The following is a 144179-nucleotide window of genomic DNA, read 5'->3' on the forward strand; positions in this document are numbered from 1 at the left end:
GACTGTTCATCACTCACCACAGTCTGTTGGATCGAGTTTAGTACACCTGTTGAGTAAACTTCTTCCAAAATCTTTTACAAAATTCGACACGAACAAAAATCGACACACGAGTTTGGCATAAACAACATAAATGCTATTCTTCAACTGATATGTTTCATCTCTGTGACTCAACGGTGACGCAAACTTTTATCATTTGATCAGCTTATGTCTATTCAAAACAAATACCTTCAAAATTAAGAACGATCAAGATCAGATGTGTTTAGCCCGTGCCTTCGAGGTGGCTCGAACGTAGGCAGAGAACAACGCAAGAATGGAAGCGATTACTGGAGAGAATTAGAAGATTGATTAGTTGGATTATAGTGGTGTGCGCACGTACCACTGTTAATGGTCGCACAGCGACCTGATAATTGATCCTGGAGGATTAGAAGATCATATTTACCTCAACAACTTGAAAAAAAGCAGCTCTCCTTGTAGAACAACTATGAATTTCGCAAGAGACCAGCGAGTGGATTTCCTAAAATTAAAAGACTTCAGCATGTGCTCGTCCCTCTTTATACGTTAATTGTTTACTTTCGTGTCATTCATGAAGGTCTCGAGGAAACCAATTTCGTTGGATAAAATTCACACATATCATCACCAAAATCTTTTCGATGCTATTAATAGCATCAAAGGATTTCATGGATACAGTTACTATTACGACGAACTTCACCAATAATTTAGAAATCGGAAGCAACGTATTCCGTGTTGAGAGAAATGCCGTGGCTGTTTAGCTTCTAGATCTTGTATACCTGAAGGACAATAAAGGAGTATTTGTGGCCAAGTAGTCGAGTTGGCTCATTAATGTTATGTTCAGAATAGGAGAACAAACCCTATGAATTTTTCACTGATCAGAGGAAGACAAAGAAATGGGACCATCATGTAGACTTTGTCTTTATTTTACATTGAATATTCTCAAGACAACGGAATTCAAATATTCATGAACCTTCATTTGATCACATTCGGAATTGCAACGTGATTCAAGAGGTACGCCAAAAAATATTTCGTGGTTCCCATACACTTTCTGACTTTGCTGAGTGAGTTTTGAACGCCATGGACGACAATTGGTGAGAAAAGGAAGTATATCGTTCCAGGAACAGTCACCAATACGCTACACAATTTCCCGGGATGCGACGTATATATATTTCAGAACAATGAACCCATTAACCATTAATGGAGCCGAAATCATATGCAAGAAAGCAAAAAAAAAAAAAAAAGAACGTACGATCTTGAGATTGTATGAGTGTTTTGGTTGTGATTGTGAGTAAAATGTCCAAAAGGTTAGGAATGACGGAAATAGCTGAAGTAAACTTTCCACATCTTTTCAGTACCTAAGAAAATCGACAAGTCATGTGCCTGCTTTTGCCTCAAGTTCATTAATACGTCCCCAACGGTATGCGAACAGAACAGCGAGAAATCGTAAATGTTTCGTACCAAAGACCACTCTTCAGACACTTTGATTCTGAAAAAGAGACGTTTATATAGTGTCGGTCCGATGTTGACATTTTGCGACGATGTTGTGGACAATTTTGAGTTATTTCTCGACCACAGGAATAATGTTCCCATGAAGAAAGTTTCTACCATTACCAATGGTGTGAACTGGTTTTTCAAAAGAAGTTCATCCCCGAACACAACTATCCATAATAGTCTGAATTCTATCAACCTGTTAGCCGTCTATATTCAGAGGAAGCTTTGCGTTGGTTCATTACTTGTTTAAGCTCAAGACAAGGAGATTAAAACGGTGGAGAAAAGAAGCCGGGATTTAATCACTCCACAGCTCGAATTTTATAGAATTTCACACGTTATCCTCGTCGAGACCTGAAACAATCTTTTGACAGGCTTCACTCTGGTACAATAGAAGTTCATAAAGACAAAACAGTTTGGAAAGTCAAGGACACCAAGTCGGATCTACGTGACAGATTCTAGGCATCGTCGAAGACTGGTGGATATAGAACCTTTGAATCCATGCGAAAGTTTGTTTGGAGGACGGACCGATGTTAGACGCTTACTGCATGAATACGACGACGCTTAAGTAAAACAAATTTTATATATATATATATATATATATATATATATATATATATATATATATATATATCGACGTGTGTTCACTTTATCCTTTTAAGTGTCAATCTGCTTCATTTCCTACCTGCCATCATAAAATGTTGGTAACATCGACGAGGAAACATTCGCCAGTACGAAGATTTGATCAAATATGAAATTCTTCCACTGAAGAACTTGTACCATCTCGCGTTGCCAACTCATTTTCATGGGGGAAACTAATGATTCTTTTATGTTATACGTGTGCTGAAACGTGTAATCAATATCAACAGTATCGCCATGATGACCAGAACGTACCTGGACAGGAACGTGAGAAAATGTCGAACTGTCAGTACTTACCAAGGCAATTGCTCCGATGTGAAAACAAATAATTTAAAATGTATCCAAAGATATCAAAGATACTTTCTGTAAATTGTCGTTTGAACGTCTTGAACGGAACTGTTTCTTTGACCAAAATATTGAGTCTGTGATTAGGACGACATAGTCATGTTCTTCGCCAAAAGTGTGTCAAGCTTTATTCCTTTATACCCATCCACCCCTCCGGTCAAAAACTATTTTGCTTGCTATTGAGGTGTCTGGATTAATAATAACGCACGATGTAAAAACCACCTAACAGATATATATCGTTTAATGACGTGATAAATCAAAAGAGAGATCAATTACGTGATTTGAAATAACAGAAGTGGGTTATATTGTACGGAATGCATGGTAAATAATTTAAAACAACTACATGTACTTGTATCCTCACACTTACATTATTCGCTTCAATCCATATATTGTTGTAAAGAAATGCAAGTCATGTTGCATCATGATGTGTTATTTTACATAAATCGTCTCTGCCATGCTCCAAAATAAATAAGATAAAACTTTATATGCCAAAATAAACTGACAAAATCCTGATGGTATATTCACACGATTTGCCTATAACTAATTTACATTCTAAGTTTTGTAAGTAACAGAGACAGTAATTATTCATCACTAGCTATTCAAACTGGTATCTCTTATCTTAATTGTGTTCTAAAATATATTAGAATTGTCCCTGGTTTTACATGCAAAGTCATAAAAAAATTATTTCCCATTGAGATCCTCTAAACGATAATGTAGTTGCAGGTTCTGAATACACATTTATAGGGTAAAATAACACTTAATGACATTTTTAAATGGATGACAATATTTTGTACACATTTATAGACATAGGGCAAAAATATTGCTTCCTTAAGGAGATTTTAAGTGGATGACAATATCTTGTACACAATACTTCATTCGAAAAGGTCAGTGTAATCATTTTTTGCATTTGCAATTTTTGTCAGACGATAAATCCCTTGTAGTAATTTCTATGGTGTCACAAAATGTCTTGTACGTCCTCCACTCAGCACAAGTTGTTAGCCCTGCCAAGTAGTTGGGTTTAATTGAAAGCTTTTTAAACAACTCAACATTATACATCGCATTTTTGTGTTTATATCCTTCATGATTTCCACCCCGTTTTGTGGTTTGATGTAAAGCTAAAACAGTACCAGTCACATCAACAACTGTAGAGTTGAAAGAACACCTTGCATGACTCACTAACCAATTGTCATAGGCAACTCGACCGACAACGACATCAGGAATGTTCTCCCATGGGAATGCTGTATTGGTTATGAAAAAGTCTTCTGCATCTATGGTAAACAACTCTCCTTTTGTTTTTGCAAGAGATTTTAAATCTATCTGGCTAGTTACGTCATGAAACACTTCATCTTCAACATTTGTCCTTTGTCCTATCAATAAAATACTGCTAGTGGTGTTTAAGTGTTTTACAATATACTCTACAGTATCAATTAATTCCTCTGTGAATAGAATATCTCCATTTACGTATCCGTACCAGAGAGAACTGTTGAAGGCCTGCATGGCGTCGAGGAACATTGTCTTTAGAACAGGTGCTCCACCGCCTGCTACATTCGTGATGGGCAAGACGTTCCAGCCCATGTCAAATGCCTCTTTCTCTGCTGAGCTTTCGTTTGTGAAGAGAATCAATCGCACTTTCTTTCCATAGCTTGCCCAGTTCATTAATGTATTCTGATGAACTCTATCTTTTTCACTATCTGAATGGTTGTGTGTTGCGTATGTTGTGAATAAAGTGATAATTGGATCCGTTGAGTATATTCTTGGTTCCTGTTTTCGAGTATAACAATCGTAAATAAGTTTCTTTAATGTACCTTCTATCGTGTCCAAAATATTCGTATCAAGACCGGCCTTCCTACAAGGTTCTGGAAAACAATTCTCAAAACTCAGTAGTCCATTCTTCGTTATGTACAAACTGACACCTTCCAACACTGACTCCAACGTACAGGCAATGCTACGGTCTTTCTTGGTGAATAATACCCCAAGAAACAGAATGTTGATAACAGTAAGGACGACAAGGATCAACACAAAATGCACCATAAAGCTCGAACCGTAAGAGTTGCCCATCCCATCTCCGTTTTCAACTTCATCAATCTTCTTCCGTGTGAGTTTCTGTTTGTTCTGTCGGCGGTACTCTGAAAACCAGAAGAAAAGAATGATACAATCTAAAGAAATCAATGCTTCCTGTTTTCTATTATGGATGAATGTTGCAAAACTACTTCATCTAAATGATCAGAAAACTCTGAATTCCTAGAGCCATAGACGAGAAGACTACATAGTATATAATGGTTCCCGATGTGCTAGATCATGAGAACACGAGTCCCTATATGGGACTGATGTTCTAAAGTCTGAAAAGATTTTCTTGCAATTGAAGACAATAATTCTTCGTTTAATCTGCCTAAATCTGTCTCTGATATTCTTCAGCGATAATAAGACGTTCAAACTAGCGGCTGTGCTGGAAATAACGAATGTTAGATTGGCACAATTTTGGGCTACTGTGGCAGCCATACTAAATACCAGATCAGCACCACTTTCATCTATGACCAAGAAGACATCATACTACGTTTTCTAGCACAAAAAACAACAAAAACATGTCAATATGTCTTCCCATTTAGGAGGAGTAACCATAACTTGATTCCAAGATGGCCGCTGTTGCAGCCATATTGGAATCAAGCCGGAGCCATTTTCGTAAGTACGAACAGACCGCAAAAAAGTAATTTAGTGAAAACTCTATGTTGATAGGACCGTCTGGTTATGAGAAGTAGCGATAACGTTTGCGAAAAGGCTATCGTGTCGACCATATTGGAAGTGTGAGAGGCACCATTTTATTTAGGAACAAACAAACTATGGGATGAACGTGTGTGTGATCTTCAGGCATCCTCCAAGTAGTTTAGAAGGAATAGCGATAAAAGTGTGATAACGGAGTGACGGAAGGCAGATGACAGACGACAGACAACAGACAACTCCCATAAGCACTTCTGGTCTATGACCAGCAGAGCTAAAAATTACTTCACGGACCAAGTTGATACCGGTTGTAAAAGGAGTAAAATCATATACCGAGATTCCAGGCAGTAACTATCGCTTAACCATAACGATTCCGAACGTATCAATATGACCTTCATAATAGTCTGCTACTGATACTGGCGCCGATAGTAACGAATGTTACCCTTGCTAACGGCTCAGTCCTACATACCAGAGTTTCATCCAAGGTAACAGAATATTTACTCCGCTATAGCCTCCAATATTTAAAAGTGAGAGCCTCTCAATATGTCAGAATGAGGGCCCTGAAAAGAAACTCATGTCAGAAATGCAGGAATCTGAAGTACACCCACCCCCAACAAAAAAAAAAAATAAAAAAAAAATAAAACAAAAACAAAGCATAAAAATATTTAAAAATAACAATTCTTTAACAAAAGAACCAAGGATAAGTTTACAAAATTAAATATCAATAACTTAACAGTGCAATATATCTTAGTGACCGACTCTTGTCACAATACTGCAAAACAAAAACACCCACACAACAATAACTGGCTCGAACTGAGCAGATGGTCAGATGCGAACCTGCACCGTTTCAGTTGTGAGTTCATCATGCTAACCACAGCATCACCGCATCTCTATCATCATTAGTCGCGTTAACGAAATAAGGGAGTTGCGCATCTGGCCCAATTTACATATCAGAGCCCGCAGAGGGCTCAAGTTACGGAGGCAATCTAAAGGAGGCAATCCACAACTCTCCTTTATCGCCAGTGAATCCTGAGTAAAATTCCTTCAAGTAAATAAATTCTGCTCAATCACCTGCATTATTCTGACGCGTAAAACGAAGCTTATTTTCACATTAACTTTCCGCGTGACCCAATAATGTGGCAATATACGTACCGTACATAAAATACATAATGGACTAGGGTGATTCAGGTTAAATAGTTGCCCAAGCCGATCATTTGTCCAGATACGCACAGAAATCGACTCTGTTCGCCTTTACCGAGGGTCGTTCTCGTCCCCCAGTTTTTGCGTATGAGCCCCAACCTGGAACGAATGGCGACTTGAACTTAGACACAGTGTCACTGTGATGTCATTTAAAGGTGCTCTAAAAGTTCACCTATCACATGGTTAGATTTCCAGACCTTTATTATCTTCAGTATGCTTAAGCTCATAACTTCAGTGTTTGTTTTTGTAATCTTATCTATGTACATGTCCTTATTTGCTAACAAATACTGTAAAGTGCTTAGAGCTTTTAAAGATATTATTGTGGGTTTAACTCCATTTTTCAGCACACGATACATATCAGCCAGGTGGAGGAAAAACCCGGGAAAACCCCATGGGAAGATACAGGAAAGCTTTCTCATATACACAGTTGACCGAGGCTGAGCTTGAACCCATGCGGACAGAGGTGAGATGCAGTGATAAGTAAAGGCGAGCACTTCAGACCGGCGTCCCACTTTTAAAGATTATGTTGTCGATAACTGAAATTTTTTGCCCATCAACATTCAGTCATCGTGATCTTACCATTGGACTTTTGACCCCTAAATAAATAAGCCTCTTTCTTACTCTAAGTGTAAGCTATCCACAAAGTCTGGGCCACGCATGTGATGTAAAACTAATGTGATTGCGTGGAAACCGTTGTCCTTATTTTATTTAGAAACCCTGAACTTTGACAATAAAGTAAATTGCCTTGTTCCTTCTCTCAAGTCCAAACCATCCACAACATCAAGGTTGACGTATGTCATACAGATTCATGTTTTTATTGTTCGGAAATCACATGTCTTCTTTCATTTAAAGTGTACTTGATCTTTGCTTTCCAAAATCGAAAGGTTTCTTCCTGACACCAGGTGCAAGCCATCCAAAAAGTTTGTTAATCACATTCGACAGAGAATACATGTTATTGTGCAGAAACAATTTTTCATCTTTCAATCACAATGACCTTGACCTTTGAAGTCCAAAAATCGAAAGGGTTTCTCCTTACTCCAAGTGCAAGCCATCCACAATGTTTGGTAACTGTAGATCATGGACAACTTAAGTTATTTTGCGGAAAACGAATTGGTAACGTACAGACGGACGAATATGTTGGAGGTATAAAAAGATTCGCCAAGCATATTTTCTTAGCATGGGAATCAGTATTTAAAAGTGAAAGAGAAATGCAACTACTTGAGGTTTAATGATGTTCCTCTTTCTTTCAGGTCTTCTTATAACAATTTAAAAAGGTCACATCATTGACATACTGAGACGAATAGTAAGGAATAAGCATCAGTAAATCTTGTTAGCTGCTGAAAATATGGTTGACTATCGGTTGGTCAGTTGGTACATCGGTTGGTCAGTTGATTGGTTTTTAACGCTGCTTTCAACACATTACAGGCAATATATTATGTCAAGGCAGCCAAACCGGGCAGACGTGGGTGAGTGTAAAACCCGTGACCCTTGGCAGACCATCATTAATTGAATTTTGCCAATGGTCTTTATTGAGACCGTTGACCTTTTGAACAGCATACAAGTTGTGGTGTGTAAATTTATAACTGAGCTTTTATAAGTAGGGACTTAAGTTCAACTCGCGTCACTAAAATGCAAGCGATGCTAAGAATGTCTTTTGAAATTATAACATTACAATCCAGGAATTGCAATATCTTTAGAGAAATGTCTTGGATGTCATTCCTGGTTTTAAGGTTGCTATTTTGCATTTTTGGAATGAGTATCATGTGTCATATCCTACACACTGTTCCTGCTTCTGAACTGTCCAATTTTAAGAGTATAATGCAGATAATTGTATGGCTTTTTGCGTAGTAACCAACATTATTTGCTCAATCAAAAACACGAGGATGAGAAGAACATCTGGATTGCTCTCTTACTAGTTCAAACAGATCGCGAAAATTGCTTTAATATTTACCAAACCATGCTGTTACTATATTTTGAAATTTATTTATACATTTATTTTATTTTTTTAAATTTTCTGTTTATTATATAGCAAAACAATTATTCAAATTTCTAATTTCCTGTTGAATAACGGTGCTGAGTAATTCAGAAAGGTACGTGAACTTAAATCGGCAAGTACTAACTCTGCAGTGGTTTCGGGTTTCCCAGATACATAAATTATAGCATGTAGACACGAGATATCATATGAATTATTCATATACTGATAAATGCGTAGACAAGAAAACTGGAGCGAACTGTCGAAAAACATACAAATTAGCTTTCAATTTTATAACCACTGTAAAGCTTTACATGTACAAAAATTGTATGTTGTATGTACTGCACCGCCCCATCGTTTGATCACCGCCCAACCCCACTAAAAAAGAAAACGAAATCTGGTCCGTCGATTATAAACCGTGGAAGTATTCTGTGACAGCTAACCTGTATACGTTTTAGGTTTTAGCGGTGTCCTACTATAGAGGACGGCTGTACTCTCTCTCTCTCTCTCTCTCTCTCTCTCATGTCTTGATGGTATAAGCCAGTATTACAAGTGTAATCAAAGTCGGATCATAAATATGGCTTCCAGAATGGTAGCTTGCTCAGCCAATCAGATCTAAAATCATCTCACTGTTATGCGAGTATCTCGCTCATTATCAAACTTGTCGGAAAATCTTAACAATGAAACCTCATCAAAAACATGGCATTTACAGCGCTAACCGATTCAGTTAATCACAAGATCACATCATTAATATGTATGTATTACGTGTATCTCGCTCATATTTGACCTCGTCCTTGAACCTTTACCTGTAGTTTTGTTCATAATCGAACCTGGAACATGGCCCCAGAGTGGTATGAAGCAAGCTTACTGTGAACGTAACATTATACACTATCCCCATGGTTAAAAATCCTGTGTAGATAACTCATATTATTCTTCCTTATCGCAAGTGAAATCCATCTATAGAAGTATGTCCTGGTTTGTCATGCGGAATTAATGCGATAGTGCAGAAACCATTTTTCTCCTTTTACTCTGTGACCTTGACCTCTGATCTCAAAATCAATGGGCACCTCCCTTATTACTCCAAGTGGAAGTACATCTACGAGTTTAGTTCACGTATATTTGTTAGAACCAGGGCCGGCGCTACCATATAGGCAAACTAGGCAGCCGCCTAGGGCGCTGATTTCGGGGGGCGCATTTTTAATTTTTTATTGTTTATAAATTTGGAAATTGTTATTTCCGGGGGGGGGGGGCAGAATCTAACACTGCCTAGGGCGCCAGATAGTCTGGCCGGGTCTGGCGCCGGCCCTGGTTTGAACTAATGTTTTTTGTGTGTGTGGAAACTATTGTAGTTCTATCAGTCACAGTGACCTTGAGCTTCTACTTTTTAACCCCATTTTCGATAATGTGTTTTTCTTACCCAAATTGGAAGCTTTTCGCAAAGTTTAGTAGACAGCGGATGGTGAAGAACTGAAGTTAACTGTGCAGAACCTCTTGTTCTTCTTTCAGTCAAAGTGGCATTGACCTCTGACTGTTCGGTCTCAAAGTCGATATAATTCTTTATCCCAAACTTATTTTTTGTGCGGAAACCATGTTATTCCCTCAATCACAGTGACACTGACCTTTGATCTTTTATCCTCAAAACTGATATGGTTATTTCGTACATGAAGTGTAAGCCATCAACAAAGTTTGGTAACTGTAGATTGTGCTCAAAATATCTTTATTGTGCTGATATCAGATTGGTAATAGACAGACGGACCGACAAGCTACATGTTAACATAACACGCTTCGTCTTATGGCGCGCGTATAAAAATTGTGAGAACAGAGTGATTTGTGGATATGCTGCTCATCTTGAGACAATGCTGTAATATTTACCGTATTTCATGGTAATCCATCCCCAACTGCGCTAACAAGATTCTGCCATATACTGCACTAAGCTACATGACAAAAAAGGATTATCACTTAACAAATTTGTTGCAGCATCTTCCTTTGTCGATATACGCATTTTTACGTGATCTTAGTATTACCAAGTTCAACGGCAATCGTTATAAAACGGTAAGATTAGTTGCGCTAACAACATCATGTGCTGAACGGACCACGGACAATTGAGTTGCAACATGCAATTTGTGCAAATTCCATCATATTAAGAGAATAACACAAGCAGCATGACAATTATTGCAATGCTAACCAATGCACATGCTAATAATAAATACGATGACCCCAAAATAAACGCATCAGTTTGAAAAATGTATTTCTGCTACCAATATAAATTTCTTGCCAGTATCTTCTATATATGCATGATCCGCTTTCATGAAGGAAGGCAAGTCCGAATGACCTGCAAATTTTTTTTTCCAATAACTATTGTAATCATTCTCCCCCTACATCTTAAGTTGGCCCTTTTTATAAGTATTCCCGTATTAGTAATAGATGATTCAGTAATCAACAGACTAGCCGGGTAACATGATAGGTCACGTGGTACCAGTGTGTATAAAATCCGAAGGCGCGCTAATTTCTCCCCTAATAAAGCAGCAGCAGATGTTGTCATCCTAAAGGGAAGAAACTACAATTCCATTAGGAGCCTATGGGATAAACAAACTGCCTTTTTTATCATATATATATATATATATATATATATATATATATATATATATATATATATATATATGGGGACAGGTGCGTGTTAAATCGCTATACTGCAATGATTTTAATGCCTGTGTCGTGAGAGGAAGTGATTCTTAATAAAGCCTTCGTTTATTTAGCAGTCAAACAGACTGGAAGAAAAAGGTTAACTTCGATCTTTGTACTGAAAATGTCAGAGTTGAGATTGTCCAGAATCAGTTATTTGGAAATCTAGAAGTCAGGCTGACCGCAATTTTGGCTCTTATTATAAAAGGCGGTAGACATATTTAATCCTTATTTGTTACGCTAAATAAGGGGCGTATTTCCCACACGAAATTTCTAGGTTTTTATATGACCCATAGCAAAATTTAGTCAGTCTACGTTTTCCTGCAAGAGGAAAATAATGTGAGCCTGAGACTGAATTTGGAAGAAATTCTCTGGTAAAACATTCGCCTGAGAGACCGGATGTCTGGAAAGTCGACGGACACAATTCTGGCGGTAGAAGCGAGCAAAGCTTGAAACCACAAGGTATATGCGTCAATCTCATGTAATTCGTCGACACCAGTATAATGAATTGCTTGAATTTATTTGCTTATATTCGCATGAATTTATTTGTTTAAATATGAAGATAAATTTTCTTGATATGAGTAAAACTACGTTTGAGTTCATCTATCTGAATTCGTACAATGATCTTCTTTAAATAAATTTGACGAATTGTTTGAATTTGTCGTCTTGATTGTTATAGGAATCAGGTATTCTAAGAATTTCTTGTATTATTTTTGTCGATATGAGTTACGAGAATCTTTGTGAATTCTCCGATCTTAGATGATTTCACGTATGAAAAAGACTTGAGCGCGTATTGACTGAAATTAACGCTGTAAGCCATGAAGTGAGATTTCATGTATGCTAGAGACCTGAATGTGTGCATTCGCTGAAAATAACATAGTTAAGACATGTAATGAATTTCATTCATTCATTTGTGTAACTGAGACGAGAACGGAACTGTTATGTCTCGTGTGATGTTAATGTGAGTCAGTGGTGAAATATCCGATAGGAAGTACATTAACCTTACGAAACTATGTGTGTTTATGGTCTGCCATGTTTGGTTTGACCAGATAACCTTTGGTATCTGTTTGAATTCCGATATAACGAGTGGGGAGTAATAATGTATTCCCAGTATAATATCTGAAGATTTAGGTTGCTTCTCTATTTATTCTGAAAGAGGAAATATCTCAACTTACGTATCCACGTACCTATTTATCCAAGTATATACGTACTTACGTATCCACCTACCCACATAAAGTTTGAGGGCCGCAGGAGGCGAGACAATAGAGGGTTTGGAGAAGAAAGATGCGAAGGGACCAATAATAACAACCACAGTGAAGTTGGAGTGAACCAGAAATAGGCAGGTTATGAAGGTGTACGAGGCAATGACTTCGACTGTCCACTCGATTCTATGATGAACCAATTATATCATTCAAAACAGATCGGCTATTTATATAAGCATATTTATGTCTGAAATTCGGTGAATGATTTATTTCAAAAGAGAAACGTACCTTCCTAGTGTAACGTATTATGACAGTTGTTTATGCAATTGATTAAATTGTTTTATTTCATGTACGGGGGGGGGGGGGCTCTTGTCATTCTATCTTATATATCTGCTCAGATCTCTATTTATTCCATCTATAAGTTTCATACTTTATATTAATATTTACTCGATCCGGGCAACAACACAAAGGGCGATCACACTCTTGATAACGAAAGCCAAATAAACCGAAAATATTGTAAGAAGGTACAGCCCCACTGGAGGAGAGGTAATAAAACAAAATAGAATACATTTCGGAACACAGGATTCACTTCTTAGTCTGAACCAACAAAACAAAAATTGGCAATCTTGTTTGGAAAAAAACAACTACCAAACAAGTGTGCAATATACACTGTAGAATTCATGGTGATGGCAGCGCTTAATTACGTCAATGCCAACCAAATAACGGAAGCAGTATTAAAGAGCGACTTCTTAGTGTCCTCCAATCCTTGGCATCCCACCAATCAACGAGTAAACCTAACATGATAAATCAGGTAAGAACTCTACTCCCACAAATACGGTAAACCAACAAAAATAGGGAATTCATATGGATCCAACCCACATACAAATTCCGGGAAACGCGAAAAAGCAGACGCTAAGGAAAGAACCAATCTCAATGAGCCCGTGGCTAAAAACAAACATCGTCCACAGTGTCACAGAAGAAAGTAGCAACTAACGGATGAAAATACACGCAAAATGGCAAGAATAGTGGGACAAGTTGACTACAACCAGACAACTACAGAAAAAAAAGCAATTAGTGAACAAAAATACTCCACCTTTTAACATCCATACGATGTATCTATGATCAACATGATAAGAACAGGCAGAATCCTATTGGCAGCATATCCAGGAAATAATTTAAAAAGTGGGTAACAAATGCAAACTGACCCCAATGTACGAGTGCGGAAACATTCGAACACGTGCTAAACACCTGCTCCTATTACTATCAAGAAAGGGCATTGATACCCAAGCTACAAGAAAAACACAGTCGGAAACGTCGCATCGGATTGCTTTATACATGTAGCAACGACTAAACCGAAAAAAAAAGATACCTGTACTCAGGATCAAAACAAACACAATCTAGGACTGGTTTATGACAACGACTATAAAAAAAATACCGTGGTTGGTTTCACAAATTGTATCTAATGTTGTAGTTTTGTGTTTAAGTAACAATACGTAACGATAAGAAGATTCTCGAGATGACTTCCGTGATGGCAATACTGGACACAATTTTCATTTACGACGAAATCATGATTAGTCTTTGGTGCAACTACAATATCGATATCACCAGCCAACGAGGAGAAACAGCAAATTATCATATTTCAAGATGGACATTGTGACAGTCATGCTGAAAGTCAGATCGGTACCATTTTCATTCATGACAAGTCTTTCAGTGACCCCAAGCTGAAATGATCATTCATTCAAGACAAGTTATAAGATTTTCAGGATGGCTCTTGTGTCACCCATTTTGGACATCAGATCGTCATGATTTTTACTTGGGTCAAACGAGACATCATAAAACGTATTCTGCTGAAAACCCCATGTCACTATGACGTTCAGCTTAGGAGGAGACGCAATACAAAGATTTTCAAGAAGACTGATGTGGCGGCCATTTTGGACAGCAGATCGGTCTCACTATCATTTAGGACAAACCTGGCATGATAAGAAGTCTTTTGGTACAACACTCATGTCAATATTCCAACCATTCAGGAGAAGTAGTACTAACAATATTTTCAAGATGTCCGAGTGAGGATCAACTCTCAGCTATCTACAGTCGAACAATTTCATCACAATGCCTCATTAATTCTACATGAAGCATAAAGGTTCCGATCAGACCAATTTCATTGCCAGCAATATTAGACGCCTTCAAACAATTTATGATACCATACTGAACACCTACAATAAGGATGTTCGTATTACCCAGGAAATAAATACATCAATTCTAACTATCATCATAATGTAGCATGGGTACTTTCCATAACACAGGACTGTGCTATTCGTGCAGCTGAAAAGTGGCTGAAGCATCTGGCTGAACCAAAGAAATGTTACTTTGAATGTTGTATACGAAAACATCCCTTGCTACACAAATCAGTGACCAGTGTTGCTTCTGATCAGCATCTGGTCAGCTTATGCGAAAGCCACTTGATTTTGTTTCTTGACAACCTTGTCAGGCTGCAGAAAAGAGCAGATCCTTATCATGGCTCACGCCACACAACATAGATATGCACACTAGTGATTACAGTGAAAAGGCTTCCACAAGACAACGAGGTAACAAAAGACTGGCATCTGGAAGAATGCGAAGGTGATCCAAAATGTGGTTGTAAAGATCGGATAGTACTGAACAAGAATGATATGGCGAGATGCATATTCAACCTATCTGAGAAAGAAACAGCCAACACATATTTTGGGATTTATGCACTATCATCACAGCTTCATCTACATTGCAAGATCTACTTAATGGTGCAGCAGAACGGTCTACCATTGACATCAAAGGCAATGAGATCTCCTCAATAAAGAACACATTCGAAGATCTAAGCATTACGGAAGATCCCACATAATCAGCCACCAAAGGTGTAGATCAGTCATGTAGTGATGAGCAGCCTACTGAATTAGATGACTTAAAAAAGGTACCTTGACCATTCACACGAACTCTCGGATATTTTCGCTCATAGTGTAGCTCAGCTGTCTAGAATCAAAGAGGTTTCTTCCCTGCCACAAAGAGTGTCTTTGTTCTCTACAAACACCACTGAAGATGATATTGATGAACTAGAAGCAGAAGAACTTTTGAATAAATGCGCTTTGATTCTTAAAAGCATTCCTATGACAAACACGAGCAATTCTTCTCTACCAAGTTGACCCTGAAAGGTCATGCCTCATACGTCAATTATGCAACCTGAAGACTGGACGGTTCATGTAAACGGTTCGCTATCTATTTCAACAATTTCTTGCCTAAACCTTTCTGAAGATCATGAAATATCTACTGAAGGCAGTAAAACATGTGACCAAGATCACAGTCTCTCTGAAGTAATAAAAAATAGCACTTAGCAGAAGAACGTAACGAACCATCAAAGTCAATAAAACCCATGCCATTTAAGAAATATCAACCACCATGCCTTCTCTGCAAAAACCCACCTCCAGCAACTGGAAAAGATGACTATAAATGGAAACTAAAAGAAACCCTTGATGACTTTCTTGTAAAATGTGGACAGTTCAAGAACAAAGTGAGAGAAAAAAACGTATTTTATTTGATCACGACAAGAAATTGCATCAAATTTATTCATTCTCGTGGAAGAAAATGTGAAGTTCAGAAAATTCCTTCCAGAATTGCCTGTTCTACACCTCATGAAATCCAAGATTCCCGACTTGTTTAGTGCTTATAAAACACGTGGCTTATTCCATCTCCTGAAATTTCTTCAGGATGATGAGGACGAAACAGGGTGGACTAAATTAGTTACCATTACACGTATTGAAACAGCAATAAAAATATCCGAAGACTGTTTTTAACTCTCCATTTGGCAATCTTCGTAAGATTCGTTAAGTGTCTTGAGCCACCTACAGCAAAATCTCTGACAGAACACATTGCAGCAGTGTCCTCAGATGATCTTGAAGGCAAACGGCGGGGTGGAAAATATCTTAAATTCATTAACCCAGCTTGTGGTAGCAATGGAACCTTTCTGCTTCATGTAGAATTGATGAGGCAGTGTGATGAAATTGTTGGACTGTCGATAGCTGAGAGAATTGGTGGAACTCGTGGACATAATCTGCTACTTTCCACAGTCAAAGCATCCTTACCACTTGTATTTATAAATGGTGTTTCGTCATATGGCAAATTTTCTATCCATCTTCTATGTGAACATTTTAGCGCTGGATATTTTCACCAGCAACTCAAAGCCTCACTTTTCGCAACAACACATCGTGGAAGTGACACTAACTTTAGTCTGGATTCGCAACGTGAAAAGGATCATCGCAATGCCTTGAAAGCATTCAGACCACCAGCAGCTTTAGAAGCTATTGTTCCAAGAATGTCAGTGATAGATATACTGCTAAGTGCAGAAGAATCGGTTTTAAAAAGTAACACAAAAATGTATAGTCAAAGAGGAAGATGAATTATATAAGCATGAGCAGTTGCTTGGAAAATATGTGACTGGGAGAGATCTGCAACATGTAATACCAGCCATAAGAATGATTCTAAGTGAGAAGCCCTACCCACACATGAAGATCAGGTATCACAGAATATATATGAATTCAAGTCCACACCTTTGTCTCAATGTGTCTTGGACAGAAAAACTTTGCAAATTGGAAACTATCTCATCAAAAGATACGTATGTCAACAGAGCTTGTTTTTTGTTACTGATCAAGCCTTGCCAATATTGATGCGCCCAAGTTTCTAAAACAACGTGTGAAAGCTGGAAAGTGTGTTGCCGTCACACGTGCAAAATTTAAACCTCAGAAGACGGATGTAATTGCAAAACAAGAAAACAGAAAGAAAATGCTACTGAAGCTTGAAAAATTCAACAAGCATGCCACATCAGAGATGAATACTTATCAAGCTGTTGTTATACCTGAGTGCACTAAAGGAAACGTTTCAATGTCCAAAGGTGTTTCGCTTTTCATTGAATTTAATACAGATGAAAATAATTTCAAAAGAAGGACGCAAGCTTAATTCTACTTGAAGAGAAGACAATCCCAACACATATCTCCCAAAGGGCAGCCACAATCCTAGCAGAGTTTGCTGGGGTCAAATTTAAAGCATTTAGCGTATCTGGGCTTCAATATCTGCAGTACGTAGAATAATGAGTTTTTAGGGTGTTGCTGAAAGAATTCCCTTTTGCATCACACGTTGTTATATGTGAAGAGAAGTATTATTTCACCCCCGATAACCTAAAATCCATGACCAGGGCAAAGAGAACCAAAGAAAATAAAACTAACATCTACTACTCAAAAGCTGACGGTGAGATTATCAGTACAGAAAATATTAGGAAACCTGCAGTCATTAAAACCGTGAAGGGAAAAATAAAACGATCAGCAATTTTCTGACTGGTCATGTGAGAGAACTTTGAATCATGAACGATATCTTTCTAGAAAGCGATACTGGGTATTATCTCAGTCCATCCACATCCCAAGCATCACAAGGAGATACAGTTTGCTATCCCAGTACGGTCTCATTTTACATCAGACAAAGGATATGTAGTTCTGAGAAATCGGGCAGCAAGAAAAGAAAGGTGAAGCACAGCTAGCTCAGCCAGATTGGGTTTGTTATCTTGCAACCGGAATTAAAGCAGAATATATATATATATATATATATATATATATATATATATATATATATATATATATATATATATATATATATATATATATATATGTGTGTGTGTGTGTGTGTACCAGTGTATGATCTAGGGCTGAAAGACTGAGAGTCAAAAGTCCCCTTTGTGTCAGAATTGGGGGTCAGGTTGAATTTAAAAAAACTTTGGTGTCAAAACTGGGGTCAAATTAAAATTTGGGGGTCTCTGAAGCACAAACACACACACACACACACAGAGAGTAATATTTTCATTCATCATGTTTTTGTTCCCACTGTTCATCTTTACCCTTAAGCTAATACAACATGTAGTGTACGTGTGTGTGTATGGTTTCAGTTGAATCTGAAGCGTTTGTGTCAGATATTATGATATTATAATTTAAATACATGTATTTAAATTAGAATTAGAATGAAGTCGAGGAGGGAGTGGCCATATTGATGTATGCTCTCAGAAAGTATATATAATTTCAGTCATTGCCCGACTCCAAATTCAGTGTTTGAATACGTTTGGTATAAAGAAAGGTTTCTACTAGATTCAAAAATAGCTGACTTCTTTTTGATAGACTAAAGAACAATGATCCAACATGTTTTGGTTAACAGGCAGAACGGCATTTTGGGTAGTCGGTTTAATTTCCATTTTTTTCATCTATTCAAATTTATGTTGCTTTATTTTCACGAACTTAAAAGACACACTGAATAATTATGCTGATTTAAATCAGTATAATATTGTTTCAGATACAATATATGTAAAATATATTTTACTTTTTATGAGTAGAAAAAAAAATTTATACTGCCTCGAATAAGGAAACTCATGAAACTAATGAAACTCTCATGAAAAATACTTTCCGATCAGTTTTGATTGAAAGAGCTGGCAATTTAAGTTTATGCTAACTGTAAATTTCTTTCTAAGAAAAGTAAATATCAATGGTTTACACAGAATTTACTAATAAATGGTATTAAACATGATTAAATATATATGATGGACAATGCATAAATGCTGTTCTTGTATTACGTTTAATGTATGTCAGTAGTTCCAACACATCCTCTGATGCAGGCACCTATTAACAATGAGTGACAGTTCTTGGCTGGTGTGGGGAGTAGACTGGAGTCATGCTGAGCCGACCTTGATGGGGTCATTCTCCAGCTAATTTTTGATAGCAAACATTTGGGGAAATCTCTACGAGTATATATATCCACACAAAGTAAGTTTTTGATTATTCTATTGATTGAATCCACATAACATGTAATGAACAATGTGCAAATACACTATTGAACCTTGGATCCTGAACACGGCAGGCTATCTGCTGGCTGTTGGGTATACTGTTTGTTTGTTTTGTTGGTTTTAAAGACACGTTTAACACATTGGCTTGATCATGCCAAGAAAAATGGACATGCGCGCATATCCCCAAGGACAACTAAGCTACCACAGCTCTTTCAGTAAGCAGATGTGATTTTACCACAGCTCTCCGTGAGTACATGGATGTGACTTTACCATTGTTCTCTGTCAAATGTGACCCAATAAATCTCGTCAATCATATTAGCAAACCACGCGAAGGTTTGAAGTATTTCACTTATAAAACACTTGAAAATGTATCGATCGCAAAAACTACTATTGCAGTGTCACATTATTAGCTATTTCGGCAAGAACAGTTCTTCAGATGTCCCTAACAATTATTTCTGCCCATTAGAAAATGAAAGAGAGAGGGTGCACATACACGAGATTACGGTCAAAGTTATTACGTCTGTTAAATCATTGAACTCCTTCTACACCGTTAAAGCTTGACACATAAACCAGTCTCAATGATACCTATGAGTGTAACCTTCCCAACACTTGTTGGAATACTGATCACTCCCCTAAGTGTAGTTAGGTGTCATTTTACATGTACTTCAAATACGTCCCAAGCTGTATAAGTCTCATATATCGGAGAATATGTATATTAATGACCCAGGTATAAACATACATCGACTGGATTCCCTCTGTGATGCTACATGACGGATCCACCCCCAGGTCATAGCACATAAACTATTAAGATCCTGACCCTATACCCATATATACATGTATGTGTGGGGGTGGGATGTGGAGGGTGGGTGATTTGGATTTTTAACGTAGCTTTAACAATTTTTCATATCGCTACATTGTCTGCAGTGTGACAGTTTATAGTGATGTCTAGCACTGGGGCATCATGCCGCAGACATGTAGCATGATGTCCCACCCAGTCACATTATCCTGACACCAGGCCGACCAGTCCTGACACTAACCTCTTAATGCTGTGCGCCAAGCGAGGCAGCTGTTAGTACCATTTTGTAAGTCTTTGGTATGACTCAGCCGGGGATCGAACCCACGACCTCCCGTATCCGAGGCGGACGCTCTCACCACTAGGCCACCGGAGTGGTAGATATACACATGATGTGGACATGAAAGAACAAATTTATACATAAAACTGAAATTGGTACCGGGGTTTATCCATACCCCAAGGAACTTTAGCATTGGGCCAGGCTTGAAAACTATCGAGATCTTTACCACATAACCATGTACATGCGTGTTGGGCATGATAAGACAAATGCACATACGCAATTGACATTCATTTCTGGGTTATTCCAAAACAAAATAGCTGTCAAATGGTTTGGGACCTAAACAGAATAGCTGTCAACTGGTTTGGGACCTAAATGAGGATATAACAATGCGACATATCCTGCTATAATGTTTTAAAGAATGACAAGACCGTCTTGTCTTCCAAGATTATAGCAGTCTTGTACTGAATTTAATAGCACAATAATGTTTTTCTTTCATTTAAAACTGCTCTGCGTATAAAAAGATAGGCCTCATTTTACTCATTTGTTTATCCAACAGCTGACCATTTCACTAAGAAGTGCTATGTGGTAGTGTAAGAACACATCCTATGTACAGTGTCTCCCAAACTTGATCTCACGTTGATTTACTTATATTGCAATACCCTGGTAAAATTTCTTTCTAAAGATGTAGAGAATAGGAGAAAACAATATACTTCAAGCCACGCTCACGCATGTGTCTGATTTCATTCGTTGGAGAGAACCCTTGCATGCAATTATATGTTTAATCAAATCAGGATCAATTACAATGCCACTAGAGTGGTAACAAAAAATTGTTGACGGACGGACACACGACAGACATAGGGACATATACCTAAGCTCACTGCACCTTAAGGCCAAGTGAGTTAAAAATACGACTGAATCTTTCACCTTATTAACTTCGACATACATTCGAAAAATTAGCATGTAACAATAAGAGCGTTTCGTCTCGCCACTGAGAAACTGACCTCGAGAGAACTTAAGTCGATTCTCACCTCTCTAACCCTCTCAGACACATCTAGATAGCTGTCAAACATGTATAACTCGAGAGAACTTACGTCGATTATCACCTCTCTAACCCTCTCGGACACATCTAGATAGCTGTCAAACATGCCGAACTCGGGAGAGATTCCAATGAAGTGTTAACCATTTCAATTACATGATCACACTTGGACTGGAAAAGGCTGGGTATTTTGGACAAGTACTTGTTTAACTGAGTAGGTCCTCTAGGAACTTTTTACTTTCTAATGTAAACAATTTTAAATCAGTGTAACCTTGATATTTCTGGTCCAGTTTTAATGACAATTGCACTATATGATGAGTCATGTATCAATTATATTTTTCAAAAAGAGTGCCTGTGTGTGTTGGATTTTTAACGTAGCTTTAACAAATTTTCAGCCATATCTCAGTTTATAGTGATGTCGAGCACTGGGGCATTATGCCGCAGAAATGCATCATTATGTCCCACCCAGTCACATTACCCTGACATCAGGCCGACCATTCCTAATACTCAGTTCTTAAATGCTGAGTGCCTAGCGAGCCAGCTGCATGTACCATTTTTACAAGTCTTTGGTATGACTCGGCCGGGTTTCGAACCCGCATCCGAGGCGTACGCTCTAACCATAAAGCCACCGGAGCGGGATTTTTTCATTACGAAAAATAATATATATATATATATATATATATATATATATATATATATATATATATATATATATATATATATATATGAGTAAGCAGGTCATCGTTTGTTTTCCCAATGGGTGAACAGCATGTACGTTATCAATGGTCAATCCTAATAATATTATTCTCTAAAATAAAATATTCATTTTTTTTTAATTATAAGTACAAGAGTGTCAACAAAAAAAGCGCTTGGTTCAGGGGCTGGTCTACGATTTTTTTTGTTGTCTGAGACTGTGCAATTTTCGAGAACTTCAAGTTGCAGCGCTTGGTTTGGCTGTCTGTTTTTACTGAAAAGTGTATTATTTTAAACTATAAATTATCCTGTCCCCTTTCTTCTGGATCCGCCACGAGCCTAGGATTCGGCTAATGTGGGTATGTGAGAAAGCTTGCCAGTAGCTTCTCGTGGGTCGGTGGTTCTTCCCGGGGTTTTCCCGGGTTCTTCCTCCACCATTAATACTGGCCGCCATGCATAGCCTATCGTGTGCTGAAAAATGGCGTTAAACCCCAAAACAACAACAACAACAACTGGATCCGCCTCTGTAATTTGAAAACAGAGCTTTCAATCCGATCTGTATTACCTAAATGTGTAGTGCCAGGCATGTCTACAAAAACCACCAGATAAATAACTGACCAATCATGTGCCCATTCAGAAGTCTGATCGCTGCAAAAGCCACAGAACCAGCGTATAATCAACAATTATATAGGTCACTGCTACGAAGCTTCTGACAGTATGCTGTATTTATTGAAAACATTAACCGTCATGCAGAAAATGTTCTGATAAAGTCACCCTAGCAATGAAATGACGGACCTTTTCTAAGTAAATTCTTTGCTTATTGCTTTACATTTAGAACCTAACTTTTAATCTCCACTAAAAAGTCGTTACTGAGCTGACACATCATCAAACCACATACAAACATACATACGTACGTACACGTATACATATATACCGTGACAAGGCATACTAGACAAAAACAATAAAAAGAACGTTCTGTTATATAATATCAAAGCTGCGGTACAAAAATGAGGGTATAAAAAATCAGCGATTCATGTTTTTTCTGCTTCAGAAACGTGTGTGTGTGTGTGTGTGTGTGTGATTTGGATTTTTAACGTAGCTTTAATGATTTTTCAGTCATATCGCTACGATGTCTGCAGTGTTGCAGTTTATAGCGATGTCTAGCACTGGTGCATCATGCCGTAGATATGTAGCATGAAGTCCCACCCAGTCACATTATCATGACACCAGGTTGACCAGTCCTAACACTATCCTCTTAATGCTGAGCGCCAAGCGAGGCAGTTGTTAGTACCATATTTATAAGTCTTTGGTATGACTCGACCGGGGATCCAACCCACGACCTCCCGCATCCGAGGCGGACCCTCTAACCACTAAGCCAATGGAGCGGTCGCTTCAGAACATATCATCATTATCCACCCTTAAAAGCCAGATTTTACTGGACTAAAGTCAAAGGTTTTGAGTAAAGTTGGAGTGGCAGCAAGTGTATTACATGCATTGTTTATGCATCAATAACTATCTTGATTAGTAATTACAGCAATGGCCTCAGAATGCCTTGATTAGCAACTACAACAATGTATTACAAGCTTAGTGCACGCATCGGTGATTACCTTGATTAGCAACTACAGCCGAGGCCTCAGCATGCAATCTCTTCATTTAATTCATATAGTGACACATGTATAATACACACTTAACCTGTCGCAGGTAACCTATCACAATGTACAATGCATCGTCATTATTGTGCAAGTTTTACCGCTGAATATACAGATTTATTCCTGCTTCAACTGCACTGGTTAGAATGGACATTCTGTTTAGGATGGATATCACATGGAAGAATCTATATAGTATCAACAGATATAAATAAGGAAATCATTTACTATATCAACCAAATAAAACGTCGATTTCTATTTTAATTATTAATTTTAAGTCAAAACCAGTCGATTTGCATAGATTCTGTGCCAATGCGATTAAAGGATGCGTTACTACAACGATAAAAAAGATTTCCAAAATGTTGCAGTAATTTTTAGGCCGATGACTTAATACAAATTAAGCACGTAGCTCGTATATGCAACGCTGTGTACTTCGTCAAAGTAATGACCGTTCTAATATGACACCCCCCCCCCAGAATGTTAGTTTCCTAAGCACAATTCGTGCGCGGATTGATACAGTGAACATTGCTGAGGAGGGGTACTGTAGAAACATCACAGAGCTGTATCCCACAGACCTCATATTTAAATTCAAGATTATCGTGACCATGAATGTATCTATAAGGAATTGTGTTCTTAAGTTTTGTTTATTTCTGCATTTAAACATTGTGCAGCCATGGCAAGCTTCATTTAGTTTTGGTGTTTTCTCGAAAGCGATCACTTAGGCATTGAGAAAGCGGATCACTTTGGCAGTATGAGATAGCGGACTACATACAAGATTTACTAACCTCCGAAACTGAAGAGCATAACAACGTGCAAAAACAACGCACATCAGGAACTTAAATTTAATAAAGGAAGTGCGACAAAATGAACAAGAGTAATTTTCCGCTCTGCAAAATAACATATTAGCATATACTTATGAATTTTTTTAACTTTAAATTAAAATCAAGACAGATCTCAGACTGATCTTAGCAAGCCATCAAAGAAACAAAGAAAAGGGTCCAAGTGTTTGGACCCAATTTGTTACACTCCTAACACACACAGGTGTCCACCATGCTCATGGGCTTCTTGATAATAACCAAAATTGACTAGTAAGTCGCCAGATAGAAGAGGCGCTCACTTACCGACGACGGTGAAGAGCTTTTTTATTTGTTCGATAAGAAACGATGGACCTAAATTTCGATTGTCACTTAATTTTAGTTTGCAATCAACTTTCATCTATCCCCGTTTTCTGACACACTCTCCATTGTTTTCAAACGCGATTATGACTGTGATGCGAGTTAAAATCATTACTAAAACATTTTTATTACTGTCAAGAATTTGGTCCTGAAAACGTGGACATTTTGTCACAGACTTTAACAAGTATTTGATACTGTATGGGTAACAGTGAATAGCGAATAAAAACAAATCATACAAGATCAATTTCGGACAATTTGCACAATTCATGATAAATGTGTCCTAGATATTATACAGTCTTGACATATATAATCTGTTCAACGTGATGGAGAGAGAGAAGGCGCGTAGCGTGAAGAAGTGGATGAAAAAAGGGATCAAATAATACATGCCTAAATACGGAAATATAAATGTTGAACAACAAAGAAAGGCAGATGTATTTCAAAATAAGAAAAATAAAGTAGCTCCAAAAAAAGAGGTATTTCCACCGGTGTGGATGTAAATTTTCAAGTAAATGTTAGAAAAAGTATTAAATATGCGTCAAAGTAGCCTTGCTTGGTTGCAAGTGTATACTACAGAATTACATCAAATTATCGAATTTTAAGACTGGAATGAAAGCAACAGCCAAATTTGTACTTCAAATTAAAAAAAATCAATGCCACTGAAGCATAAAATATAGGTCACAGCATTCTTTTTGAAATAAGAACGCGGTGAATAGTGAACAAAAACAAGATGCTTCCCCTGACCACGCTTGGTGATTCTGTGAAAGACCATCTCCATTTTTTATACCAAAAGCTCGTGTGGTCTTGAGCTACACACAAACTTTTATCCAAAGAACAAAACAAAACAGAACCCTCCTTTTCTCATCAAGATTCGCTTATCGGCATGTTTATATATATTTCCTGCTCTTTATTTCTTTTTTAAAAAAGCAGCCTGTGTTTCATTTTCAATTTGAAACATAATTTTTAGCTTAATGTCAGTTTTTGTCTTTTCTCAATTCTCTGGTTATATAGTATCAATAACTGAAAAAGTGATAAAGACTAGACAAAGGTTTTTCTTTATTGTGTGAGGTACATGTACATGCATAATTAGAGCTGACTGTACACCTATGGAAACAAAGGCCGCATTAGTCACTGGTGTTATCATACATACGAAATGAGGCAAGTAATTTTGGGGAAAACAACCTTCAAACACTGCCTCAGACCCATTATGAATCGTACCTCATCTCCTGTCCTCGAAAGTGTTTACCTGTCACGGTCAGAATCTTACTGAGGATTGTTTAATCCTTTATTACCTTATAAATTTGAAACCAAGCCTTGTTCCCGTCAGCGCAAACGTTTGTAATTTGGAAGAAATGTTGTTTTTAGTACATGTATTAGCTTAAAATACATCGAAGGTGCCTTGTTGTAACCCGGATGCTCGCAAAGGTTAAAAAAAGGTCGCTACATCCTAATTGCATAAAGTGTGCATGATATTTATTGTTATAACCTTTAAAATAAAATGGGGATGAAACTACTATAAAAAAAATCCCTGAATCATAAAAGTAAAAGTTAAGTGTAATATATACTTTATAATTTGTTTGTTAATTATATGTCACACATTCCAAAACTTGCAGTGATTAAAACTGGTTTAAAATATTATTATTCAAATAAAAATTAACATTTAAAATGTACGTCCTTGGCTACTTTTAAAAAGCAAGTATTTGACTATTATTATTATTATTGACAGAAAAGTCATTTGCATACGCATGGAGAATCAAAGCATTGATTAAAATAAGCAGATGACAGTCACTTATTATCAGAACAATAATGAATACACACACATAACAGTGCTACCGGAATGCATGACAGCAGTGCATGCCATCTACATAACGTGGAGAGTGAGGGCTTAAATATATTCTCACATCCTTTTGACATTTCGTTGAATGCATGATTGCATTGCGTGCTGTCTACATAACGTAGACGACATAACGTGGAGAGTGAAGGCTTAAATATATTTCCACATCCTTCTGACATTTCGTTGAATGTATGACTGCAGTGCGTGCTATCTACATAACGTGGAGAGTGAAGGCTTAAATATATTCTCACATCCTTTTGACATTTCGTTGAATGTATGATTGCAGTGCGTGCTATCTACATAACGTGGACAGTGAGGGTTTAAATATATTCTCACATCCTTTTGACATTTCGTTGAATGCATAACAGCAGTGAATGCTATCAACATAACATGGAGAGTAAAGGCTTAAATATATTTTCACATCCTTTTGACATTTCGTTGAATGCATGATTGCAGTGCGTGCTATCTACATAACGTGGAGAGTGAAGGCTTAAATATATTCCCATATCCTTCTGACATTTCGTTGAATGCACGATTGCAGTGCGTGTTATCCACATAACGTGGAGAGTGACGTCTTAAATATATTCTCACATCCTTTTGACATTTCGTTGAATGCATGACAGCACTGCCTGCTATCTACATAACGTGGAGAGTGACGTCTTAAATATATTCCCACATCCTTCTGACATTTCGTTGAATGCATGAGTGCAGTGCGTGATATCTACATAACGTGGAGGGTGAAGGCTTAAATATATTCTCACATCCTTTTGACATTTCGTTGAATGCATGACAGCAGTGCCTGCTATATACATAACGTGGAGAGTGAGGGCTTAAATATATTCTCACATCCTTTTGACATTTCGTTGAATGCATGACAGCAGTGAATGCTATCTACATAACGTGGAGAGTGAAGGCTTAAATATATTCTCGCATCCTTTTGACATTTCGTTGAATGCATGACAGCAGTACCTGCTATCTACATAACGTGGAGAGTGAAGGCTTAAATATATTCTCACATCCTTTTGACATTTCGTTGAATGCATGACAGCAGTGTCTGCTATCTACATAACCAGAAACTGTTTCTAATGTCATTAATTTTGTTACCTTTAACCACAATTCATTTGTTTTCCTAAACACTTCTCTGCTGCACAAAGATCTGGACTGCAGCTGCATTCTGCAGCGCAAAATACGTCAGGAATTTGCCTTAGTTTATAATTGTTAGTCCTTACTTTTTTCAGGTGTCACATCACATATCTCTCCTTTTAAAACCAATGATTAACAGAACCAGTCGAGCTCTATTTTTAGACGAGGAAAGACCAGCGTATTTCGAAGATCGATCGTCCTTTAACGGTAACTTTTTGCATGTATCTCTATTTTGTATGCCTTTAAGAGGCCAGGCTTTAAAACTATACACACATCATCGTCGTCGTCATCCTTTTATTCTTCTTTAGAAGAGTACATGATAAAATAATTCAGTATAATAAACGAATGTGCAACAATTACAAATAAAAATGTCATAACATATCGCCGAAACCCCGCCAACAAACAAATAAACACTAGCATATACATGGGCATCCGCGCGTGAGTGGGTGGGGCAACTATATATATAGTTATAATTAAAAAAAAAACACAGGTTAGAGAAGTTTTAATTTTTTAATTTGTACTGTACAGAATTCGAGCCTAGGCCAGATGGTGACCGGTACCCATCACCTTGACTGCACGCAACAGTCCATCAGTCATACACCATACCTGTTTGGTGTACAATATTTGTAATTCTGTGTGTGTATATATATATATATATATATATATATATATATATATATATATATATATAATACTTGATAAATCTTTAAGCAAATTGTACAACATGACCTCATGAAGAAAAAATACACAACCCCTAACTGGCTGAATCATCGCAGACATGATTGTGTTGTAAGAACAATCATGACACAATTCATATCTGCTACAAAACAGAATAATAAACTTCAAAAGCTTACATATCCATCATCCAATTTTGCGTGATCTGCGTAAGTTGTATATTACAAAACATATTTATAGAACAAAGCTGTACAATGCTGAGTAAATTAGGCTGCATATCACACAGGTAACTTGTTGTTTATCAATTCCACTTGCTGGTAATCATTTACCGAGAAGATATTAAAGTTCATATTCTGTTTTTAAAAAAAAAAAAAAAACATGCTTGCTTATTGGAATGTTATGTCAGGTAATCGTCCGCACAATTTATGAAACTTCAGATATAAAGATATGCATCACAACTATCAAGTTTGTATAACATTCCCAGACCAAATTATACATGTCGAGCCGTCTTTGCGGAACAACGGACCTTAGTCTAGCTATACATGTATAGTATCTTCACAGTACTGAGATCTTGATTGTTACATCACGTAGGTAAGAGTTTTGTCCGCAATAAAAAAAAAAAAATAAAAAAAAAAAAAAAAAATTAAAACAAAAATAGATGACTATGCGACCCGAAGCGTCGAGTCATGATCTGGATTTTCTAATGCTGACAAGACATGATCTAGCAATCAAGATCGAATTACTATGATAATGAAACTTTTGTATATACCGAACAATTTTCAAATAATATAATAAAATCAATATACTGAAATTAAAAGCGAAGGGAATTATTTATCATTTTAACCTTTTTAATACGAACTTCGTCCTAAAGCATGAACCGAATTACACACTGAATATCACGGAATTTTGAGTACTTAATGCTTTTGCATCATACCTGAACCAGATTGTGCTCGGGATTCATTTCCGTGTACAGATTTAGCCTAAGAGTGGTTCGTTTAATAATTTTTTTTTTTTTTTTTTTTTTTACATCGTAAGTTTCTCACCTCTGCGTGGGTTCGAGTCTCGGATTCAGCCATTGTGGGTATGTGAGAAAGCTTGCCAGTAGCTTCTCGTGGGTCGGTGGTTCTTTCCGGGGTTTTCCCGGATTCTTCCTCCACCATTAATACTGGCCGCCATCTATAGCCTATCGTGTACTGAAAAATGGCGTTAAACCCTACAACAACAACAACAACAACATCGTAAGTTATCGCAAAATACAGAGTTTGGCTGTACGAGCAAAGTGCTTGCAGTGAGAAGACCGATTACCTTAGCTCTCTAGCCGTGGATAGCACCATAACCAGAGTACATAACCGTGTGTCAACATTCGAGAGTGCTCTTAAAACTCGCCTATTCTGTCTACAAGAACAGACTTAAAGACTTCATACTGTTTACTTCCTTAATTACTGTCGGCATGATTTTGTTTTGTAAATTCATGGTGTTTGTTTTTGTAATCTTGTTGAATATTTTTGTACGTGTTGTTACGTATATTTGATTTAATTTATATTTGATCTAACTTAATCGTTTGCAAGTTTTTAAAAAAGTATTTTTAATTTCATTATATGCCAAAATAATGTAATTTTGTTTACTAGGAATCTTATATTTTCCAGAAATTAGTTTGACCTTAGGGTTAATCGTAAACACCGAACTTTGTATCTTATGCTGACATAGTTCCCAACCTTAATTCAGAAATAACTGAGACAAGTAAACAACCTTCTATTTTTATCTTATTCTCAGAGTAAAATGATTGTTTTTTTTTTGTCAAGGCCATACTGTGACTACGTGCTTTTAGGCGTAAATACTTCTCGAAAATTGAGAGTTGACCCTCATCCGGGAATCTGTTTTGCATTTCAAGTTACTGTATAACCTTTGTTTATAAAGATATTTTTCAGTTGGGGTTATTTTTTTTACACTGGAAAGTGTTTTTGTGACTTGCTTGTGAATTATATTTTAATTTGTATTCGAATTATTTGGATTATAAAATATTAATTCTTTTTCCTGGAAATATTTGAGTGTTCATAAAGAATTATTGGACAAAGAGACAATTACTTAAATTTTATTCTAGAATTCAAACATCGGAATATTATTGACTGTGGAATAAAAAAAAGAACTGTAGACGATACAACACCATACACTGACTACAGTATACGTCATCGCCTTCAATTTTGGATTATTCGTCGAGACTCGAACATGAATTCATTAGAAGATTCCATTATTAGGACATCTAAAATCTAATTCGTGGATTATTCTCGGATTATTTTTGGAGTTGATTCTTAAATCCGTAAGTTCTTAATTTTTTCATGTTCACAGCGTTTTTCTAGGGAAATAAAATTATTTGTTATTTTTACAAAGCTTGTTGTTTTCACTCTTTCTTTTGTTACTGTTTATCAAAGCCTAAACACGTAACATAAGAGTGTTATGTAAAACTGTAAAGTGCTTAGGGCAAAATAAAATCTCCAAACAAACCCCGCGTGTTTTCTAATTGCACTGGTTTTAAAATTAGGGTAGGTATGTTTGTTTTCTTTTTTTTTCTTTTTTAAGCGCTTCAAGTACTGGGCAAACCGGCTCAAATAGATGCAAAAATTAATGTCAGGAATTTTTAAAAAAATTGAAACAATTTTTGTCTAACCTCAGGGGGAAAAAGTGTTAAAGAAAAACAGGGACGGTCGGCCGACCGGAAACACATATTTGTTTTAGCCTTGGAGCTGTACTAAGTCCAAATAATAATAATAATAATGCTTTATTTATAGAGGGTGTAATAATAATAATAATAATAATTATTATTATTATTATTATTATTATTATTATTATTATTATTATCTATAATTATAATTATATTATTATATTATTATTATTATATAACGTCATGCTATTAGATAGTCAATAATAGTCTATTTTAAAATAAGCCATTTTATAAATGAACAGACAAACTGAGTTCTTTTAAATGCTGCATGTATCAATGGCTGAGAAACTGTTCGAGTTCTTATAATTCTGTGTGACAATTCTTGTCGGATACAGATTCATGTATGAACCTTGTTATTATAGTTATAATATCGTACAGTATGATGAAAAGATTTAAACTGAAGTAACTTCACGTGCGCGCAAGCGATAGTTGTTGTTGTTGTAGGGTTTAACACAATTTTTAAGCACAGGATAGGCTATACATGGCGGCCAGTATAACTGGTGGAGGAAGAACCCGGGAAAACCCCGAGAAGAACAACCTACCCACGAGAAGCTACTTTCAAACTTTCTCACGTACCCACACGTTAGCCGAAACTGAGACTCCAATCCGCGCAGAGAGAGAGGCGCGATGGCAGTGATCTGCAATGAAGTGCGCTTTTGACCACTCGGCCCTTCCGGGACCCCCATGCGTAACGTATATTATTGCACTTGACTGCGTTTCGTGTTCTACACTGCTCAAGACATCCAATTTGTAGCTGTTAGTTTGAAAGGAGAGCTGATATCTTGGATACTAAGTCGTAGGGCTCAACCCGTGCGTTGCTGTCGGTTGTGACGTTGGCTAGGAGGAAGATTGTGCTTTTATCGTGGTGAGGGACCAAAGGGTTTGCAGAAATCAAAGGAGGAGGGGAGCTTGAGGGATCTTTCGACAGACTAGGAGGGGCGATCCATGCGTGGTGGCTACAGAACCATCCGACGAGAGCGATGGGACCGAAAACACTTTGTGGTCGTCAAGTAGACGCTACGAGTCATGTTCCGTTATTTAATTATTCACTATCACGATGTGAGTGAAAAATCAAATATATATGTATAGATCCTACTTGTGGATCAATCAATATCCATAATTGTGTACAAATTCCATACTTTAATCACCCTTAGTGACAGAATCATAACGTATTCAGTTGTGTAAGTCCATATACATACTTTGATACCCTAAGTGGTAGATGACTATTGTTGTTATTTTTAATTTTGTAAAAACATTCTTCATCCATGCTAATATATCCATATAAGAAACATATTTGCTTATTAGTTTCATTTGTTGATTCTTTGTTTGGTTACTCGTTTAATTTACATGTTCAGATTAGTTCCATTTACGAACATATCATCGTATCAGTTGTTTAATTCAGTGCGAACTATATCATATCGTATCAATTGTTTAATTCAGTGCGCATCTTTTTTATATAAAAAAAATTCATTGTTGGATTTTATGCGCGCGATTGGGGCTTCATATGGGAAAGACATAATTATTTATGTACAACGGGAATGGATAGAATGTTGGAACATAATGGTACAGATTTGTGTTTGTGATTTGGATTTTTACGCAGCTTTAAAAAAAAATTCAGTCATATCGCTACGATGTCTACAGTGTGCCTGTTTATAGGGATGTGTAGGACTGGGACATCATGCCGCAGACATGTAGCCTGATGTCCCACCCTGTCACATTATCCTGACACCAGTCCTAACACTAACCTCTTAATGCTCAGCGCCAAGCAATGCAGCTGCCTGTACACTTTTTTTTAAGTCTTTGGTATGACTCGGCCGGAGTTCGAACCCGTCACCTCCCGTATCCGAGGCGGATGTTCAACCACTTAGGAAATGCCGGATTACCAAATAGGCAGTGTAGGCACCTGCCAATGGGCCTCGCGTCTTTTGGGGACCCCGCGACAACTGATCAAAATAATATTGATAAAGCGTATTAAGAGATAATTTGCGAGGGGGGCCCCAAGATTTCGACTGCCTAAGGGCCTCCACAGGGTTTAATCCGGCACTGCACTTAGGGATTTGTAATAGAGAATGTTAGCAGCTTCCTATTGCATGTCAAGTGAGGCTACGGCATATCTGTTCAGTTGTAACCGGGGAAACATGAAGGAAGAAGTAAACATCGAGTATGCAATGCGGGTTTGTACAATGTGAGTATATTTTTTTCCGGCATAATGCAAATGGCTGTTTGTCTCTTTCTTGAGAAAATTTTTTTATATGTGTATAATAAAAGCAAACACCTTATCGCCTTGATTGTTGGCATCTTAATTCATAATTTCCTTAGTTGCTAGTTAAATGAATATCCAACACTGTCATGCATGTAGATGACTTTACAAATGATGTGTAACTGGGTTTGCCTGTACTGCTTCCTTGTAGTATGAAGGGAAGTAATTCGTCTCGTTCACCTTATTCAAAAGTGATTTTTGAGCATTTTTTTAAATATATCTCGATTACATTTTTGTAAAGTTTTAGAAACCAATAATAATAATAATAATTTTTATTATCTATTTTCACCCATCATAAATTACCCTAATGTTTTACTAGCATTTAAATTACCCTAATGCTTACCGCTCCGGTGGCCGAGTGGTTAGAGCGTCCGCCTCGGAAGCGGGAGGTCGTTGGTTCGAACCCCGGCCGAGTCATACCAAAGACTTGAAAAAATGGTACTAACAGCTCCCTCGCAAGGCGTTCAGCATTAAGAGGTTAGTATTAAGACTGGTCGACGCACGCATGTAACATGATGTCCCACCCAGTCACATTATCCTGACACCAGGCCGACCAGTCCTAAAACTAACCTCTTAAAGCTGTGCGCCTAACGAGGCAGCTGTTAGTACCATTTTTCTAAAGTCTTTGGTATGACTCGGCCGGGGCTCGAACCCGCAACCTCCCGCATCCGACGCGTACGCTCTAACCACTAGGCCACCGGAACATTACTCGAACACATTAGAGCAACTGGCCACCTAGGAGCACGGCTCGCTTTTCCAATCGTAATAATAATAATAACAGTGAACAAACCGATTAGAAAGAAACTGACGCGCGACAGGTTAAACAGAACACTTTTGAACTAAGGCTTTTCATTCTAGCCGAATTCGCCATGTACGTGCACTATCACTTATAAATCTTTTTTGCCACGTGCATTATTCGTTATTTGTCCATCAGTGACTTGACTCGATGGTCGGTATTTCAAAGGACTAAAGATAGTGTCCGCCTGAACTGAAACGGTTAAAAAGTTTTCTGTTCATCTTGTTTCAGATATCGTCTTCATTCTTGCTTTTATAACATCAACAGTTTCGTAAAAATACTGGATGCATGGATGATGTAAATTTTGCACGTCTAGACGTAAATATTTATTTTTACTTACCCTATCCCATTTTTTGTTGATAGTGTACGTAACTTCTATCGAAGTACACCTAAAACATTAGTCTGGGCACTGGATTATAGATTAGATAACGCCTGTCTTTGATATATGTATCTTCCTTCTTCCATACTACTACGCAATCATAAGGTCGTCATGAAAGTTTTTGGTTGTTGGTACGCGACCATACCTATGGTGTTATGAAGTCTTCTTCAGGCGTGCAGCGAAGTCAATAATATATCAAACTTAACTGCTCTTCTAGCATTTCTCTACATAAGTTCAAAATATAAATTTTAAAAGCAAAACGAGATAAAGCAGTCATACATTTTCCGCATGAGATGAGGTTAAATCATAACGTGTCACCTCAAGTATTGTACTTCCACTGTTGTATTCCAATGTTCCGCACATGACGAGGTTAAGATATGGAACCTCGACATCCATTAAAAAAAAAACAAAAAAAAAACCACAAGCCTTTTCCTTTAATTCAGAAACCAACGACCGAATCTCGAAGGCTGCAATAAGTGGTATGGGGAGTAATACATTACTTGTCTGGACGTGACATCAAATGAAGCCCTTTCTCCACAAGCCCAAAGTTATTGCTATGTGAAAATAATTCTTTTTGTTGCCATCAGTAGTGAATCGTTAATAAATTACAATGCGTACAGAATATTGTCACACTAAACCTTATGCGACTTAATTAACTTTGAAACTTGTGCCGATAATTGACAATTTATCGTATGACGAAGTATATTCTCCAGCCAAGGATCATCGATCCATTTCATTCTACGGCAACCCTTTGCTTATTTAGCTAACGGTGTTTTGAACAAGTGCCCTCGTGGATAATATAGTCATTTCCACAACAAGCAAAATCAATTAATAAATAAGACAGCTAAATAGCGGGTACGTCATAAAATCAATGAGACGAATTTGATGATATCCAGTGGTACTGACTTACAATTAAAAGTTCACTTTAAAAATCACGTGCGATTAGTTCGTTTTGTACAGAGACAGCTTTGATTATTAATATTAATCATTTAATTGAAATGTTTGTTTTTTGTGGGTCGATACACTTCGCTCCACATCAGCCATTGGCATGTTAACTGAATTGGTATCGATTGCGGCTGATGTGGAGCGAAGTGTATCGACGACCCTAGCAAAGATGATAAGGGACCGACCATTTAACCCTGATGGTAAATGCGGGTTTGGGGTTTCCTTTAAAACCATATTTGTTATTTTCTCACAGGATAGGTTTCTTTTCTACTAATAATTCAGACAATGAGTTACTCCCTCAACCCTCCAATTTTGATTCGGCTCAACAATTAGATAATTCTGAAAGAGGAACATATATAAGGTGAAGCCGTGTGCATTTGCAACAAGCACAATGCTGATATGTTCGCTTACCTCTGTGTTACTTTCATGTACCGACCGCATGGCTTGAATGTATAACCAGACCAATATATAATGGGCAAGGGGACCCAAGATCATCTGAAAACTATATACTTAACACGATTTTGAGTGGTGTAAGAAATGTTTTACAATTGTACTTGAAAAAAACTTCAAACGTTTACATATTTTCACGATGTTCTTTAAAGAAAATTTAATCGGATTCATGCCAGTCCTATTCAACTATAAATTATTTACTTTGTCTTCACGCCTTTATAAAACTGTAGCAGTTTTGGTATTCTTACATGCCACCTATTCGTGCCCCGAAAATGACATTAAAAATAACATGGCTTTTAAAGTGTTGGTATAAAGCAATTTGATATACCAATACTATTGGTATATCAAACTGTGATCCGCCCATGGCGCAATAATAAGTATATATAAACATTCTTACAACTGTGTGCTGATGATTCTAGGCCTATAGATCAATGATGAATTTCAATTCATTAATCATTAGTGACGTATGAAAATAACGATAAAAAGTATTAATAATCCCCATTTTCTAAATAAATTTAACATGGCACACAATTTCATCGCAATCCTGTCTGCTTTCCATTTCCCCCTCCCCTCACATGAATAAGGGACAAATTACGCAGATATCGGGAGGAAGATAGAAAAAGAATCTAGACTAGACTAAAATAATGAAACTGAACTTACACCAACTAACCGACAAGAATATGGTTCGTAACGTATGTGTGTATACTTTCCTTGGGATTTATCTACAGTGTTTATATAATTAATGATACAAACTTACAATACCCTGCAGACCTATGGTAAATGTACTGGTTACGAGGCACACATACAGTAATGTATTTAATGATTTCTTGATGTTGTTTCTTAAACCTATTATAATGTTCAAAAAAAAAGATTATTATTAATTAAATATGAAAATGTCCAATGCCCCCCCCCCCCATCCTTGCAAAATACGGACGAAAATCCGTGAAAAGACTAGCGTAGAGGATATCCGCTCGTGTCATACGACGATTTCAGGACGTATGAAAAATGGTAAAAGTTAAGTCAAATCGACCAGAGAGAGAGAGAGAGAGAGAGAGAGAGAGATTTTAAAATTTTCTTGTCGGTTGTTGTTGTTGTTGTTGTTGGGTTTAACGCCATATTTCAGCACACGATAGGCTATGCATGGCGGCCAGTATTAATGGTGGAGGAAGAACCCGGAAAAAACCCGGGAAGAACCACCGACCCACGAGAAGCTACTGGCAAGCTTTCTCACATACCCACATTGGCTGAATCCTAGACTCGAACCCAAGCAGACAGAGGTGGGATGGCAGTGATCCGTAACGGAGAGCGCTTTAGACCACTCGGCCACTCGGGGCCCCTTCTTGTCGGTAGTATTATTAATTAAAGCAGAATAATGACTTAGATCAACTGTAAATACATTATAATATTTTCGTTACCTCTTGTTGGTTCGTCATTTTGCTTAGTTTCTATTCCACACAAATTTCCATGCGCCAGTACGTGAATGGCTGAGCATTCAGTGTTCAAGACACTAACCATGTGTATGTAATGCTCTACTTTCTTCATTAAAACCATCTTTAATGCTCAGATTGTACATATGTCTTATACTGATTTAATCACTGTGAGTAAAAATTGAAATTTAAAAAAGAAAACAATCAATTTATCAATTTGCAAAGGTGATTGTGATTCACACAAAAGGCACATAACTACATTTTGTAGTGGACACACTCGGCAGGAATGTGAGTTCATTCGTTCACTCGGTCAATACAGTTACCTGTAGTCAGTCCTAACTCCGTTCAAACGGCCAATGTGTGCACTTGTACGTGATATAAATAAAATATATGTATAGTATGTGCGCTATATCAATGATATACCAATCATTTTATAGGGGCCCCGAGTGGCCGAGTGGTCTAAAGCGCTCTCCGTTACGGATCACTGCCATCTCACCTCTTTCTGCGCCGGTTCGAGTCTCGGATTCAGCCAATGTGGGTATGTAAGAAAGCTTGCCAGTAGCTTCTCGTGGGTCGGTGGTTCTTTCTGGGGTTTTCCCGGGTTCTTCCTCCACCATTAATACTGGCCACCATGCATAGCCTATCGTGTGCTGAAAAATGGCGTTAAACCCCACAACAACAACAACAACAACCAATCATTTTATAGGGGCCCCGTGTGGCCGAGTGGTCTAAAGCGCTCTCCGTTACGGATCACTGCCATCTCACCTCTGTATGCGTGGGTTCGAGTCTAGGATTCGGCTAATGTGGGTATGTGAGAAAGCTTGCCAGTAGCTTCTCGTGGGTCGGTGGTTCTTTCTGGGGTTTTCCCGGGTTCTTCCTCCACCATTAATACTGGCCGCCATGTATAGCCTTTCGTGTGCTGAAAAATGGCGTTAAACCCTACAACAACTACAACAACCAATCATTTTATAAATTTTTCATTAAAATTAAACTTTACAAGCCTCATTTCCGTTTAATGAAAAATGTATACATCTCGTGGTATATCATTGATATATATATATATATATATATATATATAGTCACCAAAATAAACGGAATTTTTAACAGTACCCAAGATATACGGGCACTCTACTGGACTAAAAGAAACTCCAGAAATTCAAGATAAAATCAGTGTGTCTGTGTGTGTGATTTGGATTTTTAATGTAGCTTTAACAATTTTTCAGTCATATCGCTACAATGTCTGCAGTGTGGCAGTTTATAGTGATGTCTAGCACTGAGGCATCATGCCGCAGACATGTAGCATGATGTCCCACCCAGTCACATTATCCTGACACCAGGCCGACCAGTCCTAACACTAACCTCTACATGCTGAGCGCCAAGTGAGGCAGCTGTTAGTACCATTTTTGTAAGTCTTTGGTATGACTCGGCCGGGGATGGAACCTACGACTTCCCGCACCCGAGGCGGACGCTCTAGCCATCAGGCCACCGGAGCGGTCAAGATAAGATCAATTCTTCCTTTTAACTGCTGATTTTTGAAACAGTCTCCCATGCTCTTTAGTGATATTTTCAATCGCAGCAGACGAGATTCTGTGGTGAAAGAAGATTTGTGCAATTTGCTGCTGTGAACTAAAAATATAAAACGTCATGTTCCTAAAACCAAAACTTCGATATACCGAAATCCCCAAAGTCCTGATTTTTTGGAGTCCGATTTTTTCTTCTTCTTTATAATCGTCTTTCCCCATCCTGTAAATCGAAACCCCTTAACTCCGAACTCCAAAACAAATTTAAATCCCAAATTTCAATTTTAAGCTTACCCCCCCCCCCCCCAATTGACTTCATACCTGGAAATGTATTTTAGCTGCTAAATTCCTTACATGCGTAAGTTCTTTAACAGGTTTGTCCGTGTCACAAAGACACACTAAATTTCCCAAGCGCATGCTAAGTTAAACAATATGTAACACGTGCGATGACACATTTTAGGCTTCGAAGTCTTTGTACCATGAAATAGACATCTCAAACTGCTGATTATTAACAAATGAATGCTGGAAGGAAAGCCATTGAAGAAAGATTACGCACATTTACTTATTATATAGTTGTGGTGGAAGCTATTAACTTCTATAACAATCAAAAGAACAATTCGAAGAAAAGAATCAATGCTTTATGAACCAGACGTTTCCTCACTTTTAATGCTTTGTCGGAGAAGACAAAGCCTGATTCGTTAAATTAATTTTCAATTTGAGAGAAAAAAAATCATTACATGCATGTATTTAATTAGTTATAACTCTTATTTGTGTTCACTCACGTTTGAAGATATTAGAACGACCCACTTACACGTCGAATGATTATAATATCTAACAGGATACAACCACAGGGGCTCGTTACAACGAAAATTAGGAGTTTCCGTCGATGAATCGAGAGCTGGGGGGGGGGGGGGTCTAACCTGTAACAATACTGTAAAAGGTTAGACCCCCAGCCCTCGATTCATTGACAATTTTCTTTGTAACGCGCCCTTGTGATACAACAGTGTCGTAGACAGAGTAAGACAACTAGGAAAAAATTCTAGGACCACACAACGGTCAGGGAGGGGCCAACCATCGCCACAATTTGTAACTCACATGGACCTACTGGAGAATTTTTCCTAGGGCCCAAAATTCATCTCCGCGGCCCTGGGATACAGTTAGTCTTATAGAGTATCAATGAGGATGAATCGGTGCCAAAACCGTCACTGAAGAAACTAGGGAATATTTGGTTCAGGAACATCATCTATTTCAGAAATTTTCAAGAAAATGGAATCCTACAACAATGAATTTAAAAACAAGTGATGCAAACAAGCGTCGTTCCAACAATGCTTTGCAAGTTTGATAAATTGAACGATCTTGGGAGGAATTCGTTTCGCCAAGCTAAGAGAAAGAAAAAAAAATCCAATCATGCACTAGTAATACTAGTAGTATCTAGTGGTGGGCAAGGATTTTTGTGGTTTCCTTCTTTATATATATATATATATATATATATATATATATATATATATATATATATATATATATATAAAATCATACTTTTTTAAAACCGGATTTCGATCATGAAAAAAAAAGATCAACTGAAAACCTTATTAAATTACTAATACTTAGAAATGCCATGAATAAATTCATATATTTCTTTACTTACATTATTAACACGAAACTTCATATTGTCTCTTCACTACGGTGACCCCTTAACCACTGAATGATGCAGCATTTACCTACATTCATTACACTGAGAAGCATACGTTAAGATGAATGAAAGCTATGATTACCTGAACGGAGTGATTCAACTGGCATAGAGTTGCCCTCAGAATAAGGCATCATTGATGTGATATCACAATAACATCATTCTTGTTTATTAACCTCATCCGTTGTGTTGGCACCCCACATCCGGTCATCTATCCATGTGTAGCTCGAATCAATACGTCACGAAGCTTATTTATAAACCCGCGTACAGTAATCCTCATGATTTGCCCAGGAGCGCGGCGTGCGAATCTTCTAAGGTGAAGGTCATGTGATGTTCATCAGTCGTATATACAGGACTTGTTTATTTCGATGCCTGTGTTCGCTCATCGTGTGCACTCAGTTAAGAATACTCGAGTGCAGAGAAAAGAGGGTAACAAGCAGAAAACCAGACTAATGCAGTAACGTACTTCATAATGGCGAAATGAATATGCAGCAGGGGGGCATCTCAAAGATGTTAAATAATCGTATTACCGACAGGCTGTTAATCAGGTACATATGAGTAACAGCGATAACAGTTAAATGACTTTACGAAGGATACGATATCACTATCTAGTGCGTCGTGGAAAATGGTGTGACTAAATGAGATACACAGAAATATGGTCAGGTTACATTTTAAGGGGAAGTTTCTTTGGCCTTCCCTACCTCTTAGATATTTTGTCAATTATTCAGCCAGAAGCCCCAAAGACACGTATCGTTGCTTACAATTTACAACCTGTAGTTCTTAACGTTTTGCGAATAATCGCAATCTCCTTTACAAATTTATAGGTTGCTTCTTTTGGTTTTTAAACTTCTATTTTCATCGTAAATTGATTAAACAAATATAAGACAGGCTAATGATTTAGGCAATAAAGATTATTTAAGCGAAGAAAGTAGAGCACCACATACACATCATGGTTAACTATTTAAAAGTTGAATGCGCTGGCTTTCACATAACGGCAAGCAATAGCATATTTATACGAGTTGGAAATATACACTAAGCGAAATCAGGAACCGGCATGAGGTAATTCAAACATTTAAATGTATCTACAGTTCATGTAAATCATTATGATTTAATCAACATCTCTACCAGCCGTACAATTATTTCTATCCCCCGTTTCTAACTCTCCCCTTTCCGTTGCTTCACATGATTACATTTTCCCATCATTCATAGGTCCAGAAACATGTCACACAATACAAGGATCAATACACCAACCTGTTTTAAACAGATTTTCGCTGGTATCATTCCATGATGGCCCAGTGTGCGTGTGTGTGTGTGTGTGAGAGAGAGAGAGAGAGATGGTGGTCGGTTTTGGGGGATTTACCATAAAGGCATCTATTCCTTGCCCATCCCTTTGTTCTTTATTCGTCGATAAGTCTGCTGCCTTACCTAACCGCACAATGATAGAGAATGGTTGATGGAGGTTAGGTCGATCTTCCGACATTTTCATGTTAAATGTTTTTAGCCTCAAATTAACAGGTTTTGTAAAACTGGATAAAAGAAATGTAAAAAAAGAAAGAAAAAGGCATTCCTCCGTACATAAACATGTAAATGTATCGTACAAATCTTGACAGGCTATTTGCAACTTTGTATTACCGGTACTACGAACACTGTATTAAAATCACATGGAGCATTGACACCTATCCGTTACGGAGTCTTGTATGTTACTTGGTGCAAGTCCAGTTATCTCTTTTCTCTCACTCCACACACTACCCCGTATTATCTCCCTTATGCACGAGTGCATGAGAGAGAGAGAGAGAGAGATGGTGGTGGGTTTTGGCGGATTTACCATAAAGGCATCTATTCCTTGCCCATCCCTTTGTTCATTATTGGTCGATCAGTCTGCTGCCTTACCAACCCACACAATAATAGAGGGAGGTTAGGTCGATCTTCCGACATTTTCATATTAAATGTTTTTAGCCTCAAATGAACAGGTTTTGTAAAACTGGATAAAAAAAATGTTAAAAAAAATTAAAAAAGAATGCATTAAATAGATTACAATGTGTGTATTCCTCCGTACATATACATGTAAATGTATCGTACAAATCTTGACAGGTTATTTTCAACTTTGTATCACCGGTACTGCGAACACTGTCTTAAAATCCCGTGGAGCATTGACACCTATCCGTTACTGAGTCTTGTATGTCACTTGGTGCAAGTCCTCAATGCTAATGTTTTATGAAATAAATATACGTTTTATCCTACCTCAGCATGCTTGTCACACGTTACTGAGTCTTGTATGTCACTTGGTGCAAGTCCTCAATGCTAATGTTTTATGAAATAAATATACGTTTTATCCTACCTCAGCATGCTTGTCACACACTGTCATAAAAAACAACGCAAGATTGTCAATTTGACAAGGACAAAACCAGGTACTCCATTGCATTTAAGAGAGATAACTCTGCTAGAACTAGACAGGGGTAAGAGTTACAACAGACAGTTTCAACCATGTGTACCACATTTTTGAAAAATCATAAAAAAATATACAAAATATGATCCAGATATGAATTAACATAATCTCACATGTTGCCAAGAGGCTAACATTTTTTAAGCCTAACAGAAAGTACAACTCTTACATAATGCACCAATCACAGCTAGTGTTGTTCTTTATTTCTGAATGCAATGTTCCTTCACTTTAAGCTCCACCCACCTGGACTTGGGCAATTGGTACCGTTATACCATCTCTATTTCTCTCACTCCACAAACTTCCCCATATGATCTCCCTTATGTACGAGTGCAAGAGAGAGCGAGAGAGAGATGAAATTATGCACCATGTTTAATTAATTTAGAAGGCGGGAATTATTAATATTTTCATCGTTTTTTTTTCTTCAAAAAATATCACAATACTAATCGTTGATCAGTGGACATTTATCACCGTTTTAGACAACATAGAAGCGATAACCTACTGTTGAAATGTAGTCTAGTGTTGAAATAATATTTACATATGCGTATTAATGCACTATGAGCGGATCACAATTATATCAAATTGCTACATACCAACACTTTTAAAACCATGTTATTTTTAGTGTGTGTGTGTGTGTGTGTATATATATATATATATATATATATATATATATATATATATATATATATATATATATATATATATATATTATAAGTAAGGATTCTAGTCTATCTAACCCCAAAATAACAAAAACTCTAAATTTCGAACATTTGGCGACAAAGGACATGAAATTAGGACTGAGGAGAATATTAAATAGAGGAACGTGTTTAACAGTGGAAACGATGCCGTAAAGGATCTTTTTATAAAATACCCTCGATAAAGAATTAAATGATAGCACCGACAGCCACCCACCCCGCCTCTGTTAATCTGAAGATTTGAAATAAATATTGGGACGGCAGTGTACAAGTTTATCACAAGTAATCAAATCATTTTGCTGCATCATTGCAGGGGCACCTTTTCGAAAGCAAGCGAAAAATTCAACGTAATGTGCAATCTATACGTTGAATAGTACCAACAAAAAAAGAAAGAAAAAAAAAAAAAACAAACAAGAAAATTAACAAACAATACTAAATCAGTTCCCACGTCCAATACCAACGTAGTCTTGATACACAAACTGATTAAAATCAGGTCTCCACTGTTATCACGTAGGACAGTGGTGATCTCATTTTAACCAGATCTCATTTTAACCAGATTGTAATCTCATTTTAATTGATTACTTCGAGGCAATATATACCTGTAACTGATAGTTCACATTTACGAGAGTCTGAATCAGTTGCGTCACTAGGGATGGTGCCACCCAGTGCGGTAACTCATGGTGTCACCCCCAAGGACCTCCTTCCTGCACAAAAATTCAAAAATTGTATAGTCATTTTGGTGTCACCCCCTCTGATAATGTCACCCGGTGCGGTCCGCACCCCTCTAGTTATGCCACTGGTCTGAATGGCTATTTAATTAGTCAGTATTCATCCGTCAGGATTACCTAAGGAGTTAATTCATGTTTTACTTGCATCAGCCTGCGACTAGACCAACAAGATGTTATTCACCTCATTGTTTCATTTTATCTGACATTTTCTTGATAAATAAAGCGGCGGAGAACAATTTGGTGATTTAGATTACGACTCGGTTTTTTTTTTTTATAAATAAAATTATAATTTGTATTAAATAAACAATTTTCTTTATTACTCTAATAGGGCCACACCTATTACAAATTGTCAACAGAAAACAATTTTTTTTCTCTGAAGCCTCTTACTATGTAAGCTTGCCAGTAGCGTCTTGCAGGGCCAATAAGTGGGGGGTGGAGGGCTTGGCACCTGGGATATATCAACAATTTTTTTATTTTACCTAAGAACAATTTTTTTAACAAGAAATAGGAAACACCCAGGTGTTTCTTACCCCAGGGCCCGTGATCGCTCTCTACGGACCTGGTTTCTCGTGGGTAGGTGGTTCTTTCCGGGGTTTTCCCGGGTTCTTCCTCCACCATTTACACTGGCCGTCATGTATAACCTATCTTGTGCTGAATATGACGTTAAACCCTACAACAACAATAACAACTTCCTGGTCTCTGTGATATCATAACGTTCTCAAGCGCGATCTTATCAAAGTAATGCCATTCCAAAGGAAGGTAGGGTACACTATAAATGAAGTCCACATGAACCACGTGTTGGGCGTGGTTTGCGAACTTTGATTTTTCTGCATGAATGTAGAAAGGTGTAAAACATATTTTGATCAGCAAAGATAAGTTTACGTTTGATAATGGTGGAACCTTCTTAAGAAGCAGGCAGTGGATGCCCAGACAACGTGTATAAACGCATTTGGACATTTTAATGAGACGAATGGGGCCATTTAACAGTGGTGTTCGAGAGGCGGTTTTATATAATATGCAAAATGATGCAACCCCCAACCCCAATCCTTCACCTTAACAAAAGTTCCAAGTGAGCCAGAGATCAGTCATCACGCTCCAAATGCAAGAGCAGGTGGACGAGAAATCTGGATCAGTAGGCTGTTTTCTGTTTACTGTATAAGTTGTGATAATTTTTTTTCCTTGGTTTTGTATCTTCATCCATACTTTCTCGCACACTGGCATCATTCAACGAATATTTAAAATCCGCTTTGCCAGGCCGTTTTATTTTTGTCATAATATATCCAATTCTGTCAGCAGCAACATCACTGGTAGAAATTTTAAAAGCCCTCTATGCTAGAATATTTTTTTAAAGTTTTGTCAACTTGTTTAGAATTAATTTAAATGTTTTTTCCTTCTAATTTTAGCAACAGTGGCCATTTTTGATGATGTATCAGCATCATTTGTGAAGAAGTGAAAGTCTTTGATGTCAGGATGCTTTCTGTTTGATTTGGGACAATTCAGCCGAATAGTTCTTGTGAAGCAGTAGATTAAAAAATTTGTTATTGTTTGTAGCGGCAGCCAACTGGATCAATATCATTTGCATAAACCATAAAGTCATCTATGCCAGAATGCTTTCTGTCAAAATTTGGTCAAATCAGTTGGGCGGCGCCTGAGAAGTTGTTCAAAAGTTGTTTCTTCTAATTTTAGTAAACTAACAGTGGTAATATTTTATGGCAGATCAACTGAATTTGTGCACATTTGAAAAGTCTTCATGCCACCATGATTTCAATCAACTACGATCTAACTTTAATATATATATATATATATATATATATATATATATATATATATATATATATATATATATATATATAATACAAATCATGGCGAATAACAATCCATTCAAGTGCACTGGATCCAGCAAGGGATAACGTGTGTCAGGGATTGATTAAGATAAATGCAATATACTGACAACGTACAGTGCGAAACTAGTAATTAAATTAACTAGCCTGAGCGGTTTCGACTCTTTAATGAGTCTTTTTCAAAGGCAAATACAAAATATAGACAAGACAAACAAATAAAACAGAAAAACGGTGATGTTTGCGAAACTTTACATGGCTGTTTCTACAGGAATTCAACCTTTTAACTTTATTATGTTTCAAGTAGTTAATTTCAGCTTGTTGCCGGGATATAATTTGCGCTCACATAAATTTACATAAAATAACAGATGTCGTTATGACCCATCCATTTCTAGGTCAGTACAACTATTTTCCAATATCAGCAACAAGCTGAAATAAACTAGTTGAAACACAATAAAGTTAAAAGGTTGAATTCGTGTAGAAACATCCATGTAAAGTTTCTCAAACATAACCTTTTTCTGTTTTATTTGTTTGTCTTCTATATTTTATATTTGCCTTTGAAAAAGACTCATTAAAGAGTCAAAAGCGCTCAGGCTAATTATATATGTTTCGCACTGTTTGTTGTCAGTTTATTGTATATATATATATATATATATATATATATATATATATATATATATATATATATATGTGTGTGTGTGTGTGTGTGTGTGTGTGTGTGTGTGTAAAGTAGTCATTTAAAGGTTTCCCGAATGTAATATTTGTGGCCATATTTGATATTGGACCGGCATCATTTGTATAAAATTGAAAGATATTCATTCAAAACTGATTTGTGTAGAGTCAAATTGGATTCCACGGTTTTGGAGAAAAAGTTATATATGATGGCGGAACGTCATAATTTAAAACGTCTTCATGTCAAGATGCTATCAAATATGATCTAATTCCTTCAGTAGTTTTGAGTTGTTTCAAGTTTCAACAGATGGTAGGCATAAACATCTGTCGCTGCCAATATAAGTAATGGAACTCCGTAAAGTCCAATCTCGATTTTGCACAGTAAACAGAAACAAGCTCTTTACAAGAATAATGGAAGCTCCTAAAATAACCAAAATTTATTCTTTAAGCTTGTAAACAAACAGAAAAGCGATCGGACTAACAAAAGATAAATTAATCCTCGACGAAACCGAGCTGACAACAGACAATGGCAAATTATATGGATGTAAAAATCACATTGTTAGTTTAGCCAACAAATCTCAGTATGATGACACGTTCAGACAACACGAATCCTATGAAATATGTGCAACAGAAAATCAAGATTCGCGGCGCAAACAGTATAGATATTGATAAATATTAATGTCATCTTTAAGGAAAAACAAAACTAAACGAACAGCAAAGCTGCTGACTACACTGGACTCGCTACAGAACATGTAAAAAAAAGTACGAGTACAAATTGTTGTTACATACATCATAAAAAATGCAGACAAATATTATTCAGATGGTATGGCTGCCATGTATCATATAAGTCCGTGTTCTTACTCGATTATCTGCGAGCGGGATAAAAAACAATCAATGCAAGAAAATTCAGATGTATTTGCTGTTACTCCAATTATAAGCAACGTGCTAGAAACAGTACTGCACCCATCCCCAATAAAAAAAAGCAAACAAAAAAAACCTTCAAAAATCAAAACAAACAAACAAACAAACAATTTGAAGGAACAATGAAACAGATCCAAAATTGAGTACAGTGCCGATTCAGCAGGAATACTTCACCTAGCACTGTTGATTCCGTACATCTATAAGCAAAGCACAGGATTAGGAAAAAACACTGGTTATTACTGTTTTGCCTATTACACAAGTTCTTTCATTCGGGTATCACCGGAACACTGCGACTCAATATTAAAGATATGCAAACAAAAACTACCTTGTAAAACAAATGGAATGATTTGATCACCGACGACATACCATACTACAAGAGATCAAACAAGAAGCCAAAGCGTGTGTGCGCATGTGCGTGTGTGAGCGAGTTTGTACATACAGGTGAGACATTATAAAACCAATGCCCATATGCATAGAAGAAAATGAAGATTAAGAAGGGTCAGGAGAATTAACAGAAGAATAATACAGGTGAAACAAGCAAAACATTTTCATCATATATTTATTATGACCAAACTTGTCTGTGTGAGAAAGTCATATGGGATAAACCTACCGTAAAGTGAATGCATATGATGACAGGACTTTTACATCGTCTTACCCTTGATTCAAATATTATCCAATACAATTTTAGAATTGTAGCCATCAAAATGTACTGAAATATACTATTTATATTAAATTTTATATAAAATTATGAATTTATTTCTATAATAATCTTTTAGTTATTTAGATCCAATTCAAGTACTCATACTGACATGAAATCAACTGTTTTCAATTATGAACTAGACAAAATCTTGCTTTTAAGCTAAAAGATGACAGACAATTAAATGCAAAGTATAAAAACTAATTAATATGTGCTTCTGAAATGTATACTAAGACAGTTGACATTGGGCACTTGACATTGGACAGATGACATTGGACAGCCAAACAATTATGCAATGTGGTGTCTCACACAGAATTTGACAGCTGATATGGGGCAACCAGACAACTAAGGAATGTGATGTCTTACACATATACTGTGACAGCTGACGTGAGACAACCAGACAAAACATGGTACATGATGTCTCAGAAACCAGACCAAACCATATAACATGGTACCTAACACACAGGCTGTGACAACTGACATGAGAAAACCAGACAAACCATAGAACAAGGTGTCTCACAAATAGGTTGTGACAACTGATATTGGGTAAACAGACAAACCATGGAATATGGCATTTCACACATATGTTGTGACAACTGACATGGGGTAACCAGACAAACCATGGAAGATGGTGTCTCACACATAGGTTGTGACAACTGACACGGAATAACCAGACAAACCATGGGACATGGTGTCTCACACACATAGGTTGTGACAACTGACATGGGGTAACCAGACAAACCATGGAACATGGTATCTCACATTTGAGCAATAATATGATTCTGTTTATGCAGGCCAGATAGGAAATCCTTTGACATCAGGCAACAAACTGCAGGCACACAGTAATATTTTACCAAAGTTTTACTCAAATACAGTAAGAAAACATTGCTGGCTTTGATTTGTTTAAACTTTCTGAAGCCACATCACAGAATGATGCCTGAGATTTGGAAATCTGGAAATTCTGAAACTTTGCCAAGCATGAAATTAAAATGATATAACTTGCAGAATTTTTCCAAACTTTTCATTCTGTTACTTGTACACAAAATTTAGATGAAAAATATTAAATCAAAAGGTCAATTTTCAACATCAAATGTAGAATCTGTAAAAATGTAATTTGATATACACATTATATTTTTTAAATCTTTAGCATAAAACAAGCAACATAGGTTTTTCATGTTGATTGGAGAGAGAGAGAGAGAGAGAGAGATTATCTATATCTGAACTGGACAGGTGGAGAAAGGATCAAAGAAAATTTATCATTTATGATATTTGTGATGAGAATATTTTGCTGCAAAAAATTGATGTTTTGATTAAATGTATATGTATGCTGAGCAGACAAAGTAAATAGAAGAGGGACAGATAGAGATAGCCTGTCAGGGCAATTTAGCGTCATAACGGTCAGAATAATGTCATGTAGAAATTTATTACAAAGATAGAAACAGGCTGATGTAAGGCATAAATCTGATGGACTGAAATTATCTACTTCATATTTGGAAAGCAACATATGATAATTCAAGTTTTATTATAGTTGTCCATTTTTGGCCAAGTAATAAACAGTTCTAATTTGTGCTGCACTGGTATTGTCCTTCTCTGCCTCTTCATCAACTCAATGGTATTGTCCTTCTCTGCCTCTTCATCAACTCACTGGTATTGTCCTTCTCTGCCTCTTCATCAACTCACTGGTATTGTCCTTCTCTGCCTCTTCATCAACTCACTGGTACTGTCCTTCTCTGCCTCTTCATAAACTCACTGGTATTGTCCTTCTCTGCCTCTTCATCAACTTTTTTTCCAACAGAATCAGTAATGGTGCATTTTCTCTGAAGCAATTTTCTTGTTCTGTGGTTGCATCTGAGACTTCTCATGTCCAAAGTGAGTTAGGTGCTGGCCATTTTCCATAAAATTTTACAAGGAAAGCCATGTACTGGATATATGGCATAGACATACAAATCTTGTTCTTATCAGTTTGACCAATCAATATCTATGGTAGAATTAGACTATTTTTATCAAAGGACCACATATGTTATATTTTTCATAGAAACAGATAATAAAAACCTAACACTGTGATGATGCATCCATGTCACCAACCAGAGTCTGTATAATTTAAATGCAAAATTTTCTTTGAAAATTCCAGCTTTTTGTAAAATGGTTTCTCAACTTCATCAAAGTACCAGAATCTTCTAAATGCAGGGGTATTTCAGAAAAATGCAATGAAAATGTTATAATGTCAAAAACAGTTAACTTATATTACCAAAACAACCGTAGCAAAACCTTTCCAGAAAAAAATTGGACTGAATGAGCAATAGTTCAGTTATTTGACAAATAATTCTGATGTTACCTGGCTGCAATTCCTTTAGATTTAACAACAAGCAAATATAAATAATCAGCCACATTTTAATGCTCTGGCATTTACTCTGTGTGATGGATAAAGCCACTATCTGTGATAAAGCCACTATCTCTTCTGTAGATAAGTTTAAGACTGTAAATGGTCAGTATTTGTCTTGATTTTTTCAGACTGTAAATGGTCAGTATCTGTCTTGATTTGTTCAGACTGTAAATGGTCAGTATTTGTCTTGATTTTTTCAGACTGTAAATGGTCAGTATCTGTCTTGATTTTTTCAGACTGTAAATGGTCAGTATTTGTCTTGATTTTCTTCTTCTGGCTATAAGACCTGGATGGTGTAACAGTAATACCCTCCTTGACATCTCTATTCTTCAAGATTTGATTCCTGGTTCAAGCACTTGTAATAACAGTGGTTTCTTACAATAAAGAGCCTCAGTACAGCATAGTCCATTAAGTGACACTGATATATTATTGAACTCACCTTTGGGATGAATATGTCATATATATCTGAGTACAAGGCAGGTCCAACTCCAAAAAATACATACACTCTGATCTGCCTTTGCATAATGTGCTAGCAGATCAGAATATACTGTTTGTTTTACTGTTTTATGCCTAATAGACTGCTTACACTTGATTTTCTATCATAATGTGCTGGCAGGTCTGGGTCTATCCAGTCTGCTGATGTATCAGACTCATGTGAAAAAAAGGATCTGAAATATGGTCTCCAGTGTGGTAACACAATTAGCCTATCAGGTGCGAGATCAGATCTTTAATATTTATGAAACTTGGCCATTACTGAACTCACCCGATGTGTTGCTGATATAAACCATATTCCAGGTGTGACTGAAATCAGATTCAAAATGGTGAATCCAGAGTGGTAAAAAGCAATTGTTGTCAGATGGCAGCTGAAACACAATGGACACAGCCAAATCATAAACTCCCTTGGTCTTATGACAGGGTGAGTTACAATCAGCTCATAACAATCCTTAATAGTCAAAACTGCTCAATACACCCACTATAACTACAATTTAAACTTGATGAACATCATGCCTGATTGGACCACAATTTTTCTGTTATTTATTTGCTACCTTGTAAGTCTACAAACCATATCTTTTTCAAACAAACTATTCCTAATTCAAAATGCAGCTCAGAAAACCATTGTACAAAAAGCAACAGGAGTGTTCTGTTCTACACATTTACTTTTCTACAGCAAAATTTGTAATACATTCTACAACATTGGTAGCATGTTATCTGTTTTTTGATTGAAATGTATATGGCAGCAGATCTTTAGCTGAGAATCCATGATTGACAAGGAGTATTATCACCATGGCAACAGATGGAACCAGAAGCAACCACTGAAGGTCCTCAAGAATTGTCTGGTTAAATCTGAAATAATAATACTAAAAATAATAACAATAATAACCTTCTTCCTTCTAAGGGAAAGCAAAAAGACTATGAAGAGTCCTTGAGATCTTGTGCCTTGGGCAGTGGGCCAATCTCAAGAAAAGAAAGCCAAATACAGTATCATAAAAGGGTTAAGTAATAATAATAACAATAATAATAATAATGACTACAAAAACAATAACAACTAGCCAAAATGAGTGATACAGCTCATCTTGCTTACATAACAGCTGACCATTTCACCAAGCACGTTTTTGTTTTACCATAAGAACATGACCTTATGCAAACTATCTTCCAGCCTTTATATCATGTTGATTTTATCATTTTTTTTTAAAACAAGTTCAGTCAATCACAGACAAGATAATTTCATGACATGCATTAATCTTGTTCATTATCGAACTTGTCCAAGGTCCTGATGATAGAGTGGTTCCCTTTTCCACCCCTTTCTTAAGGTTTTCTTGTCCAATACCAGAATGTTATATATTACTCATTCTGTCTTTTTTAACACCAGCTTTTCAAAACAGAAAAGGTAACCTTAAAAATGGAGGACAACACTATAATCAGATATTCAAATGTACAATAAAAATTCAAAATACTACCTCCAGAGTGGATAAAAGCTCAATCAATCAGATACAAGATCACCTCATATATGAGTATATCTGTTGCTCATAAATGAATCTGTTCTAAATCCCAATGATAATAAACATTTATAACAAGTTCGATTTAAACAGACTCTGAATTATGACCTCCAGAGTGGTAACAAACTCAGCTGATCAGGGAAGTGTTCTGTATATTTAATTTCTATCATGCGATTGACCTATGTCCATAACTGAGGGTAGGAGTATGGGCCCAAACGGAAATTTAAGCAAAAGATCTGATCTTATTTGACAATATGACCTTCATCCTGGTCCTCTTCTTGTGTCTTAGATTTTTATATTCAGGTTGTTTGTATTTCAATTACACATGTCTATCATAACATCTTAAGTGGAATCAGTCTTTTAGTTGTGTTAAGTTTTATTGTGAGAGGATTTATTTAAATTATTGATTGGAACTACATAGAGCTCATTTATACTTTCAGAGTAAATCACAATTTTGGAATTATTGAGAATTCATTTAGAGACATTTTGGATTATATTAGTGTGATACATCAAGACTTACCACGTCAACACTATTCCAGCAGGCTATTGGTGCATCAGCACATTCAAAATTGGAATCATTCAGAACAAACTGAATTCATTCAGAATACTCTATACTTTTGGACTTGTGATAGAAATTTTAGAACCATTTGGGTTTTAATTCACAATACTATCAGGTCTTTTTCAATTTTCACTTTGTATATTAGGGAAATAAATTATTTGTTGAAGTTTACTAAACTCATTGGTTGCTGCTCATTTCTGTTACTTAGTTTAAGACCACAGAAACAGAAGAATATCACCTCATTTAAAATATGCATGGAACTTTTTATTAAACTTGTCTCTGCTTTTCAAAATATAATCTTTCATCCAAGTTTACTTGGAAGTGAATCAGAAATATCCAATCATATGCAAGATCACCTCATTAATGGCTCTTGCTTAATATCTAAGTCATCTGTGACCTGGAAAATATAACCTAGAATCCAAGTTTGACCAGTCCTAATACCAGCTCTTAATTAATGCTGAGTGCCAAGTGAGGCAGCTACCAGTACCATCTTTATAAGTCTTTGGTATGACGTGGCCAGGTTTTGAACCTATTACCTCCTGTATCCGATGCAGATGCTCTAGCCAGAGTGGTTCATAATCAGAAATGAAGATTTCTTTTTTTATGTTTCATATTTTTTTTAGTTTTATGAAAAAAGACACCTTTTTCTTTAATCATAATTTATATTTGTTGCTGTCTCTGTAGTTGGGTTGATCTTGTTGTTTTCACAGGTGGCTATTTAAATATTAGTTCTTCAATTTTGTAATTTGTGGCAATAAGAAAATTCTTGAAAACAACAAATACAACATGTTAATCCAGACCACTTTCATACTGGATATTCAATTGTACTTTGAAAAGTTCAAGTTTCAATGTTCAGAAATTTAGTCCTGTCATGTATATTTAATTTGTATTATGTGATTGGCCTTTGTCCATAATTGAGCATAGGAGTTTGGGTCTACTTGACCAAAGTCTTTTTCTATTTGTCAACAACATATTACATAGATAATTAATATCTATGATTTTAGATTATATTTTAAGATCATTATTACTTGGAGGTGTACATGTTTACTTATATCTGAGTTCAGGACATGGGTATTCCCCTTGGAAAAAACCTGGTCTACCTGATGTTTTACACATTCTTTACAAAAAATTTAATATGAGACCTGACCTTCTTTACAACTTAAAATGTTGTGCAAATGAATTTGATGGGAAAATTACCCTCATCCTGGTTCTTTATAGTGTCTTAGTTTTTTATATAATGGTAGTGATAAACAGAATTAGTAATTCCTACCATAATATCCAAAGTGGCATCAGTTTTTAAGTTGTGTTCCGTTTAAATTTGAGAGGATATATTTATTTAAATTATTCATTGGAATTACCAAAGTGCTCATTAATATTTGCATACTAAATCACTTATTTGGGAATATTGTGAATTCATTTAAAGACATTTTGGATTATATCATTGTGATACATCAAGATTGCAAGCACATCAACAATATTCCAGCCTAATTGTACATCAGCACTTTCCAGATTGGAATTCATTTGGAATACTCTATACTTTTGTACTTGTGATAAGCTTAAAAGACTATTTTGGATTTAATTAACACTAAGTTCTTTTTAAATTTTCACTTTGTATTCTAGTGAAATAAATGATCTGTTGAATTTTACAAATGGTGTTGATTTTTGATCTTTTCTGTTACTTAATTTAAGATCATAACAGTCTCAATATAGATTAAAAAGGAATATACTTTTTATATCTCAATCTATCAAATTAAAAGTCAATTTAACAACAAATAAATGCTTTGAAATTCAATTTATACAGGTTTCCAAAATCCATGAAATAGATCTTTTTTCACCAAATGAATCAAGGTGCCGTTTCTTTGCATGTCAATATTCCTTCTAAATATGCATATTTTTCTATAACTGTTCTAATCATATCAGTAAAATACCTTGAAACAATACCTAAACTTGTATTACCTTTGCTTTGGAAAACACAGAATTAGTAGTGGACTTGGTCTAAGATGGCAGTGTAAGGGATAAATGTATTTTATTATCTTCTTCATCAAAAAATTTGTTCTCAGGTTCCTGCCAGAGCAAATTAGGGTTCCATCATTTGTTGCTTTAAGGATCTCCAAGCCTTCTGATAGGTTCATCAACTCGTGTGACAGGATCTGGACCAATGATTTTTCACCAATACTGTACTGTGTTTTACAAAACTGGTCAAATGACATGATGTTGAGGGTGCCATCATCTGACAAAAGAACCTGGCAATATAAATTATGTGTGTCAGCAGGTGAAAATAATTTACTATCTAACACTATAATGATAGAAAGGTTGCAGGTCACATAACTCAAATCCTGGGTTGGATCAAAGGCTTCAACATGTGCAAGGGAATCTGGTTGGCAATCCAAGGTTGTAGTTTTTTTTTTCTCTCTATGTTCTGTGGTTTCCTGCATCTAAAAGATCACAATACTCTGACATGTAAGACAGTGAGATTACACAGTAAAAGCTGTTTGAAGTTGTTCAATGGAACTAAAAAGAAAAAGAGAAAAGTTGGGTGTAGGTCAAGCTAATGGTTTTACAATGTGGTTAGCTTTTTTCCATTTTACTGAAACCTAGGCTTGAAAATTTGAAAGCATAATGTGAATAATCATATATATATATATATATATATATATATATATATATATATATATATATATATATATATATATATATAAACAGTCATGGTACTATAAGCTTTCAACATGAACTTTTATTTAGCTATTACCCCATTCAGCCAATTTATTATGAAACAACAATTGCGACTGGTTTAAGTATTTCATATTTTCCTTTAGCTAAAGTCTGCAAACAGAAGCAACTTTAGGGTGCTCTACATTGAGTGTTCATTACTTAAACAGAACAATGATAAGCATAATACTAGCTCACAGGCATTCATTGTGCCAACCTAAGAAAATCCCCCCACCATAATATATGTTGGCGTGCTGACCAAAGATTAACATTCTTGAGTCCTGTTTATTTAAAGGTTAACCCTGAGGGGCTGGTAGTATGAACTGTGATTAATTAATTAGATAATTATTATCAGATTGATGAGAATTAGTATGACCTCTTACTGATGGCAATCACCCAGCACTTAACTACAGAATTACACAGAGAATGTTTGGACTTGCAGTCAATGTCAGGATCAAATGTTTGTTGCTGACATAACCATGCAGTGACAAATGCGTGCAGGACATAAGTGCACATAAGAATGTGTGAACAAATGTTCTTACAATATAATGCATTAAATTAATAAAACATATAAATTTGCTAAAAGATTTTGGTTTATTTTATCTTTTGTATACATGCACACATTTGTCTTGCACATATTTGCCAGGTTGTTTATCATTGCATGCAGTTGATGGTGTACTTTTGTCTTGCGTACTTTTGTTACGGCACCATAGCTGTCCCTGGGAATGGATTAGTCTGTCTGTCTTCAGATATATATTTTTAACTTGATCTTCAGTTCAGACACTTTGGTTTGGTTTTTACTCAATGTGACCCCCAGTTTGGACACCAAGGGGATTTTTGACAATCAATCTTGCACCACTAGGGGATACACTGTTCTATCACTATCCTAGTTCCTAAGATTTGTGCATCAGTAGTTCTGCATGTTTCATTTAATGGCACAATATCTGTGCTTGTGTTTTTGTCTCTATTTTTACATTTTGCTGTGCTGCATTTTCAAATAGCAAAAAATGCACCAGAGCTTAACCACTCCTGCACTTAGTATACTTTCATTGTTGTTTTTAAAAAATCCTATGTTTCAGCTTAACCAGTGCCCAAAGAACAAATTGTTTAGACACAGGCCCAGGGCTGGTGACTATAAAAAGCCCTGACTCAAATTCCACAAACCCAGACTTCAAAAATGCCATATGCCCAAAATTTGCCTTTTTAATATGATTTGTCACACAACACTGCAATTGCTACACTTCAAATATAAATTCAAAAGGGTTCTGAAGGTAATGCAGGTGTCTTTAGTGTTCATCACTACACTCACTGGAGACTGGTGTTCAAACTTATCTGCTGGATTCTCTGAGCAAATACTGGTATGGATTGAGTGACCAAAATGTTAGCATTTTCGAAACTATATCTGATACAGTCTGATCACAAGATCTGCCTGTCTTTACAGAAAGATGTATATCCATCACATTTGGGTCAGACCATTTCATCTGAGGGAGGGGGGATAATATTTTCAAGTTTAATGGAGCTTGACATGTAATACAGCTATAATAAATGCCTCTGTCCAGCAGAGGTTGTAACTCTTTATCAAAACAAATCAACTGTCTGAACACAAACACGTGCTTATTATTGTCTTTCAATCAATATATTCATGGCTAAAATCATCTTGATAAGCATAGGTTGATTAATAGTTCATTTGAACAAGATTAAGATAACAAATAATAATAAAAAGAGCTAATCTGAATATTCATTTCAGTGTGTCGAATAAATTACATGCAAAGTGATGCTCCTATTTTGACAGATATGGTACACACAGGAATTTTGTGTGTTGATATGTTGGTTGTCATATGTGCAAAAAAGTAAATGCCCCCCCCCCTTTCCCGGTATGTTTCATGAACTAAAACTCCATCAACCATGAGTTCTGAAGTTCATTTCTGCTGGCCTTTGCTTGCTATGTTGACAGCTTAGAAAATTGCTTCCTAAGTTGCCTCAAAAATAAGTCAAAGTTGAATACTATTCTGACATGCAATAATCATGATGTCCCTTTTATATATCAGTAATATCCAAATAAACGCTACTGCTGTTCAAAAACTTGTCAATGATCTTTGATAGATGACTTGAACATTCACACTGAAGGTGATGATATTGAATAACTTTATTCTCCCACATACATCTAGCAGCTCTTTCATTTACATATATTGGGTTGTTCCAATTTGTGATCTTGACCCATGGAAATTAGGACAAAGGGCTCACCTGCAGTCTTCAAGTACATCAGACTATAAAGCAATTGTCACCAGTTATGTAATATGTGAAAGGTTGTTTATATCTGACCTCTTTACCAATTTTAATTGCTACTATTTAAACAGCCCAAAGGATAGTTTTACATGAGTTCCAATTATGACTGTTTGCAATTTTTATACATGCATTTTGTAATGAGCATATACTGAATTATTTTGTATTTTCGAAGATTGCTGAAGATTGTCTTTTTTGAAACATGACAGCCTCAGGTGTTCTGGGTGTAACAAATCATGTTTTTAGCATGACATGTCATGTTATGCCAGGTTGAAAATAAATTTCTCTGTTTCATCAGCTTGTTTTAAGTTTTCTTAGGCAAATTAGATTTCTTTTTTTTAACAAGCCCAATAGGCACCTCACTTAGAATACAGGAGGGGCCTGATCTGAAATTAGAGAGGCCCTGAGGCTTTTGGATTTTATTAGCTTTGTACTATGCCAGTAATATATGGCACCCTTCACTGTGTTGAGCTTGTATAATGTTACCTTTGGCACTTACATTTGCTGCTTACAATTTTAACATGTATATTTAGCAAATCCTTCAGATATCTGTGTATGTGCCCATAACCAATCAACTACCCTCTGTCATGTTCTGTGGTATATTAAAAAAGATCCCAGAATAGATAGTGGTTTCTTTTTATATGTAGATTCGTCTATAGAATGCACTGCTTTATACCTCAGTTTTTCTTGCTATAATCTTTTCATCCACATATAGCTTTGACTGCACAAGAAAGTCAGAATAAATATGTTCCTGAAATTGCATAATTCTGCATTACTTACCAAATATTCGTTTATATACTCAATTTACCATATATGTTAATTAAGCATTATACATTAAGGTCTACATTTTACAGTTGTGTACATAGTATAGAGTGGATCATGGTCTACATTTTACAGTTGTGTACATAGTATACAGCAAATCAGGGTCTACACTTTACAGTTGTGTACACAGTATAGAGTGGATCATGGTCTACATTTTACAGTTGTGTACACAGTATACAGCAAATCAGGGTCTACACTTTACAGTTGTGTACATAGTATAGAGTGGATCAACATCTACACTTTACAGTTGTGTACAAAGTATAGAGTGGATCAGGGTCTACACTTTACAGCTGTGTACATAGTATACAGCAAATCAGGATCTACACTTTACAGTTGTGTACATAGTACAGAGTAGATCAACATCTACACTTTACAGTTGTGCACATATTATACAGCAAATCAGGATCTACACTACAGTTGTGTACATAGTATAGAGTGGATCAGGGTGTACACTTTACAGTTGTGAACAAAGTATACAGCAAATCAGGATCTACACTACAGCTGTGTACATAGTATAGAGTGGATCAGGGTCTACACTTTACAGTTGTGTACACAGTATACAGCAAATCAGGATCTACACTACAGTTGTGTACATAGTATAGAGTGGATCAGGGTCTACACTTTACAGTTGTGTACACAGTATAGAGTGGATCAATATTTACACTGCTTACAGTTGGGTGAATGCTATACAACAGATCAGGGTCTACACTTTAAGCTGGGTATATGTTATACAGCATATCAGAGTCAGCACTGATTACACTTACATGTATGTTATACAGCAGATCAGGGTCTAAACTTTACAGTTGTGTACATAGTATAGAGTGGATCAATATCTACACTGCTTAAAATTGGGTGCATGTTATACAGCAGATCTGGGTCTACACTTAAAGCTGTGTGCATGTTATACAGCAGATCAGGGTCTACACTTAAATCTGTGTGCATGTTTTACAGCAGACCAGGGTCTACAATTAAATTTGTGTGCATGTTATACAGTAGGGGCCCATTTCACTAACGTGCATAACACACGTCTGGTGTAAGTTATGCAAATGACCTTGCTGAAGCAGAATCTACCCGTTTCACTAATGTTCCATAAACTACACATTAACATAAATACTCGTGTAACTTAAAGCAGGCACATAACTGTCATATGTTTTGTGCTAGGAATAAACGAGCACTTTTATCTTCTGAATCAAAATAAAAATATCGGACAAATTTTGCGATGCCAATGTGTGTTCTGTGATAGAACACGGGTCAGGAATACTTTGTTTGATCTCAGTTTAACATCAAGATATCGCTTTCCACGAGACATTTTTCTGCAACTGACAGATTTGGTTTGAGAAGATACACAGACCAACACTGAGATCTCATCTTATACCCACACATATTCAGGTTTGTATTTTGCCTCATAAATTTAAATTTAAATATGCCACTCATAAATACCCTGCTAAAAATAGCATTTACTTGCCCAATGAGAATCAGTTTGCTGGCAGGGGGTTACATGGAGTATTATTTTGGTGTTAAAAGAATACTCATTATGCATTGTGTGTGTGTGTGTGTGTGAAATAAGAACAAGAACTTAAAACTATTTCAATGATATAATTAGTAATATACAAAAAACATGTCAAATTGTTTTTTAATTAGCTTTTGATTTAATGATGTATACAATTAAGTCTTTACAACTGTGCATCTTGAGACTGGCAATGTATTGTCTCCCCTACCAATATTCTTTTCTCAATGCAATCATTTAATTGTACAACAAAGAACCACATACATCTTCCCTTGCATTGCAAAACACAAATATATTTCACTATGATGCATACAGATGTATCTTAAATATCAAAGTAATAAACAGCAAGTTGAAGACCGCTGATAGTTTATTATCCCAAACGAGTCTGACAGTTTATTACAAAAGATATAAATATATATAATAAATAAATAAAAAAGCTACTAAAATTTACAACAACACCAATGACCTTATATGTGTTAAAAATATAAATTATACTATAGAAAAGGTTATTTCGTGTTGTCACACATTTAAGTATAGCTGATATTTTTTGTTTCTTTCATGTTTCGTATTGATATATAAATCTATATATTTGGCAACATCTGGTACATGCTTGGTTATTATTTGTATAATTCTAATTCCTGGCTGTAATGTGTACATAATATCTTTAGTTAAGTCTGGCCCACAAGACTTGAGCATAATACTGCCTAGGATTTATTAAGCGATGTTTATGTTTGTGTTGACGATTAGTAATAATAATCTTAATAATACGACTTCAAATTGATATTTTCTCAATGAATGATGGGATATTGACATTCTGAGGAAAAATATCTGGCTTCAATTGTTTGTGCTAAGTCAGCTTATTCATTTATAACTTTGATAATTAAAGTGTTTGTTAAGTTTTATTTGTTGGTTTTGCTTCTTTTCTGTTGCTTAACTTTGTGACCATAGAGTTGTAACAATATATATACATATGCTTCAGATTTATTAACTTAGTCTGAAAATGGCCTGGATCTGTGCATGATTTATTCTTTGATGATAAAGAATTCTGGTTTGAGTGAACGCATGGAGAACCATGGAAATGAGGGGCTTGTTGGGGATTCAGGGTATGCACAATGACCTTGGCTAATTACTCCCATATTCAAACCCAGGTCAGTTTTAGAACAGAGGTATACTGATGTCCATTCAAAAATCTAGAGTTGCTGTGGAATAAGCATTTGGAGCATGCAAATCAAGATTTAGGTACATGTTATTGTATTCACCTATATTAGTAACTGATGGTATGAAATACATGAAGTAATACACCTCAATGTCAGAAGGAAATCACTGAATTTCATTTCAATATATTACTTGTCTTGTCATATTATGCACTGAATGAGTAAAAGAACAAGGTGACCAGCTACATGTGCATGTATTACAACATAATTAAATTTTCACCCCCTCTCTTTTCGTGGCCACAGTGGTCGTATCTGAAAGTGAGTTTAATATCCCACTGAAGTAACTCAGAAGTTTATATCCCATTGAAGTAACTCAGAAGTTTATATCCCACTTAAGTAACTCAGAAGTTTATATCCCACTGAAGTAACTCAGAAGTTTACAAAAGGTATTCATCATTTATCTACAAACAGAACCATAAATTTGCATTAATGGTAATACAGTGGAACCGTGCTATAATGCGATAATTGGGGTAAATATTTTTGGATTGTGTTAATGGTGGGGTTGCGTTAATGTGGGGTTTTACAGTATTTTAATTTTTTTTCAGAGAACAATGCATTGGCACATATACGTTTGTTCATGTCTAATGTACATCATGGATAGGGTATCAACACCATTTACTATCGTGCCGTCGTGTCATGCAATTCATCCATAATGCATGTAATTCCATTGAAAAATTGCACACAGATTTAAAATATTCAATACTTTTGTCACAGATCATTGTGTCAAATTCAACGTCTAATATACAGCATGAACATAGCATTAACACCATTTACCTACCGTCTGATATCGTGCCATCGTGGCATGCAGTTAATCCATAATACATGTAATTCCATTGCAAAAACTGCATACATATTTAAACTATTCAGTAATTTTGTCACAGATCATTATGTGTCTGAATTCAATGAGAAAATTAACAGCAAAAATAGGTTAAGAAAGACAAAGCATACGTATGGTTCATTACATTCCTGGGTCTATGAATGGGGTCTGTACAAATTTCATAATTTCATACTGCTAAAATTTTATCATTTTCGTTTCCGTGTACTTTATCCATTGTAAATTTCCAATAATTAACACATGTAAGCCTATTCATCTGAATGACTAAAGCAAGAATAATTAACAAACAACACATGCTTTCAGCTTGCATATAACTTTTACTTCAGACTTTGTGAATATCAAAAGAAACATATGAAAAATACTTTTATACAGATTTTTAAGCTGAACGCATGCACAATTTTATACCCTTTCAGTTTCCAGCTAATAAAGTGGACATTATTTACTGGTCAACTGACTGCGTCTAATAACATCACCAAGCCCAGCAAACATGTTGGTGGCTTTCATTTTTTCATGTTTATTAAATTGTGAAAATCTTTTATCAACCACCGTATTGTCTGCTGCTTGGTTGTGTATGCAGTTAAAGAAGAAACACATGTTGGATATTGTTTGAGCAATGATTGTCTACAGAATTAATTGAAGATAATCACAAAGACGACTTACTGGCTTTATTTATGGATAAGTAATAAGTAACATTTCCGATAATGTTTATTTTGGCATAACACTTCAAGAACCTGATGAAATCATTAAATTATGTGCTAAGAGTCAGAGGCTGATTTCAGTAATGCATATTCCAAGCACAAGTCTGTAAAAGCACTGAAATTACATCAATAAATCATTGTCTCGGTTTCTTTTCATTAAAGCTATGATTAGCTCCAAAAAGATTATATTTACTCAGTGTTTCCCTTCACCCTCATTTGTGCTTCAAGGACCCTGCAACTTTTAATTTGATCTCCAGTTCTGATACCAAAGTTTGGTTTTTACTCAGACTGACCACTAATTCTGACACTGAGGGGATTATTGACTCTCAGTCTTTCACCCCTGGGGATACACTGTTACTACATTCTAACTTTACTTATAAACCAATCTTGGATTGCCAAACCCATATATAATCTATTTTATCATCACCCTTTCTAGACTGGTTTCCATTTGTTCATATGATTAGTAACATGAGTCCTACAACACCACTAAATGATTTTATTAAAGGTTTGTGGCAGGAGATTAATTTTTAAACAATTGTACCTAAATTGTAAATAAGCATTTTATTATTTCTGCAACACTATTTTGTGCATATTCAAATTACAAGGTATAAGATTTTCAAGTATAACTGTAACTCATTTTGATTCAATAATGTCAAGTGAAATTTTGTTTTATCTTTATTCATCTAATTTATAAGTTTGTTTTTTGTATTTATATGTGTATCCATAAACAGGAGGGCACCTAGCCATCCAGCCCCCACCAGACTGTGTGAAGATTATCACAGCTGTCCTTAAACTGCACAACAAGGCAACTGATGAAAAGTTTTCTTATAGAATATGATAGCGATGAAAATGAAGACAATGATGGTGACGTGATATTTGATAGCCTTGTTAATGAAAGTGGAAAGATTATCAGACTTATGCTTTTGAGACAATTTTGAAACAATTATTTATAATTTGTGAACTACACGTACTTGCAAGGAAATGTTTAGTATAATAGTGATAATAGAATAATAGTGATCACATAAAAACAAAATGTATAAATTCTACACACAAATACACTTTATAATACACCTGATTTCCAGAAAGTAAGCACTGAATTCTATTTGACTAATTATATCCTACACAAAATATTTTTTGGTGGGGTCAGAGAAGTGTTATGCTATGTCATCATACTTTCCTTTTTTCAGCTGGTACATTTTTCAAGAATTTACAACTGTCTTCTTTGTAAGAGTAATTCCTCCACTTCAATCTCCATTAAGATGCCATGGTATGTACAAGTTGTCTGGGTATCTCCATTAAGATGCCATGGTATGTACAAGTTGTCTGGGTATCTCCATTAAGATGCCATGGTATGTACAAGTTGTCTGGGTATCTCCATTAAGATGCCATGGTATGTACAAGTTGTCTGGGTATCTCCATTAAGATGCCATGGTATGTACAAGTTGTCTGGGTATCTCCATTAAGATGCCATGGCATGTACAAGTTGTCTGGGTATCTCCATTAAGATGCCATGGTATGTACAAGTTGTCTGGGTATCTCCATTAAGATGCCATGGTATGTACAAGTTGTCTGGGTATCTCCATTAAGATGCCATGGTATGTACAAGTTGTCTGGGTATCTCCATTAAGATGCCATGGTATGTACAAGTTGTCTGGGTATCTCCATTAAGATGCCATGGTATGTACAAGTTGTCTGGGTATCTCCATTAAGATGCCATGGTATGTACAAGTTGTCTGGGTATCTCCATTAAGATGCCATGGTATGTACAAGTTGTCTGGGTATCTCCATTAAGATGCCATGGTATGTACAAGTTGTCTGGGTATCTCCATTAAGATGCCATGGAATGTACAAGTTGTCTGGGTATCTCCATTAAGATGCCATGGTATGTACAAGTTGTCTGGGTATCTACACATAGCGCTAAACAATTTGATATTGATTGGTACAGTAATATTGAAGTGAAATAATTTGATATTGATTGGTACAGTAATATTGAAGTGAAATAATTTGATATTGATTGGTACAGTAATATTGAAGTGAAATAATTTGATATTGATTGGTACAGTAATATTGAAGTGAAATAATTTGATATTGATTGGTACAGTAATATTGAAGTGAAATAATTTGATATTGATTGGTACAGTAATATTGAAGTGAAATAATTTGATATTGATTGGTACAGTAATATTGAAGTGAAATAATCTGATATTGATTGGTACAGTAATACTGAAGTGAAATAATTTGATATTGATTGGTACAGTAATATTGAAGTGAAATAATCTGATATTGATTGGTACAGTAATACTGAAGTGAAATAATTTGATATTGATTGGTACAGTAATATTGAAGTGAAATAATTTGATATTGATTGGTACAGTAATAATGAAGTGAAATAATTTTATAAAAAATCTAGTAACAAGATATTAATTCAAAATTAAAATTATCTAAATAAATCAAAGCATAAATATTACATTTATAATTGATATTGGCATAAATGATCCTAATTACAATGATTATAACCTCAATATTGATATAGAAAAGTTGCACAAATTTTTTTCAAACTATATATAGAAAAAATTGTCTTTCATTTTGTTATTATTAATAAATTGCTAACTGCATTTACTTTCCGCTGTTGTTAGTAACCTATTATATTTCTATGTCCATTGTTAGTTGCTAAGAATATCTTTCTACTTGTGTATATTTTGTCTGTAGTTTTCTCTGTAATTGTAGTGGTGTGGCTAGAATAAAGTTTCTGATAGTTTGTCATAATTTCATCTCTTAGCCACTAAATTTCCCCGTAAGACCATTTACTAGACCATGACTCCACCTCCACTATTTCGGTCGTCAGATAAGATGGTTTTGTCATCTGAGAAGCTGTCATTCATGTCGGAAGTTTACATTACTAAGGACACCTTTCTTGTCTCCTATCCTTCAAGAGTCACAGGATTTAACATTGCAGCAGGTGCGCAAGTTCTGACAATGTATTAGATTTACATACACTTTTGAGAAATGCTCACTTTGCGTAAGTTATGGCATGTGTAACTTCCTACTTTGTGTGTAAATTACGCCAGTGTTAGTGAAACTATTCCCTGATCAGGGCCAAAACTTTAACCTGGGTATATGTTATACAGCAGATTAGGGTCTATACTGTCTGCAGTTGATTGCATGTTATTCACAAGAACATTCAGGCAACTGAAGAAGAAAACTTGCCAATCTAAGGTCTTTGTCTTGGATGATATCTTTGTGGCAAGAATATTTGAATTAATTGGATGTCCTGTCTTCACTGGCCATTTGGGCAAGACCGAGCCATTTATTCCATTCATTGCATATATCTCTAAAAATTATATGAAATTATAAATATCAAATCAATAAATGCTGCTGAAAACAAACTAAATATTTTTGTAAATTAAGTTGTTTACGTGGCATTACTTGCATTGATATTTTGATAGCTCTAAACAGCAGGTGCATGCTCAGCTCTACACAAGAGAAAAGGTGAACAATTTGCTCACACAAATACACCACCACCCCTCTCACATCCCACCAGTGCCCCATGGTGGACATGAATTCTTAGTAAAAAAAGAATCACAGGACACTTCTGAAAATTGAGTGAGTATATAATTTGTTAACATGGATGTCTTCTCTTGATGACCATAACATATGCTAAGATACACAACAATCCGCATTAAACTGAAGGAGCAGTTGCATTTACAAATATTTGCATCCACCTCAGTCAGAAAGGGCAATAACTCTTACATTAATCAAAAGATCACAAAGATTTGTAAATACAGTAAAATCTATTATGAGCTACCTCTGCTATGAGCGACCACCTGTCATTTCCGACCACAACTGTAATGCATAGATTTTATTATATAAATGCTCTGTCATGAGCGACCACCTGCTAAACGCGACCCCAGTGATCACGATTTCCTGGCAAATATGCATTTTGACACTGCTATGAATGACTGCATCACAAAAATGGGGATAAACTCCATCAACCTATATTTAAACCCTGTAACAATGACTGCTTATATTGTTCGAAGAAAAAAAAAGGCTGGCTACCGATGTTTGAAATTTTGTAGGTATGGTATGTTTATTGTGTTTTATAGTTGATATTGTAAACCAGATAAAAGTACATGTCGATTATTCCTGCACTAAGGCTGGTTTCCAGCTTTTCATAGCTAGCGCCAATGTGTTTGAGTAGGACCCAGTCCGTAAACCAGGCTAATGTACATGTTGTGAATTGCCACTGTGGTGCTAAAATTGACATAGTGGTCGTGGATATTGTTTGTCTTTAGAGTTAATCTGTATTGTCCCTGGGGATGGATAGGGTCTTTATCTATTAAATCAGCAGGAGAGAATCGTTTGCAGAATTTGATTGAAAGTGACAAAGACTTGTGATGTTTGTTGTTTTTTCCCCCCGATGTTACAGTGATTGCATCCCAATCACCAAGCTGTCATCTATTCAAGTTGGGGCAACCGGTTTACACACTTTATTAATAGAATTAACCCATGTTTGTCTCTTTTGCATTAAGCCATACGACTTTTGTCTCTTTTGCATTAAGCCATACGACTTTTGTCTCTTTTGCATTAAGCCATACGACTTTTGTCTCTTTTGCATTAAGCCATACGACTTTTGTCTCTTTTGCATTAAGCCATACGACTTTTGTCTCTTTTGCATTAAGCCATACGACTTTTGTCTCTTTTGCATTAAGCCATAGGACTTTTGTCTCTTTTGCATTAAGCCATACGACTTTTGTCTCTTTTTCATTAAGCCATACGACTTTTGTCTCTTTTTCATTAAGCCATACGACTTTTGTCTCTTTTGCATTAAGCCATACGACTTTTGTCTCTTTTGCATTAAGCCATACAACTTTTGTCTCTTTTGCATTAAGCCATACGACCTTTGTCTCTTTTGCATTAAGCCATAGGACTTTTGTCTCTTTTGCATTAAGCCATAGGACTTTTGTCTCTTTTGCATTAAGCCATAGGACTTTTGTCTCTTTTGCATTAAGCCATACGACTTTTGTCTCTTTTGCATTAAGCCATACGACTTTTGTCTCTTTTGCATTAAGCCATACGACTTTTGTCTCTTTTGCATTAAGCCATACGATTTTGTCTCTTTTGCATTAAGCCATATGACTTTTGTCTCTTTTGCATTAAGCCATACGACTTTTGTCTCTTTTGCATTAAGCCATAGGACTTTTGTCTCTTTTGCATTAAGCCATAGGACTTTTGTCTCTTTTGCATTAAGCCATAGGACTTTTGTCTCTTTTGCATTAAGCCATAGGACTTTTGTCTCTTTTGCATTAAGCCATACGACTTTTGTCTCTTTTGCATTAAGCCATACGACTTTTGTCTCTTTTGCATTAAGCCAAACGACTTTTGTCTCTTTTGCATTAAGCCATAGGACTTTTGTCTCTGAGTAAATGATTCTGTTACTGGACGAGATAACTGTTTGTTATTTATTCATTAATTGTTAGATATGCAACGTACATGTATAGATTTTTAATATTTTCCCAAAGCCTGTCAAACCATCTTTATAGTCAGTATTACAACTGAGCACTAATAATGTTAACACCTAGAACCTTAATAACAATGGATGAACCTCCATGAAGTAAAAAAAGTGTTTATGTTGTTGAAAATAATTACTGTAACTCGAGAGAAGTGATAAAGAGCACACCACCCACAAAATAATGGTTTAAATGTTGGTAAAACAAATTTAGGGTGTAAAGGAAAAGGGGTAAATCAGAAAAGATTTCATATGCTAATATATCTACATGTGATCTTCAAATATAAATGTGATTTCATGTTTAATGATAGAAGTATATCTTTACTGCTTTTTAATTTTGTTTTCAGATGAATGAATACAATATTTTAGCAAGAACTATTCATAAAGAATAAAATACATGTACAGTGATTGTGGTTAGTTTTCATTAAATTGTTCTGAAACTGGAACTTGGAAACAGGTCTTTTTGTACAAACATGTAATGAGAGATCACCTGTCTTGAGAGATCATTTTTTGTTGGCAGAAGGGGGTGGTCTCTCAAGACAGGTTTTGCTGTATGCAGTCTTTAATGATGAACATAATATATGTATGTACCCAGTTTCACAGCAATCCATTAAAAAACTGCAAGACAAACTGCAGGACTACATGCACAAAAAAGACTGTGTCATACACTGCAACAATCTTTACAGAAATAAATAGCTATATCAAAAAATTGCAGCAGAATCACAGCAGCAAATGATTTGTCATCTACAGGTGATATGTACATCTGCAGGTGATATGTACATCTACAGGTGATGACCATACAATTTATCAAGTTTCATGGCAATCCATAACAAATGCAGGACTAGTTACACTAATGAAATTGAGACAAAAAGAAGGGCAATAACTCTAATAAAAATTGTGGTAATTATATTGATTTGCTGATATGCACATAGTTTGGTGGTGACCATAGGATTTACCAAGTCCGATTGCAAATACATAAAAAAAAACTACAGGACTAGTTGTGCTAAACAAATTGTGTTGTACATTGCTGCAAGTCAAAAAGGGCATAAAATAATGAGTTTATCTTGAGTGGCACATTATACAATTTTTCCATGTGGTGGAAGGATGGCCAGATGACCAGACACATGAGGATAACTGCCTCTGTCATAAAAAATAGCAATGTCACTTCATCCACATTTCTTACACTGGCCACGAGTTTAATCCAGATGCTACTCACATCAAGCATGGTAAACTCTTTGGTTTATAAACAGCACCGTTTAACACAAATTTAATGTAAACATATGGAACGAAGATCTGCTGATCTGATTATCAAATTCAAAATATATTATGCAGTTTACATATTTTCATGAACTCTTTACTCTTCATAACTCAACCAAAACATCATACACTAACAGTGGCATAAAAGCTGCATTTCATCCCGAAAAGATTAATTTTTTTATTGGTAAATAGAGCTATCTATGCGCTCTAATTAAGCCACATTTAGAGTAAAATATGTTTCATCTTTAAGATTTACCTGTTTGTAACATGTCAGAAGTACATCCATTACCTTGCACGTGTTATCCCAAGTACATCCATTACCTTGCACGTGTTATCCCAAGTACATCCATTACCTTGCACATCTGTTATCCCAAGTACATCCATTACCTTGCACATCTGTTATCCCAAGTACATCCATTACCTTGCACGTGTTATCCCAAGTACATCCATTACCTTGCACATCTGTTATCCCAAGTACATCCATTACCTTGCACATCTGTTATCCCAAGTACATCCATTACCTTGCACATCTGTTATCCCAAGTACATCCATTACCTTGTACATCTGTTATCCCAAGTTAGAAAAGACATTGGCTGTGTAATTTGGCAAGTTTTTGCAACAGATGCAATAAAATATCCTCAGACTAGAGTAGTCTCTCCTCGCATAGAAAATGACTGGCGTCAAATGTTAATTGTCAATTACTGCTGGTGTGAATGAGCATACTCTCTGATGTATGCATGAATGTAACTGCAGGAAAGGCTTGGAAGTGTGAGCTTGCATTTTGATTTGGTATGTATTATCAAAGACACACAATGTACTTAAAAAATGATTTCTTCAAATACATTACCATATCATGAAAAATGCATATGACAGGCAAAATCTCAGCTGTCAATGAGGATAAGAGGGTTATCTTGTGAACTGGTGGTGCTGGGCAGGAGAGTTTGTGGCTGCACTGAGAAGACCCAAGAAGCAAAAAGATTCCCCTGCTAGATATCACTCTTCAGTTGTTTGTTTGTGTGCATGGGAGGGTGATCCCCAATAGACATTCCAGTGGGAAATAAACCCAAAACCAAAGAGGATTTTGGGCCCCATGCCCAAATTAATAAAAAGAGCTGAAACTGAATGACATGGTACTTGTCCTTGCTGACAAGAATCTGAGACAATGCATGAGCAAAAGCAACAATGGGATGCTCTCCCTGTGTTTTTGACTAGGGTGCTGGATACTGCCCGTGTTTGACTCCAGTACTGAATGCTGCATTGACTGTCCTTTGGGAATGGTAGCAGATATTCTGGGAAGACAGTTCATCATACCAAACTGTGTTGATTAATGGTTAAGTCAATGCTGGGCCAGACCTGGAGACCAGACATGGAGATGTGGTCCAGGATTGGCGGATTTCTGAAACCCTATTTTGGTATCGAATATTAAAGGAATGATCATCATTATGTATCAGGGTCTGCATAGGGTGATAGAATGTCCAGGAATGGTTTACATGGGTTGCCATGCCATGCTAGTACTAACCTGGTAGTCTGTGCTCATGATGAAATGTTCTAGTTGTGGCTCAGTGGACAGACAGGGTATACCAGGAAAATAGATCAGCATACTCTTCCTGGTGGTAGAAGTCATAGATCAAGTAAGTATCTGAGCAGTGGCTGACATTTGCTGCCAAAGTCTTATACTAGTTATCAAGGGAATGATGACCATAATCAGTATTGGAGTCTATAAGAGATGATGGAATTGCATGAATGGTTTAGGTGGACTACAATAGTATGCTGGTATTGACTGGATCATATCTGTGTCTTGAATCTGGGACCGGGTGCACCAGGAAAACAGATCGCTGTACCCAGACATGGAAGTTGAAGACACAGATCGATGCTGTGCCAAAGAAGATCTACAGCCTGTTGGTACCTGGTACCACAGTTCAGTCCTGGCCATCATGGTAAAGTTAATTATAGCCAGTACTGTGATCTGTGTCTATGGTATTTCTACCATTTGTCCAACAGGCCGTCATGCCATGTCTAAACTGGTCAGATTGGTAAAGCCAATGAGACATGTTCTTTCTATGGCAATGAGAGTAAGAGCAGACCTGTCATAGTGTAAGAAGCTAATGATGGTCAGCATTGCAAACAAACGCTGATGGTACTTTCATCCTGGATCATGCACATCATACTTATCTTATTTACCTGAATTATTTGTTTGACAGTAACTGTTGCTCATACATTCCACACTAGGGTAAACACATGCCACATGTATGGCCTGAATTGCTCCCCATACAATTTGTAAAGGAAAAGTGATTCTATTTAGTTGTGTTGAACTGCATGTACCCCATGCACTTAATCCTACTGAGTGTGTTAACACCTGTAAATAATGTGAGCAGAACAATGAAACTTAGAAGAAATCATACTAGTTTCACACTGAACTTACTGGGATGGGCATGCAATAATTTTGTAAATATTGCAAAGGAATTTACAGAAATGATCTAACAACATGTAATAACAGATCAGTTGCTTGACAACATTCCAAATCACGTTGAGTACAAAGTTGAATTTAAAGCACTACAGACCATTGGACAAGTAGTAGACAGCAGTGATAAAGATATTCATATGATGAATTTAGACCACTTAAGTGCAAAATATTCATCTTTGATGATGACTGAGTGAGAAATCAAGACAAAACAAAATATATTGATTATACATCCCTAAAGTATAAAACTCCAAATAATAATTCAAGTGATGAAAATTCACAACTGAATTTGGTATGAGCAAGGCCCTGAGAAACAGCGTGCTTACAAGCATGAGTGACAGCAGCAACTGACAATGGATAGGTGTGGGCACCAATTTCTCTCTTCAAGGGAGAACACTCAAGTTTGACTTCCATAGTGGCAAGCAGATGATGTTAGTATTTCTGTTACTGAAACAAATCAAAGCTTGGATGATGTTTTTCTTAGCTTTGGAAGACTGGATTTGCAAGATAGTTGATGTGCTTGTCATGTATTATGATTGGGTAACTTATATGAACATGAAATAATGTCATAAAAACCTTAAAAATGTCAACTCAAATGAACAAATTGAAAATAAGTGTAGATGACATGCTTAAAAATACATTTCTTTTAATGCAAAACAGTGTTGGCTTTATCATATGCAACTGTAACATCAGTGAATATCAAGCTAAGCCTTGTACTAGTAAACTGTGGGTCCCTTAAGAGTATGTCTATGCAACACTCTTACACTCTTCACAAAAATATAGACTTTTTGAGCATATGAACGCTAATGCTAAACAAAGACCATGGCATACTCAAGAAGATAAAAATAATAAACAGAACTGAGGTAGGACATGTGATTTGCTGGTTCCAACTTGCAAAGGTAACATCAACGGTTCTCTCTGGATTCTAATTTCCTCCACCACAAATATGACACCACACCAACACCACTGGAACCATTTAATGCACTTTATGTAATAAATCATGACACCTTTACAATAAATGTACTATACACAGAATAATAATGGTATAAACTTGTTCAGTACCCATTATTAGTCGTTATCACAACATCCATGTAGGTATCTTTATTTACATCTAACAACCGACAGCCTTTGGGAAGATGACCCAGAAATCTCTGGTACAGAGTGCCATCACTAATGTAACACTGGACATTCCCACTGTTGTCTACAGTGATCAGCTCAAGTTTGCTGTTGTTACTGATGTCTGCTGCTGTGACCTATAGTTGATAAAAAATATATTCACAACTTATACTCATTTAACTCCCCTAGTCCTACAATGTAAGATGTCTACCCTGATATTTATGATATTTGGGTTGACCCAACATCATCAATTTCAGGGTAATGTCTTACACTAAAGGACTATCCACTCCACTTGATTTTGACTGCACAATCAAGCCCCACTTCAAGGATATGGATTTTGCAAATTCCTTCGACTGTCACACACAGTTATAAACATGGAACTGTGAACATTATGAACACACATACACACATGAATGATCCATCTCTTTCTTTGAACAAAACAGGAAAAGAGATACTTTTTTCTGTAAGATCAGGAGGCCAGTGTAATAAAGCTGTCAGAAACTTAGAGATGGATTTATTATCAAAGTACTCAGAGAATCGGTACCTGGATGGTCCACACCACATGCAAACCACCTTTTGCAACCACTGGATGTACATATATCATCGGTCCACTCTAAGCATATTTCAACCAGGGTTACATCAACAAACATCAAGCATTAGAAAAGGCCAAGTTTCCCACAGTGAAATCTTATGCCATTGATCTGTTTTCCCCTTCTCAGATCAAGATATCTTTTAGAAACACTTGCATTCTTCCATGGAATGCGAATGTAACTGACAAGACCCAGCTTGTCAACAGCCACAAAGAAACGGTGAATTATCAACCCAGTTTTGGGTAGCTATTCCAGCCATATCAGCATAACCTAAAGAGGAAAAACTGCCATCAAAGTCAGTATGTACCTACTGTGTAAGTTACCTTGGAGGAAATCCTGTGTAGGCCTGATACCACTTGACCTATTTATAATTTTCTTGGCAATGCCAACAAAACCTCAAGACCAAAACTGATGTTAGAATCTAGAGTTTGAACATGTGATGATTTTTACAAGAAGTTAGAACAAAAGGCAATAAAGAAGAAAAGGAAAGAATTATGAAGGGTGAAAAAAAGAGAGAATGGAGAAAAAAGAACCATAGAAAGACATACATGCCAACCCCCAAGAGGTATAAGTGTGATCATTATAAGTGGAAAACAAAATGGGTTTTTTTTGGCCATTAAATGTGTAACCTATATAATACATGCCAGAATTACAGCACTTAGGAAAAATATTCATTCATTTTTGTTACTAACCTGGTTCTGCAGCAGGTCAAAATTCTTGTCACAAAGGGAAAATCCATATGGATCAGAATGCGAATACAAACTACTGAAAAATTTATATTCAGCACTCACTCTAACTAATCTACATGGGTAACTTTCACTGAATGATCATCAACTACAATGAGCACGATCATGTGCTCAGAGTGCTGTAGACAATTACTATTATATTCTTTTAAAGTTTTTAAAGTGGTGTTGATTTATTCTTTTGTTTTGATCTGATATGTATTGAAATTTGAAAAATTTATCTACTCTAATACTGTCTGTCCAATAACATCCACAACTCACATGATAAAGCATTTCACATAACATCTGGTGCCATTTTATTTAAAATTATAGACTGCTCAGCTAAAAAAAACTTACTTATCAACATAATTAATCTGTGAGAAAGAGTTCATATGACTCTGCACCATAGTCACTAAATTAAAAACCCACAGAACTTGTGAAGTTTGAAGTTCATATTGAAAGAAACTCTTTTGTTTTCTTGGAAATGGGTCATATACAGTTTCTATAAATAATAATAATAATAATAATAATGAGGACTTTGTATAGCGCCTAATCTTTAGAAGCTCTAAGCGCTTTACAACATTAGACAACACCTATAAGATAAAAAACATATATAATGATATGATTATAAACACAAACACCATGAAATTATAAAACATAGAAAAAAAACATGCTGAGAATATTTAAGGTAGGAAACATTATTAAGTCTTTAAGTTTGTTCTTGCAGTCAAAATAAGTGAGTTTTGAGAGCACTCTTGAATGAGATCACTGTGTCTTTGTGTCTAAGTTCAGTGGGCAATTCATTCCACGCTGCTGGGCCCTGGTATGCAAAAGAATGCTGTCCATATGACTTTGTTTTTATAGTGGGAATAACGAGTATATGATTGTCAGAAGAGGAGCATAAGTATCTTGCTGGTGTGTACACATGGGTGAGGTCGGATAGGTATGTTGGACTAGAGTCCGTCAGTGAAACGTAGCACAGAGAACAAATTTTGTGTTTGATTCTGGATTGAATGTATAGCCAGTATAGGGTACAGAGCAGTGGGGAGGTGTGCTCTGATCATGGTACTCTACGTATGATCCAAGCAGCTGTGTTTTGAACTTTCTGGAGTAGATATTGAGATGAACCAGACAGAGTTGAGTTACAATAGTCAAGTCTTGAAAGTACTAATGAACACACAAGTGCTTAGTGGCATCAATTGAAAGATTTTTGCGAATGGAGCCGATGTATCTCAGCTCAAGATATGCAGCCTTGCATATGTTCATGACATGTTGGTGCAATATGAGAGTACTGTCCAGAGTAACACCTAGGTTTCATACTGATCTTGTGAATTTAATGTTGGTGTTGCTGATATTTATTGTTTGAGGTAAAGGATGTGAATGAGAAAGTCTTTGTGTTGTAATCAGAATGGCCTCAGTTTTATCATCACTCATCTGCAGCTTGTTACATGTCATCCATGATTTCACATCAGAAATGCACCTCTCTACACCTTGGATGGTAGCATCAACTTCAGTTGAATGGCTAGATTTGTATATTTGGGTGTCATCAGCGTACAATTGGTGAGACATGGATAATGCTCTATGACACTTGAGAGTGGCTGAGTGTATAGAATGAAGAGAACAGGTCCAAAAACAGACCCCTGTGGAACACCACAACATAGATCAACTGGGCTGGATAAGGAAAGTACTTTTAAGCTATTCTTACACAGCAGTCATCTTTTTAAGAATATTCTCAAATTTATATCAGTGGAATTAAATGGATGATAATAGAAATGACATAAAAACATTTATTGCTTTATTTTTATATTTTAAGATACCAAAAAGCGTAATCCATTTACATGCAAGCGTAAAACATAATCTGGTGAAGAAGCATAATGGTTGGTGTGTATGGAAAGACCTAGATTAGCTGAAAACATCCCCATGAGAATAAATCCAGAAAATCTTCAAGATAAAAGAAAAAGATGTTGAGTTACTCTTATAGGTGGTGAATGCAAATCTTCTGATCTATCTGTGGAGGAGTCTGACAATAACAGTGATGGAGATGAGATGAAGGAAACATTTGGGGTTTAGTGTTGCAAGTCTCCACAGTGGTACCTCAAACCCTATTTTGGAATGCTTGATCTTAATGATGGTATCCCTGGCAAATATGACTGCTGTATCATCTCAGTTTATATGCAGCATTTGCTTGAATAAGGAAGAATAGTTTTATCAGTGACAATGACTTACTCTATACCAGACTTTGATCATTGTTCTGCTGGATATAATTATGCTTTTATTACATTGTTTACTTTTTTATTTTGAACATTATTTCAATAATTTCATTAGGTTATTGTACATGAGAATGTGTTAGCCATGCCATATAAGTGCAACATAATATATGTTCATCGTATAAGTTTGGCCTTCAATTCTAATCATTAATTATTGGCTGAGGCTAAACAAAATTTATATTAAAATTCTACTGAATTGTAAAGGTGTGTTACTAGCATATTTCTTTCCAAATAAACTTGAAATTAGGAGTTATATTCCACTTTCGAGTTAAAATATTCATTTTTATAGTCAACTACTCCTATTCCTTGTCTCAATTAATTAATTTTGCATTTACTTTTTATGATTTGCATCTTAAATTCATTTTTGTAATTGTATCCCTGATATAGCCTGATAATTTGACTAAATTAGTCTATGTACCTTGATCGTCACCATTTTCAAGGTACTGAAATATCTTTAACTTCTTAAATGTCCATGTGACCTTTTTTGAGACATTTATTAAAAAACACTGAAGACATTGATGTAACTTCATCATTTAATGCCATGACACCAAATTATCACATTTTCTGAATTGGTGAATAAGTAAAACAATATCCTTTTCTGTCATATTTTTTAATAGCTATATAAATGAGAATTTGAATTCCAATAGCGACCCAAACTGAGGTTAAATAATCAGAAATTGTTATATTTTTGCCAAACTCAAGAACAAAGAAAATCAATTAATGAGAGGTGCCAGTAGATGATTAGTTTTTCAAGGTGCAGATAAATGATACGGTATCCACTTAAAAAATCATCACAAATACAAGTTAATGGTTCCCCACATCGATGGACATGCTGTAATTTTGCATTTAACATGAAGAAAAATACTGTTAATGACCATAATGTTAAGTATTATATCACCATGGAGCAAGTTCATGTGGTTGTCACACAAACCTATGAAATTAACAGCTTGGGCATAACATGTTACCAAGCATGAATACTGAGCAATACTGATGTTGAGATTTAAGGAAAAGCATATATTCCTGGAAGATACCCATAGTGCATGAAACGCAAGATGTCATATATACATTAATGTGTTTTGGAAATATAAGGAGAGATAGAAGCCAGGCAGGCAGAAGGATGTGTTACTCCATAGCCCTTGCCAATCATTTTGGAAGGTGAAGGATGGATTCGAATTGTAGGAAGGTGGTGTGCAACACCACAGACCTCACTAGTGGTGACTTATGGGTTATAAACTGTGTAAATTCATTGAGCCAAACAGTGGAGTGATATTTGGATCAGGATACAAGTGGGAAAACTGATGTTGCAGAGTTCCTAATGTAGTGCAACGATAGAACTATACAATCAAAAGAGAGCTGGTTGTTGTTGTTGTTGTTGTAGGGTTTAACGCCATTTTTCAGCACACGATAGGCTATACATGGCGGCCAGTATTAATGGTGGAGGAAGAACCCGGAAAACCCCGGAAAGAACCACCGACCCACGAGAAGCTACTCGCAAGCTTTCGCACATACCCACATTGGCTGAATCTGAGACTTGAACTCATGCAGACAGAGGTGAGATGGCAGTGATCTGTAACAGACAGCGCTTTAGACCACTCAGCCACTCGGGGCCCCAAAAGAGAGCTGGATAACAGGAACTGAATATTAATGTTATTTCATTAAACATTTTAATATCATCACGAGGTATTGTTAGTGGGAATGTGTGAGCATGTTATATGTCAATAAGTGTAATATTATTTGTAATATTATTTGTGTATTTTCCGTTCTTTGTCTTTGTGTGTTAGTGATTATTTCTTGTCACAAAAATTCACCCTTCTGCATCTTAAAGCATTTGACTAAGTATTCATGACAGTGGTTATTTAATGATTGTTAAAAAGCCTGGAAAAAGTGATGAGAACTGATTTCCAGCCAGAATATACTCACATTTACATTAAGTCTAATTGTTGACGACACCATCTGCTATTTTATTCAGGCTTCATTATGGTATGCACACTAGCTGGCTAATTGTCCATTCTATATGAAAATGGGAGCAAAAACTCGGGACTATTACAGAGGTAAATCTGACTACAGGAAGCAGTATTTCTTGGATTTTATGCATGCATGCATCAGCAGCTACATCTGAATCTACTGATTTATTAGTATAGCTATTTGTCCAGATATTTAACAAATGAAAGAGATAGTAATATTATTATGAATGAGTACTCCATTTGTAACAATTAATGAAAATACCTCTGGTTATTAGTACCAAGGTAATACATGTTTTAATAAAATATAATAAAATCAGTTTTCTTTCATCAGAACAGCAAGCAGGACTCAGTTATAGGTGCTATCCTCTCTGATTAGCATATAGAAATCAATTTATAATTATCATTTCATATGTGCACTTACAAGATAATTACTGGGTTGATATGCAGATGTGTCTGCTATGCACAACTGCCTATACCCAGCGACTTTGGGCATCATTTTTGGTGATGTTTGCATGGTTGAAATGGTATAGGGGTTGGTGGATGATTAGGTAAGGCAATGGATGCTGTACAAATTATGTTAATGTTTTCAAGCATTCTTGATAGTACTTTTTCACTTTCTTTGGTGCATATTTATATTTCTCTCTCTCTCTTTATATATATATATATATATATATATATATATATATATATATATATATATATATATATATATACATACACACACATGTATATGCTTAGTGAGTGAGTGTTTTTGCACCTTGAATCCTTACCTTTAACCTTGTTACATCCTTTTCTGGGATGGGCAATGATTGTAAATATAAGGACAATGGTACATGTAAAAGTGCCATTACTCATTGGAAAAGTTAGATTTCTGCTCAATATATATATTATAACATATATATTATAACTTCCTATCTTATTTGATTATATTAATGTTGTTCTATGTTATATATGAAATGTATTAACCTGTCCATGGATAGTGTTCTTTAACACAGGCAACCCTGGTTTTTGTTTCCTGGCTGTGTCGATCACATGCAGTGCACCTGCTGATGTTCCTATTACAATCTCCATCAAACCTCCATCTCCATCTATATGAATTACAGTAGGACTGAACAATGCATAGGCTGGGAAACTAGAGGACCTCTGAAAAATAAGCAAAACTACATTACATCATGCAAATTTCAACACAGGATAACATAAGTAAAGTAATATTAATAATTTTCGATCTCTATATTTATCAATGTTGTGACATCATGCCAAAACACATGTAAGACACTGTGGCATAACAGGTAGCAAAGGCAGACTGCAAACCTTTAAGGCAATATATGCAACAAGAAGAATCTTATATATGTGTTCATTAGGCATTCAATTTATTTAACGTTCTGAAAAATACAAGATGCCACTCACTTCAGGCAGCTTGTACTATACGTTATTGAACTTGTGTGAAACAAATTAATATCTAATGAGCATCTGTGGAAAATCGTGTATGAATTGGACTAATAGTCATGTACTTGTGTAGATGTTGCAAAGGCATATGCAATCAAACTACATACTCTGTAATAAATTGATATAAGTTTCATGGAATAATTTTGAATCTTTAAAAAAAAAAAGCATTATGAAATGATTCAGTGGCATTATGGGTAATACCTATATTGTTTCATCATTTATTATTTATAAATTTGTACTAAATTCAAATATAATTCATAGGCATTTGATCTTTTTCCCCGAGATCCATGTCTCAATAATACTGAAATTTAAGAATATATATCTCTAATTGATCTTAGGTTTGGGGGCTTCCAGTAAAACATACATGGGACCCAGAAAAGGCACTTTTATTGTGAGTACTCACCCATAGATGCAATTTAGAATTTTCTTATCATTTTTATGTGAAATATTTTAAATCGAAAAACCCTGACATATATTCTTAAAAAAATGGCCTTCCCTGTATGTTTAAGTGGAACAGCCCTTACACAAAAATACACAAGTTGTTTTCCATAATCAGCAGAACAAACAAGTTTAATATGGTACAGGGATGCATCAAGGCTGTCAGGCTACAATTGATTTATATGATATATCAAACAAGTCCTTTCAACTATACACAGAAGAAAAGACAAATATGGTTATGGATCTCCTTTTTACTGCTTTCCTATTATTTTTACAGTCGAATGGAAGTCAAAACAAATTATAATCTACAGAACATCGATTGAGTACATTTAAAAACATTGATGTGTGGATACATTTGAAACCAATCTGAGTAAATACTTCTATTCTGGGTGTGCAGTATATGGAAAATATGGGTTGAACAGCCACCAAACTCTAAATGTTTCATCCAATAAGATTGCCATATACTGGGTTAAAATTTAAGTCCCAAAATTTTAAATTATGTAGGCAAAATCCAAGTTACATATTGTGATATGTACCAAGCTATACAATTATATTAGGGAAAAACAATTTAGTGTTCTGGGACTGGGGTCTGACCTTTTTTCCAAAATTTCCATCTATCAAAAGCTGGAAAAAATACCTTGCTCTAATTTAGAGCAAAATAACACCACATTATATCTCTTATATTATCTAAATATAATTTTATAGAGATAAGAAACAATATCTCAGTTCAAAAGAAAACTGACGATGACAATGAAATGAGCAGTGCATTATAGTAGATGAATTTGCTATGTGTATGTTAATTGTTAAGTTTGTCATCTAACAACATTAACTAAAGCAGGATGATTAAGGTTATACTAAACCGCTCTGGTGGCCTAGTGGTTAGAGCATCTGCCTCGGATGTGGGAGGTTGCGGGTTCGAACCCCGGCCGAATCATAGCAAAGACTTATAATAATGATACTAACAGCTGCCTTGCTAGGTGCTCAGCATTAAGAGGTTAGTGTTAGCACTGGTCGACCACTGAGTGGGACATTATGCTACATGTCTGTGGCATGATGTCCCAGAGATACAAATCACTATAAACTGCCACACTGCCGACAAAGCGATATGACTAAAAAAAAATTAAATCTAAGTTAAAAATCCAAATCACACACACACACACACACACACACACACACTATAGCTTACACACTATCAAAGACATTATTCTAACATTAAAGAGCTTGCTGATAAAAATAGGAAGTGCTGAAACATAAGTGTACACACTTAAACCTACAATTTACTAGCAACACTATTGATACAACAGGCAAAGTAAATTCAGGTGGGATGCCAACATTTGGACAAGACATTTATCAATGAGGGCCACTAAAAATAAAACAAACATAACAAAGGAAAATAATTACTCTCTTGAAAATATTGGGATGATCTGCAATTGTACAAGTAATGCTGGTATTAACACATCAACATACGCTATTACATAGATAAAAGTTACATTATTTAAAAAAAAAATCTGAAATGTTTTCAAAACTAGGATTTAGCCCAAATAAGTTTCACAACATTCCATTGGACACCACATTAGCATATGTGACAAATGTCAAACATCTGATTAAAGGATCATATATATAATTACACTAGCTATTGGATGGGAGTGATAAATGAAAGTTTCAAAATAAAAAATAAAAAAATTTAAAAAGAAAATAAAATAAAGAAAAATTTAAAATTTGTTAAAAATTACTTTGTCATGACAAAATGAAAACATGTTGTTAATTACATTTGTAATAAGATCATTTAGGAATTTCCACATTCTTTTTTTCCTGACAGTAAATACCTAAGTACCAGTACTGACACCTAAAACCAGAAAAAATACCATGGTAAACCATTAATTATTGTGCATGTCTACTAAAAATGGACTATGCAGGACTCTCACTACATAAGGATACTAACTGTGGTAAGGTCTAGGAACTATTGTTTTGATGATTTCCAAGCTGGTTAAATTTACAATGGTGAGGCCAGCCACCAGGTACTTGTCTAAATCTGAAGTGCTCAGATTGCTGATTTGCTCAAAGTTTTCTGGAAGCCTGAAAATGAAAGAAATTTAGAAAATATCACCCCTCCCAGAAAAAAACCCTCTTTTTAGCTAAAAGAGCTAAAAGTTATCTGCCAACCCAGATGGCAGTTGGGCAGAGTGATCTCCCGTTAATGTAGGGATTGTTGGCAAAACCCACGAATAGCAGTTATTAAAGTAGGGAAAAGGAATTTTGCCAGACTAGACAATACCAGCTTCTCAAAATGTAAGGAATGAATTACCATATACAAATAATATATAAAAAGTTATTGGCTCTCTTTTTAAATAATTTACTAATGAAGTCCACAAAACAAAAATGACCAAGCTTAGCAGGCAGTTATTTCAAAGGTGCAAATCTGAAGTAAGGCCAAGATGTATACACTATAACCCATTTTATACACATCAATATTACACTAAAATAAAGGGAATTATAAGTTCTTTGAACAATATCTATACAAGGTCTTGTTTAAATTTAAATATAACAAGGAAAACCAAGGAAATTCTTTTTCTTTAAAAATGTAACCCTATGCAAAATACAAAATTGTAGAGCACCACCTTAAAACAAATAAGAAAATTTTTTAAAATATTTTTCTTAATTTCATATCATCATGCATGATGTTGTGAATAAAATTGTATATACATGTATTAACAAAGCAAATTATGATTATTTTGCTTATGCTTACACAATATGCCCTGAGGCAATATTGCGTGTGTAATGACCTTAATTATGGAGAAATTAGAAGTCTTAGAACACAGGAGTGAAGTAAACTTTATTTAAAACTGTTGCACTTAAGTGAAAGAAATATGTCATGAAAATGTTTTCTTTTCATTCATTTATGATGAAATTAAGAAATAAATGATGACAAAGCAAAATCGCTTTCTTCCATATTCTAGTGTTAAAACAATAAGCGAACATTTTAACCGTTGACCTTTGGCCTCCATGAACCTCATCTGTTCCATTCCTTTTCAAACTGTAAAATTTATTGGTGACATCTCAGGAATAAATTGTGGCAAGTTTCATGTTCCCATCTTTCAGCATAATATTGGTCACAATGTTGACAAAGTAGAATGTGCATTTTTTAAATAACTCACTTTTCATCATAAAGGGGGTGGGGTAGGTTGTGCTTGTGTTGGGCTTTGATGCTAATAAATACTGCTCTGTTGTGGTGGTGGTTGGGGGGGAATAGAGGATGATTATTCACATTGACTGTTTTGATACTTACCACTAAATTGTTTCAGCCATACAACCAAAATTAAATCATACAATAATTATAGGTTACTGCATTTATATGGGAAAATATGAACAAATTTTTCTGCAAAATACTTTATGACCTTGCAGTAACCTTTTTACTATATGCTCATTTTGTTTAACTACCTAAGGCTTAACAATAAAAGACATTACAAAAACAATGTAATTGAATTTATATTGTATTCCAAAAATATTCACAACCATAGATTCATCAATATGCAGTAACAGTATTCATGTGCACATAGCTCCACCCAGTGACCTTTTAACTTAGTTGTGTGCTCTGCATCAGTTTAAAAAAGAAATGTCATTTTGGTCTGCTTAAAATTGAAATTTAGAGTGATATCGTGAATGAATGCTTAAATTTTGTTTCTATGTTGATCCATCTCAATTCTGCTTTTCTTTTTATGAGGGACTGGATTATGGGTCAATTCAGTGAAATAAGGTTTAACATTGAGCTTCATCTAAATAACTTTAACATTGAGCTTCATCTAAATAATATTGACAATGAGCTTCATCTAAATAACTTTAACACCGAGCTTCATTTAAATACTTTAACATTGTTTTATCTAAATAACTTTAACACCGAGTTTCATCTAAATAACTTTAACATTGAGATTCATCTAAATAACTTTAACACCGAGTTTTATCTAAATAACTTCAACACTGAGCTTCATCTAAATAACATTAACATTGAACTGAATCTTAATAACTTGATTAACATTCAGCTTCATCTAAATACCTTTAACATTGAGCTTAATCTTAATAACTTTAACATTGAACTGAATATAAATAACTTAATTAACATTGAGCTTCATCTAAATAACTTTAACACTGAGCTGAATCTAAATAACTTTATCATTGAGTTTAATCTAAAAACTTTAACATTGATTATAATCTAAATAACTTTAACATTGAGCTTAATCTAAATAACTTTAACATTGAGCTTAATCTAAATAACTTTAACATTGAGCTTAATCTAAATAACTTTAACATTGAGCTTAATCTAAATAACTTTAACATTGAGTATAATCTAAATAACTTTAACATTGAGCTTAATCTAAATAACTTTAACATTGAGTATAATCTAAATAACTTTAATATTGAGTTTAATCTAAATAACTTTAACACTGAGTGTAATCTAAATAACTTTAACATTGAGTATAATCTAAATAACTTTAACACTGAGTGTAATCTAAATAACTTTAACATTGAGTATAATCTAAATAACTTTAACATTGAGCTTAATCTAAATGACTTTAACATTGAGTATAATCTAAGTAACTTTAACATTGAGCTTAATCTAAATAACTTTAACATTGAGTATAATCTAAATAACTTTAATATTGAGCTTAATCTAAATAACTTTAACACTGAGTGTAATCTAAATAACTTTAACATTGAGTATAATCTAAATAACTTTAACACTGAGTGTAATCTAAATAACTTTAACATTGAGTATAATCTAAATAACTTTAACATTGAGCTTAATCTAAATGACTTTAACATTGAGTATAATCTAAGTAACTTTAACATTGAGCTTAATCTAAATAACTTTAACATTGAGTATAATCTAAATAACTTTAATATTGAGCTTAATCTAAATAACTTTAACATTGAGCTTAATCTAAATAACTTTAACATTGAGTATAATCTAAATAACTTTAACATTGAGCTTAATCTAAATAACTTTAACATTGAGTATAATCTAAATAACTTTAACATTGAGTATAATCTAAATAACTTTAACACTGAGTTGAATCTAAATAAATTTAACATTGAGTGTAATCTACATAACTTTAACATTGAGCTTAATCTAAATAACTTTAACATTGAGTATAATCTAAATAACTTTAACACTGAGTTGAATCTAAATAACTTTAACATTGATTATAATCTAAATAACTTTAACATTGAGCTTAATCTAAATAACTTTAACATTGAGTATAATCTAAATAACTTTAACATTGAGTATAATCTAAATAACTTTAACATTGAGCTTAATCTAAATAACTTTAACATTGAGTATAATCTAAATAACTTTAACATTGAGTATAATCTAAATAACTTTAACACTGAGTTGAATCTAAATAAATTTAACATTGAGTATAATCTAAATAACTTTAACATTGAGCTTAATCTAAATAACTTTAACATTGAGTATAATCTAAATAACTTTAACACTGAGTTGAATCTAAATAACTTTAACATTGATTATAATCTAAATAACTTTAACATTGAGCTTAATCTAAATAACTTTAACATTGAGTATAATCTAAATAACTTTAACATTGAGTATAATCTAAATAACTTTAACACCGAGTTGAATCTAAATAACTTTAACATTGAGTATAATCTAAATAACTTTAACACTGAGTTGAATCTAAATAACTTTAACATTGAGTGTAATCTAAATAACTTTAACATTGAGTATAATCTAAATAACTTTAACATTGAGTATAATCTAAATAACTTTAACATTGAGTATAATCTAAATAACTTTAACACCGAGTTTAATCTAAATAACTTTAACATTGAGTATAATCTAAATAACTTTAACACTGAGTTGAATCTAAATAACTTTAACATTGAGTGTAATCTAAATAACTTTAACATTGAGTATAATCTAAATAACTTTAACACTGAGCTGAATCTAAATAACTTTAACATTGAGCTTAATCTAAGTAACTTTAACATTGAGCTTAATCTAAGTAACTTTAACATTGAGCTTAATCTAAGTAACATTAACATTGAGCTGAATCTAAAGAGCGTTAACACTGAACTTAATCTCAATAACTATAGCATCAAACTGAATCTAGATAACTTTAACACTGAGCCTACTCTAGGACGCTGACAGATGTATGGATGCATGTACAAACAACAGATGCCAAAATGACTGCAATGTGCAATTACACCAAGACTGGCTTGACAACAAATGTGTGACAGAACAATGTGCTGTACAATCTGCAAATTGAATGGAAGAAATCCAAAGAAACCAAAGAAGCCCCAATACAACAAACATTTAATATTCATGCTTGTCTGAGACGATGTGTAAAACACCAACTTGTAATCATCTTTATTGTAGAAATAGGAGACAAGTTTGACCATCTCCTCTGGTCTCAGGTCATGATTCAGGTCCACAGTTACTGGGCTTGCCATCACATGTGGATCCACGGGAACATATTGTTTTTCCTGAGAAATGTAATCAAGTTAAGCGCATGATGTAATCAACATAACATAATACAAAGGTCCATAACAATAATGAAATTCAATATATTACAGTCCCTCATACAACCTGGGTATAGTCATGGATCCTATCAAATACCTCAGGGATCAGAAATCAACTGCCAATTTCACAATTTGCTAAAAATATTAACCAGGTCAAAAAATATATATTTGGCAAATATATCTGAATAAAAAAACTGCAGTCTGGTACAGAATCCTTCTGCTGACTCACTGACTTTTGAGGTCAATTCCTCTGTATGACATGTCAAACTGGAAATGATACCTATCAAATCCTCACTACTTAATAGTATCTAAATTTGACAATTAGAAGTATTCTCTTAGGTGTCAAAAGTGTCCCTATCAGGCAAGGATCACTTGGTGATGAACCCAGTTTTAACTCATGTGCATTGCACAATTCTTAATGGTACTTTTCTAAGTTAATCAAGTAGCAAAGTCTAGAATAATGTATGCTTTATTATCACAAGAAAAATCTGCTTAACATAAAGCACAGATTGTGCCTTCAATAAATTTGATAGTTAATTTAGAGTTTACAGCTGACCATGTCAGAAGTCATTGGCACTCGCATGAAATAATACTCTTTCCAATTATACATCATAACGATCTAAGTCAAAGATAAATTAAAATGTCTAAAAATCACAGATTTGATACCAACATCTGTTTCGTCTTGAAAATAGGACATCATGCTTCCAAATATGATTTTATTATTTTTGTTGCTCAATATATACTAAGAGAAAAAGAGTATATGCAATACATATTTAAGGATGATTGCTTCTTAATTGTTGTAGTAACTAACTTGAAAAAAATGGAAATTTTATATAAATAATGGTCAAAGAAATCTAAAATCACCCCAAAATGAAATGGTTGGTGTGCATTTTCTTTCACCATTCTTAGCTTATTTATTCATCCCGAAGAAATGGTCATTACATAAAACAGTATTATTTTGTAAAAATTAATTATTTAAGTATTTCCATTCTTGTGCTGTCATATCTATGATACTGATCTATAATAATAGATCCTGAGTTAGTCACAATCCACTGGCCTCTTAAAATGATGGCAGGGGATAGGTACCAAAGTTCACTGCACTGGCATCTGTACAAATCATTATTCTTGGTGGCTGGACATGTAAGGGAGCACCTGCTGTGAACCAAATGATGTCCTCCCATTTGTTGAGATGTAGCATTGTATTAAATGAAACAAGGACTGTTTGTTCCTCATGGGAAAAAGTTTCAGCCACCACTGGGAGAACAGGATTATTGGTAATACCCATGACAATGAAATCTAGTGTTACAATGAGGAGACCCAATAGGCGAAGAAATTCTTGATCTGAAACGTGACTCTCTGCAAGAATTGAAGCTACTGATTTTCAAAGCATGTTCCTGATGGAGACAAGGCTCTCTTCAGTTGCATTTGAATTCCATATTCAAGTGGATGAAATCTTGAGATGGGATGGTATCAGATTTGTCCTTGCTAACAAGTAATCTAAGGGAATTCATGTCTTGATTTAAAATATAATTCACCTGGTGTTCTTGTATGTCACCCAGGTACTTGGATGCCATGGGCATGGAAATGATCCTTAAGTAACCATAATTTATGTGAAGGGTTGGGGATTGATACTGAGACCAAAGCTGAGTGCCTTGAACAGATATACCATATCCCTGGAAGCAAACTGGAGGAATTTCCTGGAAGTCTAGTGAAATGAAACATGTAGGTATGCATTGTGTAGATCAAAACTGATTGCAAAGTCTCCCTCCTGAACAGCATTTAGAAACTTTCCTGCTGTTTCCATTCCAAGCCATAGTGCCTATATGACAAGGTTTCAAGAGCTGAGGCCTATAATTGACTGAACAATGCCTTGGTACTCAAAACAGTCTTGAATAAAAACCTCTGCGATATTATGTTTTAAACCATAACTGACCTTTTCTCTGAGAAGAAGGTTATTTTCTGCAGTAGATATCTCCTTTGAATGTATCTTTTAGGATGTCTGTAGCTGAAAGGGCTCTGGAAAATGGGAGATGGGCACTGAATGAGATTCTGAGGCCCTCTGAAATGAATTGCAGGATCCACGGATCATGGACGCAAAGTCTTTCCCATTCTATTGTAAATTGGCCAAGTCTTCCCTCACCAGGATATCTCACAAAGGCGAAAGAAAATGGCATCATTTCTTAGTGGAGGGAAGCTGGCATGGAGAGAAACATGAAAACAATTCCCCTCCCTCTGCTTTTTGCCCACATTTGATCTCAAGAACCATGGCTTCCAACATGTATAGGCTCTGATAGACTGCTCCCCCATTTGGCATGCCCTTGGAGGGAGAGGGTCTCTCTGTTCCTCTGATATCCATTCTAGAACAATCACTGATGCTATGACTATAGTAGATTTGTTTCCTTGTTGGCCTGTTTGCATACTTACCCCACATGACCATTAAAAAGTAAGATGGAGGTCAGTTGTTGTGATCTAAGCTGGACTTGTGATGCTTGTTCAGGAAGGTGGAAGTGAAGAGCAATGCATCCCTTTCCACCAGCTATAAAATGACCACTTTTGTCATGAAACTAAACTGTGTGTGTAGTACTGCACATACACCATTTGTGAAAGAGTCCCATGTGTCCCACATGCATACTAACTGGTGTTCTACTATTGAGAATTTCAACATTCCCCATCTTTGCTAGCCATAAAGGCTCAGATATGTTAAACCCTATCTACACCTTGGTGGATCAAGCAGATATTTCTGTGCTTTGTCCTAGCGACATCTATTGGATTTCATTAGTTGCCTCCTTTAGTATGCAATACCAACAAACCAAACAAGTGTATTTGGGTGAAATGTATATGTACAAACACAGACCAGAAGTGGAAAATAGCTTATTTATGAGTTCATTCAAGTTGTGTGCTCTTCTTGTCTCAATCATGCAAGAACAGTGTTCAAATCTGAACAACTTAATTTTGATTGGTTATGGTGGCTTGCTACCACATCCAATGAAATTCACTGACCTGAAGCACACAAATATCTGCCTGATCCACCAAGGTATAGATAGGGTTAATATATTAGACCCTTGGCTAGTGAAGGTGAAAATTCCCAGGCCGTATAGTATGTTTTAATGAAAATGGTTGGCAGTCACTGCAGAGAAAAAATGGTCTACTGACACTTGCTTTCTAAAGATGCCTTTCTAAGCAATTCAATAAGTCAGCCACTCAACCAGACTGTGGTAAATGTTTGAAGTCTGGTTGGTCATTTTTGGCTAATAGATCAATGGATGCTGGGACACAAAACAAATCTGTTGATGGAACAGGTGGGAGCATGACAAAATTCTGTTGTTAACAGATAAACATCTTTTCAATCAGTGCTTGGAAGGCAGAGTCTTTTATCTTGTCGCTCCTGGGAGAAGACAATGGAGGATGTAAGCATGATTTGTCTAATGAAGAGTTTTTGTGATACAGATGATTCTTTTGAAAACTTAGATGGGTAACATGGCACTAACCTAGTCGCAGAGTGTGCATTGTGGCACTATAATGGGAGGGCTAATCTATATTAGTGGGGTGTTTTATGTCAGGACAGAATATGAGAGGTTTCATCAACATAAGCAATCTCATCATTCAACATTTATGTTGATCTATTGCTGTTGGCTGAGTCCAATCCTATTGGTGCAAGGATCTTAATGCCAGACTGGTTATGGAATACTGGATTCACAAAACCAGTCCCCTCCCATACTAGGTGAGACAGTGTTGGAGCTGGATTTACCTGCTGTCAATCTGCCTTGTATATCATCAGAAGAGTAGACTGGTTGTCATACTATTGCAGCACAAGTCCTATTGTTTCTACCAAAAGTGTCATTTTAATAATCTAGCATGAAAATATGCAATAACATTAGTCTAAAGGGACTATTTAGAACTTAATTTCTCAACTTCTCCCTTTTTCCATCAACTTTGCTTATTCTGGCCAGAGAGGTAATATCATCCAAATGTTTGATTCCAGCTTAGACTCTAACTTACCGCTCTGGTGGCCCAGTGGTTAGAGCATCCACCTTGGATGCAGGAGGTCGCGGGTTCAAACCCAAGTCAAGTCATACCAAAGACTTATAAAAAAGGTACTAAGAGCCGCCTCGCTAGGTGCTCAGCATTAAGAGGTTAGTGTTAGGACAGGTTGGCCTGGTGTCAGGATAGTGTGACTGGGTGGGACATCATGCTAATATGTCTGCAGCTTGATGCCTCAGTGCTCGACATCACTATGAACTGCCCAATGTGGACATTGTAGTGATTTGACTGAAAAATTGTTAAGGCTACGTTAAAAATTCAAATCTCACACATACACAGACCCTAACTTATTATCATTAAATGCATTTAGCAAGGTTTAGTATGATTTTTAAGATGACTTCTAGTATGGAAAAAGAGTTTCCATCTACTGACACAAGAAGCAGATATGAAAGGAATGATACACCAAGTTTTGGCAACTTTCAATTGGGCTATTTCAAAGTAATATTTCTGGGGATGCCAACATAAATTGGGGCTGCCAGGCAACTCTAATTTATACAGCAGAATCATCACAGGAGTGTAACATGTCTCTGTATAAGATAAATGCACTTTGAGCCATGCTATGATAAGCAATACAGTATTGAATTCGTCATGGTATCAAGCAAGACATGAGTGTAACATAAATCAGTATAAGGTGACTTCACTCTGAACCATGTCACATCATGATATCAAACTAGACATGAATGTGACATGAATCAGACTAAGAAGACTTCACTCTGAACCATGTCACATCATGATATCAAACTAGACATGAATGTGACATGAATCAGAATAAGAAGACTTCACTCTGAACCATGTAACATCATGATATCAAACTAGACATGAGTGTGAATGTTTCAATGGACTGTTGAATGCAACTGAGACATTTTTTGTCAATTGATAGCTGGTATATTACATATCTGTTCATTTCATTTGAAATTTACAAGGCTTTTTCATTACTTTTGCAAAACAAAGACATTATTCATTGAAAAAGACTTTATTCATTGGATAAATTTACCTTATCTCTGTTTGGGTTGGCAGCCACTACATACTTTTGCACATTGTGATGGATGCACTTATAGCATCTTGATACCAGTTTTTTGTAACACATAAGCTGGTTTTAGCTGAAAAACTTTTTAGACAAATAACAGATCATCATCCCATGAAAGATGTCAGAAATGGCTGAATGTTTTTTTAAAGTTCGAACGAAACTCTTCTTTATGTTTGTACATTTCACTCATGATGAGCAAATGATAGTCATGGAAAGAGAGAACCATTTACACTCGCTTACAAGTCAAGTCCACCTGCAAACTGCACAGACCCAGATCTGCCATTGCATGATGTGTCAGCAAATCTGGGTCTATGTAGTTTGCAAGGGGTGATCAGTAGAACCAACAATTTTGACAAATTATGTCACTGTATATTAGGGTCTATGTTGTTTGCAGCTGGACTCAACTTATAAGTGAGTGTATACATTAGGGAAGATGTAAATGTAGAAAGGCGACTTGACTTAGAGTCACATGAAATTGAGAGTATCTGGGTGGAAATTTTTCAAAATAATGCAAAATCATTCCTAGTTGGCTTCATTTATAGGCCACCTTCCTCCAAAGCAATTTGGAATGATAACTTCTTGAAACAAATGGAAAATGTTCTAGCACAGGAGAAAGAAACATATATACTCGGATATATAAATAAGGACCTTCTCAATACTCAAATAAGGAACAACTGGATGGAATTTATTGAATCATTAGGCCTAGACCAGCTGGTAAATGAGCCCACAAGGGTAACAGAAAAATCGAGCACTCTTATTGATCACATTTATACCAACCTACCAGGCTTGCGTTAATGTACCGAATGTTGGTCTTAGTGACCACTATCCTACTTTTTTGACAAGAAGGGTTAAATGCAAGAAAAACACACACAGAATGATCACTTACAGATCGTTCAAAAATTGTAATGAAGACCACTTTCTCAATGACCTATATAAAGTTCCATGGAATATGATCCAAAATTTGGATGACATAGATGAAGCCATGAGAGTGTGGACTGACTTATTCATGGATGTAGTATCTAAGCATGCACCACTGAAAGTACATCGAGTAAAGACTGAAATTCAACCTAATTGGCTTACTACTGAAATCCTAGATGCTATGAAAACATGAGACCAATTCAAGGCTATGGGAAACCATGCACAATATAAAGTATGGAGAAATAAAATAACAAGTATGATTAAAAAAGCTAAAAAAACTTATTATCAATCATTGCTTGAAAACAAAAAAAGCAACGCAAATTCCATTTGGAAAGTCTTCAATGAACTCATTGGAGGAACGCACAAAAAACAGACAAATAAAATTCACTCACTTCTGGTAAATGACACCATAGTCACTGATGACACTGACATTGCAAATGTTTTCAATGATTTTTTCACCAACATTACCACAAAGTTAAAAGAACCAGTGATAGAAAACAACTTTAATAAACTGAAAAAGTTCTGTAGCAGCAAAATCTCTAAGGAGGTATGTTTCTGTATCCCAGTCCAGTATCAAAAAACTTTGTTAAAAAATATCTCAGTGAACTTGATACCAAGAAAGCTACAGGACTTGATCAGATTGCTCCACGACTCATTAAATCTTCTGATTCTGCTATTGTAGATAGCATAACATTCATAATTAATTTAAGTATTGCAACTTCATCTGTCCCCAAAATATGGAAAACTGCAAAAGTAACTCCTATTCACAATTCTGGTTCTATTGGATGATGCTGATAACTACCGACCAATCACAATACTACCAAACTTGTCAAAATTAATTGAAAAACATGTCCATGACTCATTCATGTCATACTTAACCAAACACTTGCTGTTACACCCTAATTAATCAGGCTTTAGACAGAAACATTCCTGTGAGACTGCCTTGATCTCCCTAACTGATAAATGGCTTCAAGCTATTAGTATCAGGATTGCTCGTCGTGGAGAACAGACGTGTTTTGTGTGTGCTCTGACCTACATTAGCTATCGTGGCACGTATCAAAATGATGCGAGCAAAGCAAACTGTCTAGCGAGAAGGCAAGTGTTTTTTTTTGTATTATTATATATTTTTTCTGTAAATTCATTAACTGTGGTTTTGTTGTGCACGTTTCCAGGTGGGAAACTTTGCACTATTGTATTGTTAGTTTTGCCATTTCTGTTTATTTTGTTCATATTAACTTTGTTGGACGGTCAGCCAAAGGTAGGTTTGAGAAGTACTCAACTCAACTCAAGGGGATTAGTGCTACTCTATTTCAAGAGACGTACTATAACACGACCGCCCTAGTATTGAAATTACAATAACTTTATATAAATTGAATCTTTATACAGTGGTGTGGTACCTGTTTTTTCAAGGAATTATGTTATATGAACTTTAATCAAGAGATTTAGCCTTTGTCTTACTACAATGGAAATCATGGAGGAAAGAAATGTAATGACAAGATCTAAACTGAACCAGTACTTCAGAACTAGTGTAGAAGATAGACGACTACTTGTGCACCATCCACCGGAAACAGAATTATTTATGTGCAAAAAGAAGATGCAAAGAAAATACTCCTTTTTTTCTATGTCATGGGGTTCAAACTCAGAAGTTGGTATAGAGGAGCAGAGCAAGATCGGAGATGCCACAGATATTTTCAAACGGGACATGAACCACATGATTGACCAGGCGTAGAACAAACAGCACAAGGCACAACCAACAGGGATACGTATGCAAGTAGGGTGGCAGCTGCACCACTAAATCGTAACATGCAAGAACCCGATCCGATACTAAAACTCATAAAAGAAGTCAGAACTGAAAAAGAGCAAGATAAGGAAGTAACGGGAAGCTCACTCATGGATATGGACTTAACAGAAATAAGGGGAGAAGAACAATCGACACTGGAGTGGCAAAAAGTACTTAGCCCAAACAAATCGGGACCTTCAAAAACCCCAAACAACAAAGAGGGACTAACGTTGAGAAATAGGTACGGATGCTTATCAGAGGAAGAGGAACAGGATAACCATACTGGGAATGACTTAGTAGGAATTCAACCTCTAACATCCATGCCCATACTAAAGTTGAGAATTAAAAGAAAAGCAGCCACAGGACTGGAATCACCCCAGGAGGGCGAAACAGGAAGAAATGAAGATTATACAATAGAAGAAAGGAAAAATGTGTCAGAGAGGAAGGAAACCATAACTAAAAAGAAAAGGGAGGAAACAATCGAAGAAGAAACAATGGAAACAGAAACAGAAAATGAAACTAGATTTGAACAGGAAAATGACAAAGAAACTGGAAATGATGATGATTATGAAGCAGGACGTGAATACGAGAGTGAGACGATGAAACACAAAGAAAAGAAATGGAAGACAATACGACAGAGAACAAGACTGAACAAGCAAGCAAAGGAAATACAAATTCAACAGAGAACAAGACTGAACAAGCAAGCAAAGGAAATACAAATTCAACAGAGAACAAGACTGAACAAGCAAGCAAAGGAAATACAAATTCAACAGAGAACAAGACTGAACAAGCAAGCAAAGGAAATACAAATTCAACAGAAGAAACCCCACCCACCCTTTTGACGGGGGGGGGGGGGGGGGGCTCTGAAGCCAGTGCCCCCGTTGGATAAAAATCTAAAAAATTATTATGAATAAAAATCAAAATAAAATCAAGTGGCAACCATAAATGCAGTAACCTGGAGGCAACCAGAAATGGAAGGAACGAACTTCCAAGTATACTCAATAAATATAAATGGAATAAATATAGAAAAACTTGCCAAATTCAATAAAGACCTAAATTATGATATTCTTTTTTTACAAGAAACCCATAATGGTTTTAAAAATGATGTGATATCTTTTTGTGAAAGTCACTTAAATGGAATTCTGTTGAAAAATGACTTTGAGGGGAATGATGTGAAAGGGGGTGTGGCAACAATAATTAAAAATAAACCAGGAATCCAATGGGAGAGAATAGAAGAGGGTAAAGATTTTAAAGGGAGACTACTACATGTCAAAATTGGGAAAATACATTTTATTAACCTCTATATGCCGTCCAACAAATATCCAAGACAGGAATTTATTTGAAATCTATCAAAATATCTAGAAAGATATACAATGGAAGATGTAATATTAGGAGGGGACTATAACTGGGTAGGGGATAATATAGATAGGGAGGGGGAACTAACAACCAATGATATAAGATTTAAGATAGAAATGGAAAACTTCATAAATAGGCATACATTTAAAGATGTATACCGACAGTTAAATATACTTAGGAAACAATATACATATGAATATAAAATAAACAAAGGGAGTAGAATAGATGAATTCTTGTGTACAAACTTTAATGAAGAAACACACAAAGAGGCTGGAATTATTGATTTTAAGATCTCTGATCACAAACTTATATACATGACAGTAAATTTTAAAGCTAAAAGTAACTGGGGAAAAGGGGGCTGGAAATTTAACAATAAGTTATTGGAGGATCCCAATTTTATAAACAAAATTAAAAATGAATTAAAAAAGTTTATTGAAAGAGGAAACATGGATATTATTAGAGAATAGGGATAAATTTAAATTAAAAATAAAAAGTATAGCTATTGAAACTTCAAATATCAGAAGTAAAAAACTTAAAATGGAGAAAGAGGAAATTTAATGGCAGTTAAAGAGGGAAAACACAGCAGATATGGAAAAAAACCCTAAACGATAGACTAAACAAAATAATAGAAGAAAACATCAGGGGTAAAGAAATGAGAGCGGGAAAATTCACACATATATACAGAAAAGCGGAAGGGCTGTATAAGCGAGAAGAGATTAGGAGGGGGGGAGAAAAAATTATGGAGACCTTAAAAATTAATGGGGAAGAAACTACTGATAAAAATAAAATACTCAAATATATTGAGGAATACTACACCCAAATATATACATCTCAAAAAATTGAAGACTACAAAATTGATGACTATCTAAAAAATATTCAGTGCGAGAGGATATCATCAGCACATAAAGACTTATGTGATGAGTTCATCTCGCAAAAAGAAATAGTGGAAAGTATTCGAAGCCTCACCAAAGGAAAATCCCCAGGTGGAGATGGACTCACCACGGACTTCTATGCGAAATTCTGTGGTGAGTTGTCGCTCATCTTAGAATGGTTGTATAATAATATTTTACTTAGAAATGATGTCATGACAGAGAGTATGAGGGAAGGGATAATAACACTACTGTATAAAGGAAAGGGGGATAGGGAAGATCTTAAAAATTGGAGGCCCATCTCCCTCCTAAATACGGACTATAAAATACTAAGCAAAATTTTAGCGAATAGAATAAAAATGGAAATGGGGAAAATAATAAATATAAATCAAACATGTGGTCCCAAAGGCAGAGACATACAAAATAATTTATTAAGTATAAAAACAATTATTGAACATATAAATGATAGTGGACAAAAAGCTGCTATGGTACTTTTTGACCAAGAAAAAGCCTTTGATAGATTAGAACACAACTATATACAAAAAGTCTTAGACAAATTTGGCTTTGGAAACAGATTTCAAATATGGACCAAAATCCTGTACAAAAAAATAACTTCAAGAGTGCAGGTGAATGGAGCAAAGACGGGTAAATTTGATATTAAAAGATCGGTGAGGCAAGGCTGCCCACTATCTATGCTATTATATGTAATAGCGATTGAAATACTAAGCATGAGCATTAAACTAAATAAAGATACTGAAGGTATTAAAATACTGAATATAAAAGAAGTGAAAATGTTACAACACGCCGACGATTGTACAAACTTTATAAAGGATCATAATTCCTTTAAACACCTGATCCAAGAATTTGACAGATTTAGCAAAGCATCAGGATCACAGATTAATCACGACAAAACGGAAATACTCAAAATAGGAAACTGAAGAGGTAACCACCCAGGTTTGCCCCCACATTTAATCAAGAAAAGGGTCAAAGTTTTGGGAGTCAATTTTGGAGAAAATGAAGAGAAGGAAAACTGGAGACAAATAAGAGAAGCAATCGAACAGAATGTGAAAATCTGGGCACTAACACCACTATGCCTAATGGAGAGAGTACAAGTAGCGAAAACATACATGTACGCCCATATTAATTATATCTTAAAATCTATAGATATTAGTAACAAAGCATTAAGCACAATAGATAATAATATAATAAACTACATTTGGGATTTTAAACTTCATTATATTAATAAAGAAACACTCTATAAAACTAAAGAAAGGGGAGGGGTAGGACTCCCCAGCCCTATACTACTTAAAGCCGGCAATATTTTAAATAGATTTAAGAGGCTAAGCGTAGAACCAAAGAGTCCATGGGAAGGTATTTACATATACTGTTATGGATTCTCCATAAGAAATAGGGACGATATTTACAAAAATAATAACTTAATAAAACAATTAGAAATTCCAAGAAAATTCAAAAACATTAAAGATTTACTAATAAAATATAGAGATAAAAAAGAACTCTGGAATAAAGAAGAAACTTTGACATATAACTGGATGAGGGAGGACGTAACAAAAAATATTAAAAGCACAGCAGAAAAAGAAAATTTATACGTTAACTGGGACAGAGCATGGGGGCACTGGATGAAACTAGGCTCCCTTAAAATTCAAAGCCTCTGCTTTAAATACATGCACAATGCATGGTTGACAGGAGAGGTTGCAGTGAGACGGCACATGGTCAGAGTACCGCCAAAATGTCCACTGTCTAAAAGAGGACCGTTTTCTAAATTCCATGTGATAATACAATGTGAAAAAACAAAAATAAATAGGGACAAGGTAATAGCTGAAATAAACAAAACAGATAAATATAAACAACAAAGCATTTTATATCTTGATGGGAATTTTACTAAAAATACGCTATATAAAATTACTGACTATATCGTTACAACAATGATGGCCTGTGGCCAAATAATAGTCATAGGAAAATAAACTAGAGAGAGAGGCATATGTAATGATAACTATCAACGGTAGTTACCCCAATGGGACATTACTCCTGCCTACTCTTGATAAATAATAGTAGAACATATACCTCTCCATTTCTACTTAAGCAAATGTATATTGAATACTAATACCTTTCTTTTATCTTTGAGAATTATAGGACAGAGACCTACACTCACATGGAGCTAGGAAGGAAGGAACAGACATGCAACATGGAAAAGTAGACATACAACACAATAGAAACCAATCTATACTAACACCTATACTGTCACTCAACTGTATAGGAAATAAAATTTTTGGCAACCCTTTTCGGAAACATAATAAATAAATAAAGGTAGCCAAGTTCAAGAGAGTGAGGTAAAAAAAATAAAGTAAATATGGAGCTCTCTCGAACACAGCTGACCTCAGCAGAATATAGATTTGCGAAGAACGACACACACATAGCACACACTAAAACAATAGTTGTTTTTTCTTCCCTTCAAAATATTATTACACCATTACTTCGCCCAAAATTCAAAATTCTTATTCTAAAAACTTGGAAATATAAATATGTACAAAATCTAGAAGATCCATGTTATAAGGATCGCAGGACAACTGGCGAAGAATTCGATATAGACGGCTGTCCCAGCACGAACACAACTATAGCACGAACAAATATATAGCACATTCACACATAGCAAACACGGGACGTAGGCGACCTTTAGCCAAGGTAACAAAGATACTAGGAGAGGGACTCCGAGTCAGGTGATCGAAACCGACTCGGAAGAACAATCCTATAGAATACACTAGGAAATAAATACCCCATCAAAAATTCATTTAAAATTTTTGATTGAAATTCTGTTTAAATTAAAAAACAAAGCAACATATCTGGGGGACTCAGTGAAACATAAAAACACTTTTATTCTTTGGCTAGGTGGGGGGGGGGGGCATCTGTCTGGTGCCCAAAAAAAAAAAAACAAGCACTTGACCAAGGTAGAATAATAGGATCTGTATTTGTGAGATTTCAGGAAAGCTTTTGACATGGTGGATCATGAAATCCTTTTGAAGAAACTGAAAATCTACCAGTGTGATGAAAAAACAGTTAGATGGTTTACTTCTTACATAAGTGAGAGAACACAACATGTTTACATAAATAATGTTCTGTCTGAACCTGAAACAATTAGATATGGAGTACCACAAGGCTCAATTCTAGGTCCATTACTATTCATTTTATTTATTAATGACCTACCACTTTTACTAAGAGACTCAATATCATCTACAGATCTCTATGCAGATGACACAACATTGTCAGACATTCAAAACACAAAGTATGAACTCGAAATTTCTTTACAGAATGCCATAAACAAACTGGAAAACTGGTGCACATGCAATGGCATGGTGGTAAATACTGGTAAAACTAAAACATTACTTATCTCAACATGGCAAAGAAGGACAAATCTTGATAGTGATGAACTATGTCTGACATGGAAGGATAAAAATTTGCAAATGGTCTGTCATGATAGACTACTTGGTGTTCTGGTAGATAATAACCTATCATGGACTGAACATATCAAACATATCAGTAAAAAAGTCAATTCAAGTTTATGGCTTCTCAGTAGGATAAGACATTTTCTCCCTGAAAGGCACAGAAAACTATTTTATAACAGTTACATACAACCCTATTTAGACTATTGTAATACAGCATGGGGTAATTCAAATGATAAAAACACAGCAAAGCTGGAACGTCTTCAAAAAAGAGCATTAGGGCTAATATCAATCCAGAAAGAAAGCAAGGAACATTTAGCTGGTAAATTAAAAATATTACCTATTAAAGACCGAATCTGTTTGAGAAAAGCCAGATTAATGTACAGGATATCTCATAATAGTGCTTCTGAATATTTACAATCACTATTCCAGTATAGGCTACCTGGAAATACTCCCCACCTGCGATCCATGTCTACCAAACAGTATAAAATTCCCAAACCAAATAAGAAGTTATTTAAAAAAAGTTTCCAACACTCTGGAACTCTTCTCTGGAATAGTATTCCAGTTGAGATTACAAATGCCCACTCTATTTCCTTCTTCCAAACCCAATATATCCAGTGGCTTCAGAGATGCAGCTTAAATAAATAAATTCCTTTGTATGAGGGCCTCAAGGTAGATTAGTTTTTAGCTAATTGTGTTACCCTCTTTAAATAAGGTCATTATGCAGTATTCAATACACATAAGTTGTTACAGTTTTTATTGCAGTCACCACATCTCAAATACTGCCATGAAATGGTACATGAATGGTGTATCCGAGGCATAGGAAACAAGGGACTTAACATTGAATGGGAGACCACTCAAAGAAGTAACTACCTGGGTGCTGAGAATTGATAAACAAGCAAAGTTATCAATTGACCGGTGTAAAACAACTCATGCAGCAATATAACATATCATGATACACAGGTCACAATATTATGCCTATCAAAATAAAGAGGTTGCAACATGATACACAGGTCACACTTTGATGCCAATAATGATGCATAAGTCCCAATATGATGCCTATCATGATAGAGGTCCCAATATGATGCCTGTGATGATACAGAAGTCACAGTAAGGTGCCCATCATGATACAGTTTGCAGTACAATACCTAATACAGAGGATGCAATATGATGCCAATCATAATACATAGGTTACAACATAATGCCTATCATGGTAGAAAGATCAGGTCACAACATATTGCCTATCATGATAGAAACATCAGGTCACAATATATAGTATATCATGATAGAAACATCAGGTCACACTGTATAGCAAATCATGATAGAAAGGTCATAGTATCATGACACATAGGTCAATATAATGCCAATCATGGTCACAGTATGATGTATATCATAATCTATTGGTTGCAAAAGGATGCATATCATAATACAGAGGTTGCAATATGATACTTATCACGATACATTGGTCACAATACAATGGCCATCATGATAGAAAGGTGACAACAATATGATGATTATTATGATAGGATATTACAATCTAAAGCATATTATGACAGAGGTTGCAATATAATGACTACAGTGATAGTTCGGTCACAATATAAAGCCCATCATGATAGAGAAGTTGCAATGACACCTTACATGACACAAAGTGCATTTTGATGTCTATCATGATACAGCAGTTACTTTATGATGTCTATAATTAGACAGAGGTGCAATATGATGCCTATCATGATACAGAGGTGCAGTATGATGCCTATCATGATACAGAGATGCAATATGATGCCTATCATTATACAGAGGTGCAATATGATGCCTATCATGATACAGCAGTTGCAATATGATGTCAGTCATTATGCATATGTTGTAATATGATGCCTACCATGATACAAAGGTGCAATATGATGCCTATCATGATACAAAGGTGCAATATGATGCCTATCATAATACAAAAAGGTGCAATATGATGCCTATCATGATACAAAGGTGCAATATGATGCCTATCATGATACAAAGGTGCAATATGATGCCCATCATGATACAAAGGTGCAATATGATGTCGATCATTATGCATCTGTTGTAATATGATGCCTGTCATGATACAGTTTGTGCTAAGCACAATGAATCACTAAATTAACAACTGCATTCCAACAATGTGAACAAATGTACAGTTACTATTTCATCACCAAACTTAGACATAAAATGACCCCCCCCAACTGTAATATGAAAATAACTGAATAATTATGCAGATTATTTAAACACCTTTTCTAAGAGATGATATGGACTGTTGAAGAATTGAAGGTGAGTAGATGCTTTGTAGAGGTGGTATGGACTATTTAAGATGGTGGGTACTTTGGAGAATTGATATGGACCATTTATGATGGATGTGTGCATTGATGAGGTAAAATAGACCATTTAAGATGGGTGGGTGTTTTGTAGAGATTATTTGGACTGTTTAAGGTGGGTGGGTGCTTTGTAGAGTGTGTGTGATTTGGATTTTTATCGTAGCTTTAACAATTTTTCAGTCATATCGCTACGATGTCTGCAGTGTGGCAGTTTATAGTTATGTCTAGCACTGGGGCATCATACCACAGACATGTAGCATCATGTCCCACCCAGTCACATTATCCTGACACCAGGGTGACCAGTCCTAACACTAACCTCTTTATGCTGAGCGCCAAGTGAGGCAGCTGTTAGTACCATTTTTATAAGTCTTTGGTATGACTCGGCCGGAGATCGAACCCATGACCTCCCACATCTGAGGCAGACGCTCTAACCACTAGGCCACCAAAGCAGTTGGGAGCTTTGTAGAAGTGATATGGACCATTTATAATGGCTGTGTGCATTGTTGGAGTAATATGGACTATTTAAGGTGGGTGGGTGCTCTGTAGAGATAATTTGGACTGTGTAAGGTGGGTAGGTGCTTTGTGGAGGTCATTTTGCTTTTTATGGTGTGTATGCATTGTTAAGGTGAAATGGACTATTAAAGATGAATGTAGTGATTGGAATTGGTGAAATAGATTATTCAATGCCAGTGTGTGCTTTATAGATTTGATATGGACTACCTACAGTGATTGTTTGCTTTGTAGAGGCAATAATAGATTATTCAAGGTGAATCAGGTGGATTTTTCTAAGGTGATATGGATATGTAAGGTGAGTTTTGCTTAAATGAGGTGATATGGCCAATTTATGGAGGGTAGGTACTTTGTAGAGGTAATAAATCAATGAGATAGAACTTATACTCATATATAATAGGATAAAAATATAATAGAATAAAATGATTGATGATTAAGACTTTTGTAATCTGTAACCACCTGAAGTGAAATGTTTTGCAGCTATGTACTATGATCCACTGGGTGTAAATGGCAAAATCTCACCAGAGGTTGTGATGAACAGTATATCCAACAGACCATCTCCATCAATATCAACCTGAAAATTAAATAAAATACTGTGTGCAAAATTTCTAAATTTTGTATGAATTAACTACAATACATTTTATAATAACAAACAAATGCAACTCTGATGTTTTAAAGAAGCTGAAATCACAAAGTTAAATCAATCCATCTGGTATAACCAGCCTTTGATGCTAGAGTACATTTGTTATGAGACTATGCTCTTAAAAAAGGTAACAGAAAAGAGTGGAAGACAACAAGCTTTGTAAAATTTAACAAATAATTTATTTCCCTAGAATACAAAGTGAAAATGAGACAAAAGAACTTGCGGTATTGCAAATTAAATCCCAAAATAATCCAAGAACCACAGACACAAGTACTTTAAAGTCCTGAATAAAATTCAGTAAAAGTCCAGAATAAATCCAAAAACTGAAGGCAATGACAAATCTGTTATAGCCCCTAATGTGTTGATGTGCCAACAATCTTTTGTTCAATCACAGTAATATAATTCCAGATTTAAATTCATTAAAAATTCCAGTGAATTGTCTTTATCCAAGAATTGTATCAGAGCATTATTGTATTTCCAGAGAAAATAATTACTTGAATTCAATAATTTGAATAAAAAAAGATTCTAGCCCAAACCTACTGGTCAAAACATATAATATACAACTTGAAAGTGCTAGATGTTAAAGCACAAATGATAAAATAATCTCAAGTTAAAATATGTATAGTTCTCTACTTGACCTCAGGTCACAATTAGCATTTTCTATATATAAAAGATACCTAATTGAAAATAACCTTCTAGAATGATATTCATGTTTAGATTAAAAAACCAATAATCTGTAAAATTCACAAAGGAAATTCAAAACCTTGACCCAAATAAACATATTTACTTCTATTAATAAAAATAATACTGATTTTAAACAAATACATCTAGAGAATAATTTTGTGGTTTTAATGTTCAAATGTATGCACTAAGTGTTTTTTTTTATGCCTGTTCAATTTTTTTTCTGAATGACTCATTAATTATAACATTCGAGGTTTTAAATATTTTGCTGATTCAAGCATTTAATTAATCGCCAATAAAATGCAATCACATGCTGAAAACTGGCTTAGCGTGAACCCATATGGTATAACGGTACCAATTGCGCAAGTCCAGGTGGGCGGAGCTTAAGGTGTATGGAACATTGTATTCAGAATTAAAGAACAACACTAGCTGTGATTGGTGCATTATGTAAGAGTTGTACTTTCTGTTTGGCTTAAAAAAAATGTTGAGCCTCTTGGCAACATGTGAGTTTGTGTTAATTTCTATCTAGATCATATTTTGTATTTTTTATGATTTTTTTAAAATATGGTACACATGGCTGAAAATGTGCTTGTTGTGACTAGATAACTCTTACCCCTGTCTAGTTCCAGTAGAGTTATCTCTCTTAAATGCAATGGAGTACCTGGTTATGTCATTGTCAAATTGACAATCTAGCATTGTTCTATATGACAGTGTGTGACATGCATGCCCAAGTAGGACAGAAAGTATATTTATTTCACAAAACATTAGCATTGAGGTATATGGAAAAACAATTGGTACCGTGATACCATATATTCCTGTTTTGTTTAACTGATTATAATTTAAAGTGCAATTAAACAAATGCCGATCGTTTATCAGAAATGAATCCAGTGATTCAGAACTTTTAAACATCCTGCTAAATGAAGCAAATTGCCAAAAAAAAAAAACACAATTATACTTGGTCCACTTCTGTTGACAACTGCTTTCTTGAGCCGCCATAATGATATGCTCCAGTTCTGACCAGTTGATTACAATTTGATGTACAAACATACCAATGCTGATATTTGATCAAAAGGCAGTCCATTCATGTCATAGTTGTTTCCCCTTCCTCAATCATAAACTTCAAACGTAATCTCGAAACAATCAACCTAAGTCGGTTGAATCTAAGCCTGACTTCAGTAAACTGTTACCTCCGTCCAGTTCGTGTATATCTTCCATTGGTGCGATATTATTGGCCATCATGGTCTAAACTATTGACGAACAGATGTCAATCAGTGCCAGGTCCTACAGTAAATTTGTTATGGACAGCATACTCTTAGTAAGAAACTAAGCTGGAAGCGAATCAAGTAATTAAGATTAATGTTCCATCCCAAATCAATGCACATCAAAAAGATGCACAAGTTGAAATTTATGCACGTCCAAAATGGTAATTTTTAAATTCCACATGTCAAAACCTGAGGGTATGCATCTACTGAAAACCCTGGATTACTCTTAAACTAAATCATTAAACATGAATTTCACATGACAAAATTAATTGTAATTTATTTCTTAATGTGCTAATATAAGTAAGCATTACTGACATTTTCATGGATCAAATCATCATTGATTATTAGTACTGAGAGTGTACAGAGAAATTTTTAAAAGGGAAATTTTTTAAAAATATAATATTTATTACTATGTTGTGAATTTCATATGCCGATTCAAATTTCTATGCACAAACCCGCCATTTTTGATGATAAAATGAGTGATAAATGAAAGTTTCATTAACCAGTTTTGACTGATATTCTTCAAGTTCAATTAATGAGGGCTAATTGTTTTGGCATTTCTAAAAAATAACAAAACGGGATCTACATCTGACCCCACATTATAAATGGGTTCATATGTTATCTGGGCATGAGTGATTGACGGGGAGGCATATATGTAACACTCTTAAAGACAAAGAAGACCTGTAATGGACTAGAGTTGATGGAACTATCCAGTTTTGGGCTGGCTATCTTGTTCCTGGCAGAGGCCTGCAGGACAGTCAGTGTCTCACTAATGTCCAGACTTCCATCAGCATCAACATCAGTTAGAAGTGGTGCAGCTACAAAGGGTGAGTGAACAATTTCTGCTTACCATAGATGAATGAAATGGTAGCCACATCTAAAAAGTAAAATCGTGTGTAAAGCTAATACTTTGTTACAATGATTTTTAAAGAAAGACAACCTGTCCTGAAGCCTGTAACAAGTTATGAAATTTGCTTGGCAAGTAAAATTTCATTCTACTCAACACAAATATACAGCATTGGAGAAAATCTGAAGTGGTCAGATTCTCATCCTGTGATGTTCAGGAGTTCGATCAGTTTCTCTAGCATCACTGTCTTGCATCATGCATATCTATGGAAGCCCGGAAAAAACAAGAACCTTTGTTAAAAGCAGTACATGGTATTGCTATGGAAACCATGGCATGTTAAGAAATTTTGTATGTCTTTTCATAGTTTAATTTACATATTACATTAATTAACTGAACAAAGTATATATGCATGTATTAAGGTTTAATGGCACATCAGCACAATACAGTAATTATGTCATTCAGGATAGTTCACTGGAGATATCACAGGGTTCTCAATAAGATTTTAAAAATTGGAGCCCAGGACTCAAATCCTGGATAAAGTTGGAGTCCCAGATGAAAAGTCGGAGTCTCAGTTATAATTATTAGTTACCTGTAAAATATCACAGACGTGCAAGCATAAATTATACAGCACAAAAGTTAACAATGTACTGGCCAACTGCCTACATTCTTATTCAGTCTAATAAACAAATAAAATGAAGTGCAAAAACAGGGGTAAAATTAACCTCCACGTTTCAAAACTAAACTTAGCCAGTGTAGTTGAGATATAAAATGAAGCATTATTCATAACGATGGGGGTGTGTATGTGCAGGGGAATAAAGTTTTTATTGATTCTTTTCTTCTCTTTTTCAGAACACATTACGTTACTTAAGTATGAAATCAAATTAACCTCATGAATTTTAACAAGAATAACATTAGGCAACAGTGGGGTATGGTTGAATCTGGAGATTATTTACCAATGGGTCTCAGTGAGCCTGACAATTGCTCAAGGTATGCTTTCTTGGACAAACTTAACATGAAGAAACTTAGCCACACTGACCCTGACTTATGAACGTTTGACCCCCAAGTCAATAGGCCTCTTCCATACCTTATGTGTAAGCCCTCCAAAAGCTGTCATCAAGATACAGTGGTAATAATCAAATGTTTGTGCCAAAACAATTTCTTTCAGTCACAGTGACCTTTACCTCTGACCCTTTGACCTCCAAACTGATAGGCTTCTTCCTTTCCTCAAGAGCAAATTATCCACAAAGTGTCCAATCACCTGAGATAAGCTAAGTATGAAGGTAGACAATCTGATCAGTGTAGAAAGGGTACCTTTGAGGTAATGGTTCAGTCAATCCAAAGGTCAAGGAGATCATTGAATCAAGTCATCTGCAGTCACAGATGTGATATCAGGACAATCTGTGCTACAGATGCCATGACCTTGTGAAATACCTGTAGAATCAACCTGATGAGAGTGGTGTTTAAATGAAATACTAGTTGTTAATCCAACCTCAGTCTGAAGGACACTGTCCACTGCCAAAGGTTCTGGTTTGTGACTGGGGAAACATGACTAGAAGTTTGTTACTGAGTTTCACTTGAGACGAGTTCACCAGAGGTTCTTCCCTTGAATGAACATAGATTCTGCACCCTTCTTGATACAGAGACCACTCTGCTCTGGACAAACTGTATGCATGGGTATTTTTTCCTGGAACGTGACAAACATGCAATGTAATCTTTCTGAATCTGTAGAGCAATTAGGTTTCCAGTTTGCATGCAGAGAGAAAAAGCATGAGTACTTCCTTACTGTCTGAGGCATGCAATCACCAATGTGTTGTATGAGGAGAAACCTTCTAAGCTCAACATATTCAGAAAGGATTACATTTCAGTGGGTTGATTGTTATCCCTTGCTTGATATTTCTGACTTAAAAGAAAAGGTTGCATTTATTGTAAACAATATCCCAAACTGGCACAGGTTGGAAATTCAACCTGTGACTTTTTTTGGGTTAGTGACTACATGCACTTTCCTTATGCGAGGGCAGCTCTGGTGAAATAAGGATTGAAGATTGCAGGTATTTCTCAATAGATATGAAGTTATTTTTAAAATGGAATACCATGGAATTAATCATCAGTGTTTAGCATTCAGTGCGAAGATGAGGGTACACACGGAATCACAGGATCCACTTGGAAGCACTCATTTTTTAATAGCAGTAGTTATCTGCAGCGTATTTGTCCCTGGCTTGAATTTATTGATTTTTGCAAATAGACCAGTTCGAGGACTTGACCCAGCTATGGCTATCAGCTCTTGCCTTACCATTGGTACTGGTGACAGATATGTACACATACATTTTATTTTTCAAATCAAGCAGCAAAAACATATATATACCATGCTGGCCAATTCTGCACATAGGGTAATTCTGCGCAACGATACATCATTTCTGTAAACATTGGACCACGTGTTATTTTGGGTCAAAAATCCATTTGTATCAAGAAAGCAGGGTTGTATTTTAATTAAAAAAGTGATATTCATAAACTGTACAAAAGTATCCAACATTTCGACTCAAAATGTATATAAAAATGTAAATTCTAAATGTCAACATGAAGACCCACTCCTTGACCTTCTTGAACCTGTAACCCAGAAAATCCTATTTGCTATGTATCTTTTAGAATCATCCAAATAAATACATTATTTAAAAGATGGAAATGTATACCTTACAAAAATTCTGCATTTTAATCCAGGTTTCCAATTTTGCAAGAAGTTATCCCACACATACAAAGTCATCTGCTACCCAAGGTGTCTACTTGCCGCTAGAATGGGATTCTCAAGAAATTCCTTGGCTTATAGTCTGTTTCTAAATTCTTTAGTAATTTTTCCCCACAAAGAAGACGTTGTAAACACATTACATCCTATTCATTATGGTTTCTCTTCCACATAACAGCTTATTTTTTTTATATAAAATGTTGAACTTATACTAATACTTTTACAAGATCGGTTTAGTTGGCTTAATATCGCTTGCCATTTAGAGGCAGTGCTATGTTGAATTTTGTAAATCTAGCTATAAACCTGACATAATTACTTGACTGAACTGTAGACAGAAACTTGACTGAACTGTAGACAGAAACTGTCCAAAGTAATGTAAGTAGTAAATGGGGACGATTCAGGGTCTATGGGACTTATCATTAAAAACACCCCTGGGAACATATAGGGTCTATGTAAATTTAACATGGAGAAAACCCCTGGGACGATATAGGGTCTATGGGAATTAGCATTACAGACCTTCTTGGGACTGTATAGGGTCTATGTAAATTTAACATTAACATCCCTGGGTCTGTATAGGGTCTATGTAAATTTAACATGGACAAAAACCCCTGGGACTGTATAGGGTCTATGTAAAATTGAAACAGGGAGGGTCTCTATGTTTTGTTTTAAAAAAAAAAATAAAAAAGGGTAGGCAATTGAAAGTCAATCTCTTTTCGAGACCTATGAGTGGCCCTGAAAAGGGCCTTTGGGTTTCGTCTTCTTCTTTTAATTTCTTCTATTTCTCCACCAGCTTCTTATTTTCTGTCCTACACTCTTTCTCTTCTTTTCTTTCTTTTCTTCCTTCTTTTTCTCTTCTTTCTGCTTCTCCTCCTCTTCTTTCATCCTCTTCTCATTTTCTTCTTCCTTTTCAATTTTCTCGTTCCATACTCTCATCCTTATCCTTTCCTCTTCATCCTCCTTCTCCTCCTTTATTTCTTCATCAGAGCACTGATCATTTCCTTTACTTTTCTTAAATTGTTTATCTCCATCTTCACACGATGGGGACTATAAGAATAGTGATCCTCGTTTATGTTAACCAACATTTGCTCCATCATACCCAAATTGTCCAGGACGTCTTGCAATGTTTTCATTTTATCAAGTTGGTTTGAAGCCATCTTCTTTTTTATTCTTTGTAGAATGGTTTGAACGACGAATACTGTGGGTTCTTATAGTGAAAGCGCGGACGTGATGGAAAACATCCCCCTAAAACAAAATTGATCTTACCTAGATCATAACCAAACAACGCGCAGACGTGAAGGAAAACATACTAACTTTTTTCTCATTTCATATGATCTACTATCCACATACGTGAACCAGCAATAAACAAACCCCAAATCTACTATTTACACACGCAAATCATTAAAACTAAATCCATAATCTACTATCCACACAAACGTACGTGAGCGCTTACAAAACCCCATAATCTACCATTCACACAAACCTACTTGATCACTTACAAACACTAATACATACACTCGCAATTAGAAAAAAGAGTCAGTGTTTATATTCACACTACTCTACATACACACATTGGCAAATAGATTACTATATCTTTTCTAGAGATTGGGGTAGCCCTGAAAAGGGCTGTTTGTGTTTTTGAACTCCATGACACCTGGTTAATGATGGCACCTTCCAGGCCTGGCACCACACACACATCTTCTTCCCCAGTCTCTTTTCACTCTTTTTGGGGGAAGAGCAGAGGCTGGATAAGTGGCTTCAGAATCCCAATTTTCTGTCTCTGGGATTCTGAAATTTCCTCTCTCCTCTTCTTTGTTTCTTCTCTCCTCCTCTTCTTTGTTTCTTCTCTCCTCCTCTTTCATCCTTCCCTCTTCTACGATGGCCTCTGCAGCCAGCTCATTCACTATACGCCTGGCATATTCCAGGTGTACATGAAGTTCAAGCAGTTTAGCTAGTCTGGTGTTCATTCTGGTGGTGTTGATCAATCAACAAGGGTAGCTAGACTGCCGAACGATTTTTAATTTATACTGAAAGCGCGGACGTGATGGAAAACATCCCCCTAAAATAAAATTGATCTTACCTAGATCATAACCAAACAACGCGCGGACCTAAAAGAAACACTCACTCACTTTTTATACTGCCCATCACTATTCTAAAATTTTTTATTAAACAAATAATATACTATTCAAATACGCAAAGCAATCCAATCAAACCCCAAATCTACTCTCCCCACACCTCAAACAGCAAAAAAAATGATCTTAATCTACTATCCAAACAAACGTACGTGAGTACTTACAAACACAATCATATACACAAACACATACACTCACACTATAAAAAAGAGTCAGTGTTTATATTCACACTACTATACATACACACATTGGCAAATCAATTGTTATTTCTTTTCTAGAGTATTGGGTAGCCCTGAAAAGGGCTGTTTTTTTTTGTCTGCTATGGCAATCTTTTAGTTTCTAAGAATGCGTCGTCCTCTGAGGATAGACTTTCTGACGATAGGTCTGCTTCTTCGGAAAGAGAAGAAGAACTCTTTGGTATCGATACGACAATCGACAAAGCCTCTGTCAGGTTCAGGTTGCTGCTGCTGCTGCTGCTGTTGCTGCTCTCTCTGCTGTTTCTGAAGTCTGTACTTCTCTGTCCATTCTTCTTTCTCCCTGTTCACTTCTTCTCTGAAGAGCTCTTCTATCAGGTCTTCAGTGACTTTTAACATTCTCACATTCTCTATCTCTTCTGGCTTCGGTATCAGACTGTGTCTGACCCTATGCAAATTCACGTAGGCTTCGTTTAGCTTAGCTAGTTTGGAGCACATCTTCGTAGGAGGATGAGTCGACAATGGATGGTTAGACTGAAGGCTACCCCCGGCTTTAAAGTCAAAGCGCGGACGTAAAGGAAAACATCCCTCTACGGTTTTCGAGCCGCAACGTTCAATGAGTGTCATGAGAGGGATAGTAAGAAGTCAAAGAGCATGAATCAAAATTCCTATAGCCAAACAAAAGACAAAGGCATTTTTGTTTTCAACACACAACATTTTTTAAAATTCAAAATCACTTAACACTAACAAACAACTATAACATTTTTAACAATAATCCAACAATATAACATCAAACATTTTTTTCAAATCACAAACATTTTTTTTCAATTGACACTCTACTTTAAACAGGGCTGACAACGTTGTGAATGAAATTGTGATTTCCACTGTTGGAAGTCATTAGGCCATTGATGGACACTACGTTTCCTAGCTTGAGACAAAAGATAAGCATAATGGTCACAAAACCATCGATCTACTTTCACATCGTTTCTAGAAGAAGAACGAGGATCAAAATGAGTCACTAAATGTTCTAAGGCATAGCCCAGGCTGCGATGATGCAGAAAATACACACAATATTGTCCACACACCAAGGAATCTGTGCCTTGTAATTTCACATTATTGAATCGGGTGGTCTGAGCATTTCTTCTCATAAAGTCAATGATATCATTTTCCAAAGGAGGCAATCCGTACGAATCGAAATATTCCACACATCCTTCTTGAGGAAAGTAGACGGCTACCCAGTGGGTTCCTGGGAGATGACTGTCGTCCGTGTTGATCACATAAGCTAGATGGTCTTGAGGTTTGCGATGAGGGAGTTCATCTTTAGCACAGACGACAGGATTCCAAGAAGCCATATACGAACTGTGGTTCAAAAGGTAATAAAGTTCCCAGGTATCCATGTTTTTTTCTTCTTCACAGGTAATGATAAGTGATCAATTCGATCCTGACCTTTTGCTTGAAAATGTCTGACAAGTAAAAGGCGTTTGGCTCCGACTTCTTATTCTGGTCAAAGAGAGATTCGATGCGATGGCGCTCCAGAGACATTAATGGAGGAGAAGAATGTTTATCCAAGCCTTTATACCACTCGTTCAACACGAATTCTATCTCGATGACACCCCAAGCTTTGTCCAGATATTCGTCTAATTTTTCTTCTTGGCTCAACATCAGAAATTTGTCGTGTTGAATTTGACTGGGATGATCGTTGTGACATCCATAGCACTCTTCCTTGATCAATTCTTTCATTACATCTGTCAGGAATGTAGCAAAACAGGAGACTAAATGGGCTTCTTGTTCTGGCCATCTTGACTTCATCATGATAACTTTTTCGTCTTGGGATTCTTCTTCTTCTTCTTCTTCTTCTTCTTCTATGGTCTCCTCACATTTCATGTCCAAAGTTTTTTCACTAGGTAAAGAGGGATAACAGTCTTCCGTGGCTTCTGATAGTCTAGAATGACTTCTCTCAAACTTTTGATTTCTATGGCATTATCGAATTCGGCATACAGGAGGACGTTCACCGTCTCTGTTAGATTTGTAGTAAACTGAATTTCCACACGAATCTGGCCGGATTTTATAGGGTGGAAATGTCCCTCGTCGCTGCCTTGGTCTGGAGTGAAATCGAAAGCCCACAAAGCGTAGCCTCCTGCGTAATCCTCGTACGTAATGCCGTGACTGGTGTTGGTTCCTAACTGACCGGTGGCTTCGTACAGGGACAAGTACGATCTCAAGTAATTCTTCTTGTCAAAGTTAGGTTCGAAAGGTCGGGTACACAAGGTCTTGCCATCGCGACTGACTTCGATCTTGGACACGTCAAAGTGTTTAAAGTGGAAAGGATTTTTAGCCAAAGCTCCGTTGAAGGCTGCATTCTCGACGATACCAAGGATCAAACGTTTGGGTAACTGTCCTTGGAACAGATGATCTTCGATCATGGATCGCAGCCCCGTAGGAATGGTGAAGGTTTTCACTTCCACACGTCGTATGGGATACTTGGCGGTCGTTCTGCTCAACGTCTGACTGATGTCGTTACCCACTTTAGGTAACACTTCCACGCGTCGTACGTAGAGCCTGGCTTCCTCGATGACAGTTTTGCAAGCACTAGTACCTATCAAATGGAAAGCGCACTACTACGATTCAGTCTCAGGCGGAGATTCACTCCGTTCAGCAAATACTTTTCTTGTAACCACATGTCCAAATGCAAACGATCCATCAGTTCTAAACTATCTCCACTTTTGATTCTGTCTCTTCGTTCTACAAATCCCGCATTGTGTTCGTTGGTTGTATTAATTTCGAATTCTTCAAACTGGCCTGCATCGTCAGCTTCCCATACCACACAGGCATTGAGATGAGTGTTCTTGGCGTCTATTCCGTACGTCAAGAGATTTTCCAGGTACGCTCGATAAGGGTAACTATCCATGCTGCTACTGACTAGTTTGTTATTCAAGTACAAGTCCACTCTACTGAACAAGGAATGCATGAAATTGTTGACGGGAGCTATTACCTCATCACCATCTAGGGGCGTATTATCATCATCGACAACTTTGACTTTCAGATACAAGTAACTGCTATTCAGATCGATGTAATCTTCGGGCTGTCCTTTGATTTCAAACTCGATGGGAGCTGAGGCTGTCAAAGAGGAGACGGGGTGAAATTCCACCCACTGGGATTCTTGCATGGTTATCATGGTGGGTGGCATGGCAAACAGATCCAGTTCCGACTTGGAACAATCGCAAGACTCTCGGTGCATCATTTTTTGTTCTTTCTCAATAATCGAAGACGTCTAGGTCTCGAACGGTTTTTCTTTTCTTTGCCTTTCTAGAAGTGTGAAGTCTGGTGAAAGGGTGTTTTCTTCGTCGTCTCTTTCTACCTTGTCCTTGCTGAATGCCTGACTCGGTGGCGTGCAGGGCATTTATAGGTGTTTCTCGTCGGCCCAAAAGGTCTTTACCCGTTTGCAACAAGACATTTTTGCCTGCCCTCAAGAAAACTTCGTTGGGGTTTTGTTTGTCGATGATGACATTTTGGAGAAATTCTTTACCGTGTGTCAGTGCTGCATCTTTCAAGGCGTGCAATCCGTGTGTCACCATCGGTTTCAACACCGGAGCCACCGAACGAAGGGCCGATTTTAGCATATCTCCTAAACGGTGTCCTCGCTGTCGAGCAACACCTCGGTACACTGGATACATGACTTACGAGTCGTGAGAGAACCGTTTTCGAAAATGGAGTTTCACCGTGACTTTTCCTTTGGTGAATGGAACATTTTGTCCCAAATCTCTTTTTATAGCAATGTTGACCGTGTCCAAATACGACTTGCTGACCGGCAAATAGTGAGGATGTACAAATTCGCGGTGGACGTGGTAAGTGTTTCCACCTTCCTCGTCAGCGACCGTGGCAGAATCCACTTTGAAAGGAATGACACGCAGTAACGGTACGGAGGTGTGTCCCACCACGTTATACTCCACCACATCGGAGTACACAAAAATCAAATTCAGTCCTTGGTTCAGTTCTACCAGGGCACGAAAAAACTTGCTAAAAAATAGTTGTCGTAAATAACTGCTGATTCGCCTTTAAGTTGTTCTACTTTCTTCCTCAGTTCCATGTCCCCGCCCAACATTGCAAACAATTCAGGACAAACGATTTTACTTTCAGGAAATTTCATCAGGAGGTGACGAGCTACTTTGTGGTACTCCAGGGTGACACTTTTTCTGGCAATCTCCAAAGCTTTCACAAACGCAGCATTAAACCTGGAAGCTATGGTGCTTACCAAATGTTAACCACTAAAATAATAGCCTGCGGGAATGGTCAAGACATAGGCGGTCCACTTGTGATCTTTTTGGCGCTGGTTTTCTTTCATGAGATTTTTCCCATGGGTATCCAAGTACTGTTGCATTTGTTCGTCATAAACTTCCACCTCAAAGAAATTTTGACCGGGAAGGACATTGAGGACTTGGGCCGGGTGAATCATTTCTACCAAAGCCACTTCCCAATGGGCTTCGTGATCTAATGGGATGGCCTGAGGTAATTTGGCCGTGTAACAGCACAACGTGTTGTTGGGAAACACCTCCATGGAACTGTCACTAGGTAAGGTTAAATAAAATTGGTTTTGGTGACTCATAATTCCAGAGTTCTGTGGCTGTCCAAGGGGTTACTGGACGTCAGAGGCGTGTCTCCGCCCAAAATAGGGTTGTTGTTGTTGGAGTGGTGACTGGCACTGGCACCGGACACAAGGTTCCCGTTGTTCCCGTTCGAGGTGAATTTCAGGGAGGGATTAGGAAGCAGGTAACCGATGCAACTGCTCAATAAAATGGTCCACAATTGTTTGTCTCCTTATTGCAAACTCAAATTGGCAATGGCTGCCCCGATGACACAATACACCACGAAGATTTGGCAGAAAAAGACTATTTGCGTTTTAGGCACACGTTCTCCGCACCACACCCACAAGGGTTGTTTTTGTAAATCTTGCACAGAAGAACTGGGTGAAGGAGTGGTCGACGTAGCTGCGTCTGTGTGAAAGGGCATAATGGTCACTTCTTTTTATAGTCGATGACTTGCGAAGCGTCGATCCAAGAATCAAACTGGGTGGATATCCTTTCCAACGTACTTTGACTTCTTTGACACGTCGTTTGCCCACTTTACGGGTTCTGCGTTCGAGAATGCTTTCGATGTCGTACACGTCGTCTTCTTTTTTGGTGACACGTTGTAACTCGGGCAAATAAAACGTTCCTTTGAGCACTTCTCCGTTCATGTCTTCCAATTTATAGACGGCAGGATGACGGCCATGCACTCGTCCAGTGACACGAAACAATTCGGTCGTCCAGTTAGGTAAGTAACCTTTGTCGAAAGTGCGTTTGGTTTTGCCAATGCGTCAGGTCTTCGTGGGGTAGCATCTCTGGTGACCCCTGGGGATGGTAGTAGTGGTGGTGGTGGTAGTGATGATGGTGCTGCACTTTTCATCAAGGTCTTAAAATCTTTCAGAGTGGGTAGAGCTGTTTCGTCTAAAGCTTTCTGGTGAAAGAGTTGCAGTCGTTGCAAGAGTTGACCGTACTTTTGCGATTTTTCTGTTTCGGACAAATCTTGGCGATCCATCAAGGACTGCAGTTCGTGTTGTAACAGGGACATCTCGCTCAAATTGGGATGGGAGGTAAATGCGGGGTGCGTTGTTCTTGCCAACGATGGTATTCCATCCATCGTTTGTAAGGCACTAAAGCTAGTTTTCGTCTTTCCATGGGGTTGTCAGGGGTCGATTCTGAGATCTTGGGATTTCAGAGGGCCTTTTTATCTTACTCCCACCAGTCCTCCCAACATGGTTCCCAAGACTCCTTTCAGCAATGGGCCTAACAAGAGGGGTAAAATGCCTCCACGTTCGACCAACATCTTCTTCTTTTGACGAATGGGAATTTTCTTTTGAACCATTTGGCGAAGAACGTGACGATGTTTGCCTAAGCATTGTTTCTGGTGTTTGCACAAAGGGATCGTGCCTTTCAAGACGTTCAAACAACATTTGCACACGGTATCGATGACCTCTTTGGAGGCCGATTGAATGAGTTTTTTTCTTAGGGGTGGAGAAGCTTTGGACAGGACAGATAACATGTCCCCATGTTTGACTAAACGAGGAGGCAGTCCTTTCCTTTTCTTTCCTTGGGGTTGTTTAGAAGAGGGATGTTTTCTGGAGGGTGACATCTTCAGGAGCACCAAAAACACTGATACCCTACTTGGTCACACACCTTTTTATACTGGAACTCGTCGCCACTGATTGTCTTTACGTCGTATCAACTTCAGGACAGGCATGACACGTCGTGCAGGGGTACGTAATGGACTAAATCGAGCCAGTTCTTGCTTGGACAAATCCAGTAAACTTTGTAACATGCCCGATCTTTCTTGGACTTTGATTTTGGGAGAAGGTACTTTGTGAGTAGCAGCCACTGCCACTAAATTGGAGGGTCCTGCCACTGGGGAAGTTCTTGGGGTCATCAACGGAGAAGTTCTTGGTGTGATCAACGTCTCCAAGTACTCTTCAGTTCTTGGTGTCATCAACGGAGAAGTGGATGAACGTGAGGCTGCCGGAGACGCAGTCACCGTCGTGGCAGGTCGTGGTTTGCGAGTGTAAGGTTGCGTCCTGGCCGAAGTGCCTCTCTTGCAACTAGTTTTCTTCTGTGGACTTTTCTTTTTCTGGGGACTTTTTCTCTGTTTCTTTTTCTGGGGGCTTCTTTTCTTTTTCCGGGGTGGTGTCTGGTAAGAGGAGGGTCCCGCCACTGGAGAAGTTCTCCTTGGGGACCTGGTCTTTTTCTTCTTCTTGGAACTTCGTTTGACTTTTTCTTGGGGAGAACTTTGGGGGCATTAGGATCCCATCTTAAGAGAGAGCGAATGATGACCCTTAATAGAGTACCGCTACCTCCAGGTTTCAAAATTATTTGTTTTTTGGTTTGAGTGTCGATGCGAGGATCGGCCAGTTGGGTCAAAGGGACTTTGTTTCGATCAAAAAAGCGTTTGATGAGGAATCTGAATGATCCCTTGGAGTAATTGACGTGCTGTCACCGTGAACCATCGTAAGACTTCTTTGAGACTAGCTTCTAAGACACGAGCTCTTGTTTGTGGATTTTTTTCTCGACTGATGCCATACAAGGCACGAATCAATTTGATGTTGACGTTGTGTGAGACAGACGAAAAGGGTCTGAGGTTTTTATAGATTTTTTTGTGGAGTGAAATTAAGTCGAGGACGGAGACGTGTACAGGACAGGCCCTCCGTCTTGGCCCCAGTGGTGAAACAAGTGTGTACGAAATAGTAAATCATCGGGGGTCGTAGGTTTCAAATCGACGAGTAAATAGGCGTGTGGAGTTTGAGTGGCATCGTCGTACGCCTGATTCAGCCAAGGCGTTCCTAACTGTTTGGCTAAGACTTGCACTTGCGATTTATCTCGAGGGCTTTTAAACAAGACCACGTAATGCGCATTGAGACTGATGGTGCGATGGGCTTTACTTTGTTGAAACAAATTTTGGGTGATGTAAACGACACTGGCATTACGATGATGCCCTTTGCGCGTGAACCACAGTTTAATTTCTTCTTCGTCTTCTCCTAACATGTCGTCGAAAATGACCAAATGGGTTTGACGGGAGTCAGAGACGATGCCGTCGTCTTCTTTAGGAATGCCTTCCACAAACACGATGGAATCGCCTTGACTTTCTCGCAAGAGGCTGTACGCCGATTGCCACTCTTTGTAACACCACACGATGCGTTGAGGTGGTCGATCGATCAAATGATGTTTGTGTTCGATCAAACGTTTGACGAATTCGGTTTTGCCTGAACCGCTAGGTCCAGCAATGAGCATGTTAAAGGGATGGCGAAGATACAAAGCCTCCCAACTGGCACGATCTAAGTGTTCGTCGATGACTTTGACAGTAGAGGAAGAGGGAGCAGAGACAGCAGAAGTAGCCATAATGTCAGGAATGTCACTTGTGACACGAAAACAAGCAAGACGAGAGCTTATATACTTTTTTTCAGAACACGTTTATTGAATGTTTTAAACATGAATACGAAATACAAAAATACATAAAAGCCAAAGGCTTAAGTACAACGATAAAAGGCACATGAAAATCATTAACGTGGAATAAAAACAAGTGTCTGTACAACACGTTTTGGGTAAAGTTCTGACCAGTTCTATAGGGGGTAAGGTCACACAAGTGTCCTCCCGAAAGGGTCTTTCAGGCCTGTCCACGACAGTCCTGTCCTGGGTGAGGGGTTCTTCTGGCACCGTCACTAACACAGGTTGAAAAGTACCTTTTTTCTTTGGACGTTGAAAGGAAGGATCACAACTCTCGAGCATACTGGGCCACTTCTTGGGTCCAAGCCTCAAAATCCCATTTTTTCCAGGCACGGACATCTGTCCAATGGGGGTGTAAGTCACAAGCTACACACACATCGTCATACACGTCTTGGGTAGCTAAAAGTTGACGAATCTTTTTTTCCCATAGAGGTCGAGAAGTATCCAGATGAAAACGTAAGGCTTTGAGCAAAAGGAGTCTCTCGTGAACATTTAAAGGCACCACTTTCATGTTGAATGGGGTGGTAAATACTGTTCGTAAAGAGTCCACAAGGAATCGGCTGGTAAACGAAATCCCAGAAAACAAGTCACCAAGACACACACTATGCGTCGTCCCAAATTGAACGGATACAGTTCTCGTAATAATTGATGGTAATGATCCACGGTTTGAATATGGTCATTGAGTTCCTTCCACGGAATCTGTTCAATTACATGCGACATAAGTCGTGGCATGGCAGCCTGTTTTTATAGACTCTTTGTTTCGGAAACAATACACGTACTTTCTAGCCAGAGATCTTCGTTCTCCAGTGGGGAATCTAAATCTTGCATACTGTAACCTAAACTTCAAAGTTTGTTTAGAAGTTTCCTGTTCCACTAAGTATATTCCACGTAAAATATTTGGTAATCCTTTAACTTGTCTTCCTCAATGCGTTGCACTAGGCGAATCTCGAAGTAACCAAAATGATCAACACGTGGATCATCGGGGCCCTGGAAGTATTGAACAAGGTCTGGCCACTGAAACAATTTCTGACGGATCAGTTCTCTTATACCATTCAGGTACCAGTGGTTAAAAATCTGGTGACGTAACGGATGCAACTGTTCTTTACGTTTGACTTGTATTTTGACCAGCTCTCGGTAAATGCGTTCTCTCAACTCCACAGGCAAAGCACGAATGTTCTCTTGTAAAGTATCCATGAATAGGTCATACTAAATCCTCTTTTGTCTGACAGAAGAAATGTACCGTTTGCACAGACATGGTTTTACTTCAGTGTCGAATCTAAATCGTTTCATCACTAATTTGCACATTAAAATTCGTTGAGAAGTTTCCTCTTTCACTAAGTTGACATTGTGTAAAAGATGCCGGTAATTCGTTAACTCTTCCTCTGGAATTCGATGCAGTAAGTTCACACTGTAGTAGATAGAATCATCAATAGCAAACCAATCCTTTTTAAAACCAGGGGGTTGTTGATCAATATCTGTCCAATGGAACACTTTCAACTGAATCAGTCCTTGTATAGCATTCAGGTACCAGTGGTTCAAACACCGGTGACGTAACGGTGGCAATTGTTCTTTACGTTTCACATGTATTTTGACCAGCTCTCGGTAAATGCGTTCTCTCAACTCCACAGGCAAAGCACGAATGTTCTCGTGTAAAGTATCCATAAACAGATTATGGTAAGTTGCTTCAATGTCTCGGTCCCACTAAGGGTAAGTAATGACAATTCGTTGACCATCGAGCATGTTCTACGTAGGCCGAATCTTGCGGTTCCCAGTGATGAAGTGACACACCGCAACTGAAGCACTTGACTTTATCTCCTTTTCCCAAGTAGAACAATCCGGCTCTGGCTAATTCTTCGGGGGTCGGTTCAACCCAGATACTTAGGCTATTTTCCTTTGAACGATTGAAGACGATTTTCAAAGTCGCAGTATTCCGACAAACGCACAGGAAACGAATATTCGTCTTTCACAGGTTCGTTTCGATGAGGGTTGGGTGACATTAACAGGAGTTTGCTCAGAGCTGGATGACATCCGTAGGGGGGTAGACGTGAAGGTGAACATCCACCTTTAAAACGAAACCCAGTAAAATGTCCAAGAGGACGAGCGGCATCGCTTTCGCATCCCTCAGGTTTGACACGCACAGCATCACTTTCCATGATAGGGGTAGTGAGAACAAAGTTCCCATGATGCTTTACGGCATCGCTAAGGTCACAACGTACAGCATCGTACCCATCGCAAGGCTCACAATCGCATTCCACTTCAGAAGCCCCACACTTGAATTGTGCCTTTCTAAACTTGTTTTGTGTTTCTCTGAAAGTATTCATCTTGTTCGCTTGGTCTTGGTAGTCACAATGAACTATCGATCTTGCCTAGGGTTCCTTTTTATATACAGACCAATACCGACGTGTCCATACGGTAAGGTGAAATGATTGGGAAGTCGCACTCGCTTCTGGTACACGATTTGATAGACTTTTTCCAAGGGTCGACTGACGATGTGGTGAGTGGGTAAACGTACAATCTTGTTGGGTTGATAGGTGGTCACTTTAAAGTGTTCATCCTCTCCAGATTGCAAGGCTTCTTTCAATACCCCAAAGTTGACCACACGACTGGTACGATAATTCAGAGTCAATCCTTTCACTTTACACGTCGTGTGCACTTCTCCTTGTGGGCCCCGATATTCGTCGCCGTAATTTTTGGGACCGCCACTGACGAAACTTAGAATCTTGTCTCGTCTGTCCAGGCTCCTAAACGGTCTCCTTCGATGTCAGGGTGCTGTTGACTCGGGTGATGGATGTAAATGCAACTGTCCGTGTCAAAGTACAGGACGCGTTCCCCTAACAGTTCTAAAGCTTCGTACAATTTTAAGCGAGCATGAGCTGTCACGTAAACCGCAATGATATTTCCAAAAGGGTCGTCTTGTACAAAGTCCAGATCTTCTTCGTAATTGACCAAGATCAAATCCTCGCGAATGACGTCCACGTGTTTCATGAATTTGGTTTTGTCGTGAATCATCTGAAAGTAGCGGGAAGGTTCTGTCAAATACTCCGTCTTGGGTAAACACGGTCGTTGTGCCATTTTACCCCACAAGCAATTTAACATCACTTTGGCAAACGGACGCCTGCCTTCGTTTTTCTCGATGTGGCCTAAAGGAATGCCTTCTTGTTCATAGTATTTCTCTTTGAATGTCTTTTGGCATCCACGTAGTCGGCGAAAATGCCTTTCTGCGTGGGGTCACCCTTCTGGTAATGCTGTGTCTTGGGAAAGTGACAAATTTCGTACACTTCTAACAGTTGTTATCCCATGTCCAGAGCTTTGAACAATTCTACGCTGACCCAGGTTCCTGTCAAAGCCCGTTCTTCCTGGGTGTGCTGACAAGGCTGATCTTGGTTGCACGTTTCGGCACAAGTACGGCACAAAGGAAACATCAGTTTGCCTTGGCAATGGTGAGGCAAGACGGGATGGTACAAGTCCGTGGGAGACAAACCTTTGCACTTGATCAAGCCTTCGTATAGTCGAATCTTTTAAAGGTCGATGTGTTCCGTCAGCAATTGCGAGTGTCCTGCAGGAAAGTGACAATATTTGCACACGTAGGGATATAGCGAACACACGTCCAAGTATTTGATTTCTTCTCCTTTCTCTTCGTCGGCTTGGTACAGCAAACAGGTGGCATTGGTCCTTCCTCCGTACAAACTATCCCTCGGGTTCAGGGGGTCCATGAACTGGTAGCTTTCCACGACACGTTTAAATTCGGAATCGGTTTTCAAACGGTGATCGTATTCGTGTTCCCACATTTCCACCACTTGGTATCCTTCCTGTTCTAACTTTAGGCGTCGCTGACAAGTAGCCTGGTACAAGTCTTCCATGGTTCGTTGCAAAAACTGATTTTTAGTGTCACGGTCAGGGTAACAGACGGGACATCCGTGAAATAAGCAACCGTTAAACTCGTACACGATCTTGGGGTTTTCTAAGTCCCAGCCATCGACCGAATACGTTCCGATGGTCTTTTCGCCTCCTCCGTTGCGGGCATGCTGAATCCACTTGTCTTCCTTGTCGCACAAGTAATGTAACCAGCGTAGGGCTTTGACCGAGTATTGACGTTTGACATAGTTGGTCGTTTGAGGACTGATGACAGCCACGGTGTTTTCAGGCATGAATCGTTGCCGGTACACTAAGGAACACGCTTTGGCAATGGTGCAAGCTTCTTTCAAAGGATCGACCCCTCCGTGTTCCATGAACAGTTCTCGAAATTTTCCACAGCAACGTCGTAAAATGTCCACGTCGGAACGACAATACTTTAGCATTTCTTCCTGAAAGTCGAAAGGGTCCGAGGCGTGAGCCTGGTACCAAGCGTAGAAAGCTTCTCGTTGTTCGGTACGCATGTTGTCGGGGTCGTAATAGTGAGCCTCAGGTAAATGGGATAGAACGGCATGTTGATTGGCTTCGGTATTGAAAAAGTGTGGAAAGTACCCTTTAGCCATTTCTGTCATTCCAAACGTTTTAGGCATTCGACTCAAAGGCATAGCCAAATAGCTCATCGAATCTTCAAACTGCACTTGTCCCACTTGCATGAAAATGATTTTGGCTCCGTTCAAAGTCACTTTAGGACACTCGGTGCCTTGTTCCATATAGTATCTCAAAAGAAACTGTCCATCGTATCCGGAGAAATTGTGAGCTATCACTGTGGCATGGCGATGACAATCTCCGTAACGTTCGATGTCCTCTTGGCTCCACGTCTTGTCGATGGGGTCTAAGACCCATTTGGCAAAATCGGCTAACGTGTTCGGTCCCCGAAAGATTTTTTCACGTCCTCCAGGAATTTTGCTGCAGTGAGGGCAATGACTGAAGATAGGTTCTTGAATGCACTTGTCGCACGCTCGATGAGCCACGCAGAAATTAGGAATGTGAATGCCGGTCTCTTGCATGCATTCGAAATCGAAAAAGATGAAATTGCCTTTCTTCTTGTGACCGTCCTCTTTCTCTGGTGGGGGTTGGTATTTTTGCACGTAGCATTGGTGTTCCAAGTCCACGATGTGGTGACATTTTTTTTTCCTGAACATATGTGTGCCTTGGTACAATTGGTACGTATGCCTTGTCCAGACGTAGGGCACAATCTCAGCAGTTGACAAGCACATTTCTGCTGTGAACCTTGCGTCTTCAAATGTTGTTGGTAACAGGTAGGGCTGACAAACGTGCGCAGACAAGTTGAACAATGCACCGGTCCTTCGCTCAGACAGGGTGGAGAGGCCAAACATCCTGAGCATTTCGATCCACAATGTTTGTGTTGCTCTCGATTATTATAACCATGGTCATATTTCTCACAGTAATAACCGTATCCCAGGAATGCAGTGATACTGGTAATGGTATCGAAATGGTCATCGTGATAATAGACATGAATGTATTTTCCGTCCTTAAAGTCTTGGCCTCGAAACAACAGAGGCCCACGCACTTCTTGAGGATGCACTTTCAAGGTGTAGAATGGAGCTAGGGCATCTTGCAATGTTTGCATCTCAGGAATGCCGCAGGGTGTGTCTTTGGACAGGCCAGCTTGTCGTAACAGGAGTTCTGCTTCACTTCGTTGTTTGGCTCGGTCCGATTGTCGAATGTTCTCCCAGGCTCTTTTCCATTCTGTCGTGTCATTCTTGTTGGCATAGGTTCGTCCCACCACGATGGCTCGGGCTAAACACATCTGGTCTTGAGAATTGTGAATTTGGACAAGACTCTTTTTGGTGCTGAGAAGGTCGTTCACCAGTAACACCTTATTGCGTTGTCCGGTCCCTTGAGGAGGAGAGACGTGGGTCATGTCCAGTGTGGCTTTTCCATCGGTGATGTCAAACTGGTCATTAGATTGTTGCACGTGTTGAATCTTGTCCATTACTTTGGAAGGGGTTAGTTCTGCGGGTCTGCTAAACTCGATCCAAACAGGGGATTTCAAACCATCGTGTTGTATGGAGAGTCTCAAGCGATCGTCTTCTTTGGGTTGACATTGTCGCTTGAGTGTGGTGAGCAAAGAATCCCACACCCCGGTGATGAACCCTTCTGCTTTCTCTAACGGTACTTCAGCCTTGAAATCTTTAAACTTCACCGTGTATTTGTAAGCCGTGGTTCTAAATTTTCTAGAGGAGCGCTTTTCCGTCTCTCGAATGGAATAGTACTTTTCAGGGTTGACTGAGGGTGGTGAACTTTGTTTAGAGGGTTCGGATTCTGGTTCACTCATGTCCTCTTCAAAATCACTGGCATGAATTTGTGCCAAAACTTCAGCCCTGGTACGAGGCGATAGATCACGTTTCTGCCTCTTACTTTCTTCTTCTTTCTTCTCAAATGAATTGGATCGTTTCATCTTGAGTGAAAAACGTCAAATGACTCAAGTTTAAACAGCATGGACTAATTTATAGTCATGGCAAACCAGCGTATATAAAAGGGTGTGTGTCTTGTCCTTTCACTATTCATTTCACTCTCTAACCGAGCACAACGATGGAAGAGACTAGCCAAATCGAACGTTTCATCAGAGCTTTGCGAGGGGTCATTAGAAAATTCTCTTCAGACCAGCCGACGGACTACTCTCCTTCCTTTCGAGATAAAAGTGAAGATACTTGCTATATCTGTCAGAAGAAAGGGCATTGGTCTTCAGAGTGTCCAGACCGTCAAAAAAGAAAAACAGGGGTTAAAAGAGACAAAAATCAAGATACCTGTTATTATTGTCAAGAAAAAGGACATTGGTCTCCAGATTGCCCAAAAAAGAAACAAGAGGAGTCAGAAGAAGAGAGGGATTGGTTAGAGAAAGAAGACGAAGAGGAAGAAAGCAGCCAGGTGAAGAAAAAGAAACAGGAGAAGAAAAGAAGAAGGGAAGAAAGTGAGGAGGAAGAGGAGGATAAGACTGACGGTGAAGAAACTGAAAAAACAGAGAGAGTAAACAAAGAAACAGAAGAAGTGAATGTACTTTTTAAAGTGCTCTGTTGTGAATTGTGAATTGGATTGTAACTATTGATAAAAGAATAAATTAGGTATAAAAAGGTAAGTGTCTTTGAGTTTTGATTTTAAAATAAGAAGCTACACTCACGCACTCATATACACGTACTATAGGGGTAAAATGTTTTTTTTTTTTAATTATTGGCAATTGAAAGTGTATCTCTTTTCGAGAGAAGTGGGTGGCCCTTAAAAGGGCCTTTTTTGGTGTAGGGGTGAGTTTAAGCAATCAACTTTAACTGTCTTAAGCCTTTGCCACGGCCGAGGCCTACTTCTGATGATGATTATTTGGTTGAAATCACTAAGGGTGGTACGGTAGGCTTAGTCACAGGGTTGGCGTGTTTAGCTCGGGAAGGTCGTATTCTCTTCGGTCGTGATAAAGAAGTCTGATACATTTGTTTCAGACTTCTTAACTCCGCTAAAATGTCCAACAGTACCGTGACAGTTTGACTTTCACCCTCTTGTTTCTTTGCTGCTTCTTCTTCTTGTTTTTTTCTAACCTCTTCTTCTTCTTGTTGCTGTAAAAGAAAAGCTTGTTCCGCTTCCTTTTGCCGCTGTATAAATTTCTCCAATTCTTCTTTCTGTCTCTGTCTAAAATTCTCCACTTGCGGTAATGAAGGTGACGAAGGTTCCGGAACAAATTCTTGCGAGGTAAGAAAATCCAAAAAATCCCAATTCACCTCTTCTGAAAGTAAGTCCGGGTTCCCTTGTGTAGTCTCAACGGCTGGTGCACCCCAGTTGATCGTTTTCTGAGTTTCCGTCATGTTGAAACACTGTCGCATGGATTGTCTACACACAGGCGCTAGCAAATCTATATAGACCACGTGACGTCACAGACTGCTCTCTTCCGATTGGACGTGGGCTGACTGAATTTTGTAACGCGTGTTTGGATTGGTCAATGAACTCAATCCGTTTCAAAATCCTTCCTCTACCTATAAATAAGCGCAGTTCACTGCATTGATTCACCTGTTCTCGGCGCCTCAAGATGTGGACAGATGTGCAATCTTCTACGCTTGTGTCTTCAATGATGTTCCGGACGGACATACCCATGTATGTCCGGTCCAAGTGGACAGTTGTCCACAGGACAGACACCAGTCTGTGGATACGAAGGATCTACGTAGAAAGACAAGGATGCCTCAAAAGAGTCCTGATTTACGGTCCTACAGTGAGGCGCAGCCTAAGGACAAGAAGAAGACCAATGCGGTGCCCCTTATGTTAATGGATACATTAACATAAACCCAAAGGCCCTTTTCAGGGCCACCCACATCTCTCGAAAAGAGATAGACTTTCAATTGCCTACCCAATTATTTTTTTTTAAACAAAACATAGAGACCCTCCCTGTTTCAATTTTACATAGACCCTATACAGTCCCAGGTGTTTTTGTCCATGTTAAATTTACATAGACCCAATACAGACCCAGGGGTGTTAATGTTAAATTTACATAGACCCTATACAGTCCCAAGAAGGTCTGTAATGCTAATTCCCATAGACCCTATATCGTCCCAGGGGTTTTCTCCATGTTAAATTTACATAGACCCTATATGGTCCCAGGGGTGTTTTTAATGATAAGTCCCATAGACCCTGAATCGTCCCCATTTACTACTAATGTATTTCATTTCTGTACCCTGGTGGATAAATATTACATCTTTTCAAAGCTGTGTGCAGACTAGGACAACATATCACGAGTCAGGAAAACATGGGGGTGGTATCCCGTGTGTTCAAAATTAATATTATTTTTAACAGAATATTCTTGTGACAATCGCCTCTGTTCAAATGATAAGCATTGCAGTATTTTATTTTCATCAATCAATCATATTTGGTATGCCTTTTGCTTCAGTATTGGTGAAGGAAACCTTAGGTGCCTAGAAATGCCCGACTGCATTGTACATGACAAATGAATATCAACCAATATTTTGAATATTGCAAATTCTTTTAATAAATAAATTATGTTGCACATTATTTCGTTCATTATTTCCATGGATTTAGGCGCATACATCTCATCAAATCTTGGCAACTGTTTACAATTTTGGGACAAGTGAAAAGTGTTTACATTCATCTGGAACTCGAAGTTTGAACCCCTAGCAAGGGCCATATGTTATAACCCCTATAAAAAGGGAGACCTCAACATTCCCCACATAGTATGCAAAATAAGAGCCCTGCAAATCCAGCATATTCAAAAACTATTAAATGACAACTGCCACGCAATGTGGAAACTATTTGCATGATACTACAACTGAGAACGTTTAACCCCACTTTAAGCCTAAATAAATATATGCACACCCTTTATGCTCCAAAATTCTACACACAGTGCATGACCATTTTCAAAGACTTCACTGAAAATAACCCAAGACTCACCATTGTTACAATACCTACCAAGGCGATATACCAATTAGACCTGAAGAAATCTGTTTTAGAACCAAAGATCAACAGGTTATATGACATCGATTTCGGTAATGTGTGGATCAATCTTCAGAATAGCTTTATTGACCAATTAACAGAGATGTATGCTTTAAAGGTATACATGAAATTTTACCCGTAAACTATAACATTTTCTTAAAACGAATTATGCAGACCAAATCATGCACTTTCTGCGGTGAAATTGAGACCACAAACCACTTATTTTTTTAATGCAAATTAGCACACCCGTTATAACACCTGGTGATTAAGTGGGTTAAGATTATACTTTCACGAAACAGTTTCAACACCTTTTACACTTTCTTCAGATTTGGCCTCATTCCTGTAGAGGCCTCCTTCCCAGAGTTTAAATGTGTTCGATCCTACTATAAAAAAGAAACCATTACTACGGACTTGCTACTATCCTTCTTTCTCTCAAGACTAAAATGTAGGCTAAGAGCCGACTTTCACAGATATAATCTTGTTGAATTCCTTGACAAATGGTGCCTAACAGGCATTTTCTTCAGCCTCTATAACTTCGAATTAGTCATCGCCCTTGATGTGTCACACCTGTTCATTCCTTCTCACATATAACCCCTGTCCTCTGCGTAGGCAACTAGCCGGGGTTTAAATGTCAAACTAAAGATAACCTGCAACAGCCAGAGTACCATGGCTTGCCACAAATTAAACGATTTTCCCGCCACTACAAATTCTTATAACAGAACATATTTCACACTTGCCCATCAGTTACCGTATTTATTTTACTCAAACTACATTGCACTTGCCTACTTATGTGAACCTGTAATCAAGTTCATAATCTGTAATACACACCCATATTGAACACAACTTTGTCACCTCATTAATGAGTGTACTTTTATACACATTTGTCACAACATTGCACACCCCCCCACTTTCTCAAGTTTCCTATCCCTATTTTTCCACTGAAACCGTCCTACTTTGTTGTTAAACATACGCATTCTTAAAGTCATGTGAAATTGTTGTACATCCCATTTATACTTTACCTTGCCATTGTCAATTCTTAGTCATTTTATATTATATTTTATTGAACCGCATTTTATTTGCATTCTTCCATGAAATTGCATGTCCTACGTTCCCAGTTCTGTTTGTACTCAATAACATTCGACACCACTTCTCTGTTTTACATATAATGTATACGCTTCTACATCTATCAGAGAACAGAAATGTACATCCAATACTTTTCTTTTCTTTGTACGGATTATTTCATATTGTATGTTGTGATTGCACGCATGCACATGTGATATTGTAAATATTGAATAAAAATCTATGAAAAACAAAAAAAAAAAGGTGGGGCAAGTGAAGTTTTGGAAACCGCTTGTCCTGAACCAGTGTTTCTATGTAGCATGTTTTGCCATTTACCATTTTGTCATGGGGGTAGGGGAAGCGTGCAAGGATAAATGTCGCAGTATCTGATTAATTACTGTACTAATATTATGGGGTTACTCAATTAGATATCTGTAATTTTCATAAAATATTTTATCACAGTATTGTTCATAAATATACAAATATACAGAAATATGTACATGTAAGTAAACAAAAAACAAGGACATCAATAATTACAAGGATGTACACAATTATCCACCCTGTTACACACTTAGATGGCATTACACTAATTATTAACAGGTTCTAATATTCCTGGGGTCACATAGTGTTTTGAAATGTTCATAAATAGTATAGTTGTTTTAACAGCTGAGTTTTTTGTTAATGTCAAAATAAATAAACGTCTAACATTTTAAGATCCTGTAAAATTCTAAATGCAGGTAACAACTCATTTGCTAAAATTTATGTAACTGCACACATTTATTATTGTTCTTGTTTTAAATTCATATTGTGCATTAATACTTGCAAACAATTTTATTTTTATTTTAGGTGTTTGGAGTGTTTAGAATCAAACAACATAGACATAGTTATTCATGTTGATGGAGAAAAATGAACAAAAAGTGAGTGAGGTGTTATCTTCTGTCAGGACCAATAAGTCTACAGAAGCTGGAATAGTTTCCGATTATGTTAATATTCCCAAAGGATTTTGTTATGGGAGAATTATGAACACATTCTATCAACTGCAAAGCTGTACACATTTAACTCTGCCTCTGATAGTGAAAGTAAGGACAACTTGACTGACTTCAACACATCAAAACCTATGTTGAAAGGTCAACAATATTTTATAAGTGGTCATGTGAAAAACATGCAAGATAATTATAAAGATGAGTGTTATTTTTTTAATTCATCTGTAATGGCATCATACACACAGCAAGTCGTGTATCATGTAAAAGTGACTCTAGCAACACTCTCAGGAAAAGTAAGGGATGTATCATGGGACTGTAAAGCTTCCGCCTTGGGCAGATGCACTCGTATTGCTTCTTTACTTTTTGCCTTGGAAGATTGTTATCATCAATTTGGATATAAGCCATGTGCATCTCCTATCAAACTTTGTACATGGAATCTTGGGAAGAAGTCTAAACGACAGCCGCAACCATGCCATTCAGTATCATACAGCAAGAAATTAAAAACAGATTTAGAAACTATGATCCATTATGTGACATTAAAAGTAACGAAACAAAGTTTGTTAACAGCTTCATTGCTACATTACCCAATTCAGGTTTAGACAGCATGTTCCGCCAAATATTACAGCAGACTACCCTGATTATGAAGTTGACATGGAAGTATTAAAGGATAGAACTAAGTCTGCCTTACACTTAATGAAATTTGACAAAAACACAGTCCGTTTTGAAATAACAAAATACACAAGATAGAGTCAGAAATTTGGCACAGTAGCAGATTCTGTAGAATAACTGCTTTGGTAGCAAAAGATGTAGTAGCAGTTGTCCACAGTAAAAGAGGGAAATATAATCTTCTGAACAGAATTCTATGGGGCAAAAAATTTATAAAATATGGAAGACAAAATGAAGAGAAAGCTTTTTGAGACATGGCTGAAAATACTGGAAAGGATGTTACGTCATAAAAAAGTAGATTTTGGATCAATCCTCTATATCCAGAATTTGGATGTAGTCCTGATGGCCTTGTGCCTGATTTATCCAACATTTTCAAACATGATTGTGATGCAAGTTAAAAGTGGTATTTGAAAAATGTGGGCTTGTTGCATTTTATCGAGCAAGTTTAATAAAAGGTTTCAATTATGCCTTTAAAATTTGTAATACATATTCACAAATCTTAGCAATTTTACTTGTTATTGTATTTTATAGTATATATCTGTCATTTGCTGTCCACTTGCATACTTTGTCATTACCATTTTAGGCTTTGTTACTTGCTAATAGCTAATTATTTTTCACTCTAGCATGGAGTTAATATTACATATTCAGCTGCCTAGTAAAAATCAAGATCAAACCTATGGCCATAACCAGTTCAAAACCAAAGTTTCAATTTATCAGGTGTGATAGGTAGCAGCAGAGGGGGCGAATCGGACATTTTGTCCAATCGTTATTTTGCTTAATTATTACTTTCTGCACTCAACGATCTAGTGTCGTCAGCGCCTGGTAAAAAAAAAACGACGTCGGTCCATCCTACACGATGGTGACGTCATTTGGTTTAATTAACACCTTCTGCGCGCCGATCCCCAGCGTCGTCAGCGTCCGGTAAGCACATCGACGACCGCGTCGATGTCATCGCCCCCTCTGCTGCTATGATCTTACAAACAGAGTGATCACTAACTCCTCCTCTTGCAGATCAATTAGGTTATTTGACTGATCGGTAAGTCTGAAATTAATTCTCGTTAAAAACCGATCATGGCATCGCATATAGACCGGATTAATCGGACTCTCAATGATCAAAAATCCCGGAGGGGCTGTTGGTGAAAACGAATAAAGGATATACCCCTGTTGAGCTTGATTTGATTGCTTGGTATCCACCTGATAACTCCCTTCGATAACATCACACACTAGATTGATCGCTATCACTGATGCGATATTTACGTTGTATGGAGCAATATGCCTACCACCATCTCCGTTATCGTGTCTGAGGATAGTTGATGGGGGGGTGTCCGCGGGTGGATTCTCAGGCCATCCTAGTATGGTTCTTATTGAACTGTTATAAATATCAACCATATACCCCGGTGTGCTTATTTCAATCGTCGACGATAACGTTGGTTCATGAACCGTAATAGCGATTTTTGATTCCTTTCCTGTGATCGATTTTATCCTGCGTTGAAATTCTTTATTGATTTGCTCTATTTGGTATGACCCAGTTGGTATTGTAACCTCCTCCCAGTCTGGGGTCCCATCGGGTTTATTTTTCCGTGCAAAAACCAGCGAGTTATTAGGTTGTTGTCCGTTAAATGCGTCCGCTCGAATATTAGGCCAACTGTGATATACTCGCAATTTTGCCAGCGCTATTTCCTTTACTGGAACCGGTGATGGGAAGTTCACACTGAATTCGGGTTTCGTTGATGTTATCGATATCATACTTGTTTGTACCGGAGTGGTGTTCTCCGCGATCCGCTGAAGTAATTGAGACCCTTCGGGGTTCAGCGACATTATTATTATTCGTTGTTTTTAGTGTCTAATTTTAACAACCAGGTGGTTTCGGCTTCCAGTTGAAAATCCTCGATTTTTGACATCGCGGAGCTATATAACTGGACCATCGTGGAGAATTCAACATCGGATACGAACAAATTATCAATCGATAACGAGATCAACCCGGATAATTTCGAGTATGCGTCGGATACTATTTGATGTTTTACTGTATACTCGTTGAGTTTTTTCTGAAAACACGATGATATCTTCCTAGTGATTGCGTTGGCAACTCCAGCAACTGTTGTCATTGCGGAGACAGCGATTGGAACAGCGATCGGGGTTATCGTGGTCACCGTGGATAAAATAACACCGGCGCCAGCTACTATACCCGACACCGAGTACACGACCGCGTCGATGGCGGTTATTTTACGACGGTATTTTTTTATTTTTACACGGTATTGTTCGGAAAGCGTTTTCAAGTTCGCGGAGAATTCTTTTGCGGTATCGAATCGATATTGATGTGACGTCGGTGATACCTCTGATTCAACTTCCTTGGTGGTCATTTTTATTTTAAAAGAGCTAGTGTTTTTAATTACTTAGATTCGCTGCAAATTCCACATACCATGTAATGTTTGCCCGGGCTAGATTTCTATCAACGGCATAAATTGTAAACTGTTCAGTTGCGTTCTTGTCTATAATTGTTGATATTGTATTGTTAAACCCGGATGAACTCGACGATAATATATTAAACTGCATCATTGAAACCAGTGTCAGTCGATAAATACCCTTAACAGTTGCGGTGATATTTACTGTATTCTGTGTAGGAGTCCAATCGAATGATCCATGCCGAATTGTGTATACTGTGTTGATGATGTTCTCATGAGGGATTTTTATTTTTTCGAATTGCTCTGCTACTCTCGGTAGTCCGTCTTTAATCGCTTCAACATCAGTTTTAATCGTTCCTATTTCCTGTATATGCGTGTCCACATCTTTTTTGTTCGCTGCAACATTAGTTTTGATTGTTTCTATTTCCCGTGTATTCTCGGTTATACTTTTTTTGTTCGCTGCAACATCAAGTTTGATTGTTCCTATTTCATATGTATGCACGTCTATACCTTTTTTGTTCGCTGCAACATCAGTTTTGATTAATCCTATTCCCCGCCAATACGCGTCTACATTTTTTTTGTTCGCTTCAACATCAGTTTTGATTGTTCCTATTTCCTGTGTATGCGCGTCCACACCCTTTTTGTTCGCTTCAATATCAGTTTTGATTATTCCTATTTCCTGTGTATGCGCGTCTATATTATTTATGATCGTTGTAACATCAGTTTTGATTGTTTCTATTTTCCGTCCATGCGAGTCTACATTATTTATGATCGTTGCAACATTAGCGCCGATTATTTCTATTTCCCGTTCATGCGCGTCTACACCCTTTTTGTTTGTTGCAACATCAGTTTTGATTGTTTCTATTTCCTGTCCATACGCAGTGATATCATTTATAGTTATTGTGATTTCATCCGGCTTGGTATTTTTTTTACCAAGGAATTTATCAAAGTTGTCATCGATCCTGTTAACATTTTTTCGTAACGTGTAAAATTGGCCCGACAGCGTCGTAAACTCCAAAATAGTATTTTTTATTGTTGCAAGATTTGGTTCGAATACTATCGGGTACCCAAAAAATCTATCGATAGTTGTTTTCACATGCCCTTCGAGTTCGATTATTGATCTATTCAACCTTATAACACCGTCTTGGATTAATTCTATCGTATTCTCTATCTGAAATATATGTCTACCCGGTTTGAGTAGTCCGTCGTCGGTATACAACGCTATGGTGCCATCGGCGGCATCACGCTGTCGTATTAAAACGTCATTCAGTGACACATTACCGGATTTCAATTTACCCTGGCGGTCTTGAAATACAACTATTTCGCCCGGGTCAACACTTGTTAAATTCAACATATCAGCGATTTCATCCTCAATTAGTTTTTTTATGTCGGCGGCGGCCGTTTCCGTGGATTCTTTTAGCGCCGAAACCGGTCGCCCCCAGATATCAATCATCGTTATTGTAAATGTTATTCTCTAAAATCCGTTGAGCTTCTACGACCCCACTAGTATATTCGTTTACAACCATATGAGGTGGTTTTCGCGATGATGAAATCGCCGCAAGTACGTTCAATACCTCACGGCCACATATCGGCGGGTCGCTTAACTGCTGTGTTGGCAACGTGGAATAAAAAACCCGGGCTGAACACGCCGGGGCTGAACACGCCCGGATATACCGCATGAACTCTTTCGGCGGGGCTAACCCGTATGAATCAAAATAGACGATTGCACGCGGATCAATCGCGTATGCAACCCAATGAGTTCCCGCTCCGGAGGACCCATCGAGGTTAATTATGCCTGTTTCAGTATTCCTTGGTGCCGCCGGTAATTGATCCCTCATAAAAACACCTCTGAAGTTTTTTATCGCTAACGCGTTTGCGGCGTCTATTAAATCAAAATTAGACATGGGAGTCATTGACTCAGGAGTCATTGACTCCTGCGTTAATAAACGGTTCCCGGTAGTCTTAGACCCTTTCCCGAATACCATGAATACGGGGTCCCCGGTAGTCTTAGACCCTTTCCGGCCACGGGTCGTTTTTTTTTGTAGCCTTTCCCGGTTGCCTTCTTCAATGCCATCCCCGCCGCGGTACCAACGGCTCCTAACGCCGCCGCCTTAGCCACTGCTGGTGCGGCCGCGGCAATCAACGCTGGAATCGCAGCTAACAGCGGAAATATCCCACCGGTCTTTTCCATGTTTTTAATCGCTGCGGCTGAAAAATCTATTTGAACACCCTTTTTATTCTTCATCGCATCATTGAAATGTTTTATTTGACGCGCCGTCAACGATATCTTATGATTACCACCTGCCATCTGTGACGGCTTCAGCGTTATTGTGGTTCCGCATTGTTTAGCCGACTTTGATCGTAATTTCTTGACTTGACCATCAGTCAACTCTACACTGACGACACTATACGACATTTATTGTAAACGCGTTTTGTGCTTTCAATTACATGTTTTCCACTGGCGCATCAACGATTCTCATTCGTCCACCAACGCCTTCTAGCAGCATTGATTTATCGCTGAGAATGACAGCAACCGCTCTATAATTAACACCACCCGGGGCTATACGAGCTCGGAAGTGTATATCAACGACGGATTGTCTCGTTAAATCAAGATGTTCCAGCGAAAAATAATAAATCGGATACAGGTTTTTAAAATCAAGTTGTGATATTTGCAAACCAGTGTCGACGTTTTGATCACGACCCATATACGACAGCAATCGATGATACACACGTGCGATATGGTTATCGCCGTAATTAAGCTGTATATCCTCGGATGGTTCCTGTTGTCCGTTTATTCTCAGCGAAACATCCCTGACTCCTAATTGATCAAATATCATATGGCTGCGTTCTTGACTACCCAATCGTTCCCTATTCTGCAGCGCTATGAATATATGACGCGGGGCTGAAACACCCTGTTTTGACGCCAGGTGCCATGTAAACGTATCGGCGACGTTATCCTCTTTAGCATCAGTTGTTACCGCTAGCCAACTCAACAACGATTTCCCTCCCTGTTCCATAAATGCTAACAATCGTGCTTCCGTGGTAACTGATGGAGTCAGCACCGGCATCCACAATGCCATTTTAGTTAAAATGACTTTACCGGCAGCGACGCCAGCAGCATGCCATATTGCATTGTTATCATCGCCCCTTCGCGTCAGCGCGATTGTATGCTTAGCCCCATAGATGACTTTTCTAACATTTCTGCAGAATCCAAATATGTGATGGAGTGGAATCGCGCATGAAAACTGTCGGCGTGGTCCTTGCAACATTCCTACTCGTGCTGCGAATCCTAGATTGTAATCATTGTTGGTGCTTTTTATAATATTGAAATTAGCGCCTGGTTTTGCTCTGCGATCTGGATTGGTTGCTTCAACCTGGTCAACTGCGGTATCTCTTTCCACCAGCACGTTGATGTACTGAATATGGTCAGCGTTATTGGTGGTGTCCTTCGCAAACATCATAGATGGGCCCGCCGATCTTGTATAATCATCCGAGTATCTCGCCAACCCAATTATCGTTGTTGCAACATCAACCTCGCGTTCTATTGATTCAATTTCTCGCCCGTCAATAAGATATCTGGCGCTCTCAAATAACGCCATGATACCGTTGTTGACGAAGCCAACTCGAACACGATGGTCATCTGCGTATGGTGCATTACCGGCGGCATTTGTCACGAGTTCTCCCTCGATTTCGATAAACGCTTCACACGGCAGAAAGTATTTACTGGTATCTTGGACTTGAAGTTCAATTCGCGATCGTAGGTCAGGTTGCGCTGCATAATAAGAATAATATTGATAATCACGGACAGAATCATCCCTGCGCACTGGGGCATCCATATCAAACGCGGGATCAGCGGTTCGCGCAAACATTTTATTATTTATCATGTTGATGTTTTCAATTGCGATTTTTTCGTCGTAAATTCTTTGAATTTAAACCACTCCCCGCTATCGCGTTCATGAGCGCGTTGGTTGCCGCATCGGCGGATGGCTCAGCCATTGATGGCTTCGTCGCCAACGACTGAGTCGTCGCCAACGACTCTAATTTTTCTTCCACGGCGTTATTTATTACTTTACTGACATTTGCAGGCATCACTGTCGTTGATGGCATCTGTTTTCTTTTTGAAAATCTCTTAGATTTCACCAATGACATTAGTTTGTCTCGTGCGGCAGAAAACGCCCTTCCGGCAACATCTCCAATGGCACTAATACCCTTATCACGAATAACATCAATAGCCTTCATTCCTAATTGTTTGGCTAACGGCGCTACTTTTGGAGCCATTCTTGTAAATAACCCCGCAATGGTGCTACCGAGACCATCTCCATAGTACGCGCGGTAAACAGGCAATCGCGAGTTTACCACGTAGACGAGTACTGGTTTATCATGGTTGTAGTGTATGATCATCTTTATTATAAAAACACCGGTTTTTCAATTAATCATCCACGAGTTCGTCTATGAGCGTTCGATATGCATTAATGTCCATAATACCGCCTGCAAATAACCGCTTGCAAATATCAGCGGCCTCATTGATTATTTCCGTAGAGTTATTTCCGGCTCGTTTTCCTCCAATTAGTACCTCTAGCCGTGATATATCACTGAGAACACTATTAGGACAGGTAACGCCGTAGGATTCTTTACCAACAGAGTATCCTTTTCCTTTTTTTGGTGTTATACTCTTAACTTCCTTGTGGAATGCGTCGTAATCGGATTTACTACGATGTGGTAATGCATCTTTATGTTTACTTGCTAAATACACTATTCTTGCCCAGTCTTTTAACGACTTTATATTTTTCTCGTAACCGCTATTGATATGCTTCTTATCTCGTATGTTCTTAGCAAAATTGTTGGCAGTAAAATTAATTAATTCTTCCCTGTTGCTGAAGTCTCTAATTTGATCTATTGTGCTCTTCTTGAGTACAATACGGGGTATATTCCCTTCTTTTTCTTCCGGTATTTCTTCTTCCGGTATTTCTTCTTCTGGTATTTCTTCTTCTGGTTCTTTCGCAGTAGCGCCTAGTTCTTCCTCGTCGGCCATTGTAACATAAGGTTCTTGTGGTTCGGTTATAGCGAGTGGTGGTGGCCTCCGTGTTGTAGCAGCCGCTATTTTTGCAGGGAGTGTTTCTAAAGACCTTTTTGTTTGTTTTGTCTCTGCCGCTATCTTTTCAAGCGCACCAAGAACGGGTACAGTTACCGCCGTAACATCCTTAGTCGCTTTAGTTACCGGGGCAAATAACTGTTCACTTCCAACAGCAAAATCAGTTTGCATTTGTTGTCGCGTTTGAAGTTTCTCTCTCACTCTGTCTCGTAACGGTATAAACTTTCTAAGCGCTGCTAGTCGCTCTCTGGCTAGCCGAGTAGTAAGTGATTCACCTACCATTATTGTAAATTGATCCGCAATTTTCTAATTTTCCGCCGAGTGTACCATCGGGAGCTCCACGGAGTTTTCGTCTATAATCCTTCTAATGTTTTTGATCTTACTAGAAATCTCCCGGCGTCGTTCATAAACACGTCCGAGTTTTTTTCGTATTATTTCAACGGCAGTAAATAGTCCAATGAATGCATTTGCGTCATTGTGGTACAGGTTCTCATTAATCGTATGTTGTAATCGTTTTATAAAAAAATACTCGCGGGCCAGGGTAAAACGCCCCCGTTTCGACTGTTCGTTAATAATCTCATAATCGGATAATATTTTTTCACTGTCGAGACCATCAGATAATTCAATTCCTTGATTTTTTAATTTTGAAATCTCAGTTAATATATTATTGATGTCTTCGATATTCATTATTCTTATAAAACATCTTATTTCTAATATCAAAAATTTTAATAAAATTATTGGGGTCATTTTTGACCCCGTTTTTTGTATGGACAGTACAATGCCGTAGATCTCCACTCGAGTGTTGTGGCAGATTGCAGGCATACATGGACAGTACAATGCCGTAGATCTCCACTCGAGTGTTGTGGCAGATTACAGGCATATACATATACTTAATTAAGGACATTCACATCTTGGAACCCCAAAGCATACATCTCCGGGAGGGAGGCCTAGGGTGACAAACGTCATCGTAGACCGCCCAGAAGATATGCTTGGGGGACATCACTACATGTACTTAATTAAGGATGAATATATTTACAATGAAATGATTGATGGATGATGGGACGGCACAAGACAGCACAAACATAAAACGGCGGGGCGGAACTCTACGGCCAATTCAACCAATCAAAAGCAACCCAATTAAATTAACCCGGTTGCATGATTGTGAACAAAAGACAACCACACGCCCGGGTCAAGAGCGTGGGTTAGTTTTGATTAGTTGAATTGGCTTTCGAAAGCCCCAGGCTTATAACGAGTCATCTTGTATATAAAGTGACTAATACAGCGGCGTCAGTCACAAGGTGTGTGTTAATTTGAATTCCCTTGAATCGTTTGAATCCTTAAATACTTATTAATGGTGTTTCACGGCATTTAAATGAAACCAAATACTCAAATAAAACATTAAAAAAAAGAATACAGCTGTTAGATAATAGCGTGTATTTCATTAGTTTTCATCGTAAAATGATTAATTAATCGCAACATTAATTGGACTTCAAGGGACGCAACATTAATTAGACTTCAAGGGACGTAACTCTTGTCATGCGACGCTATCACAAAACGAGTTATCTCCCTTTGATGTTATATATGAAAATCGAATTCTATGACCCGTCTTTTTTGAGATCGCTGTTTGATATATTCGTTCTGCAACAAATTGTATTGAGGCGATACAAATGTCAAAATATTTTCCTGCCTCATTCATCGACTGAAATATTTTTTCCTCGTGAGTTGTTGTATCAAATGACTTTACGGGTTTTGCTTTCTTTGAGTATTTACCAGTTTGGCCTTTTTTACTATTTTCACTCTGAGAGATGGCTTGCAGATTACACAGTCTATTATTTTGATAATTAGAATCAATGTGATCAATAACGAGAGTATCTTTGATCAATCCGTGGAAACATTCATAGATGATTCTGTGACAGAGATATTTTTTCCCTCCAGCAGTAAACATTAAATACCCGTGATTGTTTTTCCATCCAACCGGCTTCTTCAGTCTACAATTTCTAACAATACCGTCGCGAGATGCCTCGTAATTGACGAGCAGGGGATGCGGCTGAAATTCTTGGTCCATTTGTATAATAATACTACTTGTCTAATTTATTATTTGGTTTAATTATGAATCTTTCAACGTAGTCTTGGGGGGTTTTGATGACGAAGTCGGCGGTGGGGTTGATGACGGCGTTTTTAATTCGCTTGTCATAATAGCGTTTTAGTTCCCTGTATCGCTTTCCGCCACAATTGATACACAACTGTGATTTTCCTCTTACACCGACGTGGCAAACCAAGCACGGGAGGGGGCCAAGAGAACCATTACGAACGCTTTGTAAATGATACCCGCAGAATTCACCTCTACATGATTTATTGCACGGGGTTGTCGACCCAATCATCAACCATTTGCAGTGATTCATTATACTATATTCTTTCATTTAAATACTTGTTTTAATTATATGGATGAGTTCGAGAGATTGGCAGCAATTAAGCCCCGGAAAAATATTAGGTTTAATCTCGATAGAGTCCTCAAGGACACACCAAAAGCGTTAATAAACGATAAAACCCTGTTGAGTAAAATACGAGATTGTATCAATGAATTCAAGCGTGATGGCGCATCTCACAGTTGGTCAACATTTCGAATTGATGGCATTGTTGATGCTACCATGAACGACAACCGCGCAGCAATGATAATATCACAACTTGACGGTAAAAGGTATTTCTTCAGAGTAAAATTCATTGTCCGGGTGGAATCAGGCGATTGGATCATGCGTGATAAATTTGAACCAGTTCTCAGCGACAAGAAAACAGTCACTGTCAGCCGCGACTCCAAGCCGGGGTTGTTAACCGGAATTGACAAACCATACTATGAACGAGCGTATCCTGAAACAGCAGTTGTTTATGGAATATACCCGTTAAATAAGAAACCTGATATCGGAAAACTGAAACCGATGAAACAGTCAACTGGGATAAATTGTGTAGCAGAACGAATAATAGAGCATTTTACAAATGCATGTCGAGGAAACAAATTGACTGATTTACGACGTAGCAAAATCAACCAGTGGGAACTAACCGTAAAAGAGCGTGGAGCAACCATCAGCGACATAGCGAGATTAGAAACATCGCTGAGATTTCCAATAACCGTTACAACGATAACCGGTGAAGTATTATACGAATCGAAGTATAAATCGAAGGGAGCCCCAATCAAAATTATTGATCATAACGAACACGCATGGACGCCCGTGATCACAATATTTCCACGGGATAGAACAGTAAAGTATATCCCCGAAGAATTCCTGGGAGAACAATTCTCCAAGGACGGTTTTCTCGCGGAGAGGAAACTATTTGATGCTATTGCCTACTTGTGTAAAAACGACCCTGTATCAATGTGGTTACTTCGCAGCGCTGAAAACGATGCGGATACCTTTGATCAGTTTGTAAGACCAAACGGTGAATTATATCGCACTGAAGCATTTCACAACAGGATGAAAAAAACCGCCATAGAATTTGAGGAGCATGATGAACAACTGCTAACAAATTGTTTTACGATTCCATCGGTTGTAGCTCATGTTGCAGCAAGGAAAAATGCGTGGAGACCAACGCGCAGGGAATTTCTACCGGATGTACAATCCAGTTGTTTGGAATACTATCACGGTGGACTATGGAACACTGAATACAACCGCGACGCTATGATCTCGGTTGATATGGTTGCCTGTTATCCAGCGAGTTTTCTCGGGTATGGATCCGCCGCTGAGTACTTTAGACGATTTGGACACCCCAGTCATGAAATGATTCGTGTTGCTATTAATGGACCACTGCCTGATTTTGATTTAACCGGATTCGCTCGCATAGTATCATTTGAATTCGCGGCAGGACTCCATCGCTGTTGCTATATTTGGATCGGTAGACACATGGCTGAAAAGAGATGGCTGCCAATAGCGCTGCTACGGTATATGATTGATTGTAG

The 144179-nt window shown here is 37.0% G+C and overlaps 1 protein-coding gene and 1 pseudogene across 4 annotated transcripts; both read right to left on the reverse strand.

The window, feature by feature from the left end:
* Window positions 1-2707: 2707 nt before the first annotated feature.
* LOC149805478 (uncharacterized) lies at window positions 2708-40943 on the reverse strand. 3 transcript variants are annotated; one of them, XM_089950067.1, is made up of 2 exons: window positions 40637-40943; window positions 2708-4610 (listed from the first exon to the last, which is right to left on the reverse strand). In XM_089950067.1, the coding sequence occupies exons 1-2, from the start codon at window positions 40686-40688 to the stop codon at window positions 3379-3381; spliced, it is 1284 nt and encodes a 427-aa protein (XP_089806193.1). In that variant the 5' UTR covers window positions 40689-40943; the 3' UTR covers window positions 2708-3378. The 3 variants fall into 3 exon arrangements, with proteins under 3 accessions (XP_089806193.1, XP_089806195.1, XP_089806194.1); XM_089950069.1 differs by having other exon boundaries at window positions 40510-40646; XM_089950068.1 differs by lacking the exon at window positions 40637-40943 and adding an exon at window positions 6352-6524.
* A 6531-nt stretch (window positions 40944-47474) lies between these two features.
* Window positions 47475-109426, reverse strand: LOC149805479 (uncharacterized; annotated as a pseudogene). Its single transcript, XR_016414444.1, has 13 exons — window positions 109368-109426; window positions 107419-107614; window positions 104640-104725; window positions 103247-103407; window positions 89389-89558; window positions 87690-87817; window positions 83259-83392; window positions 80399-80575; window positions 73836-74026; window positions 73005-73008; window positions 66740-66878; window positions 55438-55711; window positions 47475-52269 (listed from the first exon to the last, which is right to left on the reverse strand). The product of XR_016414444.1 is annotated as an uncharacterized LOC149805479 (transcript).
* Window positions 109427-144179: the final 34753 nt, after the last annotated feature.

This window comes from Sinohyriopsis cumingii, chromosome 2, assembly GCF_028554795.1.
Source record: "Sinohyriopsis cumingii isolate HCF-2022 chromosome 2, ASM2855479v2, whole genome shotgun sequence".
Lineage (NCBI taxonomy): Eukaryota > Metazoa > Mollusca > Bivalvia > Unionida > Unionidae > Sinohyriopsis > Sinohyriopsis cumingii.

Coding starts and splice junctions, on each gene's coding strand:
- LOC149805478 (XM_089950067.1), bottom strand. CDS start 40,688: ATGATGCCTTATTCTGAGGGCAACTCTATGCCAGTTGAATCACTCCGT. Junction 4,611..40,636: donor AGTTGAATCACTCCGTTCAG/GTAATCATAGCT, acceptor TCTGGTTTTCAG/AGTACCGCCGACAGAACAAA.